The 144,179-nt window shown below is 43.1% G+C and overlaps 6 protein-coding genes and 1 long non-coding RNA gene across 10 annotated transcripts; 2 read left to right on the forward strand and 5 right to left on the reverse strand.

Moving 5' to 3' along the window:
• Positions 1 to 6,214: 6,214 nt before the first annotated feature.
• On the reverse strand, positions 6,215 to 13,209 carry socs9 (suppressor of cytokine signaling 9). Its single transcript, XM_061073626.1, has 2 exons — positions 13,071 to 13,209; positions 6,215 to 10,972 (listed from the first exon to the last, which is right to left on the reverse strand). Exon 2 carries the CDS (start codon positions 10,826 to 10,828, stop codon positions 9,179 to 9,181), a length of 1,650 nt encoding a protein of 549 aa, XP_060929609.1. The 5' UTR covers positions 10,829 to 10,972; positions 13,071 to 13,209; the 3' UTR covers positions 6,215 to 9,178.
• Positions 13,210 to 13,986: 777 nt separating this feature from the next.
• On the reverse strand, positions 13,987 to 26,381 carry LOC133003259 (protein Smaug homolog 2). 2 transcript variants are annotated; one of them, XM_061072928.1, is made up of 13 exons: positions 26,335 to 26,381; positions 24,310 to 24,838; positions 23,688 to 24,158; positions 23,251 to 23,493; positions 23,013 to 23,122; positions 22,603 to 22,689; positions 22,041 to 22,314; positions 21,864 to 21,949; positions 21,490 to 21,605; positions 21,148 to 21,346; positions 20,559 to 20,685; positions 18,066 to 18,149; positions 13,987 to 17,240 (listed from the first exon to the last, which is right to left on the reverse strand). In XM_061072928.1, exons 2-13 carry the CDS (start codon positions 24,503 to 24,505, stop codon positions 17,212 to 17,214), a joined length of 2,022 nt encoding a protein of 673 aa, XP_060928911.1. In that variant the 5' UTR covers positions 24,506 to 24,838; positions 26,335 to 26,381; the 3' UTR covers positions 13,987 to 17,211. The 2 variants fall into 2 exon arrangements, with proteins under 2 accessions (XP_060928911.1, XP_060928910.1); XM_061072927.1 differs by lacking the exon at positions 26,335 to 26,381 and adding an exon at positions 26,012 to 26,328.
• Positions 26,382 to 28,679: 2,298 nt separating this feature from the next.
• Positions 28,680 to 33,683, reverse strand: paf1 (PAF1 homolog, Paf1/RNA polymerase II complex component). The gene is made up of 14 exons (XM_061073039.1): positions 33,443 to 33,683; positions 32,742 to 32,774; positions 32,548 to 32,640; positions 31,846 to 31,967; positions 31,687 to 31,753; positions 31,505 to 31,606; positions 31,301 to 31,406; positions 30,989 to 31,057; positions 30,705 to 30,808; positions 30,496 to 30,612; positions 30,248 to 30,376; positions 29,904 to 30,009; positions 29,550 to 29,625; positions 28,680 to 29,419 (listed from the first exon to the last, which is right to left on the reverse strand). Exons 1-14 carry the CDS (start codon positions 33,487 to 33,489, stop codon positions 28,962 to 28,964), a joined length of 1,629 nt encoding a protein of 542 aa, XP_060929022.1. The 5' UTR covers positions 33,490 to 33,683; the 3' UTR covers positions 28,680 to 28,961.
• A 524-nt stretch (positions 33,684 to 34,207) lies between these two features.
• LOC133002870 (uncharacterized) lies at positions 34,208 to 37,983 on the reverse strand. The gene is made up of 4 exons (XR_009678267.1): positions 37,884 to 37,983; positions 36,613 to 36,749; positions 35,423 to 35,467; positions 34,208 to 35,330 (listed from the first exon to the last, which is right to left on the reverse strand). It is a non-coding gene; the product is annotated as an uncharacterized LOC133002870 (long non-coding RNA).
• An 891-nt stretch (positions 37,984 to 38,874) lies between these two features.
• taok1a (TAO kinase 1a) lies at positions 38,875 to 51,713 on the reverse strand. The gene is made up of 20 exons (XM_061072455.1): positions 51,239 to 51,713; positions 48,337 to 48,587; positions 47,598 to 47,669; positions 47,393 to 47,494; positions 47,245 to 47,290; positions 47,020 to 47,116; positions 46,801 to 46,914; positions 46,592 to 46,683; positions 46,322 to 46,415; positions 46,120 to 46,201; positions 45,830 to 45,997; positions 45,501 to 45,701; positions 45,269 to 45,397; positions 44,707 to 44,943; positions 44,475 to 44,603; positions 44,129 to 44,332; positions 43,753 to 43,992; positions 43,378 to 43,590; positions 43,025 to 43,207; positions 38,875 to 42,772 (listed from the first exon to the last, which is right to left on the reverse strand). Exons 2-20 carry the CDS (start codon positions 48,466 to 48,468, stop codon positions 42,242 to 42,244), a joined length of 3,066 nt encoding a protein of 1,021 aa, XP_060928438.1. The 5' UTR covers positions 48,469 to 48,587; positions 51,239 to 51,713; the 3' UTR covers positions 38,875 to 42,241.
• Positions 51,714 to 57,571: 5,858 nt separating this feature from the next.
• On the forward strand, positions 57,572 to 65,088 carry tsr1 (TSR1 ribosome maturation factor). Its single transcript, XM_061072949.1, has 15 exons — positions 57,572 to 57,707; positions 58,561 to 58,664; positions 58,752 to 58,980; positions 59,453 to 59,587; positions 59,729 to 60,177; positions 60,564 to 60,708; positions 61,185 to 61,372; positions 62,740 to 62,951; positions 63,067 to 63,229; positions 63,325 to 63,435; positions 63,533 to 63,665; positions 63,828 to 63,944; positions 64,105 to 64,245; positions 64,347 to 64,421; positions 64,806 to 65,088. Exons 1-15 carry the CDS (start codon positions 57,590 to 57,592, stop codon positions 64,982 to 64,984), a joined length of 2,499 nt encoding a protein of 832 aa, XP_060928932.1. The 5' UTR covers positions 57,572 to 57,589; the 3' UTR covers positions 64,985 to 65,088.
• Positions 65,089 to 74,604: 9,516 nt separating this feature from the next.
• hic1 (hypermethylated in cancer 1) lies at positions 74,605 to 85,289 on the forward strand. Of its 3 annotated transcripts, none has more exons than XM_061073117.1 (2): positions 74,605 to 74,764; positions 80,846 to 85,289. In XM_061073117.1, the coding sequence occupies exons 1-2, from the start codon at positions 74,705 to 74,707 to the stop codon at positions 83,075 to 83,077; spliced, it is 2,292 nt and encodes a 763-aa protein (XP_060929100.1). In that variant the 5' UTR covers positions 74,605 to 74,704; the 3' UTR covers positions 83,078 to 85,289. The 3 variants fall into 3 exon arrangements, with proteins under 3 accessions (XP_060929100.1, XP_060929102.1, XP_060929101.1); XM_061073119.1 differs by having other exon boundaries at positions 74,699 to 74,764; positions 80,862 to 85,289; XM_061073118.1 differs by lacking the exon at positions 74,605 to 74,764 and adding an exon at positions 76,289 to 76,399 and having other exon boundaries at positions 80,862 to 85,289.
• Positions 85,290 to 144,179: the final 58,890 nt, after the last annotated feature.

Below are 144,179 nucleotides of genomic sequence, written 5' to 3' on the forward strand. Positions count from 1 at the left end.
ACCTTTCGTCTGAGTTTGGAAAAAGAATTCCCTTCAAACGACAGATGTACTGTCCAGAGTCAGACCTCCTCAGCTGTTTTATTGTCACATTAACAGATGTAAGAGATAGTAGAAAAGTTCCTTGTCCATATTCGATGCTGTATCTGCCGCTCTGAGCTGTGACGTTATTTGTCTCAATCAGAACGTTTCCGTCTTCACACGACTTCCTGCAGAAAAGCTTCTTCACTCCAGAGAAGTGAAATAAGCAACTAACTGTGATGGATCCTCTTTCAGGTCCAGTCCACACAGAGTCAGTGAGACCGTCCTGCAACAAGGATGCTGAAACATCAACACTCCTCCATGTTAGCAGACGGAACCATGGACCAAAGTATGAAATCAAAGCAGACGTTAAATAAATGATTCTCAAAGATTTGACCTCCGGGGACAAATAAAAGTCTAAATACGACTTAAGAAAACTATATTTAAATAGAGTAAATGATTATTTCAGGAAAATACGAAATGAAACAAATAATAAATGTATCACACAAATTTAAAAAATGTTATTCTAATTTCTTGGAAACAACTTTGTCACAGGAAATTAGTAAAACATGAGCCGATCACTTCTGCTGATAAACTACAACTTTGAACATGATGTCATGAAACCAAGCAACGAGTGAAAGAGACTGAGGAGATATAAATAAACACGATCAAATCTTATTAACTTCAGAGAAACAAAAGAGTTTTCAAAGACAAAGTAAAATAATACGGATCAACTCACTGAGAAAGACGAAGATGAAGATGAGATGGGCGTTCATGTTTAGGACTGAAGCTTTAACACTGCTTCACTTCCTTCTTCACAGGAAATCACTCTAACGGATCTGAAGAAGAACCCGCCCTCGCTTGTTCACGGAGCGTTTCACATTCTTTCTTCTGTAACTTACAACTTACTCCTCAAACTGATTTATTGGAATCATCTAAAAAATGTGATCAAAGTTTAAGACCGAAACAAGCAGATCACAGTGACCTCTGACCTCTAGAATCCAATCTGTGAACGTTTACACCAAATTTAAAGAAGATTCCTTTTCCGAGTTCTGGAGACAAACTTTTAACATATATCTGGACACTAGGGGTCGCCTGCTCAGAGACATCAACACTTTGTTTCAAAATTTGTCCATCTTGTCCCAAGTTCGCCGAAAGAATGTGTGCCTTATGATTTTAAGACTCTGGGCAAAAAGCACTAAGAAAAAAGAAATCAAATCACAAATCCGTTTAATTTCAAATCAGATTAGAAAACAACATAAAGTACTGCACAAACACACACACACACACAAAGTTTCCTGCCTGGAGGAAGACAAATAGTCGCCTTAATGACTAGTACGTGAAACAATATACATTCTGCTGTTGTCACACTATGTATCGTCATGTCGCACAACACGACTCGGCAGTGCCTGTGTAATTACTCTCTCTGAAGAGAAGGGGAATAAAAGTTCCTGAGTGCAATCGGTTTAAATCAGTTTACTCTGCACGCTGGGATGTTAAACTGGTTTCTCTTTTTTTCCAGCTTTGATTGAGTGAGCTACGGAAATTAAGTGACGACAGAGGTGTAAAACACTCTCCACGGCCCTGAGTTGCATGTGTTGTGCAAAATCTCATCAATCGGTGAAAAGAAAAAGCTGCTTGACATGTGAGCCACGTCAGGCATTAGGCCGCAGTAGGGTTAAAGCTATTATGTGCTACTCTTTTCTCTGAGCGAAGGAGGTGAATTGTAAGATCCTCTCCAGCTCGCCTCCCTCAAGCTCATTCCCCCAGAACGTGTCAGTCATGTTGATGAGGTGCCTACCGGAGTGAGGCCTACTTTGAGGTAATAACTAGGCCTAAAGCTAAGGCAGCCGGTTCATACAGGAAACCTAAATTTAAAAAGCACCGCTGACATTTACCTTTGTTTCGGAGCCAGTCATGTAAGCTGCCTGTCACCACGGCTCCCGCTAACATGGGAAGAATGAGGTTTTCATGGTGACATTACCAAATGTAGACTGTGCAATTTATCTGTGTTTGGATGCCAGTGCAGCGTTTAACATAGTAAGAGCTTAATTTTACACATCGCATAGTCTTATTATAAACCAGGCGGGTAAACAAAATATAATTACACTAATGCTGGGAGCGGGAACCACATGATGGAATGAGGCAGATTTACCATCAGCAGCTAAAAATGATCCCGAACAACAATCTATAACCCGGAGTGCAACACAAAATGTGACCACACTTCAACAATTAATAATCATGATGCTGATCAACAAAACAAATGGCTCCAAATGCCCAACACACACACACATTGATTTCAAAAAAATATTTTATCACAAGCACAGACATTTGTAAAGGGAATCAGATTTATCTGAGTGTGTTTCTGATCGTCTCACCATGTAGTGTAATACTTGAGTCTCATCATCTAAAATGTCCATCATGCAGCTTTGTGAGTCTGTGTCGAATACAATTCCTGTGACATTAAGTATTGTCTCCCACAGACTGTGACATAAGTGTTGAATCTATATAACAACCCAGTCCATTATATATGAGGGACCTAGCAACCATTATTCCCACCATCTTGTGTCTTCTTGTACCACACTTAGCTCGTCCCAGGTGTCTTGTCTCCATGGTTACACGGGACAGTCGTCCAGCTGTTCACGCGATTATCCTCGTCCTGCTAACTGGTCAAGAATGAGCATCGGGCAATTTTGTCTTTGCCTCTAATGTCAATTTAAAGAATGAAAATGTGTATTTTGTTAATAGGCAGTTTATTGTCCAATTTGACAACATTTACATTCATCACCATTTGAAAACACTGAGGCATACAACAAAAAACATGTTTCACCGACAGAGAACATTTACTTATGCCCCACTTAATCTGACATGTTGAATATCAGTTCACTTAGCCTCAAATTTACTTATTATTTCATATCCAGTCGTTTCACACCATGATACAAAAGCTGCTCTGATCTATAAACAAACAACAATTGTAAAACAGTGTTTACATTATTATGGACACATACAAAACATTTCACCATCTGCCTGCAGAGGAGGATGATTGATGAATAGATTCAAACAGGGTAAATGGTAAATTAGTGCCGACAGATTCTGAGGATGGATCAGATCTGCTGTTAGGGAAACATGTGTTTTGATATCTGTGTTATTTAAATATTTTTGTGTTTTATGACAAACCAACCCAACTAACAGGGCCGTTCCCAGCAGCTCCTGCGTCATTTGACATTTTGTTATAAAATCTGAAGCACTATTGTACATAAACACGCGACAAGAGGAATAATTTTGCCTGCATTAATGCAGCATGAACTGAAATATGAAGTCAAACTACACTGTCACCTGCTTTGTTTGACAAAAGGAAACATGAAACGTGTCATTTCATTTACCTGAGTGATTCAAAAATGAGTAGAAAAGGCTTTTTTTCACCTCTCAGACAATTTGACAGGAAAAGCACAGGTTTCATTAATGAAGCTAATGGTGACTTAATTCCTTTCAGCGGCTTTGATCCGACTTGTGTGCACGTTGGCTCACTGTCACGGCTTATTCTTAATTGAACCGTTGTTAATGCCATTAGCAACACCTGGGCTCCTGCTACTGACAAGTCGAAACGCTGCCTGAAATAAATCCCCACATTTAGCTCCAATACATTGAATTTGATATAAGAACTGAGTTTGTATTAATATATTCATGTGAATCAATGTTTAGGAGGCTGATATTAATGAGTGTGTGGAATTTGGAGCAGATCCAAATACAAACCTGGATCCAGTGAATTTAAAGGTGCCCATTTTACCGCAGTTGATATGGTTCATTGGGGTCTTAATGAAATGTCTGAAACATATTTTGGTCAAAATACCACAAGGATCATTTAAAACAGCACCCTTTTAACCCTGTCTAAAGCAGCCCTCCTCAGATTGACCTGTTTTGAGTTTTTTTCCAGAGTTTTCGGGACGGTAGACATGCTAGATACCCAAATTAACGTGTAGAAGCACTACAAAAGTGACATTTTCATAATATGTCCCCTTTAAATATGGAGGTACGAGCTACTTTGAGTCACGTTCCAGTTCTGATGTATTTTGATGGTGGTCTATAGTGAAACAGCAGATTGCAGCCATTACAATAAAGGGATGTACAAGTTAAAAATACAGCTCCTGAACGTGGTTCCTTAAAGAAAGCATCGACTTTAATGAATTCAAAAAAGCAAACAAATAGTTTAGCAGCAGGTCACGGCGGACTAATTTGCAAAGGACGATTCATATGCATGAAAACTGGGAGCGTGAGTGTAACTGAGGGGATTTGCTCTGGTTTGTGTGATCTGCGTGGAGTCCAGATCATTTAGGTTCCTGTGCTCCACCAACACATTAACCTGCAAATTAAACTTGCTCACTCTGAGAAAATGCTGAAAGGGATAGAAAACTAATCCCTGGGAGAAGACAAATCTCAGGTGCCCGTTGTGAGGAACGACTCTCACAACAACCGGCTGCCAAGGTCCACACGCTCCTTTCTCATTTGTAATGTTCACCGGGCGCACACCGGTCAATGCAACTGTTGTGCAACAGTATAATTAGCCACAGATAGCAGGAGTTGCGTAGTTTAATTTATCACGTGTGCAATTATAAACGTTCCCTTGTATCATGACGAATGGGCCTTTTTACCAGTCATTGTGACAGCGTGTCATAATTAACCATTCTTTTCAAAGCAAACAATGCTTATCTATAATTATTTCTGTGGCTCCATTATAGTCCGTGCGAGCAAACACACTGATGCACATTACAACTACATGCGTCAAATTACAGGATATGTTAATTTGCAAAGCTTCATAAATCATCAGGCGTCATTATCGGTCCACTGTATGATTTCCAGGCAGTTGGTTAATGAATTCATGGGCTGAGGCCTGGGATCCAGATTGCGTTGTGTGTCATTTAAACCGCAATCCCATCCATCAGGGTTGTATCACTGGCTAAACTGTGGCACGCCCAACACCCCCATTATTCCATCAACAACCTGTCAGTGTGGACGAGAGGGAAAAACACAGGCAGCGTTCGAGATTCCAGGGAGAACTTCTGGATTGTAAACAGGAAACAGAGAGGAAATGTGTTGTTAAAGGCTTTGCTTCCAGGGAAACAAACATCAGACGAAGGCGACACACTAGGTGACAATGTACCTCCTGAGGGGGGGGGGGGCGGGATTGAGACACTTTTAAAAACTGAAAACTTGAATACCCCGGGAGGGACTTTCTTGGTTTGTGACAAGAGGTGCTTCGTTTGAAACGGCGCGACATGAAATAGGCGAGAATGTTCCCATTCATGTTCAAGGTGGGAACAACAATTCTGCGGGATTCATTTGCTGACCAGAAATAACTCCCTCTCCGCTGCAGTGTTTCGCTCTGTCACAGAGATGTGTTCCTTCCTCCTCTGTGGGTGGATGAGAAGGAATCAAGTCTGGCTGCTTACGTCTTGCAGGAATTTTGGAAACCACTTTGAAAAGCCCTCCCCTGAATTAATGTCCTAGATACACATGGCACATCTTACTGTGGATGAGTTAAACATCTATATGGGTCTGAGCACGGCCGCCAAAAAGCACAGACATGTTCTCACTCGCAAATAATCCACGTCGAGGCCTTTTGTTGGATTATGAGCGGCAGATTATTTTTTGCAAAGTAATTGTCCTCCAGGTGTTAAGAACATTCCAATCGTATTCTCCACCCCCCATGGTGCTGAACTGTAGAGATTAGGCTCAGGGGAATATCTCCCTCAATGGAAGAGAGTGTATGGGGGGGGAGAAGAGGTCCAGACAGGCACCAAACACACTGAGCAGGAGTAACCAATCAGCTTTCTGCTTTGCTCGAGCACGCTGGCCTCAGGGCACATTGATCCAGTCAGAGAACGGCCCTCGTCTCTCTCTCTCTCTTTCCCCCTCTCCATCCAGGACCTGTATGATGAGAGCCGTGGAGCTGCCATCTGCAGCCGCACTCAATCCCTCCATCTCTCCATCCCTCCATCCCTCCATCTCTCCAGGCGCCGAGAGCACAAACAGGCCTGAGAACAGCCACTGAACAGAACCCAGCGCAGCTCTTTACAGCCACCTGCTGTGCTGCACGTAACACAACCATCTGCACCGACTCAAACACTCAATGTCCGTAAGTGCTGTTTGTTATACGATATGACCAACATGCATAATTAATGAGATGCTTCATCATATATTGAACTTGTTAACACTTTATTTTACAAGTCTTTTCCACATATCGTTGAAGGGGAATTTGTCCAAACAGTTTAGGATGTTTAGTCGTGTCGAGTTTACACAGTTGAGGATTTCCAGAGGAACACTGGGAGAAACCAAACCACATATTCATTCATTACTGATGAAATATTGATCACTCTGTTCTCCGTATGTGTGTTTGATGCATCGTTACTGGTAGAAAAAATGTGCTCATCTGATCTGCTGTGCTCTCAAACTCTCTGTAGGTTCCACTTGATTGGAAATTATCGATTGGAAATGTGCCATTTAAACCAATACTTAGCACCAAATTACACATTAGTCACGTGTAAGCTTGCATATAAATTAGTTATCACCCTTAAAACAATTACAGGAAAACCCTGGCACATAAATAGAATCTTGTAGGTTTATCTGCCATAAAACACCAGATTGTGTTGTGGTGGAAGACACAAGTCAAAAGCCTTTAACTGTCACGGGAATGAAATTGCATGTGCAGAAGGTTCATAGCGTCGACAACACTTGTGTATGCATGACAGGTCAAATGTCTTCCAACACACACAACCCTTTTCTATACTTTCGATTTTATACTGACTTAATTAAGTACACAAAAGGTCAAAGGTCCGGACTTTGCATTTCGGATGCAGACTTTAACGCTGCCTTGGAACGGCTGTTTAAATTATAGCATCTTCATTAGTGGCGGAGGGAACTGTCATGAATAATTTGCATCCGGCAAATCAAATCACCCGTCTCGAGGAGGAGAAACCGTATCGGAGCGGTTCAGGGGGCGAACGGTGGGATCCATTCTCTACGCTTTCTTATTAACACCGGAGCGCTCTTCTTTTGTGATTATTACTTACTGCATACAACAATTAGCTGCCTGCTCTCTCTTGTGTGTTTCCATTAGTACAAAGATGCCGCTCACACACAGCGGTGCATGACTCGTCTGCACAGGTAAATGTTGCAGTTAATCTTTCGAATAAGTCCTTGATAATAAGCTGAATTAAAGTCTGTCTGGCGTGAAATGTTTGACTCGTTTGTGGCACGTTGGTTTTATTTGCACATTCAGACGTGCAGATCTGTCTTGTCTTCATTTTAGGAGATTGACAGAATAGACCTCATTTGCAATGTTGACATAATTATTCTGTTTAAATATAAATGTTTGTCTTTGTAAAGTAATACAATTATTTTCTCTTTGCATTTGTAGAATTTGAGTGTTGACATATTTTTTCCATTGATATATTTAAAAATATATTTATTTACTTCTGACGATGAGGTTTTGTTTTTCGTTAATTTGTCTGTTAGTTCACAGGAACACACACAAACCGTGGGGTGGAGTGGTGGAATGATGCATTATGGGTCAGGGAAGAACCACATTCAGTTTTGGTGCAGACCCAGATCAAGGATTTTTTCCAACTTTCATAAACAAAGCAAGAAAGTGAGGTTTTCAATAATTCAGTGACATGTTTAAGGGGCTGGGTTTGTGCAATTCGTCTCAAATTCCAATGAAAATTCGGACCTAGTGAATTTGAATGTGGTTTCGATTTGGGACTGTTGGGCCCTGGTGGGGGTTTACGATTTCTGATACCATTCTAGTTTATGTACATGCACAGACACAGGTATATTATGCATTATATCATAAGCTGTAAAGTGCACTATACCCTATACTCCCACATATTAAATTTTAAGCATTTGCCTCGGGTTCTTAGACTTGCATTTACAGCAGTACCTCTCCTCAGAGCCTGGAGGTTTTCAGCCTCGGTCTGATTCATCTCTTCAAATCTTTTCAGAGCTTACAGGCTTTTTTGCCGTGCAGCCGACTTAATGTCGAGCTCCAGAAAAAGCCAACATACATTCCATGTCCCATCATATTCCTCTTAAAATCAAGATTCACTTCTGCTAATTCACTACGAACATTGTATCACTGAACTGTTGGAATGAAAGATTAGTGTGTTCACCCCCCACCTCTTTAAAGCACAGCAGGAAGTAAAGCAACAACATTCTTTAAGGATCTGGGTCTTCCGGCTACATTAACATACAAAATAAAAAATAAAAAATCAGACCAAACCTCTGGACCGGGGACGAGTACATTAAAAACAGCACTGCAGCCAGATTTTCAGTAAAAATTATATCCATCAATGCTTGTGCTCCATCATTTACATTCTAAACCTGCTTCACCTTTACATTTGATCCTTTAATTCCAAACTAATGAAGTCCGCCGGCACTCGCCGTGTGTGCGGTTCAACCTCAGGAGAAACGACAGATGGTTTTTTGATGAAGGGGAAAAACAAAGCAACCAAATGATGTAGAATAGGAACATATGGCATTAATTTACCACTGGTTGTGCAATATCACTTTTCATCTTTCCCTGCAATGAAACTATAACACTGAACAATAAGCGTCCTCGTGACTTCAGTGTGTGACAAATATCTATTCTGGATCAAACCTTCTCTTTCATAATTAGAGCAGATAGGACGTGGATCTTCATCTAACCAATTATAGAAAATCCGAGGATCGTTGTGGTAAATGATTTACACTTCCTCACCTCAGTAACAAGTGGGAGACCTTGTCTGTGTGTGTTCCGTCTTCCCAGCGTGTGACTGATGAACAACTCTATTATTTTAATCATCTCCGTTTCCACTAAGACACATTCCCCCACAGTCTGATAATAAAGCTGATTTAGTCGCACTTGAGAACACAGATGATGAGAGGGTAGTTCTCTGAACACCGCAGATCTAAATACAACGCTTTAATCTGAGCATTAAGAACATGGAGCGTGAAAGATCAGTCAGATTACTCCTCATCAGTGTAGTCCACACAATTGTTAAGACATGTACAGCAGGGATAAAAATAAATAAGAACAGTGCAGTGTAGGTTAAAACAGCCATAGTCATTATTAGGTTCAATAAGGAGAGACCGGTGTTAAAAATGTATTTGTCTCTTCTGTTGTCCTTCATTCCCACCAGGTGTCCATTCGCCGTACACGTACTCTCTGCTTATAGTGGTATTCTTTCAGGTGCTTTTTCAAAGTATTTGGAATGGGAAGCATGTTAATGCCATCGTAGGTGGTGCAGCTGCTTATGGCCGCTCGGCAGATGTGCTGCAGGCTGAAGGGCTGTGAGCGGTGGATGGGGTTGGAGAGCAGGGGCTCGAAGAACATGCACGAGTTGGGGTCCTTGTAGTGCTCCAGCAATCCTGTGACTGTGGAAGCGTGGAAGACACTGGGGTCGTGCACGTCGAAACTAAAATTGTGGTTCCACTGCTCGATGCGTGCGTGGAGCGAGCGGCCGTAGCGGCGGAAGCTGACAGAGAAGAGGTAATCCTCCTGGGCAGAGTCCCGCAGGAGGAAAGTGCCCTCGGGCTTCCCCTCCAGCAGCGTCTCGGCCTCATAGCGGTCCATCACCCCCCAGTAACATGGGAGGTTGGTAATCTGCAGCAGGTCTGGAACTAAACAGTGAATGTAATCAATCTGGGTGTGAATGCGGTAGCCATCTTCGGATGTTTGTGGTTCAGTCTGAGGAGGTACGGCTTTGGAGGGCGTGTTGGTCGCTGCAACCTCTGGTTCAACCACAGGGTCAGAGATGGGTTCACTGGTGGGGACAGAGGCCGATGCTGAGGCCGATGCTGAGGCCGAGGCCACCACCTCGTCCAGGGTGTCCAGGCAGCTCTGAAGCAGGAGCTGGTGCTGCTGCTGTCTCTGGAGAAGAAGCTGCTGTTGCTGCTGGGCGGAGGCTCGGTCAGCCCCTGCTAACTCATTCATACCGTGAGCCAGCTTAGGGCCATGCTTGTAGAGAGGGTTAATTTGGGCCGTCACCTCAAATGTGTGAATCTCTGCATTGGGGGGTGGCTCAACACCTTGCTCAATGCTAATTCGCCTGCGCTCTCTCAACCTATCGTCCACGTCCTCCACCACAGCAGGCATGGCCGGAGGTGGGGCGCTGCACACGACTGGAGAATCCAGCACCGGAGGCTGGGTAATGGGGGCTGTGTGCTGCTTAATGAGATACCACTTCTGAGCCAGCTCAGACCCTACAGGAAAAGGGCAGTCATCCAACATCAACTCACTGAGATGGATCTTACGCCTTGAGGAGGCGCAGGCGGCTGCTGATGATGATGATGATGATAGAGCCTGTGGAGCTGGTGCTGCTGCTGCACTGTGGGTCTTTATTGGGAAACACTGCCCCATTGCATCTTGGATTTTTTGCCGGAGAGTGCGACTGCTGCTCGAGCCTCTGCTGTCACCTTCACTTGACGCAGACGACTCACTGGCAGAGCCGACGGTTTCCAGGCCCGGCCGGGCTGCTATACATTCTTGTCCTAGTGGAGAGGCGGTGACGTCCAATCCCGGCAATCTCCAGCTCTCCCTCAGGGAACAGGAAGATTGGTCACTGCCCTCCAGGTCACTTAACAGCTCACCATACTCAAAGCCATCGCTGACAGGTCGCTCAGCAGGTGATTCATGGCAGGCATGGCCCTTTTTCTTTGCCTTTCCACCTTTCCTTCCTGTGTCCCGTCTCTCCTCTGACCGGCTCTGTCTCACCTTGGGACGAGCCCCCCTCTCTCGATCCTTCCCTCGGTTCCCTGATTCATTTGGTAGTGACATGATGGATTATGGGGTGAAATGGCAACTGTTGCACCGCTCCACGGAGTTGCCAAAGGATGACTTATTAGCAAAAAGTTTCCCATCCACATCCCTGGTCTGAGAGGCCATTATCGTTGTCCATGCATTGTGGACGTACAGGTTAACCTGCAAAACAAAATGAGATGCTGCTTAAAGCCGGGAAAGATTTTTTTCCCCCGTCAAAATAATTCTATTGTTAAAACTGTTTCAGAGATGTTAATTTAATTTAAGAGAAGTAACTGATGATCATTTTCATGTGTATATTTATATTAATATGAAAGATATACAGAGAGTGGTCATAACAACATACATACCCAGCAGGTCATGTGACCGGCCATGTTAATCTAACTTGTTCTGTCAAGAAGATGGAACCTCGTGTGGCGTAATCGAGTTAAGAGAGCGAACAAGCTTTCACTGGATTTGAAAGATTCCATCTCTCCTGACGTATTATTAGTAAAACGCTGTCAGACATAGAATGTGGAAAAAAATAACATGGAAAACCGCCTGACCACTCACTGAGGATACTGGTTGATTTGGAATTGGTTTTCAATAGTAATCTACAGCTGATGAGTTTGTACTGTGTTGGGTCAGTGGTCAACAGGACACATGTGCTATGCATGAAACTAACAATTTAGTAGCACTTGAATAGCACTTACTTATGGCACTTTTGCTTTATTTTTGAAGAACTTGTACTTTCTTGATTCTTATTGTTCTGGGTTTGTACCCTCGGGGTTGAATGCACTTATTGTAAGTCGTTTTCGATAAAAGCATCAGCTAAATGAAATGTAATGCATGAGGCAAGTTCGGAGCACTTACTAATGACTAATGTCTTAGTTATGGAACAGCAATGCATGCTGAGTTAGTTTTTGTCCCATTGATTGAGAGAAGGCTTTGAGGGACCTGGTTCCCTAAGGAGCTGTTCTGGTCAACCACCTTATGTCAGGGACCCGTGTGCTCAGCTTCTGAAGGAAAACAAGTCAAACCTTTTCAGTTCTATGAGAGTTTATTCAGGGGTTGTGTGGTTCACGTTGAATGAACTCTGTGAACTAAAACTTTGCATAGTCAAATTGTTTCAACGATACATGATCCCTGATAAGACTCATAATCCACCTTGGCCTACATAGAATTATCTTGGCCACCAGGTCACTTTAGTGCATTTAAGTGCAGAAATATATATTGAAAAATAATCTAGTAGTTTGCAGTTCTCACCATGAGGTTGGCTAACAGGCAAACTAGTTCTCGCTTAGAGAGAACCCAAACCACAAGGTACTTTTAGAAATATTGTTTACAGTTTAATAAAAGGGAAGTTCATGGTTTCGAGAACTAATCTAGCTTCAGCACTCTTGACAGTTTTAAGGTTGGTTTTAGCTTCTGTGGCTTTTCGTAGATGATACATGTGTGATAATGAACATATGGAGTTTTTTCCCAAAGGCTGAATCATAAACAACAACAAATAACAGAGAACATGAATCACAACTAGGGTCTGAACATCCAGTTCCTTAAACAAATCAGTCTCATAACTTTCGGAGAAAACACATCTCTGCGTGACAATCTTAACTTTCAGGTTTAAGTTACTTACGTCCATTGTTAAACCACAGATATTACTACTTTTAAAAACAAACTACCTATCTGAAAGTCAGAAACACAGAAGTTACAGTTCTTCCAATAAGATGCTCTGTCTCTAAGTAACATTAACTGGGATGCTCTTGATTCATGAAGTATGTTTAGAGCATTTCTCAACGTGAAGTTACGTTTAATCTGTAATTTCACACACAGACAAAAGCCAATAGCCCGCTATGGTAGTTAGCTTTGTGATGTAAAAAAGTTCAGATGATAAGAACTAAACCTTTTTTTAAATGTCAAACCTTTTGGACTATGAAAACGATTCGATGTTTGTACCAGCAGCGAGTTTAAAAGGTTTGATGAGTATCTGAGTAACAGAGATGACGCTCAGTCACCAAATCCCAAAATGTAGAGACAGTGGAGGGTCATTAAAAGTAGATACTTTCAACCGTGAAGCTAGCTGGAGCTAAATGCTAACAAAATGCAGATGTCAGGTTATTCAGATACACAAACGAGTCAAAAACACACTCACAGCGAGCGACAACACTGGGGTTAGCCTCGTTAGCACGCAGCTGTTTACGGCGGAGGAGCTAAGTTAGCTAGCCACATGCTAACTTGGTTACTTTCACCCTGTAGGCAGGACACGTCGAGTGGTACTTACACTTCCTGGCGTCGAGCTTCCATCAACGACCTCTCCTGTGAACATCCGGTCAAAGCCGGTGTCAAAGTTTGCGGACGAAAGAGCTTTTTGTTTCCTCTCGGACGAACTAATGAGTGCTAACAAGGCGGCTAGCTCCCGTTAGCTTTGACAGAGGAACCGCCGCTGGTGCGACCCGGATGTAAACAAGTGATAGGGGGGAGGGAATGGAGGGAGGGATGGAGAGAGGAATAGAAACGTGTGAAGAAAGAAAGTAAACAAATCACATGTTGAAGTTGCAAAAGAACTGAACCTCTTTATTTGGACTGTCATCGATCAGACGGATGCTGCACTTCAGACCATTCACACAGGTGAGAGACAGTAAAAAAGTAGAGTGTTAAGCATGGGATGCAAAAAGGTTTCATCAAATATTAGAAAATGTCCAGGGGGGGGTGGTGGAGTCATCAGAATTAAATATAAATTGTACAAGACAAATATAAGCAATGGAGCCACAGTTCAGTTTAGATCAATTATTATTATTATTGTTATTAAGCCTGGCAGGGACATTAAAGGTTCAGTGTGTAGATTTCAGTGACATCTAGTGGTGAAGTTGCATGTTGCAGCTGAATACACCTGACCTCTCAACCTATAAAGGTGTTTAGTTTGTCCTGTAAGAAACATGCCGTCCTCCATAGAGAGGACCCGCTCCCGATGTAAATATGAAGTTTTTAAATAGCGGCCGGTGTCAAAGTTTGCTGACGAAAGAGCTTTTTGTTTCCTCTCGGACGAACTAATGAGCGCTACCAAGGCGGCTAGCTCCCGTTAGCTTTGACAGAGGAACCGCCGCTGGTGCGACCCGGATGTAAACAAGTGATGGGGGGTAGGGAATGGAGGGAGAGGAATAGAAACGTGTGAAGAAAGAAAGTAAACAAATCACAAGTTGAAGTTGCAAAAGAACTGAACCTCTTTATTTGGACTGTCATCGATCAGAGGGATGCTGCACTTCAGACCATTCACACACGTGAGAGACAGTAAAAAAGTAGAGTGTTAAGCATGGGATGCAAAAAGGTTTCATAAAATATTAGAAAATGTCCAGGAGGGGGATGGGGGGGTGGAGTCATCAGAATTAAATATAAATTGTACAAGACAAATATAAGCAATGGAGCCACAGTTCAGTTTAGTTAAATTATTATTATTATTGTTATTAAGCCTGGCAGGGACATTAAAGGTTCAGTGTGTAGATTTCAGTGACATCTAGTGGTGAAGTTGCATGTTGCAGCTGAATACACCTGACCTCTCAACCTATAAAGGTGTTTAGTTTGTCCTGTAAAAAACATGGCGTCCTCCATAGAGAGGACCCGCTCCCGATGTAAATATGAAGTTTTTAAATAAAAAAAGGGTCCATTCTAGGGTAAAGAAAACAATTTATACAATTTAGATGAAATACACTCTGGGAAAACATTACTAGGATTAATTCATGATCCCTTTCACCTGAATCTAACACACTGAGCCTTTAACGACATGATCTGTGGGTAGAAGTCTCCATGTGACCCAGGCGCTGTACCTCCTTGTGGCTGCTTGGTTTGTAAAAATACACCAGGCTGAACGCGTGAAGTGCATTGCCCCCCCACACACCTCATCTCACACCCCACTGGAATGTAAACATGGAGTAAACATTATTCCTTGGCCTGTTATTAGTGTTCAGTTTACTCATAATCACATCGTTGGTGGCTCAGAGAAGCATCGTCATCCCCCGCTGCATCTTCATTATGCACAGACACCAGCAGAACTGTGCCGCATGGGTACCTCTGTCTATTTTCAGTAATGTGTAGACCGCCCAAAGCTTCAGAGGCCATGGTAAGGATGAGCAGAGCGACTTGTAACGTAACACAGTTGCTATACAGTATAGTGAAGAGTTAAAAATAAGATCTTAAAGTCGTCAGCGTTGCAAACTCGCTGAAGTCCTCTTTGGGCATGAGTGCGATGCTTTTAGTAAGTCAGATCTATCCCGAGAGCCTGCTCTGAAGAACTTCATGACTAGACTACTGCTCAAGAGCGTTTTACCAACTTGTTGAGGATACTGGAGCTGTGCATTTCAGGCACCGCATGGACAGCTTGAAGAGGACATGACAGCCAACAGCTCAGTCACAAGGTCAAGAAAGCTCGTTCTCTCTCGTCACTGCATGACCAGAAAAGCAGGCGTTATGTGCCCCATACGGTTATCACTTGAAAAATCTACCGAGACTTATATGGAGCCCGTGGATTAGTGGGTAGAAGGGCTTTTGTTTTCAGGCTCTACCCGGCCAGCTCCTGTGCGAGAAGGCTTCAGTTCTTTAATGCGTTACATAGTGAGACAATGGAGTATTCATGACATCACTTAACATGAATCGGGCATTATCCCAGAGCGATGTAAACAGTGACATTTAGGCGATATAAACATACAACATTGGTTGCAAGGTTTCTTGCTCTCTAGCTGTAGGTGACACTGGGCGCCATCAACCACCATGTCCTCCATCTACAACAGTGCTGTATTAGTGTGGCAAAACATGCGATTATAGAAAATAAGCATAAGTTATCAATATCACGGGAGAGTAAAAAATACATTTGGAAAAGATATCTGTAAATAACCTTTTTTTTTTACTAGACCGACCTCCTATGGCTCTGCTGAAATAAAAATGTGAATGGTTATCCCTGCCTTATGATGTAACCAAAAGTGATCCAAACGTTAAGACCATATTACACATACATGCACCTCCGCTCTGCCACATTCAAAGACAGAGGCTGTCTAAGACTGTTTCTCGATTCAACACTGATACCACATGATAATGTTTGGGTTCTGAGACTGAAACACACAGAGACACAAACAGAAAAAATATGGACATCGTCAAGCACCTTGAAAAGTATGATTCATCAAATCATCACGTTGGCCGTTTGAGGAAGAGGGCACGGTGAGGGTGAGGGCGCCGTGCTCCCCAGCATTTATTACAGGATCAAGCTTCATTTTCCAAAGCCAATCATAAAGAGGCCAGAGGGTTGAAATGGGTTTCATTTAGTTTTCTCACTCGGCATTTGAGTGTAGATTGAAAACACTCTCCCCTCCTTCCCCTTAACAATTCAATATCAAATCAGCTCTTTGCACAGAACAAACCACACCTGGCCCTTATTCACCGCTCGGGGATTCCTCGGCACAAAATGAGATTCATCATCATTTACGTAGTAGGGCATAAAATGACAGAGACAAATTGCAGCTGGCATTAAGTCTTCAAACTGCTGTTCTTTTTCTTTTTTTAAACAAAATTAAACCATTCTGTTGCACTTCACTACAAAGATCCTTTTCAACTTAACCATCGTACAACCTTTCTCTTTGGCTTTGTAGAAGTTTGGAGGAGGGCAGTCACTTCTACTTTGACTACGTGTTCAGGGAGAATGACCAAAACAACGGGGATGCCAACAGTTGAATTACAAGCTTTTATCTCCATCCTTTTGTTCCTCAGTTTCTTGCCTTTGCAAAAAACAACAACTTCTCTAAAGAGGAAAGGAACCAAGGACAGGAACCTTAGTTTCAACCAACACAAGCTCTCACTAGCACTGGTTACAGAACAGTTAAGGTGGCTAGGAAGTGTATTGGAGTCTGAATATCAACACCCGTCTGCCAGTTGAGTGGATTTTTGGGCCAATTCCAGTTTAGTGCCTAATATCACAGATAATTTAATATAAGTGCCTTACTCCTGGCTAGACATTGTCTGATTTACACATTATGCAGTGTGTTCTGGATAGAACCCCTTGCTCCATGGCAGGAGAAAAAAGAAAAAGTAACTCATAGGGCAGAAACCCTTTAAGACAGCACCAATCGACCGTTTTTCTCTCAGACCGAGGCAAACTGACCCTCTGCACGTCATGTCACAGTCCTGCAGGTGACACGGAGCAGATTGCACAGTTAACCTTTGTTTGCTCTGTCCTGCAATATAATAATCATCTGTATTCCATTTTTAATAAACTTAGTTGTATATAATAAAGTACAAAAATATTAGAGAACATATACACAGTTTTTTGTCATTTTGTAGTGACTGCTTTGCCTGGTTTTCTTAAGCATACGTATATCTTTGTGCTGGGTGACGAGGAACTGAACAGGCCTCAGATGAAGTGTATTTCTCCTTTCTTCTCTTCATATTGTTGATGTCCGGTCTGTTCCATCTGCGGAGGAGATTCGAAAGGAATTATTTTCAGGACATTTACAATCACGAAATATACAGCACCACGCAAGTTGGTACTTAAAGAGGTAGTGCGGCTTCTTTGCCTTTCATACATATTTATGGTGCCTGCCATTGAACTTTACATCTTCTATTTATTAGATGCATCTCTGGATGAGTAGCGTCTTTCACACCCCTGAAAACACTTTACTATGCCAAAAATAGGAATTTTTCTTATCCCTCATGGCTGTTCAGTGTTTCACATTAATTGTCTAGACTGTGGCAGCCCACCATGCTCTAATTTGACCCATCGTAGGATCAACAACTGACCAATCAGCTGTTTTCTAGTGTTACCTGCCTTCTCCTAACCATCCTGATTGCAACATGTTGAGCTGTGTCCTGCAGTATAACACTGTTCTAATACATCATCCGAGGGTGTTCCAGCACAGTTTAGTCTGATCAACACAGGTAAGAGCACCTGATGGAACAATAAAACATCAACTGTCTCTGGGAAAGAAAGGAAACTAGTTCTCTCTCCACAAGAGGAACCTGGCTGTGACTTGCTGAATGGTCTTGTGTAATTAGGATATATTCAATATTAATACCAAAACTAATGATATGAATTATGAAAATCAACAGTTTGCCTGAGGGAAGTCGTGTGTGAATTATTTAGTATGTATAACTTTCCCTGATGGACAGTCTACTAATAGAAACCCCTCATTGGTGAGATATAACACATTATAAAGTGTTGTTGTTGTTGTGTAGTTGATAGTTAGTGAGGTTTACTAGCCAGTGGCATTTTTAGTGCCAGGCTGCTGAGCACACTTACCCCCTAAGGCATGCTCTGTCATACTGAGGCACAATGACTCCAGCGTGGGGTTGATCTCCAGGTCAGCACCTGGAACTTGGCATTCTGGGGAAAATTAGTGAAAACATTTTAGTCGGAAGTAAGATTGAGGTATATATTACAGGAAGTATTGCAATAAAGTCTGCATTTTCCCACTTAATTTATGATAACTGTATTTTTTATCCAAAGAGGATTAATTTGCCAATTTCACCTAGAAAAGAATAGTTTCCATAATAAAGAAACAATTATCTGGTTTAAGGGGAAAAAACAGCTTGTTCGTGTGTGTTAAAGAATCATTCTGGTAATGTGATGTGCAGATCATTTGTTGACTGATAAGAAGAACAAGGTGACTGATGCTAAATGCACAGAGTAGCTGGATTAGTAGCCAAACAAACTTAACAACATTCTGCATAATTGATGTTCTGCCACTAAGAGTCAACCAAAACTAACGGTGCTGACATATTGCTAAAACTACAACCAACTGTTACCATCTATTAAATACTGGCCAGCCATTGGCACGCTCACTCAACTTTTAGCACTTTTTACTGCGTATTGATAACTGTAATCTGTTTAATTGGCAGCAAAAATGTTCCTGAAATATTAAAAATATTAACAGAGATACATACAGATATATAAAATGCGTCTTTTTTGTATTGCGACAAATCCATACGACTGACCTTTCAGAATGATCATAGATGAGCACACACTTTTACAACACAGCAGATATTATCAAGAACATTTTAGCCCCATTTATATTATATTGTAATTATATTGAAAGTTTAATAAGTTTTAAACGGTTTCATCTTCTGGTAACGTGTGTTGCAGGAATATAATGGCATCAGCTCCACATCCAGAAAAAACACAGCTACACAAAAATGAGTAGGAAGTGCATATTTCTGTAAGTGTACCACACTCAGAGGCAACATAATTCCTCATACTTAATTTTATAAAGCGTATTTCTTTAAGCGAAACAACAATGCCATGGTATCATTTATACCAACCAAACAATGTCAGGCACATCAGCTCATCTATATTATATTTGCTCATTGCGTTTCCGTCAAACACTGCCATCGGAACAGACTCCACCCACATAACTACTGCTGAAACGTGACATTAACCCATAACCAACCTGACAATTGGATCAACTTGAAGAAGAAAACAGGACAATCATTTTCACTGTCAAAAACATCCAATATAAATGTAGATTATCGTCCACATACAAGTGGGAAAGAACCTCTCACCTCTGAAATCCTTTTCCTTAGTTCTATGGCTACAGTCTAGTGTTTATTTGTCTGGTATATGACACAGCTGACATGTCACTAGCTCACAAACCACTATGTGACCACTCAAGAAACTCGAGACGTATTCTGTTGTCAAGCGTAAAGTGAAATCTGTCTCAAGTGGACATAGACATGGTATACAAAAGTGGTTCTGAGGAGGGACAGAGTGTGAATGAGCTTGAAAAAGACAGCACAGGACACAGACCAGTGACAACCATTTGGGTGTTAAGTTTGACCTTTGACTGATTTTTATATTCAGCTGCAAGTCTGTGCAGTGATGCCTTGACAGTTTTAAATTGGTTTTCTTTGAAGCGCCCATAGGAACACACTGTTAAACTCTATTCTTTTGTTGTATGTGATATCTGAACATGTACATATGTACGACACATTTTTCTACAATACGTAACAATGAACCTAGAAAACGTGAGACACTCCCCATCTCTAAAAGAAGATATTCTAAGATAACCTGAAGCGAAGATCTATGACGGATTAAGTCAAATCTATATTAACATGAGAAGCTTCAAAACCATTAAAATCCATTCATGTTTGCAGAAGTTCATATTAAAATGCAGACAGACTGAAGCACGGTTTGCTGAGAAAAGGTGGAATAACGATTTATCAGAGGTAGCTCTGTTGGTAAAGAGACCGTTTTAGTGGTCACAGCATTAAATCACAGAGGTTAATGAACTGCGCAGGCTCGTATTGCAGTGATACTCAAAGAAATATCACCTCATGTATCATGGTTAAGGATAAAAACACGGCCTCCATGGTCTTCTGAAGGATTTCATTTGAGAATAAATAAATACATTTGTCACATGTACTGTTACTTTAAAACCGAGATAATCTTTTAAACTAGACAGAGATTTCCATATTATATTTTCAAAAACAACCGTATGAAGTAACTATAGTTCCTTTAAACATTGACATTTATAACAATGTGGGGCTGGTCAGTTAAATTAGTCTCAAGTCTATGAAAGTTTTCTAGTTTAGCTTTAAATGATAATATTCCTCTGAAATTAAAAGGAGCCGTAGATAAGCGACGTGTCTGTATTTTCTTTTGTGGTGAAAAACAGTAGATGCTGAATGAAAGACTGACAGAGTATATCAAAATGTAAACACAGCCAGCCACAGACTTTGGGCTCAAGCATACACACATATTAATGAAGAATAAAAAAGGCCAGACATCACACAGTACCTTGCTGCTGGAACATGAGCATGGTTTGTGGGGAAGTGTGGACAGGGAGTGAGTGGGTCCGCTGCACAGTGCTGCGACTCTGACTTGGCATGCTGTTACTGCCCCCGGGGTTGGCAAACCACAGGTTCTATAGAGGAAAACACAAGTTCTTGTTACTTAAATCCCATTCACTCTGGGAGGTAGACGTGGATTGTTTACCCTGCAGCTAAAATCGTTAAATTAAACTGTTCAAACTAAGATAATGACCCGATTTATAACATATAATGCCTAACCCCTGCTGACTTGCTTACGGCCCAAAATACCAATGCCTGTTGTTTTGTCATTGGTTTCCCCTTAAGAGTAAATATTTACTAAGGTTTATTGTTTGAGTAGCATCAGCTATAGTTAAAAGAGACACTTTAAATATGAAATATGAATTATAATAAATAAATCCAATCAGCTTTGAGTGTTTTCCATCAACTTTAAAAAAATAATGAACCTGACATGACTGATAAATCCAATTTGTCCACAACATAAAGCTTCATGTTAACTTAACTTGTATGTCATAACCTTGTGTTAAAAATGCAAAAGAAGTGGAAAAAGTACTAACTTGTCTACCCTGGCCTGCCAGCACAGGATTAGTGAGTGTGTGGCGTGGAGAAGCTCCGCCAATCCCACCAGGACTCAGAAGACTTATGCGACCAGCTGGGAGTCCACGAGGGGTCATCGGGAACGGCCTCTGCCCTCGTCGCCCTACACCTCCACTCACAGAGCCGGCTGTGGGGAGGGAGTTGGACCCATACGTCCAACTGGAGTCAAAACAAAACAAAAGCAACATGCATCAGAAGACGATGAGTGAAGAAAACTGCAGAAGTCAGTTTTAGAATTCAACTGGTGTGAAATCTAACTGCTACAGACGGAGATCAAAAGATAAAAGACAGCAGAGTCTCACCCTTTCTGTCGGTACACAGGCATGTCCAGCATAGCTTTGCGAGGGAAGAGGCGGAGCAGTTTGAGGACCTGCTGCTTCCAGGAGACCAGCCTCTTCTTCTGAGTTTCTGTAAAAGCCTGACAAACAGAGCAAGAGACAGCAGAAGAAAACAGGCATCAGATATTCAATCTTTTAAAAGATGCTTCTGATATTTGTATTTTTTTTTTTAAATAATATATTATTCTCTGTCACTAAGTATTTATTTAAATTTGCCTTTGTGATTATATTATTTCAGGTTTAAACATTTGGTACTGTGAGATATTTACAACGCTGTACACAAATCCCTTTAAAATATTCAGCAAATGAAAAAATGAACTTGATGTGCGGTTTCTCACCTCATGTGTTAGACACTTCTCAATGAGCTGAAGGTAGCAGCTGATATTCTCCTCATCGGGCCTGGACACCAGCAGCTGGGTGCACACTGACAAACAGAAAACAGGATTTAGATATTCACGTTCACAGACTTCATCTTGATGTGGGAATGTAATAAACCAACAACATGATATTCTTACCTTTGCCCATGACACGGGTGAACTGTCCAGCAATGTCGCCGTCTGTGATAGGTGTGGCTCCGGAGTCTCCATCGCAGGGAGGGGGGTTGTGGGACTGGAAGCCCTCTGAGCCTGGCTCTTTATCTGCTCCTGTTTTTGAGGCTTCTGAAGGGGAGCAGGCGATTTCTAAGGTAGGCTGTGTTGCACTGGGTGGGAAGTAGGCCTTAATGGGCGTGGTGACGATCTGCTGCAGCTCCTGAAGGGCGTTACGAAGGTTCCCCCCTTCCAAAATATCCTGACAAGGGATGAAACATCAGTCTCACAAGCTGTGTAAGCTTTAAGTTTAAGGATGATGTTGTAAGTAGAGAGTAACACATCCAAGCTGTAAATCTGGATTAAAGCTTTAAGAGCAAACATTGCTCCGCAGAAATATCTTAGAGGAAGTAACTGCATCTCTACCAGCTGCACTCTGTCTGCTTCGGTGCCAAGGGAAGAACGGGGGTTTCCCAATGCAAAAGTCACATGACCATCAATGAGTACATATATTTTTATCAGGAAAATTACAACATGCCTTTTGAATTACCTTTTCTAAAGACTTGAGCACACTCTGCCTCTCTCGCAGTTTCTGGATACTCAAGGCAATCTTATGCCGTGCTCCTTTAGTGACCATCTAAAACAGAAGAAACAGAAAGACAACAAAATGGCAGGAGAAGCAGGCAAATCATGCCTTGTGTTAACACGGGGCAATTTATACAGTTACTAAATAACGGAGCTAATCACCATCTGTTTCCTTAAAGCCAAGGGGCAGAAGCAAAATCACAGCATTTATATGTGTGACTGGCTTGAAATAACTGTAGGGTGCATTGCTTAATTTCATGCCTCATTGAGAGTTGATGTATCATCAGGTTTGAGGACAGTAATGTTCACAGCTGATAAGGGGGGTGGAATAACCAAATCCGTGCACTAGTGTATGTAAAAGGGAGGTTTACCAACCTGTGACTCAAGGTGATGCTCTGTGAGAATCATCATCTCATCATAGGTCATCTGGGAGAAAAGCGATGCATATTTATGAAGGCGGAGACTTTTCAGCCACCCCGGAACATCTACAGCAAACACATACAAAGTTATGTTAGATTTGGGATTATATCACCACAGCTGTTGGCTCTGCACAGCTCTCAGCAGAGGCAATTGGCACGAGTTCCCTTAGCTCTGGTAGGTAATGAACTTTGACCTTTCATGCCACTGCCGTCCTCCTGGAAAGTGTTGCGAGCGGAGCCCTGGTCATCGGTCTGCTCGCTGCCTGACGAGGCCACACTGCTTTGGGGTGACAGAGGTGCGTGATCTGTCGGCATGAAGCTCTGTCGCCCTCCTATGTCATCATGGCTCACCCACTCAGTGCCACAAGCCTGGGGACTGGAAGGAATAACGCACATGGACTTCTTCAGAGGGCTGGGCTGCATCTGCCCACCCAGACCTGGCAAGGGAAACAATCCAGTTAAGAGGAATAATGAAAAAAAGTTATATTATTGGTAAAAGGATATGTTAACATTCTGGGACCTTCAAAAATATGTGCTCACTGGTTTCATGTATACCCTAATCCCAAATTCATCAATCTCTGTGCTTTTCCCCCCAGATTTGTAAAAGAACAAGACGAATGAGAAACCTTACCTGTGTTATTGCTGTTGATGGGAGAGGACATCCCACCTGGGAATGACATGTGTCCGTTCTGGCCTGCAGGAGATGTGCTGGATGATGGGGACTTTTCGTGCCAAGCAAGGCCAGGGTCCAGAGCCTCAGCTGAGCTGGGCCACTCATCTGAGCCCTGGCGTGGGTGGTAGGGGCTGGATGGAGGCCGAGGTGCGTAGCCACTCGATAGGTGTTCCTCCAGGTGGTTTAGCCACATGGCCAGAGAGGTGCGGTCATCCAGTGTGGTCGCAGGGTGGATGAGAGCATAGGAAAGCAGCTGTCTGCTTTCTTCCACAAACAGGCTACTCTCGATGGTGTGACTCAACACCTTTTGCAGCAGCTTCATGTACTCACATTTGGCCTCACTGTTGCGTGGCTGCAGCAGAGGCAGATGAGACAGCAGCAAGGAAACCACTTTCTCTTTTGGCTCCTGGTGCCACTGGCTGACAATCGCTAATGACAAAAGGGAAAAGAGACATTTATTATCAATTAATCTTTTATTACTGATAAGCCTTCTTAAATTTTAGAAAAAGATATATTCGCATTTAAAGTGGTTCACACTAACCGACAGCACATGTTAAAAAGAACACTATCTATTAATTACCTGCATTGTTGGCCTCAGCCTCAAGGATGTGGATCTCCGTGCAGTCTGCCAGCCAGTGTTCAAGGCAGATGTGTAAGAAGCGAGCCTGGGTGCGGGACACCCTCTTCAGGAGGGACAACAGTGCCACCGTCTGTTCACACTCATTCCAGCCTTTAAACCAATCTGTGAGGATACCTACTTGGTCTCGGAACATCATGGCGTGTCTCCTCAGTAAGGAGAGCAGGAATGTGTGGGTGGGGAGGGGGCTACTGAAAAGACTGCTCTCTCAAACACAGACAGGATCAGTCTCGCCCCGCACAGCGGGGTCGTCCTTGCAACAGTCCTGGGATCCCCTCAGACTGGACCGAGGGGCCCTCACATGGTTCAGGTGCAGAAAGAACTGTAGACCGGTGAATTCACAGTCCGTGTGAATTACTGGGACGTTGTCTTATGAAGGGAAACTGGAAATGTGTCAATTGTGGCTCTTAATGACACAAACTGGAAAAGTCTTCTTTCACTCTTGTATGTTCCGGATCACATCATCCATGCCCTGGTAAATACACAGAAAAGAGAAAACTTACAATCGACAAATTTAACTTGAATTTAAAATCTTAATCAGCCTTATACTTTAGTATACGTCAATTTCAAACTTATTAAGCTTTTCTAATTTAAGCAATGACAGCCTAAACATATTAAGCTGATCCTCGGCACCAGTGGTTAAGTATTGGAATTGGCTCTTCCTTTCCTTAACAGCTGTGTTGATATATAAGGACACTTTTCTGCCTCAAAGCTGCAACGGTCTGGAGCTTTAGTGTGATGATGGAGACAGATCATTGGCTTCAGTAGGTGAAAAACTAGACTGACCGTTTGAGATTTATTTTAAGTTTCCTGGGAAATAATCTAACAGGACATCATTATGGCACACACAGCCAAAATATAATGAACAGACTGCTAAAAATCAATTAAGATACGTAAAGAATGGAACATAACTAGGTTTTTATCTGTCCATTGCCAATTGTTGTGTATCTGATACGTTAACAATACAATGTCCAAGGTAGTATAAGGATTATTTGAGGTGAGAGATGAATGATTAAGTTTATAACATCACAGAGACTCTTACCAGTCCCGCTCATGCTGCTTGAGTCATAAAACGACAATTAATCGCAAGAGGTGTGAGACAAACACGTTATCAAAAAATATAAGAGTCGAGTCCAGGCCACTGACACTGGGAGGGACGCTTATCTCGTAGCATTCAAATAGGCTGCAAACCAAAATGAACCAGAGCAGCCCTCGGTGTCCTACATCTACAACAGGTCGTTATCATGAAGTTTATCAGGCGACGTTAACATGTCAGAACTACGAGCTCCACACACTGCACACGGTGACACCTGTAACATGAAGAGCTAAGCTGCGGATTGTGTGGCTCCGAGCTGCGATCGGCTCCCGGTTGTTGTGCAGATCCCTGCGAGCTGTGTGTTAACTTCACACCCGGCAGCCTAGCACTAGTTAGCCGCTAGCCACAGTTAGCTCGGCCGGCCTAGTCCCCTGATGAGGGATTCGGGATTTGTATTGTTTTTCGTGGAGAGCTGTTGCTGCTCCTTTTACTACCAGCTTAGCGGCACCAACAGGGACGTTCTCACCCGGGTTAAATCGAGCCCGTGTTGCAGAAAGTTGTAAGAAACTTGACTCACGACGGAAGCAGGCGGAACGGTTCGTTGTTTACCTTTGTCAGTTGTCACTGGTTAGCAGGCTAGGCTAACGCGCTAGCGCTCAGCTCGCTGGCTCGACGACAGGGGCAGCGGTAGCTAAGTGCTAGCGCTAGCTCCTTAGCTAGCGAGTTTTTTTGTTTTTTTGCTAATAGATGCAATAACGTTAGCTCAGCGGAACGAAGCAGCAGATCGGTCCCGGAAGTGCGGCTCCTCAGGGGGCTTCCTGCCCGGCGGCGGGCCCCCGCGGCTCCACAAACGGCACCATGCTGAAGAACACGCGGGGAGAAATGTTTATTGCAATACAGAAAATAAAGAGTGGACGCCTGGAGAAACCTACTTCGATTTTTAAGTTGACGTAAGACGTGGGCCACGACGTCACACGTCTGGAGGGTACGTCAGGTCCCGCCCACAGTCTGGAAAATATAAAGCTTCGTTTTTAGACAGCGACAAGTAAACACGTGTTTTGGGTAGTGAAATAGACACTTTTTCATTTTAATAAACGTGAAAATAATGATTGACATTTTTTATTTATGTGTAACATAAATAAACATAAATGCAACATCTTTAATAAAAAAAGAGAAATTATCAGAATCAGAATCAGAAGTATTTTATTGCCATGTACGTTTACACATACAAGGAATTTGCTCTGGTTAATGGTGCATACAATGAACATAGAAACATAAAAACGCAATAAATACAACATACATAGGAGAGCAATAAAATACTTCTTATTTACTCACTTTTTACCAATATTTATACAAAGTAACATTTATTTTGACATAAACATTTCTGAATAAAAATATATAAAAGATAAAATATATAAAAAGTGAAGTAAAAAGTGAAATGCTAAATGCAAATCAGTGAACAGTGTCAGATTGCAATATGCAATGTAATGCAGTATAATATAATATGATATACAAGCAGAATAAAAAAATCAAACGCTTAATGATGTAATCTACATATTGGTAAAGGAGTGAGAAGAAGTATAATTGTAAATAATCTCACCCTTTCTACATAGACCGTATATTCCTGTATTTTGGATTAAAAAGTGTAAATGCAAAGTTGGATGGGCTTTGTCCTTTTCTTTTGGTTTTCCTTTTTCCATTTTACAAATAATTATTTGTATTTTTTTTTGTGTAGCATTTATGTATTTTCATATATATATTAATAGTAGTATACATAATTATAAATAATAACCACTTCAGCTTCAGATATGGATCTATTTAAATTAAATGCCCCAGTCTTTTCTGTCAGACTGGCATTTACAGGTTTATCTTTTTTCCTGCATGTGTTATCCAAGCTTTTAAAGATGGTCGCACTGTTTCACACCACAAACAAAAAGTGGAAGCACCTGTAATGCAGGTTTGTCCCCTGGTCATTCCCCTTGTTGTTGTAAGAAGAAGAGAGTTAGAGAGGCTGTCTGTCTATTTGAAAACTACTTCAACAAGCCGGTGTCTCTCCGAAGACAGGAGGTCAGAGAAAAGAATGGTGGGTGAAACTGAAGCAGTTATGGGAAATATTTCTGCTTGTGTGTTGACATTTGCTAAATTTGATGAGCTGTCATTCAAACATACTTGTGTGTACTTATTTTTACACAAGCCGACCATCGCCTGCTCTCTTTCATGCAGCAAACTAAATTCTTGCATGTTGCAGCACAAACATTTCCTGACCTCAATATATAAATTATAAATGTATTTGTACAGCACTTTTCAATAAAGTAACAGAGGGCTTCACTCTTATCCTCTCATTGGATTGTATTATATATAAACCTAGATATATGTATATATATATATGATGCATAATATGCAAATATTGAGTTTTAGTACGAGCAGTTTATAACTCTTCACCCCAGAGAGTAAGTATTAGCCTTCAAGAGGTAATGAGAAAAAAAATATATCTTTCTCCATTCAACTTTTTGAAGAATGACTGATGACATATGACTTTGGCATCAGATGTATTTGTTGTTTGACTGAACAAATGACAGAATCCCTAATGAAAATGTCAATTTCTTGTTGGCAGCATCTGTGGCAAAGCAACATATGGTTTACGAAGGCAGCTAGATGGAAGCGGTCAAATCTTCAAGAATCAAAAAGTTCATAATTATAAAAGTGAACTATGTCATTTAATGACACAAAAATATATACCAATATACCACTAAACTTAACTTGGGAAGAACATTATCTCCATCTACAGAACACTGTACATTCCATGCTCTCCAATCAAAACCCAGAGGAATCTGTTGATATTTTTCTAAACCGGCAAGTCACCAAAATACTAAAATCACATTAAAATGACTGACTATGAATCTTGTAGTACTTAAGAGACAAAAGCTAATATCCACACCTATTTAGCAAGTCATTCATACTTTTGATGTTATCTCTGATTGGGACATTCTCTGCTATACTCCAAGATATTTGAAGCAAGAAACCACGATGACTTCACTGAAGAATGGCTGAGGGACCAAATTAGTCGTTTTCACTGAAAATACATTTCCCAACCTCTCATCCAACATCAGCTGGAATTAACTCTTCTAACCGAAGTCTGAACTGAACATCAGCTGAACAAATCATATTTAATATCTTTCAAAAATGAAGAACAAGCAGTGATTTTCTTCCTGGAATAAAATAATCCCTGAATAGATTTGCCATTTGTATGCAGTGTTGTAAAAGAAAAACAACAACATTATCTTACAAAATGACACCTGCAATTTATTTCCAGTTTCAAGTTGTAACGCATTACAACATTGACAAGTCTGAGAGAATAAAGACATTTTCACACGATTTGACAGAGAAAAACACAGGACTGGTATACATATACCCAATGGTGCTTAAGATAAATCTAAAAATTGGAGTGAACAGAGATGTCTCCGGTCCAAAGCCAATGTGCATCTTGCTCACAAATTTCATTTGGGAGTTGTGATCATAAGTGTTTGTTGCTGAATATACAGAACAGACAGAATAGGCCTTATTCACTGTCACTGGCATCACTGGAGTCTGAGCCTCTCTCACTTCCACTTCCGCTCTGAGCCCGGGCCTCTGAACGGTCGCTGCTGCGGTCGCTGTGTGCTGGAGACGCACTGCGACTCCTGCTGCCCCCCCTGTTCCCTCCTTCGTCCTCACTCCCGCTGCCCTCTTCCCCGCTGCTCCTGGCTGAGGTCTTGGGCTCGTTGTCGTCGTTTTCCTCGCTCTCATCGTCACTGCCAAAGATCTCTTCCTCGTCTCGCAGCTCTCTGGTCCTCTCCTCGCCGCTTTCACTTCCACTGCCGCTAGGTTTCCTCTTTCTCTTCTCCTTGTCCACATCCTCTTCTATTTTTTCTTCTTCTTCTACTACTATTTTGATCGGTTCCGGCTCTTCCTCCTCCCTCTCAGATTCACTACCAGAGTTCTCTGCTTCACTGCCGCTGCCCTTCTCCTTATCATCACCTGGAGAAAACAATGCAAACACAACACAGCACAGATGGTGAGTGATTTAGCAGAAACAATGACAACCATAGTAGAGTAGGTAGACCATAGAGTACAAATCCAGTCAGAGAGAGCATAAACGAAAACTGACCAGAGTCCTGCATGTCTTTGTCCAGGTCTTCTTCATCTTCTGGCTCATGGTTCTCCAGCTGAGCTTTACGTGCATCCTGAGAATCATAATAAGGGGTTCATCAGTCAACACAAAACAACAATGATCAATACAACATTAAAGCTCATAGTCGTTAAAGCTACATATCAAATAATTGATCACTTTTTTATGCTGAGTTTTACTGTAAAGTCATTAAATCATTAAATATGAATTTAAAATATAATTATAATGAGAGGACCAAATTACAACTCGGATGCATCATTACGTGTTCCAAGCCTTAAAAAACAATGTTTACTGTTGACAAAAATGAAGAGGAAAAATGTTGAGCACACTCACCTGAGCCTCAAGCTCTTTCTCGTTCATGTCTCTGTGCTTACAAACCAGCACAGCGTTCGTGGTGGACTGTGATCCAGCCTTTGCTCTCCTCTTGCTCAGACGCACCCTGCAGGAGAGAAGACCGGCGGTCAGACAACAAGGCCAAACAGCTTCTCTTGAAAGCTCCATAAATCATATGGAATAGTCCTGTTTTTTTGGTGTGTTACTGTTTGTCATCAGCAACAGACACTTCTACGTGTGCTTGTGTGATCCAAACACACCAGCTCCAGGGTCTACAAAAACAATATTTCCCTTTCACCTTGTTGAGGTGCAACAAAAACTCTCTTCTCCGATCAATGATTTACCTTGTCTCAAGCTCGTTGTAGTAAACACCATCTCCATCTCTGAAGATAAAGAAGTAGTTCTCCTCATAACCCTTGCTGGCTTTGTTCTTGACATTCCAGTTGTACTCCCTGGCAATCTTGTAATCATATCTGAAACACAGAAAATCACATACATTTTGCAGACATGTTAAAGATGGCAAATTCACAAGATTATTTTGAAATTCATCAAAAACGATCCAGGATTTTCCTAATGCAGCATCTCTACTTACAGATCCTCAGGCGAGTAATCCAGGCCCTCATCAACGTCTCTCTTGCGCTTGCGAAGTGTGTCCTCATTGGGCAGGAAGTAGGCCACGAATTGATTTCCTTCCTCATCCATCATACCTCTGTATTCAAGAGACAAGAAATGTGCATTATTATTTCAGAAATAATTGCACTGTAGAAACACACGTCCACAGAAAGGATAATCTGTAGGCACCTGATCATGGCCTGAGACATCATTTCCACTCCTGCTGGTGCCGTCATGTCTTTAGGTGCAGGATCAGAGTCAAAGATGACCTGAGCACATGGATTGATCCACATCTGAGGAGAGAAACAAAAGCAATATTAATGAAGCTCATGAGGGTGCCCAGTGAATTGCCAGTTTGATACATTTTCCCCTCACAACACATCCCCTGCCACTGCCACAGTGCACATGGTATTCAATTGGAAAGCATCCACACCGACTCTAAATGTGGATAAACGGTTAAGAAGATAGCTCACCTTGAAGTCAGGGAACACAGGTAGTACCTCCACAGGAGTGACTCTGGGTTTACTGTAGTGCTGAGCAATCTGGGGAGAAAAAACATAGCTTTTTAATTACTCACCCATACAAGTTGACCACTTTGGATAATGTCCCGATTTGTATCTGACAGGTAAACATTACAAACAGTTTTCTCCTGTACAGAGCAGCTCTACAGCAAAAGCTTTTGAGGAAAACATCTTTCTCATCCCAATATTTGTATAGGCAGATATTGCTGCTTGAGGTAGACAAGATTTAAAAAATGTATCCAACCTCAAAATATCTTCACTTACAGATTTCGATGCATCCTCAAACGTCTTCTCAATAGCAGAAATCTGGCTGTCTCTGTCCTTGTAGATCTCTTCTTCTGTAAACTGTTGTTTGACAGACACACCGATCCTAAACACAACACATATCCAGATTAAATACACCGAATCATACTGGTCATCTTCCGACTGCGTGAGTGGTTCTAAGTTAAAAAGCAATAAATAACTTACTTGACTTCCACTTTCTCATTGCAAACACCATATCTGTTAAACTCTGTAGAAATATACTCGGTCTTTCTCATCCACGGGACCACTTTGGCGTGCTGCTGTGACCTTTGAGAGAGAGAACAAAATGTAACAAAGTATCCACATGAATTTACAATATTGTCAAGTCGGCAATTAAGTAAACTTACCTCTTCGAACTGGATGGAGCCGTGATGTCCTCCTCCAAGAGTTTTTCATCAGCGGGATCCAACAATACTATCAATTCAAAAGATTAGTTCAGTCTACACACACACATTTGAAAGTCTTCTGGTAGGAAATTAGGTTTGTGATCACAACTGAAGACTTACTGTTGGGGTCAATGCGGTATGTGTCTGGGTTGATGAGATCAATGGTGACCCCAAGGTCTGGCTCAGTCAGGAGCTCGTGCTTGTGTTGCTTCTCTAGAGAAGTGGCTTTGTACTGTACGAACCTGCCACGGCAAACAGACAGATGGAGGTATGTCTCTGGGTATTTAAGAACTCATTCAGACCTAGTGTTTACATCCGTCCTGAGCGTTCCTAGCACAAGTGGACAACAGGTGTGAACGCACCCAATGCATCCTGAATGCGTCTTGAGATCTGATCACACCACATGGAGAGGTGGTTTGGGATGGATGTGGACCCCCCCCCACTCAGCTAATGTCTCTGACCCGCTACAGTTTTACAAAGAATCAAAAGGTACTTTACTCTTCTCAGTGCCCTTGCGTTGTTTTAACATTAAATTACTGCTGTGTGCTCTGCATGGATTCACTCAGCCTCTCCTGACTCTCTCCCCCTCTTCAATCTCTTATGCTGATACACAAACACATGTATACTCAGACAGCATAAAAGCAGAATCATTTGACTATTAAACACAAGAATTATTTACATGTTTATTTGTATATAGAGCTGACCACTTGTGATAAAATATCATAGGAAAGATGTTAATTCCAGGTCTGTACACTAAATGTTTCATTCATCCCCCAAATGTTTCCTTGGTGCACGTAGAGGCGGATGATTGACTGTATTTACCTATGCTGATCAAACGGATATGTGATGAACTTGGGATCGAAAGGGATGTCGGGCAAGCTGTTGCAGTACTTCACTCGACAGACGACTCCCGACCTGTCGCGGTCACAGAAGGAAAGTTGGGGTTAGCCGGCCGTTTGCACACGGCCTCACTAAAGAGAGATGTTACTGCAGAAAACAGTGTCAGATCCACTCACCTCTCTGGGACAGTTCTGTGTGAGGACGGCCTGCTGAGAGAGAAAACAGCCACATGTGAAACCTGCAACCAACACTCATGATCTAATGCTCGATTGAGATCTTGTTGATTGATGAACTGTTGTATCCAGATGTTTATTATGTGGTGTTCTGTGAGAAAGCTAAAAGTGAATGCAGACTTGTTGCATTAAATTATATAAGGTTGTGATGTTGTACCTTTTAATATGATCACTGAGTGTGTTAGTATATTGCTGCCATAGATATATTGGGTGCATTCACGTTGTCTTTTAGCAACAGGGAAATACACCGTCTTGTTTTCTGTTTACGTTTCCAGATGTTAGCTCCGTCAGTTCACAGACGTTGCTGTTAGCATTCAGGCTGGCTAACCGTGGCTAGCTTACACTAACCCTACCCACCACTAACATAAAGTCAGCCTTTTCATTTGAATCCCATGTGAAACAATAAATTGTCAGTTACTCGTTCTTTAAAGACAATGTGATTATTGGCTAACGGGCTAGCTTCAGTTAACTTGACATTGTGCATGCTTGTTTATCTCGCTAGCTAGCAGTGTTAGCTAGCATTGTGCGCGACCAAGCTCACGCTGCAGACTGAAGGCTTATTTAGCTTTAGTGTTTATTTGGATTGTGAATTGCAGATTAGTACAGTTACCTAGTTAGTTATTGAGTTAGTAAGTTTAACTTACCTGTGCCCGTCTTCTCGTTGAGCTTGTGTTTGAATCGTTGGAGCCATTTTATTTTTAATAACAAAGTGCTCGCAACTGAAAACAAAATTATGTGTTTGCGCAAATAATCAACACAAACACGCCGGATCTCAAACTAAAAACCTGATCCGAGCAAAACTAAACTCCGCAGCTAAATCCTCCCCCGATCACAATGCATCTTAATTCAGTCCTGGAAGAACAGGAAGACTCGCAGCTCCTAACGTGGATCTGCTGTTTGGTGAGCGCCACCTACTGGCCCGGAATGTGAAGCGATATTGTGTAGATTCTTCTTCTTCTTGGATTTAGGCAGACGAGACGGTGCAATAGCGTGTTGCTGCCCCCTACTGTTTGTTATCTGTGCTCTTTATGATTACTCATGTGTGTTTATATTGTCCAATGCTATGCAGACAGTCGGTTTCATTCATTCTGGTCCAGTCGTGCAGGTTTAGCAGATTGCACAGAGTAGAAATGTTCCTCCAGTTGGTCCCAGGTCTCTGAATAGTTTCCTTATTTCTTGAACTGGATGAGGATATATTTGACTGTTTCTGAGAAATCCAGAGTCAATTCATAATTCCTAACTCTGTTGTCTATTCACCAAAAACACGCGTATAAAAAAACCTCAAATGTTTGTCTCAGTTACAATAAGAGATCAAAACTATCAGCAGTTTCTTTTTTTAAAGCAAACGCTTTAATGAACAGAGGAAGAGATGGAATAGAACAAAATATAAGACAGACAATATTTCAGGCTTGCAAAGCAATACATATTTATAAGTATTTTTAAAAATACTTGTATTTCATGAAATGGATATGGCATTGACAAATTATTTTCATTATGACCTCATCCCCACTATTATTTTCCACATATACACAAATCTATTTTGCTCCTCTCTGACATAAGATTCCTTGAATCAGATTCTCTTCCACGGCTTTCAGTCTAATCTCCTTATTTTCATTAGCACACGGAGCATTTTCACTTGCCGTGGAGATGGCTCAGTTATCACCTGAGCTCAGTGTAGAATGACAACAGAGCAAAATCCATCCACCAATAATAGACCAGATGTCTCTGAAAGCTCTGGAAAATTTAAAATAGAAATATTGCAACTGTTAATAATGAGCCTTCAAGTTCAAATAATGATCCTCCTGATGCCGTTTGATTTAGTAAAGGTGAGTGTTCCTGGTGTAGAAATTATAAAAATCCTTGAACAATAAACAAACTCTCCTAAGGTCCTGACTTGCATGAAAAACTCAAGTACATGACTTCACCACCAAAACAATAAGCTCCTTGTTAAGCGTGCATCATCACACATGCACCAAAATATCCGAAAACTGCCAGCAACATTCATACGCCTCATTTATAACAGATTCACTGCAATCTGATGGTTAAAACACAAATGATTCTAAGTCACTTTGGATAAAAGCGTCAGCTAAATGAAATGTAATGTAAATATAGCTGCAGACAGTCACAACTGTGGTTGCATAGAACGGTAGTGTGATCAAAATATCATCCCATTATAAGTCTTCAAATGGAGTTCATGAAATGAAAGAACAATGTGTTGAACTTCGTATTGCATTTTCTTCGACATTATTTTGCTTCTCGGAAAACCTGAAAGTGAAAATGTTACAATTGGTGGAGGTGACACATTAATCACTGCGGATCTTCCTGTTCGTAGTTGTGCCTCGAGTCATGCTGCACTTCACCAACTTTTTTTTTTTTTAAGTGGGCCAACATTTACTTATGTTAACAAGGGCTGTGCAAAGCAGTGTGATATGTTCCCCTGTCACATGACGGCAGCAGCACCCCCTCCATTACGTGTCTTCCAGTTGAAAGCTTGATCTTTTCCTGACTCAGTCTCTGTCTGTATCTGGGTGTCTACTTGTTGGAAAGAGAAAAGAGATCAGACAGGGCACACACAGCTCAGATTTCAAAATAAATTATTATAAGGTCAGAGGAAATGTTCATACCTGCTTAACATGTATATCAGCTGTCCAGGATCCTCTGCAAAAACCCTGCAACAATAAAAGAAGGGTTCCATTAAAAAATTAAGCTCACTAACCCATGAACTCAACACTGATTCCGTAATGGACAATGCCCATTAGGATTTAAGTGTTTTTCCATCCTTCGGTGCATGACAGGACTTGAGGACCCTTAAGGTCTAATTTTGGGCCTCATCAAGGAAATAGATGACGTGTTGCCTTTGCATGAGTCTCATTCTCCTCTGTCAGAGAGGTAAGATATAGGTGGGGGGAAAGAACACATCGATCACAGGCTGTCTTTGGCTCTAACGATGGTGATCCGGTCTAACTTGTGTCACAAAGCAGATTGTCACCTGGGTGGGTTATCTCCAGCACTGGGTTTTCCAATCTAGCTACAGGTGCATTAATGTGAAACAGTCAGGCATGTTAATTACAGGACACACTGTCAGCAGCGTGAATGAAACGCTTCAATTAAGTTTGAGTGACAGAAGAAATACTGTAGTCACCTAATTAAATGGAATAAAGCTCTAGAAACACTACAAGTAGTCTACGAAAAATAACAATAAAGATTAGTGTTGCAAAATTCCGGGAATATTCAAAGTTGGAAACTTTCCATGGGAATTAACGGGAATTAACGGGAATATACGGGAATAAACGGGAATAAACTGGAAATGTTGTGGGTAATTTATACTAACTGTATTTACCTTGTCATATACAGACATAAATATAAACATTTTGTTGTGTCATAGGCTGATTTGAGCCCTGAGGAAACTTTGGGCACTTGTACATGTACACAGCCTTTCCTTCTACATTGGATGGGGTGAAATGTCTCCACACATGAGATAGTGCACGTGGCATTGTTCTGTAGAATAAGATGAGAAAAAAGTTTGTAAAAAAACACTAATGCAATGCCAGAGATATAAATAGTTAGCCAAACAATTGGAATAGTCTGTAAAAATATTTTACAATTGATGGATAAATAAATGGATAGCTGACTAGTCCTGCACACTACAGCAGGCCTCAATAGCCCTGCTGTAGTGTGCAGGATGCTGGGAAAGTTTCCGGAAATTTACCGGAAAGTTTCCGCCCCTTTGCAACCCTTCTAAGGATACAAACAAGTGTGAGAATGACTATAAATATCATTTAGTTTTCCACAACCATAGAAACACAAGTCGTACCCATCTCCCCAGTGGTAAAAGCCCCGGTCCTGGTAGAACATGGACAGAAACAGCCACACGCTTATTGTCTCCACCCAGAAGATAACAAACAGGAACCATAGGGACGACAGCAGGACTTCACACAACATCCTGGAGCTCTGTGAGGACAACACACACACACACAGTAGAAACTTAAATGGGTTGGCCGAGGAGAGAATGTAAATATGTTCACTAGCACAGGCATTGCCATCATATTCATGCAATCTCTTTCATGCATCTGGTAGATTTAAAGTGGTTTGAGAAATGTTGCAAATCATGTTTTCTAATGTTCAGCTAACACATGGGTCTATGACCAAAATATGACTGCTTTGAATAAACTTAAATAACTTTCTTTTTCAGTGTTGTCCATTGTGACGGTCAAATCTGTCCCACCGCGGGTTCATAATGAACCGAAGACGTTTGGATGATTCCTACATAATTGTGCTTTGAACAGCTTATCAGCACAAGTACACGGACAGGGAAAATCCTGCATCATAACATCACTTTACATATGACCTGGTCTGATGTCATCTGTCCTTGTCTTTGTCTACGTCACCTTAAATATGTCCTTCTTCCTCAAATATGTGAAGCGTCTATGGAAAAGGCGCTATAAAAATTAAAGTTATTGTTATTATTATTATTATTGTAGAGTCTATCAACATAAGAATATTAGCATTTTGAATATCACAACACAAACTTCCTGCTTGTCACTCTCATGTGACTCAGTTAACCAATGAGAAGCCAGAAAGGCCTCAGACTGGTAAATGTAAAAGTGCTGCAGAGGCAGATTCAACACATCATTCCTCCTGTTCTTATGATGCTAGTATAAATATTTAAATATCTATGTTTTGTACAGGAGCACAAGATTTTAAATGCCCCAACACGTCACTTGTAATTTAGACCTGATGTTTGAAAAACTTTGCTAACATCCATTTGGTTTTTTAATTTTGATGTCTAAGGAAAGTTAGCATATCAGTGTCGAGACCTTCAAGCTAAATGTCGACGTTTAATGCATCAACAACACGTAACTTTTCTTTTATCACCGACGTTGTTGTATGAAAGGTAAAATAATCCGGTGATAACTTAGCTCTCTAGTTAAAGTCGACATACAAGTAGCAGTGCTAACCAGCTAGCTAGCTAACAGCTAATTGTGCTGAATCCAGCTGTGAGCATTTCATCTGTAACCACATACTTCCGGTTGTCAGCACAGAGGCAAGCACCGGTAAATAAAAGATCGATTCCTCTTTACTCACTCAAGTCAATCGATTATCGAGACGACATTCCTGCTCCACGCTGCTTGAAGCCAAACATTCACTTTGTTTACAAAGATCATCAGCAGTCACGTGGCGTGTGTTTCCGCTTCTGGGACCTGAGGGTTAGAAGCTCTGGTCCGCGGCCCCTCGGAGGTCCGGACACTCTCCTCTGGGGCCACAGGCTCACTCTGCTCCAGAGGATCTGCTGATGATCTCCAGAGGGACTTTAATCTGGAAAATATAAAAGTAAAGCAGCTAACAGACTTTCTCAACGGGGTTGATGGCGCTTCGGTACTTTTTGCCCGATACCCATTTGATTTACTTCAGGTGAGGGTTCTTGGTGTAACAAATATAAAATCCTTAAACTAGAAATAAACTCTTCACGATCATCTTTGCTCTAGGTCAAGACTTGTACATGACTCCACCACCAAAACAATAAGCTCCTTGTTCAGAGTGCATCATCACACATGCACCAACATATCTGATAACTGCCAGCAACAGATTTACTGCAATCTGATGGTTAAAACACAAATACAGCTGCAGACAGCAACAACTGTGGTGGCACAGAATGGTAGTGGGATGAAAATATCACTCAGTGCAAGTTCTTCAAATGGAGTTTAATAAAAATGAAATAAGAATGGAATGAACTCATCCTTTGTATTGGATTTTCTACATCGACATGCAACATCCTTTTACTTCCCAAATAACCTGAAAGTGAAAATATAAATGGTGACAAGGACAGACGCCAGTGTCGTTGTGCTCCAGAGAAAAACATGTAATCTCCCCAGCTACGTCCTGCCTCACCCAACCGCTTCAAAGATTTGAGTAGAGCATCTCCTGCTGCGGTGTTCGTGTTTGAAATGCAAACTGCCTGGCTGTTTGGACATTCTCCAGAGTTGACATCGGAAAACGTCTCTAAGCGTTAACACTTTATTGTGTAGGAGACATAAGCTAAGGAGGTGCAGAACACACACACACAGACACAAGGCAATTTATACTAAAATTACTTTATTACAGCTGATTTCTGTTCAATATCCCTCTGCCAACACAATAGTAAATATACAAACATAATAGTAAATTTGATCCTATTCTTATTCTGCTTTGTGAATCTTTTTACACAATTTAAATCCACTTTTAGTACTTTACCATCTCTTATGTAACATCTTCATAATCTCTCCGACATTCAACAAGTTCCACCATCTATACATTTTAATACAGGTTATGAGTTGTAGTGGTAATGTGCCAAAGAAGAATACTGACACCTTCAAAGAAATGCAATCTCTTTTCATTATTCGCCTGTCACCACATCACCTGTTCAAGCCTTTTTTTTTACTTTGGGCACGAGACGTGAACCAACTTGCTTTCTGTCTTGTTACATACGTTTCATGCCTTCTGCCCAATGCTGGGTACGACCATGGAGATGAGACAATGCAGTGGTATCTGGGCTTGGCAACTCGGGTATGGCACAGTGTTTGACCATAGAAAGGATCGCCATGTTCAGTTGCTGATTCTCATTCAGTATCCCATATGCTTACAGTCAGTAGGACTAAATTTGACATCAAAGTGTAAGTTTAAAAAAAAAGAAAAGTTTAAACAAATAAAATCCAGGTTGGTGGGGAGGGTCTTATGACTGACGATGATTGACAACAATATCCAGACTCCCTCACACACACACACACACACACACACTACACTGACAAAAGTGAACAAAACCTGTGCATAAAAACTTAAGGTTGGCATGTGTGGGAGGTTTGTTGGGCCTGACATTGAACGTTGGCTTTTGACTTAAGGTAAGATTCCAATATGATGAATTAAACCTGCTGTGTTGCCGTAGCCGGAACAAGTCACTTGGCATTCAAGAATAAAAATTATGGATTTTGGGACCAAACCATATACAAGATGATATAATGCATATTTTCTAGGTAGGATATATACACATGGTAAACTGTAATCCCACCGATTTAATAAAGAGTCCCCAGCATTTGTGTGTCCTTAAACGTGTTACGTGTCACAGTGTGACATTCAGAAAGAGCCAGCCTCGGAAATAATGGCTCTGAATCAGTGGAATGGGGACAAATTGGTCAAATGATTGCAGAGTGTGTGTGTGTGTGTTGGGGGGGAGGGGGGTTTAGAGAACGGCCAGTGACTAAATAAGTGGCATTTAGAGGAGATGACAGCCAATACATGCATATGAGGCATTTTGATTCTGTACACAAGACCAAGAATATCTTCCAATGAGCATATATCCAGACAATTCAACACCACTCGAACTTTGAGAGTGAAAGGTTTGCTAATATCACCATGTTCTGTCAGTTAAATAGTTAGTTTTACAAATTATTTTCTTAAAATGTGAGTTTAGTCTTTAAATGTTTTCTTTGATAAAATATACACATATGAACATTTACTTCCAGCTTTGTGATTCGGGGTGGGGGGAAGCATATATCCTTAATATCTATGGATAAGTATCCTTAATAGGCCTTTTCTGTATGGAAATGGAAAAACCTCACTTGAAAGGGGAGACTGTTAAAAGGTTAGAGGGGCACCTGACTGAGCCAGTGATATGTCATCAACCAGAGAGAAAGGAGTTTATTCAAATAGGAACAGTTACAGCTATCAAAGGAATACCCAAGTGCTTTTGCCACATTTATTTGGTACATGGCCGTTTTTCCAGCGTGTGTGTTGACCCCGATTTTACTTCTACACGAATACACTACAATAACATCATGCGTGTGAGTGCATTATTCAATCACCCTTGTTCCTGGGCTCTGCGAGATGGTGTGGCATCAATAACATAGGACCCATAACATTTTTTGTGTTACTTAAATAAGCCCCAACATTGTTTTTAACAGGGTTGTAGTTTCTTTGTAGTTCCGAGCCTGCTGTCATGGTCATGACAATTCCTTACGCTTCCTGCCTGCACATAATGAACTCTTCAGTTAACTCAGTTCAGTTTGTTTAATGGAAACTGGAACCAAAACATTTCTTAGAAGCATCCTCCCATCCTCTATTCGCAGAGGAGATAACCAACAACAGCTTACACTCAAACACATTCAGAACACAGTAAAAGCCGCAGAACTGGAAAAAATGTTGTCACTCATACTGCACTGTCTGGTATCATACACTGGGCTTTTGTCCATATATGGAAAATTGCCCCTAAAAAAAAAACACCTCACAGCACAGGTTAGCTTGACTCCTTAACTTAACAGCGTACGTACCAACAAAACACGCACCCACCAGGTGCTTGGCGAAAACTCAAACGTTAACTTTACATATATTTAGCTGTATAAAGTGCTTTGAAAAAGGCAGCAGTTTTAAAAGGCACTAAAAAAAATCAACAGGTCAATATAAGGATTGTTGTGAAGGCAAATTTGTCTTCCACCCCCCCTCACCACACAATAACTCAACATGTACAACCACATTCTCTGTAATGCAGGGGTGTACAAGTTACACCTACATTACAGTTACTGATATGCACGGATAATTTTCTCAAAAATGATTAAGGCTTAAACCAACTCCACTGCATCCACAGTGAACACAAGAACCTGGCAAATCTATCTGGGACCTCTGGACCTAAAATCACTTGTGTTAAAACAGATTGATGAAAGTATTAAACTATAAACATCTGGGACTAATTTAAATCAAAGGTTTAAAAAGGCACTGTAATAGTGTAGCATAAGCCTAGTTTACAGTTAAGATTAGTTTTTGTGGCTTTAAATTAGTTAAGTCTCATTTTGGCCTATGATCAGGAGATCAGGTGAATTAAAAGACTAAGATATAAAACTGAGTCGTCTAATTCCTCACAATGACCATTACAGCAGGCTCGTATCACAACAGCAACACCAAAAAACACAGAGCGATGTTTGCTGCAGTTCTAACCAGCATCAGAGGATCGGCCAGTGTATAAATTAAAATGAATTGGGTAATTCGAGGAGGGAGGTACTAAACAAAACTGTGATTGTTTGATATACCACATTTCTAAAGACATAGTTCACACATGTCAAAGACTTTTTAACAGTGTTTCATGTGCAAAATGAGAGCAATGGCTGTTAATAGCACAACACATATTTCCATAAATTCCATAGGAGAGAGCTGTAAATAAAAACAAAATGGGAGTATTATGTGTTGACACTCAAACTGCTTATATAACATAGAATTTAAGGATCTGTATGTGTGCCGATAAACTGCCGTGTGGACGGGCTGTGCCTTTTCCAGCCCTTTTGACCTGAGCAACATTTATTTAATCACACATCCACATCTGTACATGGGAGAAATGGAGGGGTGTCACAATACCCTGCTGCGTTGGTTGGATTCTACCGTCTCCACACTCAATGCTGACTCCACAGCTGACGGGGGGGGATCTATGTGTAGGAGAGGTGTGACCCGTTAGATATTTGAGACGTGACACTGGTACTCCTGCTCATTGCCTGCTCACTGCGCCCCCCTGAGGGTGTCCTCCCCATTGCTTGGGGGCTGTTCTGTGCACCCGCACTGCTGCGGGACACCAGGGATCCTGCTGACGGGTGGCCCCACGGTGATGGACTCCCACCTCCCTGCCCCCAGCCCTGCTGCATAGATGCCCCTCCTGGACTGGAGTGATACGAGTGAACGCTGCCTTGGTGGCTTGACCCTCCGCCTGAACTGCCACTGCCCCAGTGTGGCCCGTGAGAGCTCCCAGATTGGTGGTGCTGATGATGATGACTCCAGCTGCCTGAAGCCCCAGGAAAGCTGTTGTTGAGGCCCTCGGGGGAGATGTTTGATAGCACCATGTTGCTGAAGCCCAGGCGCATACTCTCTGAGTCAAAAGCCTCAATCTCTCGGGCTTGACGTTCCAGCAAGCTCCGGATTCGCTCCAAGCGTTCGTTCTGCAAGGACAGCATCTCCTCCTCAATCTATGGACAACAAACTTTTTGTTAACAACCACGTCCATAGAGTATTTTCACAGCAGACATTTTGAATGGTCACAGAAGAACTACTTTTAGACATGCACTGGACACTGAGGTTCCTCTGCATTTTCTCCAGAATAACCTAAGACCTGTGAGGGAGTAGTTGGTTTTCAAAACATTTAAAACTTAAATCCTTCGTACAACTTTTGAGTCAGACCGGTGTAAATCACCAGATGAGAATAATGAATAGAAAGCAACCTTCTGTTCCAGCAGGGCCCTCCTGATTGACACTCTCTGCTCCAGGTCCTTCCTCTCGCGCTCGTGCTGGGCATCTGTCTGCATCTTGATTTTGCTCTGGTAGGCGTTGAGAAGCTCCAGCTCCTGCTGTAGCTGCATTCGAAGGGCTTGGCACTGGGCCTCCTGAGTCTCATCCAGACGGAGCTGAAGACAGAGACACTTAACGTAAGGGTCCAGGGAATATAATTCAACCACTAATCATTTGGAAACATCCTCTAAAAAGGCAGCAAAATGCAAAATAACATGGTGCATTCATGGTAATTGTCTTTCTACACAATATTAAGATTCCACATTCCTGGCAAAGCAAGACTAACCGCCTGAGTGGAGAGCATCTCATTGATGGAGTGGTCATACTGCTCGGCCAAGATGGCGAGTTTGCGGTGCTGCTCCTGCTTTAGCCGTTTGAGGACGGCCTTGTGCTCGGACTTTGGCGTGTTCTCCAACAGATGGTTCCTTAGTGCTTTGTACTGTCTGGTCTGGATCTTACAGGTGTCCTGGAACTGCTTCTTGATCTGTAGCTCTTTGGACTATGTTGTAGAGAAAAAAGGACAAAATTGTGTTTTTCTTCATATTAAAACAACTAACAACAAAATTACAAACCTGAATTTTCAATATTACCATCATAATTGATATGAGCTCGTCTGTTTAATATTCACTGTTTATGAACATGCTCAGAAGCTTATTCGTACCTTGAGGCTCTTGGGTTGCTGGCGAACCTCCATGACATGTTTGCGTCGAAGTTCCCTCTCCCTTCTCTTGTTGTACTCCTGCTGATTGTGGAGTTCGGTCTGGTGCTGCAGGCGGATCAGCTCGGCCCTGGTCTTTTGGATGTTGTTGAGCTGGCGGAACTCCAGCTCTTGCATGGACTCATGGTGGCGGAGGAGCATGGCATGTTCCAGGTCCTTCTGGGTCTGACGCTTGTTTAGTTCCTTATTATTTTGAGAAGGCAAGGACAAAAAGGAAACAACAAAGAGATAAGGAGGGGCAAATTTTAATTTGTTGAGGAACTTTTCTATTTTTGTGAAATTTGAAATTCAGCAGTACAATGTAGGACAGAGAACTAACCTCTCGGACTAAGTCCTGTTCAACATTGTGGCGAGCAATCAAGATCCTCCGTTTGAACCGGCGGCACTCCAGTTCCAGGTACTGCCTCTGTCTGCGCTGTAGATTGGCCTCTTCCTCCGCTTGGAAGTGTTGGAAGTTTTCTTTCTGCTTGGACAGCCACTCCTGTTTTTCTTTTTTGGGTGTTGACTGGTTTTCATTCAGCTCCTAAAAGGGCAGAAAGAGTACAGGTTACTGAGAGAACTGTCTTCAAAGAACTGATCATTGAATATTAGCTATCAGTATGTTAGCTGAAAGGCATGCTTACACAGGGCACTATATAAAGCAACAATGCAAATGGTTTCTCTACCTCTTTAAGTTGCTCCTTGCGAAGTTTGTACTCCCGTTTTTGGGATTCAAGGAAGCTGTTGAGCTCTTTCTTCTGCTGACTCTGGATATGCTGTTGGAACTTCTTTTCATCATTGTTAACGGTTTTTGCCTGTTTGAGAAAAATATATATTCAATCAACTTGATCTATTGCCTAGTATGAGCCACAGCAAATGATACATTTTAGTGAACACATAAATATGCTGAGCCAATACATCTTTCTCCATCGAGGCCTGGTGCTTCTTGACGAGTTTCTCCATCTCCTGGGCAAAGCTATTCCTCTGATTCTCCAGCTCCTTGTCCAGTCGGAGTCTGTGCTCATCCATCTCAGCCTTCAGCTTGTTCTCCAGAGCCATCAGCTGCTTCTGGTGCTGCCGTCTCATGCGCTTGTAACCCAATATCTGCTCCCTTAACTCCGAATCCTGCTCGTGCTCTTTAATCTGGCGTGTGAGCTGGCATAGATAAGACAAAGAATTTCATTTATATTATTGCTGGTTGGGTGTTTTTGAGAGAACAACATAAAAGAGAAGCAACATTGAGTCTATCCAAATGTATACAAGTTTCAAGCAGGATCACAGTATTACTTTTCATTCTATACATAATGTAATTACTACTTTCAAGCCTTACAGCATTCGATGACTACAAGGACAAAATATCAAGACTTTTAACAACCCATTGAAAAATTCCAACTGGTATGTGAGCAGTTATTTCAGTTATCAAGCAGTGACTTTAAACATCTTCCTATTTAACTTGCAGATATAATAACTATGTTTTTACCACTGAGGCTGTACGTATTGTGGCAAAGTGCTCGCGGTTTCGTTTTGGCCGTGGAGTTTGTGCAGGTGGCGACTGTTGCTCGGTTGGCCGGGTGTTAGGTTCAGACTCTTGATTATACGTCTCTTCATCCTGAAGGAGACACAAAAAGCACAAGAGGAACAATCAATTAAAACAAACAACTACTATAACCAATTATAAACAGGTTAAACAGGCCAGGACCTGAACTTCTTACCGGTTTGAGGTGTATGACAGAGCTGTTGGACATGACTGTGTGGTCTCCTTCCATGTCAACCTCACTCTTGTCATCGCCTGCATCTGTTAGACTGTTGACGGAGCTGCTCTGGGAACTGGCACTGATTGACATGCTGGGGATTGATTGGTTGCTCCCAACGCTGTTCACTGTACCTGTCCTACCCACATTGTGCTCTGCCTCCTAAAAATAGGACACACAGCAGACAGTGATAAGGTTACAACATGGCTCTCTGCTAACATATGTTTAAACACTGACTCGCTAAACTGGAGATACAGGTTAGAAAAAGTCGAGACAGTCATGAAACAGACCTCCTCTTCATCTTGTGCCTCAGTTGTGGGGCCATTGTGGGCTTCCTGGAACAAGAGCTTCTTCATTTTGCGATACTGCAGATTGTCCAGCTCCCGCACTGCATCCTTTGTCCGATTTATCAGGTCCATTAAAACCGATTCTGGTCGTTCACGTTGGACAAATGCATGCTGGGGGACGGACACAGAATACACCTCTTGCATTAAAACCCTGAATTCTACTGTGTTCATAAGGGTAAGCCATTAATCATAACATACCCTATTGCCTGTCATAACATTATTTTGATTCATACCTTTAACAGCTCCTCGGAGTTGGGCCTATCCTGGGGAAATTTCTGAAGGCATGAGTCTACAAAGTTTCGGAAATATTCCGTCCTTAAATAGAGAGATGAAATTTCGGTAAATTTATACAATTGTTACTATACTTTGTTGTATTCAGTCTTAATGGTTTAAGAAACAAGAAAACACGTGATAAAATTTTAATTCTTAACTCACCATTCACTAGACAGCAGGATGGGGCTCTCATTCTGTGCTATATGGTATAAGGCACTCATTGCATTCATGTTGAACAGTGGAGGTTTTCTCTCAGCTGCAGGTTACACAGAGGAGCCAGATAAGAAGAACAGTTTTAATTATGAGACAATGAGGAACAAAATGTATCAATAATAAACAGATTAAGGGGGAGCAAAACTCTCACTGGCTGTGAGATGTTAGTAAAATCATAGACATATGTGGATGCAAGGAATACAAAAACAGTGACTGTACCTAATTCAATGCAGGTTATTCCCAGAGACCAAATGTCCACCTTTCCATCATACTGACCCTCGTCCATAGCTAGAATGACTTCTGGGGCCATCCTGAGAAAACAAAACACACACAGCACAATCAAATTAAGTAAATTGAAATTTAACAACTAATCTTTTCAAACGCTCTATAAGGAAACTTTAATATACTTATATCATTTTGTAGCGTACCAATATGGAGTCCCCACAAAGGAGTTGGCCGGACAGGCAATGGAGGCAGAACCAAAATCTGCCAGTTTAACCTGCCCTGGCTCTGTCAGCAAGATGTTTCCTGCTTTGATATCTCTGTCAAACACAGAACAAGAAAAAATTAAAGCTCAAAACAATAGTTGGTAGTTGGCCTGAGGGCACTTTATGCCAGGCACGCTCCTAAACACTCGAGACACTCACCGGTGGATCAAGTTATGGGAGTGAAGATAAGCCAACCCTTGAAGAGCACCATGGGTAATTGCAGCTATTTCAACTTCTTGCAGAGGTTTCTTGTGAACTGGAGGGGAACATTCACAGACAGTGATGTAAATCCAGAGAGAGGCAACAAGATTTAAATTGAAAAGGGAGTCTACCCTCTCAAGTCATGCAGCTAAGATCACAGGTTTAAAACGTTTTCGAACTCACCTTCCAACAAATCGGAGGCAGAGCCTAGACAATACTCCATAACCAGCTGCAAGGAAATAAAGAGGGGTCTGTGTGAATGCATTTTCTTTTACCTAGCAGTATGTACAACAGTGTGTTCGTCATTGCTGACACTGGTGGTGAATCTTACCCAGGCTGTGTGCTCTCGCAGGTAACATCCTTTGTACTCTATGCTGTTTGGGTGTTGTATGCTCTGCAGGAATTTCACCTCTTTGATTATGTCTTGCCATTTCTGTGAAAACAGTTAAAAGCAGAGAAATATATTAACAACTGACATAGTAAACATAGTTACAACGACCTATTAACATGATATAGATAAGTGAAAGATATCATACCTCAGTGGACTGCTTTCCACTATAGGACATCTTCTTGATGGCCACCACCTCATTTGTCCGTGAATCTCGTGCCTGAGTAATGAGCAACATTACAATTAGGTGGGATTGTCACCTTCATTAAATCAATAATGATGATCTCATTGTTACAACCATCATGACAACACAATATGTTGCTGTTACAGCACAAGTCTCATTAAGCTAAATGACATAAAAGCAATCAATGCTTTTAACTGCTGAGGCACAACGTTCACATTACAGCAATTACAAAAGCCAAGTCACGCCCCCCCAAAAAACATCGGAATTGTAAAATATCACATTTTTCTTTTTAACTGTTAAGTCTGATTGTACTGTAGTTGCTAGCTGACACATTGTGACAGTGTCACTACAACAGAGCTACATGTTTTAATCATTTCGAAATAATTGAAAGGGTCGAAGAGGCCTTTTTAGTTCAGTCTACTCCAATTGGAATACTGAGGAAAAAAAGATTCACCTAATTTTCAGCACGATAATAATGGTGGAATTCATTTAATTATGCGTAGTAATGATCCAGATATAGCAGTGGAATTTTACATTCACATAACACAATAACCGTACGCTCAGATGTATTTGATTAATTGAGCCAGGCATTACTTTTCCTCCCCCCTAGCCTCACTGAAAAGAGTGAGAAGGCTGCATTTTCAGTTCAGGTGTCAGACTGAACATGGCGTCAGGCTTGAACCTTATATTGAGAAATACTCACAAAATATACAGCACCGAAGCTGCCATGTCCGATCTCACGTAGATCTGTGAAGAGCTTTTCCGGGTCCTCCTTGTAGAAGAGTTCAGCTACGTCGGGGTCCTTCAGGCTCCCCGCCCGACTGCTGTTGGGCATGATGGGGAGTTGGGGGGGCGATGCCGCTGCCGCCAGCAACTATCTGGGTCTGCGACAGCGACTTGAAAGCCCCCACCGATGTCTCATCTGCAGGACAGTGGTCTCATATGTGTTCAGAGCTAAAAGCACAAGGGGAAGCAAGAATGAGTACAGTGAAGGAAATACAGCAACAGCAGAGTGGTAGTTAATGTGTTTACGTGTGCCCAATAAAAATACAAGTACAATGTGCTCCATAAGTGGTGTCTGGATGTTTTGAGGCAAGATAATCATATTTTCTACCTTAACATGTTACATGTAATATGTAAGTATAACTTCAGGTCTGTGACAGTTCATGTCTGAAACAACAGAGTCTATTAACTAGAGCGAGAGAAGGCGAAAACACAGACTGAACCATGATGTCAGGTGCAAATGTGGAGAGCGGGCAGTTAGAAATCCATAAGTAGCAACAGTTAAGTCTCCTGTTTCCATAGTAACAGCAACTCCAGCGAGGAAAATAGTGGGCTGCGTCCTAACAACCTCCCCTCACACCTTCAGTGACTGGTATGTGGACAGATAGATGTGTTGAGGATACAAAGAACCAGCTCGAACAAAGAAACCAAGGTAACAACACACTGCTTCAGTGGGAGACGGATGCCGGCACTGAAAGAAGGCATTCCAGTGACAGGACTACTTGTTAAACCTGTAAGTACTTGGTAAACACAGATTCTTAAACATACCAAACATTAGCCATGTAACCTTACTTCAAGTGATCAAGAGTCCGTTCACCAATATATCAAAAAAATAAAAAATTCCCAATAAATAAACTAAAAGCCACATCTCAATTTAATGCAGATTCACCGTAAAAACTTAATGTAATAGGTACTCATTCAAAAATACAATAAGCACCTGTCATTGCGAAATATTTTCCTTTGAGTGTAAAAAATACTATGAAAAATATTCTAAGGTTCCCTACATGAAACAAGCCAAAATCATAAGCATCATAGATAACACGAGAAACTTAATAAAATTATTTTATCTCCCCCTTTAAACTTACAGATATTCACAAAATATACCTTGTGTCAACAAATTCACCATCAGACTGATTAACCATTAACCATTTCCTGCCTATTAAATTGTTTGTTACACAACTCCCCTGCTGTAATACAGATGTAGACTGTAAAAGATCACTGAGGAAAGTTTACTGAGTACATGCGGCTCAGATGATCTGCTGCAAACAAATGCAGAGCTGACGCTAGAGTCACAAGACTCCTTTCCCGGCCGGGGAGAAACAGCCCCCAGTTGAAGCAGACATCTTTTGTCTCACAACAACACTGAACAACTTACAATTCCACAGAGATGCAGCCACGGCCGTGAAGTAAAGCCTCATTACCATGTGGGACTGTGTGCCTCTTTATTGCCATTGTTCGTCACTACATTGTCGCTCTTGAATGAGCTTTGTTGTCATATGTCATGATGGCATTTTCGACCGTGGACACGTGAGCACAAAAGTGAGTGATGACAACTGATACCTTCATAAAAAAAACACCCTTGGCGTTCTGACTAGTACACACACACGCACACACACACACAAGAAGAATGCAGCAAGACAGGACAACAAAGCTGGAGGGCTGGAATTCCCAATGTATGCCCTCATTGCTCCGCATTTCTCAGCATTTCCTGTTTGCACGGCTGTGGGGAGGTAGGACTGGGCGCTGGTGAGCATCTGATGATTATATGTGTCTTCGCTTCACAACAGTGACATTCCCTCAGTCGTGCAATGCAGATTTGGACACAGTCAAATACAGGGTTAGTACTTCCATATCATGCATATGACTTGACATTTAAAAACCATCAGTGATGTAGGTCAGTTCAGCCATTCCCTGAAAAGCTGGATCTCACTGTGACACCCAGCTGTGTTTCCTCAATCCTGTAACCACCCGTGTCACAAGCTCAAAACCCAAACGAGGACAAGCCAAAGTAGGTTTATGAACATTGATAAAGTGGAAATCAGGGCCTAACCATCCTGAGGGAAGGTACACACATGTTAACACAATAGTCTGACAAATCCAAACCACAATAAACTGATCAATCTTGTAACCACCCGTGTCACGAGCTCAAAACCCAAACAGAGGACAAGCCAAAGTAGGTTTATGAACATTGATGAAGTGGAAATCAGGGCCTAACCATCCTGAGGGAAGGTACACACATGTTAACACAATAGTCTGACAAATCCAAACCACAATAAACTGATCAGGGTTTCGCCTGAGATCAAACCCACCCACCCACCCACTGTCATGTGTGGGGCAGCAGCAGCCCAGCTTACCTGCTGCCTCTCATCCCTCTTTACCTGTTGGCTGGCTGGGGCTAACACTTCCCTGGAGTTACCACACCAGTGGGATTACACGGAGCTCTTAGTGGGGATTTGCTTAGAAAGTTGTCACTTTCCAGCAGCTGTCACACAACACAGTCAAACGTACACGGTCAAAAAAAAACGTGAAAGACCCAACAAACCCCCCCTGAAGCGTGGGCACACAAGCCCCAACTGGAACCAACGTTCCCTGGAAGTGCTAGCCTCACAGCAAAAAGTTGACGGCTATCTAGTGGGCTAAGTTACGTGTCATATGATGAAACCACCCGGGCCAGGCTCACACAACCCGGGGACGTGGATAACCGAGCGAACCGTGTGGAGTTAACCCGACCTCATGGGCCATTTCCCCCGAAAGTGCCCCATTAGCGGGCTAACCTGTGCGATGTTTGCTAGGTTAGCTTAGCCAGCTAGCTTGAAACTCACCCTCCCTTGACAGGCCAGGTTTCAGCGCCTCGGATAATGTCGTTAATTCAAGACAGTTCCCGGGTTGTGAGAGTCTTCCGCCCGGTTCATGCCCGCCCCGACTCACGCTGGATCCTCTGCGGGGTTTTGGTCGCTGTCAGTCGGCTACAGCGCACTGGAGTCGTTAATTATCACAGCTTTTAAAAAAAAAAAAAAAAAAAAAAAGATCCCCACCCTTGAAGTATCTGGGGAGCCGGAGCAGTCGAGTCCCACTCCCAGGCAGCTCCAAAGATGGCCGCCGCCGCCTCCCTTCGTGGAAACACGTCGGGGGAGAGAATGTGAGGGAAGTTCAAACCGAGCAGAAACACCCATAAACCGGGCGAGGAAGACAGGCTCCTCCGCGGGGGTCGTCGTGGAACAAGGTGGGCTTGAAGCTAGCACGCCGCCATGTTAACTTAGTTGTTTGGATTCGCTGTGACTCCGCTCCACGGTCCGTCCTCCCTCCACATTCTGAGAACAGCAGTTCCGCCCTGACTGAGGCAGTAAACTCTCTCTGACCCAACATCCAGAGGCGGGGACACCGGACTGTACGTTTAAAATAACGACTAAACTATACATGAAATCATTATGTTTATTTTTTATTTAAATTCCTGACTGATCCTGGAATATGTGACATAAATAACACTTAAACTGTACATGAAAATCAGTGCTGGACTCTATTAAATGTTTTTTATATTCACATGTGTTCTTTCATCATTATATTATATTTTATTTTAAATTCCTGACTGATCCTGGAATATGTGCGTAAAATAACACTTAAACTATACATGAAAATCAGTGCTGGACTCTTATACATGTTCTTTTTATTCACATGTTTTCTCTTATGTTTATTTTTGATTTTAATCCCTGACTGATCCTGGAATATGTGACATAAATAACACTTAAACTATACATGAAAGTCAATGCTGGACTCTATTAAATGTTTTTTATATTCACATGTGTTCTTTCATCATTATATTAAATTTTATTTTAAATTCCTGACTGATCCTGGAATATGTGACATAAATAACACTTGAACTATACATGAAAATCAGTGCTAGACTCTTATACATGTTCTTTTTATTCACATGTTTTCTCTTATGTTTATTTTTGATTTTAATCCCTGACTGATTATGGAATATGTGACATAAATAACACTTAACTATGCATGAAATCATTGTGTTTATTTTTTATTTAAATTCCTGACTGATCCTGGAATATGTGACATAAATAACACTTAAAGCATACATGAAAATCAGTGCTGGACTCTTATACATGTTCTTTTTATTCACATGTTTTCTCTGATCATTATGTTTATTTTTTATTTAAATTCCTGACTGATCCTGGAATATGTGACCATTGTACCTTTCAAAAGATAAATACTTGCCTGTAAACATTGACTTTTCATAAAAAGCCTGTTCAACTTTATTACCGAACACAAAAGGTTAATGTCTATATAAGAACAATGAGACACAAACAGCAGCCTGTAAATATAATTGTAGCAGCTCACAAATCCAAATTTATTATCAAGACCTTTGTTCCAGCGTTTCCAGGAACAAGAGTGATATTTCCTGTCACTGTGTCGAGGCTCAGTTAAGACCATCATGATAACATTTGCTGAATCAGTTAATCACTTCATAAAGTTGACAGCGTGGAAAGTAGGAACATTACAGGCCACAAACATTCTAAAGACAGATTCTAAATGCATCATTAAAGGCCACCCTCGTCCAAAACACGTGTCATTTGTTAATTTAGCTATAAATACTATAAACATTAGCAGTGACATTTTTTGTTGATCAACATATTGTTAAAGAAGACCTAATGTTTGTCCCAAAAAATGAAAATGCAGGTGATCATTCTCCTTCTACCATCTCCACTGAGTCCCAGGACAGACTGGCCTTAAGTCTGTCCCGTCTCATCCTGTCAGCAGTCGAGATGAGTTATGAGAGGTCTTCAGGTGCAACCAATAATACCTGAGGCTGCTTAACACATAAAGTCAGCTCTGGTCCGTCTTATAAGGTGTTTGTATATGTTTAGGCCTGTGATGTTGTTTGGTCTGTTATTTGTGATATGATATGTAAACTACCATTACACTGTATATACTCAGTTGATATTGTACATATTACTTTCTATTTTTATAATTCCTTGCATTGATATTCAACTTTTTACTAATCCATTACTTTTACTGAGTGCATTACACTATCCTATACTGCTGTAACACTTAAAATGTCCCCACTAATGAAGGATTATCTTATCTTATGTTACGTTCACTTGCACTTTCACTTGAACAGTTCATCTCCTTCTTAGCTATCATCAATGGTACAAATGTATTTGGTGTTGTATTTGTTTTTTGCTTGTGTACGTATTGAAGGGAAAAGTGACTTATAGCTTTAATGTTTATGAAAATGTGAAATTTTTCTTCACCGGCACCAACAAGTTCTTGTAACAGATATAACTATATTTACTTTATCTTGGCAATAAAAGCTCCTTCAACACATGTTGTTGTCCTGCAGTGGTTCATAACACAATTCGAACACATTTTCACAGGATAATACTCTACTTCCATGGTCAACACCAGGGATTAACCAGTACAAGTGCATGTATTCTACTGTTGGTTCCACTGGAACACAGTTATGTGACTCGCCCTGGGGATCCTTGAAAGTATTCTTTGTTGTTGAGGGGCCACGGAATGGACCTCAAGGCCTTCAACTGTATTTTCCTGACGATTCAAAGTAGAAAGATCACACGCATCTTACACCACACGGCACAACTGATCTTCAGATCGAGACATTTCAATAATAAACATCAAATTCTTCCAAATATCAGGGACATTTTCTTTACTGATTATCTGCTGCATTAAAGCTGGTGATCTGAGGCTGAGGTGCAAGAAGGTTACTTACATCATACTTGCGGGCTCCTCCATCAGCAGACAGAGGGTATGCAATGTTCTCCCTTCAGGCAGGGCATGATAGTCAGCTATTGTTTACTAATAGATTCTCTGCTGGTGGGTCTGTGCATGATGTAACAGTGTACAGAAGAAACCCCTGTGGCCAGCCCTTCAAGTTCAGCCTCCCTCTCCATCTGCATGGTAACAGGCTGCACAATGGGCCTTCTTTCACAGAACACATGTGGACACGTCAAGGTAGGAAAGACACAGGTGTAAATAATGAAATGAATTATTGTGACTTCTGACCAGAACAGAGCCATTGTTAGTCAGGATCATCTGGGGGGTGGTTTCCTACCATGACAAAAGGCACAGCTCCTCTGGTTTTAGGTCTTTTGGATCTATTTAAAAGTATCCTCTTCAGATGATGCCACATGTGACTGCTTCTGCATGTGAGTTGCACAACTTGGAGAGACTCTGCAGAAAATGTGTCTGTTTCGAGCGCACAATAGCCGCTAACCAAACTGCATAACAGAAAACAGAAGATGTAACATGAAAGGCTTTGACTGCAAATCCATCCATTATCTATACTGTTTATCCTTTGAGGGGCGTGGAAGGGAGCCCATCCCAGCTGATAGAGGGTGGGTACATCCTAAACAGGACACCATGTGTATTGCACGACCGACATGGAGACAAAAAAAAAACTCCATTCACACTCACACTTATAAATATGAAGTCTTCACTTGCCCTAACCCCATCTGCATGTCTTTGAACTTCAGGAGGAAGAAGGAGTACCTGGAGAAATCCAACGCACAAAACCCCGGCCCAAACCAGGACTCAAACCAGAAACCTTATTGCTGTAAGGCTCTTTAATTCCAGGGTAATAAGCACAAATTACCCTTGATGGGAATGATGTTAGTAATAACAATTAAATGAAATGGAGGAAGAAGTCTTCCTTCATATGACTCATTACACTTTTGAATTTCCTCTTATTCATGTTTTACCCGATGTTCTGGTTTACTTTTCAAGTTCTTTATATCAGTAATCTCCCATTACATACTGTATTTTTAAGGCTACCAAGAAATAAAGAAAAAGATGAGTCATTCATTACACTTCATCTACGATGGAAATTGCGTGACCAGTATGTTAACTGAAATCCTGGCAACAATTAGATAATCAAAACAGAAAGAACTTTTTAACTGGAGAGAGCTTAGTGTGCTAAGTAAGAATTCATATCTGACAGGAATCTTAAGTTTCCTTACTAGAAAATAGGGGGGACATGTGTTTGCAGGTAGTAGCCACAGTATTTATGAAAGCTGGTGGCTGTTCTCAGGCTTCCTCGCAGTATTCCAATAAAACAATGGGATCCATTTAATAAAATATGCTGCTCTGGTAGGAACCTGTTCTCTGAATGAACAGGGGGCAGCTCATGCTCAGTTATGATTTTAGTTCATTACATCAGGAGCTTCTTCGGTCTCTTTTCATGCCTCCATCTCCATCGCTCTCCTCACCCTTTCCAGCAGGTATCCTGTGTGTGAAGAAAAGCTCCCCACTCTTTAGTTGCATAGATAAAGAGGATGCATCATTTGGGACGTTTGCAGAACTTAATATCAAGAGGATGATTCATCTTTTCATAGGTGGGTTTGTGCGAGTATGGAAAGGATCTCATAACAAACATGTACAAATATAGAAATTAATCATTTTAAGTACTGCATTTTTTTCCACATCATACCAAATTAAAAATAGTCAATGAGCCTCTCCCTAACTTTAGAGTCGTACATGTTTTCATTCAGGGAATAAGAGAAATTATACAAACAATTGAAAAAATAAAAGTATTTACAAAGAAACAAATTAAACACTTAAAGATTTAATCTACATATTCAAAAAGGTACAAGAAGTAAAAATTTAATTAATCTCACCCCTTCTCCGAGCATCATTAATTAATAATTATCTTATGCTTAACCTTCTTCCTATATATCTATAAATATGTTGTTTACCGGTTGTAACAATAGTTTGTAGGATAATATTACACTTTACCCGAGTAAACATACCATTGTAACGCTTCAGTTAGGTTTATACAGTATGAAGATTAGATTTTAATTTTTAAATACTGCAAATTTCAAGTACCCAGACTTTTCTTCTGGAGTCAATTTGGTTAACACAACAATGCCACCTGGGGGAATGTGCACCCTAGGATCTATAGTCTCAACCTCCTTCTCTGGAAACCCATCAACTACACAAGTTCTTACTGATAAGAGGCAGACACATGTCTTCATCACAAAGAATATTTTATTAACAACTCAAAACAATTTAATAGGGGTCTGGAACTGAAAGGGAGAGACAAGATTAATAGGCACAAATATTATTTGATGCAAACAGGACTCAAATCTAACTTTATTACATTACTCCAAAATCTCTATAAAAAATCTCTTAAAATTATAAAAGCCAGCCTACAAAACAAAATGTGAGCTGAGGCCACATGTGGAGAGGCGGTCTGACCGAACGAGTGCCCAGGGATGCAACCGGTTACTCCCAAAGCATCAATGGTGCACACAATATATCCCAGTGCTCCCACTCACATGCGTTACGTGGACCTCACCTGAGTGCCAAGCCTCCCAGCCGTGCAGAATTCAGCTGCACTGAAACAAAAACTAATGTAGAAATTAGGAATATAACCATAAACATTACATCTGTAAACAACAACCAATGATGGTGTAACCCAATTGTCCAAACGAACAAAGATTACAATTCTAACAAAATAAACAAGTAAATGTTGCCAAAAGGAATAAAACCAATATTAACCATAACAGAAGCAAACATAATGGCAGCAGGTGAACCTAACAAAGAAAACAATTAGTCAGGCTGACCATGCTGCAGAAAAACACATTTAATATGGAGGCCACCACTACCAACCACCTCCAGTATGGTGCCTTGGCACGCGTCTCTCACAGCCAGGACAACAGGGCACATGCAGGCTGCAATGGAGGCCGTACATTTAGTTTGCATGCCACAGAAAAATGAGCCTGGAAGGAGAGAGAGTCACTTTGACCACATACCAGTATAACCAGCAACCACCAGCTACAACCACAGCAAGGACAGAGACTCACAAGTTCCTTATATAGTCTGGTTTATTAGAGGAGGAGTCAAGGCTGGGGCTGCGTTCAGCACTGCTGCATTCATATACTGTTTATATCAAGGCTGCACACTATGTTCTCCCACAGTGAGGATTCTTCCCCACCACATCCAAAACACATTTTTTGTGCAAAATTTTCAATATATTCAGTAAACACATTGTGTGATGTAATAATAATTTAAGTCAAATCCTGTCCAAAATATCAGGACATTCCCAAGTAACACCCCTGGCCTTTATTTTGAAGGGGAACAAACTCACCGGAAACCCCGGAAGCCGGAAGAGAATTGGCTGGGCTTTCCTCCCCACATGGCAGAAAATGTCTGCGACTGAGGAAAAACAACAAGGCCACAGAGCCGGAGGTTACAAACAGAAGAACAAGGGACACAAACATGGCAAGCACCGGACGAAAGGGGAAGTGGATAGAGAAAATAAAGGTGAGTGGGTTAGGAGGGGTCGCTTGCAGCTGGTGTTAGCTGTGTTGTGTTAGCATGTAGCCGCGGCTCTGCACACACACGTGTTGACTTCTGGGTACCGATCACATATCCTCGGTTGTCACATGTGAATCTGGGCGTGAAAACAGACCTTTTAATGGATTAAGTCACATTTAAAGACTTAATTTAAAGGTTTTAAAGCAACAATTTACATTCTTGCACCTCAGTCAACTAATAATTGAAATTAAATCACACGATGAGATATTATACATGCTATTCCAGACTTACAATTAGCACCATGACTAGTACACGTTACAATCATGCAATGATGTACTAATGTTAAACTTCTGTGATGTTATAGTTTAAATTATTACGTAATTACTGGCTAGATATGAAACATTGCAGTTAACAAACCTTAGAGGATCCCAATGAACAGCTGTGTGTAATTCAGAAGTGAGCAGCTGCAAATTAGACAAATGATCTAATACCATTCAGATTTAATAGAGCTCATCATTCACGACTATTGTCAGAACTGCTGTAGGTTTCGCAGGGAAATCTTTCTGCACAAAATCTGAAGCCAACTGTCTCTTTAACTTATTTTTAAAAGATTATTATGTATAACAAACATAAACCACCCCTTCTAATGTTCATGTTTTTGTTGTTGGGGAAGAACCATAGCCATTTTAATGCAATCTATTACATGATTATAAACTAAATCAATGCAACTAAGAACATTTTCTAATTATAATCTTCTTGAATTAAAGGCAGCCCTTGTTGCGTTGGATTGCACTTAACTCCATCCGTGTTTTCATTGTAACATCAGTCAAAATTTGCTTTTTGTTGATCTGTCCCACAGGAAGAGTGTCGGTGACAGCTCTTACCAAGAAACAGAGGAAAGAGCAGAGGAAGATGGACAGAAGACACAAAGCCAACCAGCTACGGCGGAACAAGAAAGACATGGTATTATTTTATATTTCACAAGAGGAATCAGTTGCTCTTGACTTGCAGATCGCTGCTGCAGAGATTTCATATAAGTCACCTGTTTAGGTCCTGACAGAGAAGCGGCGTCTCGGCAGCAGGGACGGTCCTCCTCATCTGGTCGCTGTGGTGTCTCTTCACGCTGGTGTGGACGCCGGTGCTGTCACCAAACTGCTGCGTGGAGAGGGCGCCGGGGGTCTTCTTCATCAGGAGCACTGTATCACCGGCATCAGTGACAGTTTTGGAATGATTCTGCCCCGGTTTAAACAGAGGTTCACGTTTCTAAGTCACAGCACAGGTCAGTACTGCGTGAACAACACCATTGTTGAAATGAATTAAGTGAATGCTGTTATGTCTAGCAGAAATAGTGATTTTTATTTACTCAATGCCAGCATATTTCTGGTTTTGCATTGTTTAAGACCAATGCAATGTAATACTTAATTTATCCAACAAATACATGTTTTCACTTAAGTTACTAATGTTAGTCTGGATTTCAAACATATGAACTTTAGGTCACACATCACTGGGAATATAAAAGAATATCTTTAAACTCAAACAATAAGACAATCACACTGGTAATCAAATCAAATGTTGCACTGTTTTACACAGTGAAATGCGAAAGAAAGTGATTAAGTGGACTATATTGGCATAATTCAATTTTAAATGAATAAAAAATCTTATAAGGCAATTTTTAACAGACATTTAGAGATTGAACTACTTTTGTCTTAGATGAACATTTCTGAAGCTTGTCTCATTGTTTCCTTTGACAGCTGACATCCACTCCCTGCTGGATGTGGTAAAGATTGCAGATAGTCTTCTCTTTGTTCTGGACCCCACTGAAGGATGGGACAGCTATGGAGAGTACTGCCTATCCTGCCTGTTTGCCCAGGGCCTCCCCAGCCATGGTGGGTATCTATACATGAACAACCTGGAGCTTTCAGACTCCACCGTTGACACTGAGATAGAGTTTATTCATAATTTGAAACCCCCCTCTTCTACACTTTCTCAACCTGTGTCTTTTCTTTCTCTGAATTTGTTCCATATAGCCTTGGTGTGTCAAGGTGTGTTCGATCTCCCCATGAAGAAAAAGATTGACTCGAGGAGAGCTTTGTCAAAGATCACAGAGATCCGTTTCCCCGACACCCGTCTCTTCGCTCTGGATTCAGAGCAGGATGGCATTTTGCTTCTCAGACACCTGGGCACCCAGAGACAGAGGAAGCTCGGTTACCGCTCCAGACGTTCACACATGTTGGGTCAGAATATCACATTCACACCCAACACCCCTGCTGAGGGTACAGGTGGAAACACCGGCCTGGGAACTCTCTGCGTCTCTGGGTATGTCCGTGGTCGTCCTCTACGGGTTGACAGGCTGGTGCACATCTGTGGACATGGAGACTTTCAGCTCAGTCAGATTGACGCACCACAAGACCCTCTTCCCCTCATCTTCACCTCCAGACCAGTGAAGCTGGGCAAGGGAGGAGACATAAACATGCTGGTAAGAGCTTTTACTTCATCAAATATCATATATTTTCAAATTACAACTGTAATTAGCCAGAAATAAGATGTTTTTGCACATTTATTATATTATTTGTTAGATAATCCATCCAATTAATGCTGAAGAATAAATGATTCAAACACAGGAAATGTCTCTTTTCACATAAAACAGACTTAAGTTTGTACCATAAGTTGACACCTCATATAAGAAGAGGTAGTTTGTTCAACCTTGTCCCTAAATGCTGTTTCTCATTCTTGAGCAAAATTGAATATCACTTTTCATGTTGTGTAATGAATGAAAAGGGTGGCTCACTAAGATGGCAAAATTAATTCAGTAATGTAAAATCCTTCAATGTAGTTTAAATGGGTTGTCTGTGTCTCCCACAGGATACCATTGAAGACGAGGCTCCAGTGCGGGTGCTCATGAAAGCCGACCCCTCCTCCAGGGAGAGTCTTCAGAATGAGGCGGACGTGGATCCCATGGACGGAGAGCAGACGTGGCCGACGGAGACAGAGCTGCTGGAAGCTGAAGGTGCAGACACAGAATTATATTTTTTAAACATGATTCAGTCGGTCAGATGGAGATAAGATACCAGCCAGTGTAGGTGTGGAATAAGATTCAACTATACAAAACAATTGAGTAAAGTCAGATGTATTTTTTTTGTGAGAGGTCTGGTTGCCCTGAGTATTGACACCAAATTCTAACAGGTGATCTTGAAAAGCCTCCAACTGATTGGTAACTGTTGTATTGAAGAAGGAAGCTGTTTTTTAACCAGATTTGATTATAAACACAAACAGTGAGTCAAATGAAAAACTTTACAAAGAGTAAAAAGAAAAAACACATGATTCGATACAACTTACAATAATTTTTACCAACCATAAACTAGTTAAGTAATATAATGTGTGTGTTTGGTTTAAAACGTTTGGCTTTCTCATTAATACAAATTAAATTTGCCACAATAAGACGTTGATCTAAATGTTTCTTCGCCGCTTCTCTTTGCTGTTCAGAGGCCAGGAAGAGCAAACGTGTAATGAAGGTTCCCAAAGGAACGTCGGACTACCAGGCCACGTGGATCGTTGACGAAGATGAGGAGGAGAATGGAGAGATAGATGAAGAAAGCAGTGATGATGATGACGATGATGACGACATGTTGGACGAGGCGATGGATGGCGATGATGAGGAGATAAACTCTCAGGTACACATAGAAGCATTTTGATTGATAAACACACCTTCGTTTGTCCAGCTGTTTCTTGTTGTCACAGCAACAGTATGGCTGCAGTCAGACAGTGTAATCTCACAGAGGAAGACGAGGACAGTCGTATGTGGACGAGTGATGTGTGAGAGTCCTTGGTTCCGGCGGGCGTAGCAGTGCATACGTGACCCGTGGTCAGTGCACCTCGCAGCTGACAGGCACTGTTTGTTTTGTCTGTCTCTGGGCTGTAGTGCCAGGCTCCTCACCACAACAATAGTGTTTGGAGCAGGAGTCCCAGGAGATGCCTCCTCTCTTCCTGTCCTGTGAAAGGAGCTTCCTGTCTGGACGGAGGGAGCGGTTCGACCATTTATTTATTTCCAGCGCTGCTTGAAACAGAGTCGGGGGAAGCTCACCTTGTGCAGCGGGTGCATTGCGATCTGTAATTGTTATTAGCATGTGTTTGATGTAAAGGCTGGCGCACAGGAATACAGATTTCTGAGAGGACAACAATAGGGAAAAGGGCACTTCAAATGATAATGATTATTATTACTGCAGCAGGGATGTTGTAAAAGTTGTGAATCAGCCCCATGCTGAGAGCTTCCCCCTCATGTGTCTGGCTCCTCCTGTAATTCGCCAGTAATGGGAGCACTGTACCGCATGTCTTCTTTGATGATTCGTTTCCTTACACAAATATATTTCCCCATGGAAGCTGCATTTCTACGTGTTCTTAGAGAGGTTGTCTGGAGGAGCTGGAGGCCGTCGCCTGTAGACACACTGGGAAGGGCGCAGAATTTAAATATATGCAAACCAAGACTTCCCACAGTTTGAATGCTGGCGGCTTCTTATCACAATCACACAGACGTATGCAGATTCAAGCACCACTATGCACAGAACCAGTCTCCTTTTAACACTGTTGTTATTGTGGCTGGGCTGGTCTTGTTTATGTTTGGCTGCCTTACAATAACCGTTTCTATTCTTAGAATCTCTTTGACTGCCCTTGTGTTCTCAACGTCTTCGTCTGGTCATTGTTTGTTTGTAGAATATTGAGGCTGCATTGGTTTTATGCAATGCAACAGGGGTTTTGGTTTAATATTAATACAGCAAGAGAGTAGCAGAGGCACCTGTTCATCCACTTACCTCTGGAGTTGGTATGTGGATTTGTTCTCTTGTGGCCTGTTACTATGCTTCGTACTATTAAAATTATTTTTGAGGATATTATCAAACGAAAACTGCTTTTATGGCCAGGGAAAGACATCAGATATGTTTGCAGTCAAAGAATCGGGGCTGTTTTCGCATTTGGCGTCTTCTGTCCACGGGGCTCAATTCTACAGTCTATTAAAACCGATTTGTTCTATTTCCTCTCTGCTCAGGACGCTGGTTCATGTGGTTCAGAGGAGGAGGAAGAAGAGGAAGAGGAGGAGGAAGTGTGCCCCCCCGAACGAGTTGGAGCAGATCAGATCTACGATGAGCACTTGGACGAGACTGCAGAAGAAGAAGGCCTGAAACGCTACCGGGAGGCTCGAGCCAATGTGCACTTTCCTGATGAGGTGGACACACCACTCCAGGCGTCAGCTAAAAACAGGTCAGTTCTGCTGCTTCTGGTGTGACTAAGTTTGTAGGTTTAGGTTTGAAGGAATATATCTCCATAAAGGTTGACCATTGCCGTATTTGATCTTGTTGCTGTCCTGTGTGTTTAGGTTTCAGCGCTACAGAGGCCTCAAAAGTTTCCGCTCCTCGCCCTGGGACCCCATGGAGAATCTGCCTGTCGATTACTCTCGCATCTTCCAGTTCAAGAACTTTGAACGCACTCGCCACCGCATTCTGGCTGAGGCTGCAGAAGTAGAGGAAGAGGGAGCCATGGTAAAAAAAAAAAAAAAGATTGTTTTCATTTATCCATTGCACTTTTTTATTTTAGATTTGTGGCTTCATCGACTCTGCTGCTGCTCTTATTTCAGGCAGGCTGGTATGTGACACTGCACATCGTTGACGTGCCTTTGTCTGTGATGGAGAGCGTGCAGTCAGGCAAACCTCTGGTGCTGGTGTCCCTCCTTCCCCATGAACAGAAGGTATGATTCATAGTTCTGACTTCTAAAAGCCTTTGTGTCTAATATCCTCCATTCCATTTGAAGCGTAGTCAACCTGACCGTTCACTTTTATCGACAGATGTCCGTGATGCATGTCCTGGTGAGGAGACACCCTTGCAACACTGAGCCGATCAAATCCAAAGAGGAGCTGGTGTTCCACTGTGGATTTCGGAGGTTCAGGGCCTCTCCCATCTTCTCTCAGCACACCACAGGTGAAGCAAGCCCACATACAAACCTTCATTTCTTCTCAATGAAACATTTGAGCAGGAGAATTGTAGGTGTGAAGATCTGAAAAAGACAGATTTAGCTGCAGGACATACTGAACCGCAGAAAATGAATAACTGAGCACTGAACTCGGCTCTGCTCTCCTCTAGCTGACAAGCACAAGATGGAGCGTTTCCTCAGGCCAGATGCCCCCACTGTGGTGTCAGTGTACGCCCCCATCACATTCTCCCCTGCAGGAGTCCTGCTGTTCAGACAGCACAATGATGGTGAGAGGAAGAAGGAAAAGTCATGCTTGTACTAGAAAATAAGTAGATTGCTGCCTTGGTTTCAACCTTGTACCAATCCATTCTGTTTTCTAAATTCTTTTCTTGAATTATCCACTTCAGGGAATTCTCTACAGGTAGTTGATCTGTTTGTCTCTTCCAGGCATCCAGGACCTGGTGGCTACAGGCAGCCTGCTCAGCTGTGACCCTCGGCGTGTCGTGCTGAAGAGGATTGTGCTGAGCGGTCACCCGTTCCACATCAACCGGCGCTCGGCGGTCGTCCGCTACATGTTCTTCAACAGGGGTGAGGGGACGTTCCCATGGCTGCAGAATATTACTCCATGCTCAACTTCTCGGTGGTTTTCATTCCTGTTTTGTTGCTCTTTTGTTTTCTCTCTCTGACAGATGACATCATGTGGTTTAAGCCGGTGGAGCTGCGATCCAAGTGGGGTCGGAGAGGTCACATCAAAGAGGCTTTAGGTGAGAGAATTCAAAAACAAGAAGACAGCATACATCTGCCAAGAGCCAATTGTATAGGACACCCATTAATATCAGTCCCTAAACATTCCTGATATTTATAGTTTATTGGCGAATCAGTGTAAATGTCAAAAAACAACCAATCTTGTTAAAGAAAATCTCTGGATCTGCAACCTAAATTTAATGGGTTCTTCCTTGGCTCATGCCCCACCCCTCAACTGATCATGGAAATCAGTTGAGTAGTTTTTGCCTGATCCTGTTTACAAACAAACAAACAGACAAAACATGTCATCCTCCGCAGAGGAACCAAAACTCGGTTTGAGCAGCGTCGTCAGGCATCACTTTTTATGTACAGTCAAATCTGACCACCTTATTTTATGTTTTCAGGAACACACGGCCACATGAAGTGTGTATTTGATAATCAGCTGCCCTCTCAAGACACTGTGATGATGAATTTGTACAAGCGGGTGTATCCTCGCTGGACGTATGACCCCTACGTGCCCTCATCTTTACCCTGGGTGAAGAGAGAGACCCCTGTGGAGGAGGACGACTCGGACATGGAGTAGTGGAGGGACCACAATGCAAGAGACGTACAACCTGTATTAAACAGTAATACCCAACATCCGTGTGTATGTGCAATGTGTATTAAATACAACAATTTTGATCCAAAGTATTTCCTGTTTGTTCATCTTGAGTTTCAAACTGGCTGCAGAGTCGACTTTGTCCACTAGATGGCAGTGATGATTAAGTAACGATAAAGTTTCCTCAGTGTTTTGTCGAGCAAATCTTTGTTTGAAATAGGTCAAAAATATTTCAGCGACTACGAGTGAACAAACGTTTGGGTGTGTGTGTGTGATTCAACAAACATGGAGGAGCGTTACCACAACAACTGGCAGGTCAACGATAGTTTTTACATGCGTCACTTTTCAAGCCCGTTACACCGGCAGCTCTTTGAAGTCGTGCAGATGTGGCTCAAAGTCTGCAGCCACATTAAAACATACAAAACAGTTATGTAGATAATGTTTGAGATATCAAGGGGCTTTAATCATGGAGAAAGAACCCACATGTTGTACTTATGAGCAACGATTCCCGTCGATAATCTCAATGAACGACTTGTGGCCCTAAAGCTTTGACAAACGGCAGCTGTCAGGTTGAGTTATTTGTATAATCTTTTATCACAAACATGCCTCAGTGGACTTTAGGCTACCAAAACCTTAATAATCATCCGTCTTCGTACAGTATGAAGCACAAAACTCATTTCTGTTGGAACTATTTAAGTTACATGGCACGACCGACATTGGTGTGAGGGCAAGGGAAGAAACAACATGGCCTTTAAAGCAACAGTTTTCCCTGTACCCTGTATTTACAAGTGGTCTACCTAAAATTGTACTAGCACCTAAAAATAGAAGTACTGATATTTCTTTGCCTCCGACAAGCAGTACACACACAGTTTCTCCCTCCATGGTGGTCTCGCCCTGACCCGAAGCCTCCTCTTTAGCTCTTGTCAACACGTTGTGACCTCGCTGTTGTTTTCAAGCTAAAGTCGAAGTGCTCCACAGTCCTGCATCCTCCCCTCTGCCCCGTGCTCCTCACCGAGGAAAACACAGATTCATCATAAATCTGACTTCTTCTGCATGTTTGCTGCAACATGATTCATCTCGGGGGCTCTGCTGGGACTGCACCACAGAGGCATGCCAATATGTCTGGGAAAGCAGAAGGTGAAGACTTCGGGACGGAGAGGAGAACATGATCCAAGAAACCGAAAAGGGGAGCGAGAGTTCACTCTGTGCATTTTCATTTGATTACAGTGGAAAAAAAGATAATACAATCGGGGAAAGACGGATTTCACTAATGCCCATGGGGGGGAGGGGGAGGGGGGGGCATGCTGGGAGCTCTGGACAGTTTTGTGGTAACACTCAATTTATTTTCAACTTGACTGTTTTTTTTTTTTTTGCACACGTATCAAGGCAAGGGCACAGTGATGTGTTGAACACATCTTGTTAAGGCTGAGGGGAGGGGGGGGCCTGTGAGCTGTGCTGGCCAGCAGTTCATGCTTAAGGGGGGGGGGGGGAATTCAATACCCCCATGATGGAGAATGCTCTCATAGTAAAACATCTACAAAAATGGAACTGGATTTACATGCAGGCAGGACATTTTTCAATGTGAAACGGATCAACACTCAGCTGTTTGGGGACCAACATGCGACGTGGTGCGGCTGAACCCCCCCGAGAAGTGAAGTGTGTGTTTGGCACAAGCCTGTTTGTCAGAGGACGTGAACGCTGGTGACTTAGTGCTGTTTGGAGCAGGAATGTCTTGCGGTTCCGAGTTCACTGCCACCACACTTAGTTGGCTCCCACTGGAAGATATAATGGGTGAGAGATTTTTTTCCATTGGATGTGGATAAAGAAAGGAAGGGAGAGAAAAAGGGACAGAGAGGGAGTGAGAGATAAGGGAAGAGCCAGATGATGTTCGGCATGAATAAAACCAGAAGTGGTGGGAGGAAGCAGTCAAAGGAATGCAAATGGGGGGGGGATGCACAGAGAAATTAAAATAAAAAAAGTTCGTGGGTGAGAGAGAGAGAGAGGGAGGGAGAGAGAGTGAAATGGAGGAGTGTGAGAGTCGGGAGGCGGTGTGGGCGAGGGAGGAGGAGAGCAAGAGTGGCTGGCGTTTATGGATTGCAGATGTGGCGCTGTGGGGTTTTGGCAGGGGCCGTGCGCGCCTGAATCCTGCACCGGCTGGGTGGCACCGGGGTGAGAGGGAGGTCACCGCACCGCAGCACACAGCCCATAAAACACTGAGAGAAGTGGGGGAAAAGAAAGGAGAGGGAGAATGACTCTGAAGTACACACCAGCCCCCGGGCATCATGGGGTGAGCAGATCACACTCTAGGTTCACGCATGCACGAGCACATGCAAACATCGTGCATGTGATGAGTCAGGCCGACAGTGAAGCCACAGGTTGATGTGTCAAACAGCACAGAGGTCAGAGGTCATCTTGTGTTCGATAAGGACGATGTCGACATCTTCCCCAATCAGATCAAAATCATCACACCATCTTCGAGAAATGTTTCTGTGCACATTCACACATTGATTCTGCATTTATGATACGCTGCACTACAAGTACCTCAGCCTGATGTTGCACAGCTCATGTTTGCACTTTATTCCATACGGCCAACTGTTGTTGCACCTATCCTAACCAGATATATATTTCTTCCTTCCTTCCTCATACTCTATTTGTCTTTGTTAAATCTCAAGTTATAAAACTCTTTGTTTTTCCGAGGCTACACGTTCAAGCAGAGACAAAGTGGGTTTGTGGTTTGTTACTTGTTAAGTTGTCTTATCGTATCTAGAAGGCATTTCCCTGCACGTTATACTGTGTACAGTTGGTGTATGTGACAAATAAAATGTGTATTTGTATTTGTCTTTCTCCTGTAACACAATCATGTTGTTCGGCCTTGGCGGTGGAATGTGCTCCACTGAGTGCCATCCTGGTTTTACACTCGTTTTGAGTAGATCATAGAAGACTCTCTGTTGCATGGGGTGAACGTGCTGATGCAGTCAAAGTAGTAACTACACAAATTGAGATGCATTAATAGTACAATAGTGCAATTCTGACAAAACAGCTCCCCCTGTGGAGAATCTGAGATCCGCTAAATATGAATGAGTGAGTTTGTGAATGAGTGAGTTTGCTCCATTCGGCGCTTTGTGTATAAAAGCTACAACACACAACAGTGTCTGTATTAATAAATGCAAAATAGAAAACGCTTTTATCTCAGGTTGTCGCTTGAGTCAAAGAGGTTTTTCCAAACTCTGGTAAAAAAAAAAGTGAGTGTTGACTTTGTTGCAACATAAAACCATATGACAGGATTAGTATCAAATAGTAAAACAATCTTTTACAGGCTCATGTGTTTCTGGAAAAGTTGAAGCTTTATACCACTCTGCCAGTAAAAAACCTTTGAGTAACATCACATGGACTCGCCTATTAAACTAGATGCCGCCTGACAATACTTTCATATTAGGTCAGCTCTGTTTTTCTCCTTCTTTTGTGATATCCTCCCTTCCCTCTCTTGTTCCCCCCTTTTTCTCCCTCTTAGCCTGGTCCTGACTCCCTGGTTCCTGGGGCCTGGCCAAGGCGTGTGTCCCTGGAGGAGCCGGAGAGGAGATGGAGAGAGGGGGCAGCAAGGGGGTGCGGAGCCGGAGACCGACTCCAAAACCACAGCTGCAGCAGCCTCTCCTCTCCTCTCCTCCAATGCCTCCCCCACTGCCTGGCACACTCCCCAGCCCTGCCATTAATTAGAGGGGAAGGGTATATTAGTACATGTGTGTTTGTGTGTGAAGAGGAGAGATGCTGACTGTGTGAGTGGCTGACTGAGTGTTTATGTGTAGCTCTGTGTGAGCTAATAGGGAGCTGGATGGGTCGGTATGGTATGGGGACGAGGATCTCACAACAAAGTTGGAGAGTTCACCCAGAGAACAAAAGTGGGAGGGAGGGAGGTTGAGTGACATAAAGCCTGGGGAGCAGATTGGGACTGCCGGCGACTAAAAGGCAAACAGATGATCGGCAGAAGTTTGGAGCTTCACGGGATGAGAGCGTAATGCCTGAAGATGTCCCAGAAACCATCTGAAATCCCCCTGATTCAGATTCTTTGGAATTTCTTGGGGAAGCGCCGCAGCAGCACCTGCACTCAAACGTAAACTCGGCACAGTAGGCCAACAGTCCATGACCTGACATGTTAACCGAGCACATCAAGGTTCCCTTCAAGGTGTACGCTCCCTCTCCACTTTCCCTCCTGATTATCCAGGTGGGAGTGAAATCTGACGTGAACAAAAAAAAAAAAAATGGATACAATTTCCAACCTGCTCGGCTCTCACCCCTGAAGGGGCCTCCCAGAGTGTTTTTCTGCTGACATAACTGCACAGAGACCTGGCAAGCCAATCTCTCCCTTGCTCTACCATTCCCCTCTCCCTGCTTCCTGCCCCGGTGATGTCACACTCCATATGGTTTTCAGCAGTATCAAGCCGGAAAAGAGATTTAGTCAGGGGAGAGGCGAAGGAGAGAAAAGGAGGAGGGCTGGAATGGGGCGCAGGTCGGACACAGAAAACAAAAGGCTCGCTCTTCCCCTTGTGTGCACTGTGAGTGGAGGCTTGTAAAGGGGGGGGGGGAGGGGGGGGGTGAAGGGGTGAGAGGGGTATGGCTGCACTGTGTGAGGCTAATGAGGAGAGACCAGGGAGCAGAGACCATGCATCGGACAGCCATGTGCTGCACAGACGCACACTGGACCGGCCGACACGCAAACACGTACACACAGAAACACACACACGCCTAATCAATGATACTGTAGCACAGGGAGGAGGAAGGACTAAACTGAGATTAACATGTTAACTGAGGTTTACATGAGGCCGACATATGCATCGCTTGACCTTCCGATTTAAAACCTGTCAAATGTGCTGCGCAGGAAACGTCGTGGATGCAGAGAGCACGTGGATGCACTCGAGCTGCGTTCAACAGCCAGAAAGTTACACTGATCATCATGTGACTGTTGTTGTAGTGACGTGTAGCACCAGTCCCCCAGACGGGTGGAGGATGTTATTTGTCGCTGAAGAAGCAGGAGTAGGTGAAAAAAATTGCAGTTTATTACCAAAAAGGTTCCATAACAGAAAGACACAATGATCCCTGGGAAGTGCAACACAACTAGACACATCTGCAGCCGCACCACAAGCTGCCAACTCCTCTCTCCCCCCCCTTCACTGCTGATTGGCCTTATGCTTTATAGCCTCACCTACCAGGATCCTACCACCAGCACTGGTAAGTATAAGGTGAGCTAAACAGAAAGAAAAACATAAACCACACTCAATGCAATACCAAGGTTGGACTCTGGGTTTCTGCTGAGCTCCAAATTCAATCTATCTGCACAAATACAGCAGATACATGCAACACGTTGACTGGGATGTAATCCAATGCAACACACGTCCAACTTCTCTGTCACCTTGAGTCTGCTCGTCCTTTCTCAGAGAGCTGATCCTACAAACCTGTTGTCACTCTGCCTGATCTGACCCCTGCACATACCTGGCAAAACAGCAATCAAATAAATAAACTGTCAACACAAACTGGCTGTAAAAGAAAACAACACACAACTCAAAAAGGGATAATCTACCTGATCTAATTGATAATCAAAATTGTAATAATAAGCAAATGACAGGGCCTAGTGGAGCGGGGGGGAGAAAGAACCCTTTTCACATGACAATTGCAATTTCCTTCAGCTCTGAATTTTTGCATCATTCAGCTCATTGTTTTCATTTTCGGGCTCGCAGCTTTATAGCTTGGACTTATTCTAATCTCTGTTTTCAGTCATCACAGGGCACAATTTCTTCTGGTTTTGTTCAATGTTTTGGTCGTATCACCTGACACATGGCCTTTTTTTTATTTGATAATTTCCTACATTTCTTTAAATGCCCTGAAACACAGAATTTAAACAAAAAGAATCCCTTTTTCTCTTTATGGTCCAAAATATGACACTGTTCAGTATCATCAAAACTTTACACGTCAGCAGAGAATGTCAATTTCCTTAAATGTCCTCAGCCTCCATCTGGGTGGCATAACAGATGCACCCATGTTGCACCCTGTGTTAGTTTAAAGGAGAAGCTTAACGTTTTTTCGGAAAGCTTAATTCTCTCTTGCTGTGAATGAGATGAGACAGATCGATATAACTCTCATGAGAGTGGTATCGATCTTCTCATTTCCCCTTTGGCAAGAGAGGAAATTAATGTGTTTTCCAAAACGTCAGACCATTAAGTTGGCCGATACGATGATACCTTGATATATTTGATCATCATGCATTTCTCTTGTAGCCTTGTTTACAGTGAGAAACTGGAGAGCAGCTAAAACACTTAAAAAGGCAAGAGTGCAAAAAATATTTGTATAATACGAGCGTTCCCAAAACCAGAGACTGTTTTGCATTCATATGTTTCCATTTGTGAAAATAAAATTGGATCTGGCTCTAATCATGGCATGATAATTGTCCATCACCAGCAGATGGGTGAACTAGAATAGCGACCAACAGCTCAGCTCGTTCAAATGACGCCTGTACTCTAAAGCTGTCGCTGAACCGCTCATTACGATGACTTAAGAGAGGCCTGTGTGTAAATGTTGAGCCTATCGTTCAATTTTTGGTGGCGAGGGGAATCCGAAGCTGGAGGGGTGTGTGTCTGGTATGGTGGGGGCGGTCACAGCAAGCATCTGGAGATACGTGTGGCCATGTCCACTGGAAAGAAAGAAAGAAAGAAAAGGAAAGAGGGATGATTGATGAGAATGAAAGAAACGAGGAAGGAGAGAGGTAGAGAGAGAGAGAGAAAGAGAGCAAAAGGCCGAGTGTGCAGAGTCTGGGACCTTACACTGCGAGGGTCTGTTTCAAGGTGTTAAGATTACCTTCATACTGTCCTGTCTATTGTCCGGCCCTGCTCTGTCTCTCCGCTGGCAGACAGAAATGGAGCAATAATAGGGTGATTGCAATATTCGTCACTCCGAAGCCTAAATTGGAACAAGGTGCTTCGGGCTCCGGAGAAACACGGTGACCCTGCAACGTATCCGCTGGCAGATGTCTGAGAAACTTGGCCCCGGTCATTCAGAATATTCCGCCCCGTCGCCGTGTTTCCACATCCAGCCAGCTTCTGCAAGATATATGTCACATGTAAAAAAACCTGAAGTGCTCACACTTGGACGAATGGTGGGAAAGGTGTGTGATTTAGAGGGTGACAGATGTAGCTGCTCTCCCCTGCCTTATCTCCGGCTCTGGTTCCTTCACCGAGCGCTGGTCTTCGGGGAAGTCGCTTTGGCACGAGATCCCAGGGCCGAAAACTCGGGGCCCAGCTCTCACAGCTTTAATTGAATCATTGCTTACAACCTGCAATTTGGAGGCTTTCTCTTGTTTTTTCAGTTCATTAAAAGTTCAGTGTTTCAGGTTTGCTGTGCTCCAGATTACGGTATGTTAAACTGTGTTTTGACAGGCTGAGGTTTAATGTCCTGCCCAGGCCTCTGGAGGCTGATTGATTAGTGAGATAAAGTCTGTCTGGGAAGACAACAGCTGAACAAAGAAGCAGACATTTACAAATGTTAGGTTCAGGCTGTTGGACGAGCTCCTCCCCTCTTTCAAATATAGGTTAGATACCTATGTTAACATTTTTATTGCTTTTAACCCTGATTCTTGACCTCGTCACTCGTCAAAAAAGACTGTAAAACTTGAATATAAGTTACTTAAAGGAGTAAATTATAAAAGTATGTACTGCACTGAATCGGTTTTGCCTGTGTTATTGGTTGTGAGCCTATTGTAGCTGCAACACCTTTTACAAAACACCACAGATTTCACTGATTAGCTGGATTCTTAGTTCGTAATGATCCATCACCTGCAACACAAGCTGTGACCTTTTCTAGACAAACGTAAAATCGACACATGTATAATCCATCAATACACTAAATGTTTCTAAATTTTCAAATAGCTGGCGTTATCTCAACACGGGAAATTATTTGTAACAAAAATAAAATGACATACAAATGATCACATGATGTAAACACTATAGCTCAAAGATTCAGTCTTGGGAGCGTAAGGGTTAAAGAACATCACCAACCAGGATGTAGTGCTTTAAGAGGTGTGTAATCTAAAACAGAGAGAAACCAAACTATGTCAAAGACGTAACCTACCTGACAGGCGGCGTATGACATCACTGAACGTTTCCCTCGGCGGAAAAAAAACTATTTTGGACCATGAATTGAAACACGGTGTCACATCCTTGATAGAACATATCCATTCTCCCTCGCAGCTCTGCCTACATGCGTCCTTGAGGTTATCCTCGGTTCATCGAGAGAACATGGAAGTGAGAGACAATGCCTTCCTCCTCGCCAACGGGCTCCCTGCGTGGCTCGGATCTCCTCATTGAAACGGCAGCACCTCCAGCTTGGATCATTTCGGGAGGAAGAGGGTCTGCAGGCTGCAGGAGATTGTCATCTGCTGTTGTGATCAAAACAAACGTGAATAGGCCTCGGCCCGGCGAGTGTGCATCACATCGGCTGTCTGCTGGTGACCTCAGTGATGGTAAAATAATTAGCTCCATCTATTCCAAGCTGCGGCCTTTCTAAGGGATCTCTGGATGGCTGAGGAAAAAGTTCAAGTGTGGAGCACGTCTGATATAATCCCTTTAATACGGTGGATTAAACACGAGTTTGAAGCATTGTTTATAGAAAGCTAATGACTCCGGTATACACACGGAAAGAAAATCTTCTGTTCAAATAACACTGAAATCAATAAGCAGCAGCAGAAAACATTCTAGAGATGCTTTCTGTTATAAAAGTTTGACTAAACCAGCCTCAAGTGGTGATTATGCAAAACAATAACAACAAAGCTCTCAAGCTGCAACATTATTGCAATATATAATATTTTTCGTGGTAAAAAGTACTGAAGTACTGTGCTCGGATAATTTGTTTTGTGGGAACTCATAATTTATTCTTATTCAAGTTTGTTCTTCATCAGGAAAATGTTGTATTTTGTAGTCCCTTAAATTCAGCCTTAGTTAGTTTTCAAATTAATATTTTACAAATTAAACGTAAAATTGGCCTAAACTGCGAAGGTTTAAAGCAGTTTAAATCGTTACAACCTGATTTATAACGACATTAAAATACAATTAGCATGTTAATGCATTGATCATATTGATTAGTAACAGAAAAATATAATAGTATAACACTAGCAGGGGTCAAAAAGCTACAAATATGAAAAGTACTTTTTACTTTTGATGCATTTTGTTGCTTTTGTACTTTTTTTTATGAATTTCCACTTTTGCTGAAGTAAAATATCCTTAAACTGAAATCTAAACCCCTTTTTCTATCACAGCACATTTTAATCACCAAAGGTTAATTCACCTGAACTCATTTCCCAAAGCTTTCATTTGCAAACCAGTTCCGAGGCTGGTTTTCCACAGGTTTCCAGTTCCCTGTGTGTCACAGCTGTGATCCCAGTGAATTCCTCCAAACATCTCGTCCACCTCCTTGCAGCCAGTGGGGACTCGCTGCCGGTAGGTGTCGCTGTGCGCGTAAAGTCTCCACCGGCAGGTTTCGGTCCGACCGGACCCAACAACAGCCTGAAGTGTCAGAGTGTCGCTAACATGTGAGAACCCCAGTGTGTAGAAGAGGCTGAAGGACGGGGAAAGAGAGGGAGAGAGAGAGAGAGAGAGAGATACGGAAGACCAGGGGTTGTTTTGGTTGCGGAGGAGCCGGACGTGGAGGAAACGGCGGAGGTCTCTGATGAGGGAAAGCCGAACAGGAGAGCAGACACACGGCCAGAGCACCAGACATGAGTCCGAGGTAAGAGAGAGATCCGGCGGGGAGAGAGGGATGACATCCCCGCAGCGCAGCGTCAGAACCAGCAGCTCGTCCACCAGCACACGTTTATCCAACTTTAATGGGCTTTTTAATGTATTTTTAGATTTGAGCCGATGCTCCCGGTGAAGCCTGTAGTGACTGAGAGTGAACATCTGGATCATATTGTCATATCCGGCCTAAAGCTTATCTGACAGCAACTTTGTTAGACATATTTAATTTTTTTAATATCAACCCTGATATATATAACCATCCTTTTATAATATATATAGGCCACAAGATGTTGGTGTAAAGAAAGACGTAAGCTTACAATTTATAAAAGCCACATCAAATATTTCATATTTTTAATATCCACAGAAGGTGGATATTTTCTATAATAAAATTTGAATAATTTATTTTAATGACAGCACAGTGGACTCAGTGGACTTACTTTTACAACTGCCTTCTTTTATTACTTAGCATTAAAATATTTTTAAATCAATGCTGTGGGAAAATAAATGACCAGGTTTTTTAAGTAGGGAGACACATGACTGAAGTTATATAAAGGTAAAAAGGTGTGAGGAGACACAGTCAGTCCATCCATGTCCAGGTGATGATGCTTCACCTGAGAGAGAGAGAGAGAGAGAGAGAGAGAGAGAGAGAGAGAGAGAGAGAGAGAGAGAGAGAGAGAGAGAGAGAGAGAGAGGTTTAAGGTTTATTCTTATTAAACCTCCCTTCAGTTTCCACTTATCTTATGGGCTTTAAGTGAAGCCAGGGGGGGGGGCCTCTTAAAGATCCACATGTTCTCAGAGGATTTCTGCAGGGAAGGTGGATGATGACACCTTCATTCAACAGGTTTATGGGTTATACTTTATTTATTTTGTAACTATTACAGTCGAAAAATAATTAGTTTTTATCGATAGCATTGAATTAATTGATTACATTTTGGCCTCAGGGTTAAAAATTAAAAATAAACGTCGTGAAGTTTTGGAGGAGGTTTGATTCACTTCCATCAGTGAACTCCTCTTCTTAGGTGGAAGGGCAGCTGATCATAAATATGGAACATATATCCCGATGTATACACCCGCTGTCTGTCTCTTTAAGACGATGTGTTGAGAAGTTCAAGTCGGGGTCACTCGAAGTTCCTGCCCTCGCTTTTACCTTTTAGTTTTATTATAGACTGACATCACACGGGGCGCTAAAACACTTAAGGCGCATAGAGGCTCCATTATCATCCCGGTGCGCGTTATTGCTCCGACTCAAAAATAGCTAAGGAAATTACTAGAAAAAAAAAAAAAAGAAACAAGAGGAAACTGATGCTGGTCTGAGCACGTATTTTTTTTTTATAGGAGGGGATGAGAGAGAGAGAGAGAGAGAGAGGAGGGGCAGAGGGAGAAAGAGGGAGAAAGAGGGAGAGGGAGGAAAGTGGGTGGGGGGACGGACCTGAGGAGCGACAAGAAACTCATATCAATTAATAATCATAAAAAAAAAAAGCGCTGGCAGACGCGCTCGGAAAACTGGCATGGGTTTTGTTGGAGGCTGGCAGTTCAAAGCTGAAACGTCAGATATGACTCCTGGAGGCTGCTGAGATGATCATTAAGGGAGACTTAGATCGGATGGCAGAGGACATCGGGCATGCAGGTAAGAGCTGCTGCTGCTGCTGCTGCGCACATGAGGCACCAGAGCAGAGGAGAGAGAGGGAGGACGCATGTGGCATTTAGCTTTTTATTCCTTTAATACTGCAGCGTGATGTGCAGCCAGAGAAAGAATACAGTTTTTTTTTAAATGACTCGTATATATATTAGTAAGACACAAACTTTGCGTAATGCAGCCTGTGCATGTGTTTTATTATTTATTTATTCCAGTCTTATATCCCTCGCTTTTTTCTTCTTTACGCATTAAATTAGATTTCATTTGTTTCCTCTCTCTAATAATTAATTAGAGACAGTAAATCTCTAAAATTCTCCAGAGTCAGACTTATGTAGTCTTGAAATGTGGCTTCAAAGTTCAGCAAAATTAGATTTTAAAATATTGAAAGTGCAAAACAAGACGAATCCAATTGGATTTCTTTTTTTGTGTTTCACCTGCGTGCGAGTTTAATTATTAATTCAAGATTAATTATTAAAAGTTAAAAAGCCACATTAACTTCTGCCAAAGAGGATCTTCGGCGTATTTAATAACCAGGTGACACTTTCAAAAAAGGAAGAAATAAGTTCCAGTTTGATGTTGTAAAACAGGCCCATCGCTGTGCGTAATAACCTCACCGTTGAGTTCAGGATTAACCGACGCCTGAACACAACATTATAGAATAATTTAAAAGTGTGTGTGTGTGTGTGTGGAGTCACTTCTTTAATTTATGGATTTCCGAGGGTTCATGTGATTTGCATGACGGAGAGCTGCTATAAGAAGCAGCTGTGTGGCGCAGAGGACGCTGCGTCTGTGGAGGTGATTTAGGAGACGCATACGCAGAGGTAGAGAGTGGATGAGGCGCACAGACACACACACACACACACACACACACACACACACAGAGAGACATAGACAAACACATTTCACTCGTTATGTGGTTTTGCTGCAGCGATAATACGCGAAGAGCATGAGGGCAGAACGGATTAGAGCCGGAGAAGACGCGCACAGGGTCAGGAGAGCAGCTCCATGCTCAGCCAGTGACAGAGGAACCGGTCCTCATGTACACAACTTAAACAGCACGGCACAAAAAGCAAATATTGTTCATATCAATATTGATTTATTTGGTGAAGTTTTTCCCTTTTAAATGCTCAGAAGAAGAAATTATATAAAAGTAAGTCATGCAATTAAAATGAGTTAAAATAGAATAATCTGCTGGGAAATATACAGGATAATAACTTACTGAAAAAAATGGCAAATTGCTCTGCTGATGCTTCAATGGAAGTGTTGATTATTATTAAATGTGATTTTTCTGTAACACAACCAGCTGTGTGTTGCTCTCCTGCAACTTTGAAGCCTGTAAATGTGCAGGGATTATTTTTCTTTAAATTGTGTGATTAGAGCATTTAAACATGAAACTGATGCTGACTCTCTCCATCATGTTTGCTGATCTGACTAAAACTTATTCACTTATTCATCAGCGTCGATCTGCTCTGCAGGCTGCACTCACATGTAAAGGAAAGCTCCCAGTCTGATATTGCATGCATGTAAAACCTCTCCAGCTTGTATTCGTCTCTGGTGACTCACAGAAACAACAACAATTAAATTAGTTGGATTGAAGTAATAAAAAACCTACAGTCAAATATCTTTTCTTGCTGGTTTACACTGGACTCTGTGCTGCAGTGTTTCCCCATAAATTGAACATATAGACCATGTGAACATGGCGGAATGGGCTCTAAAATAAACATGGCTGCGTGGGAAGCAAATTGAAATGAGAGAAAATATAACGTGAAGATGATGTTTTAAGCAGATGTCTGGAGTGTTTATGTGACTGAGGCTGGATGTAGACTTTTGACGTTTAAGTCTCCGGCTTCATCCCCCAAACCACAAAAGTGATAAAACAGACAAAACACAGGGAAAATGAATATGCAGATAATGCAAATAAGTGAATGTCATCGCTGTTAACAAGCATCAGGATCATTTAACTTTCCTCCGCTTGTTGATGGGTCATTAGAAATGAGGCTGTCGTGATGAAAACCTCTTCTCAGGCGACTCTGACTGTGTGTGCAACTGTACAAATTTGTAACTCGGCCTGTTTAACACAACAAAACAACAACACAAGCTGCAGTGCAGGTTTCCGATTGTGTTCACAAGAATATTACATGTAGCAGGCTGGATTTTTAAAATGTGTTCCACGGCTAAATATCACTGCAATCACCGCTGGTTTCCTGACAGGATGAAGAGAGCTTACACATGCACACCAGATCAAGAATTAAGAAAACACTCTTTTTTTTTGTCATCAAACGGCGAGGTCAGCTGATTTAAAAAACAAGGAGTGGGGTCACACAGGAATCAGACTGGTCCCAGCGAGAGTAAAGCGATTTGAACTATGTTGATGGGACAACTCACCTTGTCCAGTTGTTACCACAGAACTTTACCAAAAACAAAGTTGCAGCAGATTCCAGATTCATGCACAAATGCTGCTTTTTTTGCACGACTCCCATAGAAATAGATAGTTTAAAATAAATATTAAATTAAAGGTAGATTCAAATGTTTTCAAACAAATCCAGATATAAAGTTGGGTTGAGTTTTGTGTTGTGCTCTGGGATGAACTGTCACATAACGGTGCACAGTGATTGTGCGTGTGTGTTAGTACACAACCTGTCACCATGTCCCGCTGAAGTCAAACCAGTGAGCTGAACAAGCCCCCAAGCAAAAAGAGACTCTGCAGAAGTTCAGCCAGTTATGGAAATGACTCGGCCCATTCCTCGCATCACACTCGTCTCTAAACACGTTTGATCCGACCGACGTTGATATTTGTAGTCGAGTACCACTGTGGCGTAATCAAAGCCAGACAGAAACCAGAAGTGGAAACACTTTAGATGACAACAGGGGGAAATGATGGAGTGTGAGTCCAGAGTAAACCTGCCACATACCTGCCTTCTGATTCACAGCTTTTGTTATTTTTGTAATTTATTTTTAGATATTTTTGACAAGACAATAAGTACTAAATAGCACATCAGTCACGAGTGTAGAAATGAGCACAGAATATTAAATACAAATTAAATTCATATTTAAAAGATGTTCATCACTATGTCCATCTGCTATTGTTATAGTGACAGTAACTTTTAATTTTTCAGTGATAAAGATGCTGCCTGATGATGAGCATCAGAGCGACCTTGAGGTTTGGTCACACTTAGTTTTAATAGAGAAAAATAGACAAATGATTTCCTAGGATTGTCCAGAATCCCTCAGTCAGATTAAAAAAAAAAATTAATTCATATTTCTTGTGCTGAGCGCGTAGACTGAACAAAATAAACAAGAAGTGAATGAGCTGGTGTCAGGAAGGCTGGGATCAGACAGATGACATGATATTTATTTAGTTGCTTGTTTCCCATCAGCCAGTGCAACCCCGTGGGGACGGTTTTAGATGTTAGTCCCTTAAGTAAACAGATGCCACTGATTGAACAATACATTGTGTTTCGTGCACGCAGCTGATGTAGTTTATTTTAAGCTGGATGGAACAGTGTGTGCGTATGTGTGTGCGTATGTGTGTGCGTATGTGTGTGTGTGTGTGCGTTGGTTCCCTGGAGCTCATCTCAACGTACAGCACTGAATCATCTCAGCTTGATTTACATCCTGTGAGCTCCACTGTTCCTTATATGACTGGACCGAGCGCGGAGGCGAGAGACCTGTCTTTTTTTGGACGTGTCCTTCCCTCACACGTTTATACCTGCTGTTCATCATATTTGTGAAACGCTCATCGCTCGCTTTGTTTAAAAAACGTCTGCACAACGCTCCTGGAATACTTTATCAGGAAGCCAGCAGTTGCAAAAAAAAAAAAATATATATATATATATCTGTGGTTCTCTGGGTTTACTTCTCAGTGTCTGTGTTTTTGCTCGCTGCAGAGGAAGTGATTGCATACACTTGAATTTCTGATGATGAGAAAACCACTGCAGCAGCTCACCTTTAGCAAAAGTTCACTTTTACAGAGTGTTTCCCACACATGAGTTCTGCTCCCTGCACACGTCTCATAGAGCAGAGCTATGACGTAAACAGGATTTTGCAAATACTGAAGGCTTTGATAACAAATTAATTAGTAACCAAAGTAACACAATTAAATGATAAAACTGTAATTATGAATTTGCATAAAAATTCTGGTAAATTAACTGATGTGTTGTGTTTTAAAATAATGATTTAGCAAATTAATTCACCTTAATTAATCATCAGACATGTAAAGGCGTTTTTATTATTATTACTCTGTCTGTCTGTATTGCTCCGGCAGATTTCATGGTTAAACCTGTTTCACACTTAAATGTTTTAAATGTTTGTAAATCCTGACCTTTTCATAGATTTATTTTATAAAATGCATCATTGATTACAACAGTACTGATGGAAATGACACATTGCTTTTGTTGTTGTGGCTCGAAATGCTGACTGCTGCATGATATTTTACAGATATCTCTCGTTGCAGGTGGCGGACTGAAGACGATGCTGGATGCCATGGACGTTCCAAGTCATGCTAGGGATCTCCTCCTGCAGCTCAACAGCCAGCGCACCAAGGGCTTCCTGTGTGATGTCATCATTGTGGTGCAGAACGCCCTCTTCAGGGCTCACAAGAACATTTTGGCCGCCAGCAGCCTCTACTTGAAATCGCTGGTGGTCCATGACAATCTCATCAACCTCGACCACGAGATGGTGAGTCCAGGCGTGTTCAGGGTCATTCTGGACTACATCTACACAGGCCGCCTAACTGAGGGAGACCCCACTTCTCCAACTGAACCCAACCTGGGGGCCGTCCTGGCCGCAGCCAGCTACCTTCAGCTGCTTGACTTAGTGGCGTTGTGCAAAAAGAAGCTGAAAAGACATGGCAAGTACCCGCCGCGCCTGGGCCCTGCTTTCCTGCCCTATCCGAAGATGGGACCAAACAGCATGGGGTTAGGGAGCGGTGGCAGGTACAGAGTTTCCACTCCAGTCATTCAACCCTGCCCTCCAGGAGGAATTTTGAATAGCCATGCACCCCGGGCACCACCACTAGAGGAGCTAATTCCCCATCGATTAGCCATCCATGCTGGGGAGTTGTATGCTCCCACCTCCGCCCAGGGCTCTCAGGTGTTCCCGTCCCTGCAGTCGGCTTTGCCTGCCCAACTCGGGCGTTCAGCCCATCCCGACAGGAACTGCTCCCCCAGCTATGGCCTTGATCTCTCCAAGAAAAGCCCCAACTCCCAGTCTCAGCACATTCACTCCCATCTGGCAAACAGTCACAACGATGAGGAGCGAGACGGGACTCTGAGCGGCCGCACTAGTCCCATGCACGGGATGAACGGCAGGATCTTCCCCTCTGAGAAAATGGAGTCCACCGACCAAGCAAGCTCCCTCACTCCTCCACCTTTTTCCCATCTCAACCAGTCCCTTGGCCCCCATCATCCCCTCCTGCACCGCTCAGGCACCCAGGGCACAGATCGCTACCCGTGCCCCCCCAGCCCTGACACTCCCACGGAAGGTGGCGAGGCCGGCAGGGAAATGGGCAACATCTACCGCTGGGTGAAACACGAGCCACTGTCATATACAGCTGAAGACGAAGATGAGGACGAGGATGAGGAGGAGGGGGGTGAAAACGGACACCAGCATCACAACCACCACAAGGTTGGGGAGGAGAGTGAAGGAGCAGATGACAAGAGCGGGTCTGGCACAGAGGAGACGGGGAGCAGTGAAGGCCGCCCCTCCCCTACCGGACCGATGGGGAGGTTCCACATGCCGTACGAGCCGGAGAGCTTCGGGGACAATCTGTACGTCTGCATTCCCTGTGACAAAGGCTTCCCGAGCTCAGAGCAGCTCAATGCACACGTGGAGACGCACACAGAGGAGGAGCTGTACGGCAACTCCGGCGGGGAGATGGGGAACAGCAATAACAGCAGCACCAAAAACACCAGTGGCAACACAAACGGCTACGGGAGCCTGAACAGCAGCAGCAGCTTGAACAGTCTGTCCCACCTGGAGTCCAAGTCCAGACAGGGGCTGAACTCCGGTGTCCTCGGGGAGATGATGCGACCCTACCGCTGTTCCAACTGCGAGAAGTCCTACAAAGACCCGGCCACTCTGCGGCAGCACGAGAAAACCCACTGGCTGACGCGGCCGTACCCTTGCAGCATCTGTGGCAAGAAGTTCACGCAGCGTGGAACCATGACGCGCCACATGCGCAGCCACCTGGGCCTCAAACCCTTCGCCTGCGACTCCTGCGGCATGCGCTTCACTCGCCAGTACCGCCTCACCGAGCACATGCGCATCCACTCCGGGGAGAAGCCCTACGAATGTCAGGTGTGCGGCGGGAAGTTCGCCCAGCAGCGCAACCTCATCAGCCACATGAAGATGCACAGCAGCGGAGGGACCGCCGGGGGCCTGACCGCGGACCTGAAACTGAAGCTGGACTTTGCAGAGGGCATCTATCCGCTGAGTAAATACACAGCAGAGCACCTCGGGCTGAAGCAGGAGAAGGCCAATGAACTTCACATCCAGGCTCAGCAGCTGGTGGCGGACGGAAAGGCCTTGGAGAGCCTCTACCCGCTGTCCAAGCTGGCCGCGGAGCACCTGGGCCTCACCCACGACAAGATGGACGTCCTGGGCCAACCCCTGCCCGCGCTCTCACAGGCCCTGGAAGCCCGCAGCATTGACCGCTACTCACCCAGCTAAGACATGTGACCTGTCGCCAATAGGTCTGTGTGCACACACAACTTGCAGTATTCTAAAGCCATTCACCTCAGTATCCTCCTCTGCACCTCAGACTCAGGCCAAAAGAAACTGGTCTGCCAATGCACAGCAAAACATTTAGACTGTCAGTGCCTTTCTATGCATCTAATGTATCTTAAAGTCCTCCTTCATAAAGGAAGTCTGTGCTATTCCATGACCAAGAGACACTCACTCAAAGAAGTACAGTATTTATGTACAGCGTATATATGCAAACAAACATTTCTTCTTTTTTTCTTTTCTTTTATTTCAGCCATTGAGCCAAAGTTACGAATTGAAAAACCAAAAATGAAATTGTTTTATTTATTTTTGTACCACGATGAAATCCAAAGAGAAACTGTTGCAAGGAAACATTGCAATCAGACCCTAAACCTGTGTACTATTGATTCTCATCTGTGTACAAGAAATGACAAAAAAAAAAAAAAAGCACATAAGGAAAAGATCCAGGGTTTGTGTCCAGACCTGAGCGGAACTTTTATCAAATGAATAAACCAGCTCTCCTGGACTTTAAAGTAATGGGAGAATATATATATATTTTTCTTCTTGTTTTTTTTTTTCTACTTCTCTGTTTGTTGGGGTACTGGACAATGTATGTATCTGACCCTCCAGCTTCTCCCCACCATGTTCCCCTGCCTCCCGAGGAAAGAGCTCAACAATAAGAGCAATCGCTTCAGCATTTTCAGAAAAGTCTCCTCTTCTCTGTTTTGACCACATGTTTTTTTAAAGTAACCCACTCCCCTTCATATGTGTGTGTACACGCTCACGCTCTGTGACAGCAGCGGTAGCTTCAGCAGCCGTACACTCGGAGCGTAAACCCTCCCCGAGCTAAAACTTCCTCCTCATCTTGACTGACTTCCCACAGCTCTCACTTGTTATTGAGACGCAGCGAGCACGGCCCTGTGATCTCATAGCTGGGACATGATTGCACATACCCGACGGATGACACACTAATCCTTCGCATCTCGTGGCGTATACGACGCATGGGTGTTGCCTCTGACATTGTGTAATATTTGCAAGTTACGGATGCAGCTGAGGCTAGGACCCGGGTCACGAGTTAATGACACGGAGATCTGTCAAGAGCAATTACTCCTCTCGCGGCAGCGTGATGATTAACGGTGGAGCGGCAGTAGTCGAATGCCGGTGTACCAGGCCACAGTATACCCCCAGGCCGGACTCTACACGGGGTTAAAGTGGCCTAGGCTAGATTATACCTCGATTTCATACCCCTCAGGCCAGATCATACCCCCATGATATCAGTAGTGTTGAATGATATACACAAAAATTACTTAATTTTTCAACATTTTATTTGGGGTTCAGCTTTGTCAGGTAAATTAAGGGAGAAAGCTAACTAACTTATGGCCATATTTACTCCTTTCCTTCCCTTCTCTACAACTGCATAATAGACTAGCTTGCAGTACATAAATTGTGGATACAATTAGTCTCTGAGATATATACAGATCTCCTAGTATATGCCTACAGCTGAATTCCAATTAATGCAGTGTAAATTATCATTAAAATATAAGAGAATATCAAGCCTAGATTTTGAAGATTCAAATGCTTTGATTGCACAATACAACTACTGTGCCTACCTGACCTTAGAGCTAAACCAACCACATATCAACCATGTATAGTTTTACCTTGAACAGTTTATCCCCTGGTGTATACTCTGGCCTGGAGGGGTATAGTATGGCCTAGGCCAGTTTATCCCCCGGGGTATACTCTGGCCCGGGCCAAAGTATACCCGGGTTTAACTTGGGCGGGGTTAATTTGGCCTGTTACACCGGGGCTGGACGCCGCTCTGATCCACTGTCCGACCTCCCATCTGACCTCCCTCCCCCTGTAAGTCTCCTGTCTGGGAGCCCTGCTACTGTTGACAGGCCAGAGTCAATGCTGTTCCCCGGCCCTTTGACTTTAAAAGTGATCCACACGACACACACACATAGAGAGAGAGCTGCTAATCTGTCAGTCAAATGAAAATGAGACGGGGGGGGGGTTTGTGTGTCCTCCCTGGAAGCCGACGGGTGAGCAGCACTCCCCAGCTGCCGCGGCTCAGTAATCCCTGTGAAATCTCCACTTTCTCCTGGACAATTCGCACTGCTCGCCAGCATGATGTCCCATTTCATGCCTGCCATCTCACCCCCTCTGATCCACTTATTAACATCACATCCCAGCTTAGTGCAAGTGTCCCCCCCCCCCCCCCCCGCCCCAACCCCAGCCTCGCCTCCGTTTTTTTTTTTTTTTCTTTCCCCCTGCGCTGGTATCAAATGTGGAAACAGAGAAAGACATATTTCTGTGTTTCGGCTGAGCGACGGCTCCTCCAGCTTGAAAACAAAAGAGCACTTAAAGGGTTGTGGGGTTGAAGGCACATTCTTGTCTTTGAATGTTTATTCCCAAAGAGCACGCTGCCCTCTTTCTGTTTTGTATTCTAACACTTTTTTCTTGGTCCCTCGGATTAAAAAATGCCTGACCACTATAGTGCCAACGCCAACCTCAGTGGGTGAATGTGAAGACTAAAGCCATAAATACACTGTGATAGACGTAGTGACTCTTAAAGGCTGAAAACAAACACAGACAATGTGCCTGACCTTTTGGGATTTTTTCTTGTTTTTTTTTCATGTACAATAATTTAAGGGCTTCTCTTTCTGTAGCATTTGATCATATCAGAACACGTTGTTTCCTGTCACTTACTTTTCTTTTACTTCATTTCGATTTGAACTGAAAGCAGCGCACGTGAAACTGGTGCTTTACCTCAGGACTGAACCCAGCATGGGGGGGAAAAGCTAAACTTTAGTAAACCCTCAGATAACAACTTCATCACACACACTCACACACACTTTTTTTATTTTCCTATTTACAGGACAGTGGTCCCGTGTTCAACCTGTGGTTATTTCTGTGTGTATACATTTCTTGTTACAGTTTAATGGTGGAGAGATAACATGTGATATTAACATTTGTGTTGTTGTTTTTTTACTATGCGGTATACATTTTTCTATTGTGTTGTCCTCAAAGAGGCTTGTGTCGGTCTGACCAATTCCATTGTTATAACACGAGGCAAAGTCATCTTGGTAGTATGTTAACTGGCTGTTTGTGAATTTCTAAAAACACACGACATAATGCCATTTCTTTCTTTTTTTCTTCTTTTTTTTCCGACCACACGTACAATTCAAATCCACGTGACGAGTGCAGAGCTTTGAAATGTCGGTTTGCCCACAAGTCACGTCGCAGCTCTCTGCACAGATAAGCAGCGGCTTTTCTGGGCGACTCAGAAAAAAAACGACTCACAGATTGTTTGACCCCGTTTCTCCAGAGGTTAGTGAACTTTTGATGAGAGTCAGACCGAGGCCGCACACGCACACAAACACACAGGATGCCTGCTTGTTTTCGTTGATGCTTCGAGTTTGGGGTTTGAAAGAGAAATAAAGAAAGATAAACGTTCAAATCAAACATTATTAGCCGTAGCAACTCGGTCCACAAACATGCAGACGTGTTAGAAAGCGTAGCAACGGGCGGATGTCGGTCGTGGGAATTTCTCACTCCCTCTCATTCAGGAGTTTTAAATGAAAATCTGTCTCCTCTCTTTCCCTTGCCTTACACCCTTAAAATAACATGATTTGTTTCCACTGTCACTTCAAATCTGTGCAGGAGGGAAGAGCGAGATAATGGCTGAACGCTTCTGTAGGATGTGCACTCTCTGCCACTTGTTTAATTGTGTCAATGTGAACGACAGACGGGCGGACGGGGGAAGGTGGTGTGTGCATAGCGAAGAGGAAGCGTTTTCTTGTCTGTTTGTGTGTCCCTATGCTATTTAAGCATATAAGCGGCTGTTAATGCATGTCCTGGGAATAGGGCTGGTGTGAAGGAGAAGAGCCGAGGAGCAGGAAGTGAACTTTTGGCTGGTGCGCCGTGCCGAGCAGGATGTGCCGTGTGTTTCTGCTCAGAGGCAGATAGAGAGACGGGAGAATGGGGAGGGAGAGGAGCAGGGCGAGCGCAGCAGGGTGGACATGAGCCATTGTCTCAGTATATGAAAGCCTGGTCGTACTTCTGAAACCCTTCCATTCAGAAAACAAGGAGACTGTATCTTCTCTTTTCCTTCCCCCGGCTGCTCTCTGGGAATAAACCCCTGCTCAGTATCACGGTGATACGGCGTCGTGGCCTTTCAAGCGCTGCACAGTGAGGAAGCCCTTCAGACATTTTGTGACAATTTGAGGATGTTGTGGATTCATTTTTCTGGCAATCCCTTTCGGTCACAGGAATTCATCACAGTGTTCTCCCCATAAAAAAATGTATGACAGAGCCGATCAATATGAAGGTCATAGAAACTGTATTGTAAATCATAATTTAAAAACCTTAAAAAAAAAAAAAAAAAACTGAGTCTGTGGTTGATTCAGTTTGTGAAATTAGAAGAGTCTTGTTTTAATTTGCTGGTGCAGCCACTCACCCCATGGGGGTTTAACGCCATGTGCCTTCTCTGAATGTTATTTATACGACGCGTCAACTCAGAAAACCTCGGGTTCCCAAAGTGGTTTGGATGAAGATGTTTTGAAAGAAATAAATTTGGTTTAGTCACATTAATTACTACAATGAAAATAAATGAATGCAAAACAATAAATAAAGGAGTGCTGTAAAACAAGCCACCAACCTCGAGATGTGAGTTTAACTTTTTTTAAATTTTATTATATCAAATTCTTTAGTCAATTTCTTTCCTTTTTTAATGAAATAGCAACAGTCCACTTTTATAAAACCAACCTGATAGAATTAAAAAGGCATCTGGTCGAGGCCAGTGTCGACCAAACGAGAGGTTTGGAATGACACCACAAAAAAAAAGTAAAAATTCAAAGTATGCATCTAAGTTTTCCACCAGCGGCAGCAGGCCGAGGTCACCTATGTGGAGAGTCCCGATCCGCAATCATGCAGTTTGACATTTATTGTGTTTCCCGCTGTGTGCCAGAAGGACTGAAGCACTTAGCAGACAATCCCAGACGCTCCAAACAAAACTCGCTGATCATCTTTGTAGTTTCCTCGGGACGACTCGTGGCACAAGGCCTCTGACCGGCGTGGCCTTGTTATGAAAGTCATCGCCTGTGTGGTTGACAATGAGAGCTCAGCGCGGACGTGCCACTATTGTCCAATGTGATAATAATTTTTATAAAGCAAGCCAAAAAAAATATTAATATTCAAGCCATAGTTTGGCTGTGAAACCGAAAACTTTGGTCAGAAATACAAGTGTGCCTTTGGTATAAGAAGCCTTCAGTGACTTTGCAATACTTTTGTATGAGCGTAAGCATAGGTGTGTGTGTGAGTGTGTGTGTGTGTGTGTGTGTGTGTGTGTGTGTGACTGTGTGTGTGTGTGTGTGTGTGTGTGTGTGTGTGTGTGACTGTGTGTGTGTGTGTGTGTGTGTGTGTGTGTGTGTGTGTGTGTGTGTGTGCACCTGCCCATCGACATGTCTGAGCGTCTTTCCCACAGTGCAGCCGGGTGAAGTACGACGGAGAGATTTGACACTTTCAGAGTCTTTATTACAAGCAGCTGCTTTAGATTTATTTCCCTCAACTGCACTTTTCTGGAAAAATCATTGTATTGTGATTTTTTATTGCTCTTACGATCCCCTCGAAGTCCCACAATTGCCTTTTTCCTCTGGCACTCTTCTCCCTTCGCCTTCCTCCTCTTCCTCCCTCCAGTGCAGAGCCCGGCCACGTTCCCTCAGAGCGCAGCTTCCCCCCCCCCGCTCACCTCTCCCTGTCCCCTCTCTCTCCTCTTACACTCGACTCCAACCGCTGACCCACAGCGCCCGCCGCCTCACCCCCCCCCCCCACACCCCTCCCCTTCCCTGATCCACTTACTTCCAGCTGTTTTTCATGCTGAAGAAGACAGTTGTCTAAATGTTTACGTGAAGAGCTACTTTCTTTTTCTTGAAGGCCCCTGATCAATTTCCAAAATGAACTTTTGTGGCATGTGTGTTAAAATACAGCAGATGATGGGCCAAATCTAAAAGTCCGACATCGTTATTGTATTCGGATCCCGGGGCCAAGAGAAGGGCTTACAAAGGGGAGATTAAAGACAGCAACATCACTGTAGAGGAAATGCAGAATAATGTGAGGGGAAATGTTCGGGGTTGGGGGGGAATATGCTCAGAAAGATGCCAGTAAAGTAAACATGTATGAAATTGCACAATTGAGCCGGGGCCTCGGCTGCTGCGCCAGCCAAGTCATGCGCCGGGGATGGAGGGAACAAGTGAGGGAGAAGGGTGGAGAGGTAGAGAAGCAGGAACACAAGAGAAAAAACAGCTCCGTGCTCCATGGTCAAAACCTTCAGTGAAATACGAAAGAGAAACTGGTGGCGTTGGTGTTTCTTCACCTCTTTGAGCCAATTCATCCCCCTCCTCTTTTTAAAGGAAATTGTCTTGAAAGGAAAGTTTTTATTTCCTTTTCATTGTTCCTTTCCTGGGGGTCATGCCAAGGTCTCTTCACGTTCATGTCAGCTTGCCCCCTGATAAGTCATCCTCTTCCCAGACCCAACAATTAGCGCCCAATCAGCACATGACCCACAGTGGGCTCTTTGTTGTTTGAATACAGGGGAAGGGGGCTCTGGCTGCCCATGTCCTCCTCCTGCATCTGTTCAGCCTGCATCTCTGGTTCTGTCACACACACACACACACACAAAAACACACACACACACACACACAAACACACAAACACACACACAGACGATGTGGACTGCGGTTTGAATCCTTTGGTTTACATTCTACAACGTCTGCTCAAGCAGTTGAAGTCCAAAAGAAAAAAAACAAAGAGCAATACAAAGGACAAACCAAGCAGGAGTTTGGAAGAGTGAAAGTTGTCAGGGAGAAGATTTGATTGTACACACACTCACACACACACACACACACACACACACACACACACACACACACACACACACACACACACACAGCTGGATGGCAGACTCCTGCTTCAGATTAGGTCAGATTTAATTCGGTTGCCCTGCTCCGTTTGGACTGTCGCTTCTTGTAGAAAAACCCATTATTAAAGAGAAGGCGATCCCGCTGACGGCTTCCACCCAAAACACACCGAGACCTGGGCCAAGATAGAGCCTCAGGGCCCTCACACACACACACACACACACACACACACACACACACACACACACACACACAACCACACACAACCACACACAAACACACAAAAGCATTGATTCTGGTTTTGGAAAAAGGTTATGTGAAGAAATGATGGATTATGATCTAATGAAGATCACTGTGATGTTTTGAGGTGGTTTTCCTCTACGACTGATTGTGGTTCAAGGAAGTTCAGCAGCAACACAAACCGCCACGCAGACAGTGGTAGCTACAGATAGATGGAAAAGAAACACACACGTACATCACACACTTACAGTGGAGATGAGATTTTCACAAATGTGCGTGAAACATGATCAATGTCCAGTGTTTGTGCTTTTGCAACAGTTTATACCATGAAAACAATTAAAAGCAATACATTAAACCAAACAGTATTTTTTTTGTTTTCAATTTTTTTGCCTTTCATGTCAATATTGATTTTACTTTGCCTTAGTGAAATGAATGTATTTATTGCATGTCTACATGTTTTATAGTTAATTTTCTCTTGTGTAAATTTCAATTGTGGGTTTTTATGATAATTTCATTTAATTATGGTGTCTTGATAAAATCATGTTGATAAGGCTTTTATTTTTTTTAAAAGCCAATGTGAAAAAAAATGTCATGTTTTTTTTGTTTGTTACTATACTCAAAATCAACTTGGCAATAAAGTGAATTGCATAATGGATTCATAATGAAATGTGTCCAATCATTTCATTCATTTGTGTTTTTTTGCATGTTGAAGTTAAATTCAAATAATTATACATAAATATAAATTTATAATATGCATACAATTCCATTGCAATTTTTCTTTAAAGATGTAATTAAAAGGAAAGACATTTTTTATTTGATTTACACTCGCTTTATCACATTTAGAATATTCTGTGCAAAAACTCCTGCAGCAACAAATTGTGTTTTTGACACATTTATTGAGCGCGACGAGGGTTTCATATTAAAAGAAAAATATTAGACAAAAGACCACGATCGGGACCATTTCACAGCAATGACGACCACAAAAATGAGCAAACTCGGTTCATTTTCCTACAATACTTTCGCCCTCGAGTCCACATTCCCCCATATGGAGACATGTGAGTGCCTCATTTAAGACAGAGAATTTCAAATGAATCTCATACATCACACACAGTCCACATGCAACAATGAACAGATCCATTACTCTGTCAGCAGGAGCGAAACCAGCCAGGCAGGCACACACGCTCACATCCTTTTCCACTGTGTGAAAATCACCTTATTATCACCAGCACGTAAGAAATCACATAGTGCCTTCCAGATGTTTGATATGAATCAAGCAACGTGCCACAAATTACGTCTCGACATTAAACACATTAGTATTTCATCCTCTCAGGTGCTGCAAATCATCGGCGTTCACGAAGTCGAGGTGCTTCCTGCGAGATGGCGTCCACCAGGTGTAAGTGAACGACCCGTCCGCTCGACGCTGTTTGAACAGTAGGGGGAAAACAAAAGGAACAGCAGGAGAATTACAACACGTCTCAGTTCATTCTTTTTTCCTGAAGCTGGAGCGCAGGCTCGGCTTTCTGTCAGTTTCGGGGAAAATTCCCGTTCATTACAATGTGGGTGTTATTTAAATAGTATTATCCATATGTTTGACAAGAAGAAAAGACTCAAAGTCCACTCACTAGCTTCCAGAACTTTCAAGCAGATAGAACCTGATCCTTACTATCGGTTAGGACTCACCAAGTTTATCCCTGAGGTCGGAGGTGGTGCACAAACATTCAGATGATCAAACAGGTTAGAGACAAACTAAAGGTTTAGCCAGATTATCTAAACCTCTTTATTTAATGCGCAATTGAGACCAATCAGAGATCTGTGTTTTTTAAAAAAAGAAGGCATTCCTTGCGGGTTGGTTTCTGGTACAAATGTGACAAACAAATATAAACCAGGAAGTTCAGCTTTGATAAACAGATCTATGAGTTTCCAAAGATGCAGAAGTTCTGCAAAGTTGTTTATAATACTAGAGATTAGAGGGCCAGGATTGCTCAACCCTGGAAAGTACCAACTGTAATGAATCGTTACGTGCAGCATTTGTGACGTGATACATGGATTTGACCGGTTAATGTGTGTGTGTCGCAAGTTCAGCCATGGGTTGCTTTTTTTTTACGCTTTGGAGCTGGAGTCAGTCTAAAACAAGCCTCAAACAGGAAGGTGGTAATAATTCTGTTACTACACTGGAAAACCCTTCATGTGTATGGGTAATAAAGTAAGTACATTAGATTTAAATTGATCCGGAATATAATCTTTTAACCTGTGATGGATGATACAATTTACCAACCCTTGTTTTCCCATCTAATTGTAGTACCAGAACCAAAATGTTCCTTTTCGTGTCTTCATGTAAGGGGCAGTTGTCCCTGACATAGACCAGAAGACTTAAAACGGCAACAACAAAAACAACAACAACCTGCCCGTTTGCCTCTCTGCCACTCGGAGGTGCCGCAGATTAAATGGCAAAGGTCTGAGGTGTCTGGTGTCAGTGGGTGCCCTCATTCAGCCTGGGTAATGTCAGGAGGGGACACAGGGTTGGTGCCAGTTCTGATTCCTCCTCACTGAGCCTCCTGTGAGAAAAAGCCGTGCAGCTTTTCCCCCTCACGGGAGATGCCAGTCGAATTTAAGTGTTTGTAAGTATGAGTGGAAGCGTCTGTCGGTCTCTGTCAGGATGTTTCCCCTCCTCAGTGAGCACGGAGCAGCGTACGCCAGAGAAGCCTCCAGTACTTTTACACCCAGAATGTGAATAATCAGACGGGGTAGATCCGGTGGATTGTGGAGTGTTTGTGTAACCTGGTGCTTCAGACGTGGAGTCGATGGGAGTGAACAGGTCAAAGTTGAGTCGGTACAGTGCGGAGATTAGGAAGTCTGTGTTTCATTTTGCGTTTGCGCGTGAAAACCTCACAAGTGTATCAATGTCATTAAAGGGAAATTACAACATAAGTCAGCTCTTGCGTTCATGTTTGCACTTTTGGGACTTCTCTTAAATTCCAAGAATCAAAGAGAAGATTTCCGGACTTTCCTGCAGCAGCTTTCAATATCATGACATCATTGTAAAACCGCTCGCCAGGTTGCTGGAGAACTCGGTGTCAATGGGATCGTTCAGCTACGACCACGGAGCCGAGATGTGGCGGGAAGGTCTGTGATATCCGTGTTTCTCCTCTTTCAGATTGATTGGGCTGATGTTCTCTGAAGTCACGTTAACACGCTCCTGTCAGTCACGACTCAGTCAGGTCGGCAAACCGAAGCAGAACAGTTTGGTTCTTTGCCGCAGCAATAAAATATGTGAAGACAGCTGGAATTTAAAGTTTAAAACTGACACGCTCTTCTACAGCATTGCTCCAGCAACAGACCTACAAGGGAAGAGAAATATTGGACTTATAAAATCCAAAAAAATGGAAAAAAAAAAAGTGGGGAAGCAATTCTCAACATACACAACCAACTTTAAACACTAAGTGCATATCACAGATGCAAATGAGCTGTGTTTTGTGTAATTTGCAGCACGTGGTTTCCATCATGTTTCTGACTCACAGAGACAGTGACGCTGCAGGTTCATTTCAGTAACCTCTGTTTGCACAATAACGTGGGCAATTACATCTTCACCCGCGTGTTTCACAGTGTTAATAACTTCCTGCTGAACGCTTTGAAGAGCACAAGCCAACCTGCTGCTGGTTAGTTTGGCTTGTGCCTCGCAGGTTCACTGTGTTTATTATGAGTAACACAATGGCTGTTACCTGGGATTGGCTCCAGCCTGTAACAGGAGGTATGAACGGATGGACCAGTGACCGGCACTTGACCTGATGAAAGCGTCCAAAGCTTTTAGTCTCGGATGAACGTGGCCAGGTGGAGATGATGCAACAGGCCGCTGGACGAGGAGAAACCACACACACAGCCCCAGAGAGGAAGGGTTTGACATCCTGCGCACTATGGACGACTGAATGGGAGTAAAAAAACGATAAAGAGGAAACTAAAAAGTTCAATTTATTTTTGGAGGGACAGATGAAAACATGAAGACAAAGAGAAGCGACACAGATGCATCAGTTCTCCTAAAGGCCGTCAGCTTGACCTTTACGTGTTGTGTCTCAGGCCATGTTTTACCATCTTCCTCCTCCTCCTTCTCCTCTTCCTCCTCCTCCTCCTCCACTTCTCTCTGCTTGTCTATCCCACCCCTGCTACATTTCACTGCTTGGACTCCCACTGAATGGAAAACAGCTGGGTCGGGGACTGCCCAGAGCACATTATGCCCGATTCTTCAATGAATTCCCATCTACCTCTCCCCTCTCCTCCTCCTCCTCCTCCTCTGTCCAGTGCGCTCCCCTGTTCCCTGTCCTCATTTAAGGTGGGGCCGCGCAGCTGAAACAAAAGAAAAACAGCATGAGAACATGTTTCTCCTCCACATATGGTACTCGCTCCCTCTCCTCCTTTCTGTGAATTCGTTTCCCAACCCTACTCCCTGGTGATTCTCCGGTGTTATGGCTGGTTCTGCTTTTGACAAGTTGAAAAACGCGGAGATATAATGCAGCTGAGCCGCGCGGCCAAGTATGCATATAGTTAAGTAACATGTCAGTTATTACTTTGTCCTGATACCCAACCTGTTTCACCTGCTGCGGCGGACAGGGGCCAGCGTGAGGACAAAAACAGCCATAAAAACTGGGCTCAGGCTCTGCACAGAGAAGGGACGACACATGTTGAAGCATGTGGTTCAAAGCATGAAAAGACTCATTCTGCTGGCGACCGGTGCGAGTGGACCAAAAGAGTTTTGTTTTTAATTAACTGCCATTTCTAAGATGTGGAATGAACCTCAACGTTTAAATACAACTTCAGCCTCTAGAACTCTTGAATCACTTTCATTATTATTTCAAAATTTAGCTCTGGTGTAAGTAAGAAAGGATATCACCTTCCAGAACAAAGCCAACAAGTATGGATGTGATTGACTTTAAACAATATTTGTAGGACAAATTGTTTTAAAATTATGAGCTCACACCACAAAACAATTTTCCTTTATTTATAGGCTACAAAGAAACATGTATTCGATCAATTTGCCCTACTACAGATTATTCAGCAACACGTTTAAGAACACAGTTCAGTCTTATATAAGTTTATCACAATCAGTACATGTAGAAAATCACAATAAACCTTTGCAAAACTCTTCTTGAATTGAGATTATAAAAAACCTTAAAGAAGAAAAAGCAAAACCTCTTACAAATTATGATTTGACCCAAAGTTGATGGTTTTGTCCACAAACACCAAAACTCTCAATGAAAGTATGTAGAGCCGAAGAGAACTGGAGACTTATCGGTGATAATTATCTATTGAGTCATTACCGAGATCATCATCTGATCCATCGTCAATACAACATTATTGATTTCACCTTCTTTGCAGAATTAGTTAGAAATGTTTGGAATCTTCACTCCTACAGCCAGTAGTTGACTGTGGCTGATGTTGTAATCTCAGCAAGATGCTGCTGCTGTTTAACTGATGTCATTGAGTCATCTCGGTGATTTCATGCCTCCCTCTACTTGTTACTGTAACACTCGGGTTTAATCACCAACAGTCAAGGCGACTGACTCAAGAGAATCTTGGGAAATTAAGGGAAATTAAACGAGTCATCATCTGGTCTGATCGTCCCCACTCGCGGTGACAAGGGCCACTGTTTCTCTTCAGGAAGAAACAAGGTTAGAAACGTCCACTTTATTACGTTTAATAAAAAAAAGTAAAGGTAACGTGAATGTAGAATAAGAGTCTTCAGACTAGAGGGAGTCCTGGCAGCCAACGCTCAGATGAACAGTAAAAATAGGTGTTATTGGCTTGTATAATCTTTAATTTGATCATAAAGCGTTTAGCTGAAGTGGAGTTTTCTGCAAAGTTGAACCTGAGTGAGCTGGAGGATTGTGATGAGGGTTAGGCGGTGTGACAAAGATGAAATCGCATGTGTAAAGCGAGCTGAAGATGGTGTGAGAAGCAGAGCAGGGTCAAGGGAAGTACGAGGAGGAAGTATTGCTTCAGCTGCTGAAGGGGCCTGGGTGACAGATTGGGTGATTATTGTGGGCAATGCGTGTGTTTATGTATCTATGCCAGTGCAATTTCCTGCCTGTAGATTGACTAACATGTGGGCACCTGCCCTGACAAATCCACCCATCCTGTTTCTCTCCGCTCGCACAATGCGTTCGCTATTTCTGCTGCTGCTCGCACTTTGCAAAAAGCGTGCAAATAGAAAATTAAAGAGACGAGAAGTGTCAAAGCTGAGCTGCCTTTTTGTGTATCGGTGAATGGAGGATCTGACCCTGAGTATGATTTGAACCTTACAGAAAGTTGCGTCTCATACCAGCTCAAGTGGTGATAGTAAAAACTAGAATAAGAAGTTCATGAATTAGTCATTCACAGGTGCTGGAAGCATGCGTGTAACCCAAACAGGGATTTCACATCATAAATTTTGCATGGAGGAGTGCAGCGGCCAGACAAGCCCGGACAAAGTTGCTTGGCCTTGGGGGGAAAGGGGTTGATGGCTACCCTGGCTGGGTGAACCACACACACACACACACACACACACACACACACACACACACACACACACACACACACACACACACACACACACACACACACACACACACACACACACACACACACACACACACACACACACACACACACACATATATATAAATGCAGACCGCCTAAACTTTAGAAGCAATAATCAGATCTTTATCTATTAGGGGAAAAGAAGAGAGAGCCTTTATACTGAAGGCCTGGAGGGGGAAAAGTCTAACAAACTAATGAGCTGGCATGCAAACAATTGCAGTTCACAAGGTGATCGACCGTGTGTGTGTGTGTGTGTTACTGTAAGAGGCACATACTGTACAGGGTATGTGCGTGTTAGCTCTATAGAAGTTGTGTGACCTTTAATTTAGTGAGAGCGATCTCATGTGAACGCGTCAGTTGGCAGCGTGATGACTGGAGGTGAGATCTGTTGCTGCAACTTTGATGCTATTGTGTTTGGTGACGCAAAGACTGAGGCAGGTTACATATATATGTGTGTGTGTGTGTGTGTGTGTGTGTGTGTGTGTGTGTGTGTGTGTGAATTTCCTCGTGTCACAGTCATTGAGCTGTTAAGAACAGGGTGTCCATTACCTTCTCAGTCTGGAGTTACACACTTAAAAGCAGTCCATTAGTATTCTGTTCAGTTTGACAAGGGTAATAAATTACTAAGTGCTTCATCACTTTCACTTAGTGTGTGTGTGTGTGTGTGTGTGTGTATGTGTGTTTGCAGATACAAAAAGGTGAGAAAACGGGTGTTAGTGCATCTCTGTCTCTCTTTCTTAAGATTAAATCTTTCAAATATCTTTTTTAAAATTTGTATTGATCCTCAAAACAATCAACACAAAACGTGAAGCCGAGTTCGATGCTCATTAATTGTCGAGCCGGTGGTCTAATCTGCGGCTCGCCCTCTCGCATGGCGGTAATATCCTTGAGCAACACACTGAACCGCAAATTGCTTCCCATGTGGGCGATAAAAGGAGGCTAAGTTGTTTTTGGAGAGAAAGCATCTGCCAGACGAATGTAAAGTAAATAATATCACAAAAGATTTTCTGTGCACTTCGATGGTGTGATATATGCATTGACATGTGTAACGTGTATGTCAGTGGAAGAGTGTAGAGCATGTTGTAAATGCACATGTGGCACAGAGGGGTTCCTTGTATGTTGGAGAAGCTCAGAGGACGACATGTGTGTGTCATCCAGCTGGAGATTAGAAGCCCATTAGCCTCAGTGGCTGGTCTGCTGTTTAGACGGAGTGTAAACACAGAGAGAGAGGGATGATCCGAGCGTCCTCTGTCTCCATCTTCAACCTCCTGATAACATTTGTAAATACACACTCATATGCACACACACACACACACACACACACAGCAACATGTGTGTGTATGTGTGTGTGTGTGTGTGTGTGTGTGTGTGTGTGTGTGTGTGTGTGTGTGTGAGTTCCGTGTCTTGTTCATTGCTCTCATGCCCTCAACTGGCATCATCTTCACTTCCTGCACCAGCTGCAACTTGTCTCCCATACTTCCTCTTTCTTTCTTTCTTTTTTCTTTCTTTCTTTCTTTCTTTCTTTCTTTCTTTCTTTCTTTCTTTCTTTCTTTCTTTCTTTCTTTCTTTCTTTCTTTCTTTCAGGAAAACCGTCCTTCTTTGCACAGTTGTGCTGAGAAAGTGTTTCTCAGATGAGACACTAGCCCATCAGCTTTAAACTTGTAAGAGGTTAGAGGTAAGAGGGGAAAAAAATCATCATGGATATAAATATAATACTTCATATTTTTGTGAACTACTGAATTCCCAACACAATAAACAGGAAGTTAACAACTACCAAACATTTGTGTGACAAATATAGAGAGAAACCAGCATGACGTGTTAAATGGTGGGACATCACACGCCTGCAGCTCCTTAGCTCCATTGCATATATTGTATATTTTTCATCTTTCAACAATAGGTGTTTAGATCTGGTGTTTGGACCCCATCCACCCACTGCCAAAAAGCTGGGGATTGAACCAGCGACCTTCTGGATAGACGATGACCCAGATCTCCTGAGCCACAAATACATTTTATACTTTGGTTTGAAAAACGGGAGATCACCTGTTGATTATTGAGCTTTAAAGATGCTGGCAAGTGGATTTTGTCTTTGGACCGAGCCAGACGAGCCGGCTCCTCTGTTTCAAGCCTCAATGCTAAGGTAGGGCAACATTTTTTAATGGACAATTACGATATGTAGTGTATATAGTTTCTTTAAACTTCTCACAATGTCACATATCACCCATCTTTACATTCAACCGTCCTGGCAAGAAGCAAATATATATTAAGATGTGAACCACGTCTCTGTGTGTCAAGGTGTCTTTTCGTGTGCATCACGTCCTGGTCGGACATGTGCGTGGACATCCCAGCGAGCGAGGGAACATCTTCAGCCAGCTCTGCCCCGGCTTGTTGGCGTCGGCCCTGCTGTCTGTGCCGAAAGTCACGTCGCGAGGAGAGAGAGAGCAGCCCGGAGAAGCGGGGTAGGAAGGAGGAGGGGGTGGAGAGGGCACAAGGAGCAGGACACAGGAAGTGGAGAAAGATGAAGAGCTGGGAGACAATGTGATGCACAGGGGCGCTGAAATGGGGGGGGTGGAGGGCGGGAGGAAAAGCAAGCAGGGGAGAGAGGGGAGGCAGAGGGAGGAATGCTGGGAGAGGAGGAGGAGAGAGCGGCCGAGGGAGAGAGCACAGGGTGTGTGCATCTGGCACTAGGAGGCAGGGGAAGATAGCGTGGGCCAGGCTGGCCGGACGTGTGTGTTTGTGTTTGATTGAAGAGGGATGTGAGACACAGACCCCTCACTGGCTGGAGCTTTACTGGAATGCTGCCACGGAGAGATGGACACTGACACACATGCTTCAGACCCACATGCACGCGTTTGTACAGTGAGAACACGCAGAACATGGAGACAGAGGAAGTGACCGGAGAAGACGAGGGACAGAGGAGCAGCACGGAGGGGCTGCAGAGGAATGCTTCGTTCTTGAAAACAAGCAGAGTTTGGTTCGGTGTGAGGGAAGAGATTAAAAACTGTATTTTAAACTCGAGGGGGGAGCCCAAAGTTTCCGAAGATCCCAGGTGGAACAAGTCAAAATAGACAGTGTAGAACAAGAGGATGTCGCAAACTTAGAGATGTAGTTGGGTTACATACGTTTAAATGATGAAAACTAATACAACACAACATGATCCCGTCCATACAACACACCTGAAAACATCACATGTACATTCACGTTTACTGGGCCTGATGCAAACAGGAAGCAGATTGTCTACTCTGCAGCCGGTTGCTTACTTGTGCTTAAATCAAGAAACTCTGATTGTGAAGTAAGAGCAAACCATTTCTCTTCGACGACAAAGTGGAACTTTTACACAGAGTTCACCTTCATTGCTGGGAGTCAAGTCGTGACTGATAAGAGCCAATCAGAAAGCCAATGCGTCTCCGTCTAGGCCCGTCCAGACTCATCACAGTGTTGAAGCTTTCAAACTAAAACAGTGCAGCAGCGTTTAAAAATTTCTCCATTTTAGGAGCAGTGTGGACAGAAGGCGTAACCATGGCAGCAGCAGTGGTGTTTTAAAAACTAAAACGTAGCAGTGTGGATGTAATATTAGATGAAAGGAGCACTCATATTTCTCGACGGTAAACATGATGCCGGAGCTAGTAGCTTGTTAGCTTGGCTTATTTTTTTATTTTATTCTTATATGCATTATCTGTTATTTATCAATCTTACAAAACTATTTATCTCATTTAAAAAACTTCTCTCTACTCTATCTGTACATACTCCTATACCCCATATCTGTAAATAATTGACCTCGCTGTTCGTTTATTATCTGTGTTTTTTCACGTTTGTATACAATATATAACACAAGCTTCCCCGTGTAAATATTGCCTCATCAGCACCTTAATCTACTATTTGCACTTTAAGGCTCGTTGTAAAACTGCATTTCGTTGTTCGTGAACTATATGCAATGACAATAAAGTTGATTCTAATCTAGTTTAGCTCAAAAACTGGGAAATTGTGATTTGGCATTTTTACATTCTGCTTTTTAAGGATCAAACAAGGATATGATGTGTGAATCAGTGACCAGGAAATCAGAAAGATATGTTTCTGAAATTACAAAGTTGTATGTTGTATGTAAAGTGGTTGTGCGGTTATATCTCCTGAAAGAAGTTGTGTGTTTTGATAGTAGCTGAGAATAGAGGAGACAAAGACAAGGAGAGAGAGGATGAACTAATGAGCTGCCAGCGAAGCTTCCTCACAAACGACCGTGTGATAACGGCCGTCTGTTTTAAACATGACACTTCAGGAAAGTGACAAGTTTCAAGGCTGCAGCCGCACACCACAACAGGATGACCCTCAGATCACCCCACCGACTCCTGTGCGTGTGCTACTGCCCTGACTTACAGAATGGCAGCAGGATGAGGACCCGCAGATAGGCGCCCAAGGCCACAAGGCCGACTGTGGGTATTCGCGGCGCTGTTTACGTAACCCGAGGAGTTAATGGGTCAATCAGAGTTGGACTGGACTGATGTAAACGTGTCTGCTGACAGGCAGCACCGTCCTGGCCAGAAAATATTGTATTTTCGCCCCCGCACCGTCAGGCAGGACCCGCCGTCTGAGAATTCCTTCGTCCCACGCGGGTCGCTTCCTGTCCACCTAGGCAGAGTGTCCCTATCGCCACGGAAACCACATTGAGAAGTGAGCACAGGAGCTGCTAAACGTTCAGCTCTTCCTTATGGGACTCCAGAGGCCAGATGGACTCCAAGTGCACACACATACACACCTAAACAGGGAGAGGCAGCACATCCAATAATGGCACAAGGAGTGTGTGTGTGTGTGTGTGTGTGTGTGTGTGTGTGTGTGTGTGTGTGTGTGTGTGTGTGTGTGTGTGTGTGTGTGTGGGTGTGTGTGTGTTGGGTGGGGGAGGATGGGGGAGGGACATAGGGGGTCCATTGTTTCAGGCTGGAAGGCAGAAGTGTTGGGAGGGGGTGAGGGAAAGTCAAGGGAAAGCTAAATTTAGAGCACCTCCGCTCAAGTATTCCAAATATTCTTACTTGTATTCGGATGCTCACGTATACAGTTTGTTACTTCATCCATTTCCAAGAATGGCGTCATTGTGCAACCGAGATAATCATCAGCGACCTGGAAACTTTCCTCACGGTAACTTCACACTTTACCTGCAGACCCACAGACCCACTTTACTTTTCATATCCTCAGTTAAAAATAGTTTTTTCCCAGCTTACTCTCGATAATTTTAGCTATAGACACAAACAGAAAACTACTTGTAACAACTTAAAGCTAAATATAAACCTCTGTTGATGGGGATGATGGTAATAAATCATCAGATGAGAAGATGGTACGGTACATGTGGGGTTAAATCTTGGTGCACATGTTTTGGGTCATTTCCTGCTGGCTGTACAGCCCTGACCTGCTGGTGTGGACCTGGCCACACAGACAGACACGCACACACACAGACACACACACAGACACACACACTGACCTATGCTTCCTGTCAGACAGCGACACCCCCTTGGAGAGAAAGCATCTGTCTCCACTACGTCCCCTGCAGAACCTTCTCATCCCCTTTCGTCCAGCTCATTGTTCTTGTCACACTCGGACACGATCACTAGGGACCGCGGCTGAAATGACGGCAGACTCCAGAGCAGGTGCTTTGTTCCGTGCAAGAGAAAACACACACATTGTCATAGTAACAGTAATAGACCTGGCTCTCTCTCTCAGTTCAGGCTTTATTGATAAAAAGCCTGAGGCAGACACATTATTTTAATAAAGTCTAGTAATAACAAAGTTATTACAATGTGTTTTTCACCTCACCAATTATGCATTAATTAACAAAGTAGTAATCACGAGGATGATAATAATCAATTCAATGAATTAAATGGCTTATAAGCAATTTTAAAATTACTTAAAATAGACATAAAAAACAATATATTCCCAAAAAACTCAATTTACCTGAAATTCACACCAAACATCAGGTGCAGGGCTGTTTTCTGTCAGTAAGAGAATTTCTTTAAACCTTTAATTATCTAATACTTTACATTTATATCAAGAGTTTCTTCTACTATGTTCAGTTTTGTTGTTTGATACTTTATCAGACTCTGTCCGTCCAGCAGGACTGCAGCAGTGATGTGTTATCGTGATTGTATATTGTATATATATATGTGGCCGTGTTGGTTTATGTGTGCATCTGGTTTACCCATCAGAGCTCCAGCGCCATGTTCCTGATCTGGTGGGGGGGTGAAGGCTACGTGTTTCCCCCCCAATGCAGCGGTCTGATGTCACTTGGGGTGAGGTGTTGGGGTTGGAGCGAAGAGTGGGAGAGTCTGCGGTGTAGAGACTGGACTGGCAGTGAGGAGCGAGTCCTGAGAGGAAAACATCGCAACCTGAGACAGGACTGGATTCATCCACAGGCCAATCTTGGAGGGAGCATGTGTGTGTGTGTGTGTGTGTGTGTGTGTGTGTGTGTGTGTGTGTTTGTGTGCACGGGCAGCGGTGCTTGGCGAACAGCTTTTTAATGACATGTTGTGAAATGTCCATGATCCATAACACAACAGAGACTCTGGTGGATCACCCACACAAACACACACACACACACAGCCTGGGTACTCATGCATTGGTCAGCTACTACAAGCTGCTTTCTGTGTTGTAAATGAGCGCTGTGCCCCTGGGGCGCTCTCATTTCACCTCCAACACACGCATCTCCTCATCCCGTTGCAGTCGATGTGACCACATGCTGCGGTCTGTGATTACAGCCGAGTGTTTACAGTCCTCTCATATTAACACGTGTGTTAAACAGCATGGGGTGCACCAGGCTGCAACAGGTTTTTTGGGTAAATACACAAAATAGCGTTGACACCACCAGTTTGATGGCAACTTCCCAAACTATATGTCCGTCTGTGGCCGAGCGTCGAGAGGATGAATTGATTTGGATCAGGGCAGAGTTCACGAATCTGAACGTGTACAACCAAGACGATCGAAAAACCATTCACTGCTTTCACACAATAAACTGGACCTGCATTCTTTCCTAATAGCGCTATTGTATTTTCCCCCTTTCCACTTCTAACCCTTCTCCATTTATCTAAAGCTACAGGCCAATGCCGGTGCCCAGTTTCACAACACCCAGGTAAATTAGGAATGGCACTCCATGTTGGAGATTGCACAATCTGCATCTGCATCAGCGCGAGTGTGTGCTCATGTGCTCTGGGTGTGCATGTGCATGTGTGTAATGAGAACCAAATGCTGGGGTGTGTGAGTGCATGGTTTCTTTCCCCCCCCATCTCTAATCAGACAGCCCCCAGGAGTACGGTGCAGAGCGTGGACTCGGGGCTTAGAGCGCTGAGCTGCTCCATAAATCAGCTCTGCCCATGGAGCAGCCTGGATACAAGCCGACTCCACTGACCTGCCCGGTGCTGCTGGGAAACCTGGAGCACTCTCGTGTTCTGGTCACTTATGTTGAAGGGTTTTTTTAGCTCTTGTTGTGGTCGTCACTAATGATTAAAGGTGTGAAAAAGAGGTGTGAGGCTGCAGATGTGATGAAGTCAGCGGAATCGGGGGGTGACGGAGGCCCAGTGTGGTCCGGGTAGGTGGTCTCTGATCACATGGTCATGCCGTCTAAAGAGGAATCGGTTTGGAGATATGCATGTTCTCTCACACACTTCCTGACCTCTTACATTGTTACTACATCTCTTCCATTATCTATAGCCCCACTCTTCCTCCTGCAAAAGTTCCCTCTTCCCCTTTTTTCTCCATCTCTTCCTTCTCCACTCTCTCGGTTTCAATCTTCTTTCCCCCGCAGGAGGTGGCCTCTCCCTGTCCTTCATCTCTCCTTCTACTCCCTTTCTTTCTTTCTCTTTCACATCTGGTCAGGCAGCTGTGGCTGGCCAGGGTTCAGTGGGGTGGGGAAGGTGTGGAGGGAAGAAGAGGAGGGGGGGGGGAAGTGGTTGAGTTTTGAGTAGGCTATCAATTGCAAAGCCCAGGGCACAGTAAAAGAAATATAAAAAAAAAAAAACTTTACGCAAAATGTGCACTGCGAAAAGAAACTAGTTTGAACCAAATCTCCTCGGTTTCTCTCAGTCTATCTATCACGCTGTCTCCATGTGCACTATTAAACTCTATTAAAGAGAGCAGGAGTGCAGGGAGAGGGGGGCAAGGGGAGGCTGGGGGCTTAGGGAGAAGCAGGGGAAGAGGGGGGGAGGATGGCGAGGGCAACGATTTTCAATATCTTATTTCCACATCTTAAATACATTAATTTATCTTACCCCGGGGCTCTGTTAGAGTCGGGAGAGAGCGGAGAGGAAGGGATGGGAGGAGGGAGAGGAAAAGGGGCGAGGGCACTTATGACATTTTCATTGTGGAATCCTGCTTCTATTGTTTTTGAGGTCAACACGTTGCCCAAAGATTCCACATGCCATCGTGGCCACACAAGCTCCGAGCTGCTAATCGCTCACAGATGATATTACACATTTTCGGAGAGCATACAGATGACTTGATTCCTGTCAGGCTGAGCTAAGGTGCTTTTTCTTTTTTTTTTCTGCCATATGCCAATGTCAGCAAGTGATTTACCGCTCACTCGTGCGTCATTGTGTTCCACATTCCAGGATGTCATCTGCGCTACCTTGATGCCAGCTAGGCCGTCTCTGTGGAGCTCCGCCCTGCGTGCCAGTTCCTCTCCTCTGCACTCCGGCAGAAGTTCACGACCCCTCCGAGTTCACGTCGGGACGAAGGGCCTTCCTGAGGGAGAGTGAACTCTTTGCTGTGGTCTCACGTGACTCGCAGCACATGCTAAGTCACCCCGAGAGTGGAAAAAGCTCCACTTTCAGTTGCCTGCAGTTCCTTCCAACTCATTTTATGGCCGGTTTCAGAGCGCGAGGAGCCAAACAGTGAGGGATGGATGGTTCGGTGTGAGGGGGCAGAGAGAGGGAGAGAGAGGGAGAGATGGACCTGCAGTGTTCAGGGAGAGTGAGGAGGAAGGGAAGGGAAGGAGGGGAGGGAGGGAGCCAGGGTAGGATCCAAGGGGAGTGTGCAGGTGTGTATACGCATGTGAGCAGCCGAGTGGTGTGTGTTGTGTTTTCTTCTGGATGCAAGTGTCTCTGTGTGTACATGTGTGTGGGTCCGGGGTACTTGGGAAGGTGAACTCATGCTCCTCTCGGCACAGGAAGCCCCTGATTAGTGCTAACGAGAATTGCAGACCATATTAATGCAACCACACACCTCTCCCTCCCCTCCCTCCCTCCCTTCGCCTCCTCCGTCTCTCTCTCTCTCTCTCTCTCTCGATCCTGCCATCTGCACTCTCCTCTCTCTCTTGCCAGACATCATAAACCCAATGCCGAGTCCTGAGACACACACCAGGGCTCCGAGGGGGGGCAGGCAAGGGGGGCTGCCACGCACTCAACCCCCCGGTGACACGTCCCTCGAACACGCTTAGCACACGCAACCACGGGAGAAATCTTATACCACACGGCAGATAGTAGAGTAACACAAACATTTGCACACCTAAACAAACACACTAACAACGGCGGAAAGTGAAACATTACACAGGCGTCGCACACTTTCTGGACTGCACTGGAACACGCTTTCTTCTTTCTTTCTTCCAGTTTCCAGCGAAAACAATTTGTATAGAAAAGAGTTTGAGCTTCACGGAGATCAAAGATAATGAGAGTGTGAGGCAGAGGAGATGTAGAGAGCGAGAGAGAGAGAGAGAGAGAGAGAGAGGGAGAGGATGGAAAAAAAGGTCTGCTGGTGAGCAAGTCTTATTAAATGTTCCTGCAGATGGACAGACAGGGCGTTTTCATATTGGGACATGGATACCCTCTCCTCTATTCTCCTGACTCCCACCCACACATTAACATGTGTTTCACATTCTAAGCGGAGATGTGCAAACCAACGGCCAAACACTCAATGTGACTGGCAGCTCGCTCTCTCTCTCTCTCTCTCACACTCTCTCTCTCTCTGCAGTCATACAAATGAACTTACAGAACAGCATTATGTCCTTCGACTTTTTTCAGCTATATACGAGAGCGTTTGAGTTCTTGATGAAGATGAAGTCAGGTTTGCACACTTCCTGCTCCAGGATGGAAAGAATAACACGTCCCAGCTGAGACTTGTTGACGTGAACAAGGTGGAAATGTTAAGAATCTTTGCTAATTTGGAGTTTTGTACATTACACACTGACTTTGCATGGTTTCATATTTTGTTTTGTCCTGCTAACCAATTGCATCTGCAAGTTCCGTCTGTTGCTGGTTTGAACTTTATGCTTTGGTTCAGAATGATTCAGAGAGCTGCATAGAAACCAGTTATTGCAACGTGATTGTTTTTTTGGCTCTTGCAGGCTGTGAGGGAACATTTTACCTCCAAGCTGCAGCTCCTCTGAAAAATAACATCGATTATGTCAGTGACACCGATGATTCAGTCGGATACATCGCTTTCAACTTGAGAAAGATTTGTTTGTTTACCTAATTTAATGCAAACACAATTGAATCACTCATTCTCTTTCACACTATTGTTATGTGGCAAATACTTGTTTGCTTAGTCTCATTTGCTTATATCAATAGATTAATATAGTCCACTTAGCAGCTTATATAAGGAAAAAATAAATAAATAAAGACATCAGATAGAGAGATTTGAAGGAAAATGTTAAAAAGTTTTTCAAATATGTCAGAGACAATAATATTGCACACTCATTGTACATTGTTAGCTGCAGTTAAAACATGAACAAAATGTTTTTTCTTCGGGGTGCGGTGGTGTTATGATTTTAACAGCATGTCCACAGCCCTTGGAAAAACAAGTGTTCCTCAGTCAGTTTGTCCGGGCACGTAAGACCCTGAGCCGGCCCGAGGGGAGGGGGGGGTGATCAAGTGGGTCCCCAGGATGTGAGGGGTCCCTGCTGATGTTGACGTCTGTGTAACTGGTACGAGTGGATGTCCCCCAGAGATTTAATTGTCCTATATGAAACCAAATAGGCTGCTGACTGTGTGTGAATTCTTGTATGTGCTTATGTCTTAGTTGGACATTTTCGTGGTTCTTTGTATTTTGCTTTATTTCACAAAGCACAACTAAATGTATGTTACTGTAAGTTTTTGGATCACAACCAAATTAATTATTTTATTTAAAAAGATTTGGTATGGAGGTGCCAAAAAGTAAGTTTTTCAACAAACTGAAAAGCTGTTGTTTAAATTCACTGGAAATTGTGGCCAGTATATGACTGACTATTACCCCAGGATGTGAATCAATAACTGTGTCATTAAATACTGACAGAATGCCAAAAGTGAACAGAGTAACCCAACCCCATTTGTTTGGGGGGCCCCCTGGTGGATGCAGGTCCCTCACCAGGTGCTGAGTTCACTTGACCTGACTGTACCCTTAGAGAGAAAAGACCGAACACGTCATGTGTGCGGTCTATATGTGAACACATGTGTAGTCTGTGTGTAGCAGGGGTTTCAGAGAGAGCGGATGAGGAGCAGACAGACACACAAACATAAATACACACACTTGAAAGAGAGAGTTAGATGAAGGGGAGAGGAAACTCATGGCATCTTACGTCAGGTGGTGTCTGTGAACGTCAACACAAACAAGACGGGGGGGAAGTAAAGGTGGTGGGCTGCAGACAAAGGCGCAGATGGAGGGGTCAGCGGATGGGTTGGTGGGACTAAGTGGTGGATGGGAGGGGGGGGTCTCTCTTTCTAGTTTACCCAGCTGGACGACAGAGAGACCCAGACAGAGCCCTGATGTCACCCACTGTACCCAACCCTCCCAACTCCCCGGCTTCCTGTCCCCACTGGCGTGATGTCACAGGCCAGCTGGGGATGTCACGTCCACACCCCTCCGTCCCCTCCGACTGCCCCCCCTCTCGACTTGGCTTCAATCACTGGCGTCCCACTGTGACCGCGGACAGGCAGCTGAGCACGTACCCAACACAGGGAGAATGGCGACCATGCAGGAATATTCACACGCAGGTCATTTATTTTATCTATTATGTCGTAAATATAAATCATACAAATAAAGTACTGAAGGAAAAGCAAGGGCATGAAATACTAATAACTACAACACAACCAACGGTGTGATGTCATAACACAGTACGTTTGCTCTGTTGTTTTATGTAATTCACTTTTTCCACAATTTCGGAGCATTGAACTGAATCCAACTCCTTAAATGTTCAGAAATGATCTAACCAGTCATGACAGCCGATTTGATTTGTAACAATAAGTCTAGCACAAGTGAACTAGAAGTGCTAATAACTCAATTGGCTCATAAACTGCTTATTTACTTTCTAGACTTTTGCTTATAAACTCTAGAGTTTTAAAAGTGTCTTAAAAGTATTATCACCTCAGAGAAGAAGTTCTGTGACAGATTAATGGCGAAATGGGACTATAAAGACTTCTCAGGCCTGTTGAACCTCTTTAGGCCTCGTCAGCCTAATGAAACAGTATGACTTCCTGTTACAGAGAAAAAAAACATGATTCGTCACATTCTACATGACTGTACTTTATTTTGGGTCGTACGTGTTTCCATTTCCATCGCTTGTATTGCGTCCAGCGTCTCCACTCAGAGTGGAAGGTTATTAAAGCTGACAGGTTTTTTATAACTCATTATGGTGGAGCGGCGGTGAGCAGCTGACACTGCGGCTCCCTCTGGGTTCCTGTTTGACCTGGAGACTTTCACTTACAGTGTGGGAAACACCCTCAAAACAAAAACGGCCAGTTTCTGACCTTAAAATAGCTTTTTGGTGAAAGGGAAGCCTTGATGTCCAAGTACAGGACAGAAGCTACACGCCTCTCAGGACCAGTGAACACATTGAATACAATTTGTGAGTTACATAAGAGACAAAAATGTTTCAGTTATTAATGTCTATAACAATGTTTATATAGAATTTCTTGAATGATAATGTAGTTTCAAAGACAAAATACCTTTGCTGACTGAAAAGTTGAAATTCAAATCAAGAGAATTATGCATCAACACCTTACATGATAAATATAAAGGAAACTGACTTTTTCTAGGTGTCAAACATTAACGAAAATTTAAATTTTGAACAGCTCAAAAAAACATTTCATAAGAACTTTGCCATCCGCTATTGATATGATATTATATTGGTATTTGTGGCAATGTCCGATGCCACCGGTGTCTCCCCACAACAACCAGAGACGAACCACTCTGCTTTAACATTTTATAGGTGCAAACAACAACTTAACTACAAACATAAATCCAGCAATTTCTGCTGGCGTGTCAGCTTTGCAGCTTGGCAGTGTCCTTTGTGTCTCCTGTGTGCGTCTCACTCCCTGTGTCTCTGTCCTTCTGTAACCAGGGACAGTAGATTGGCCAACTGGTCTCAGCTGTGCCTGGTTCACCTAGAGGTGCTCTCCCCTCCACAGTATTCATTAAAAATATTTATGTTTAAATGTGCGGTGTATGAACAAAACATATATTACAAACACAAACTAATTATAGAAATAAATGATATGGCTTATTATTGAGAAATATATCAGAATATCATTTCGAATAAATGCGGCAGAAAGTGAGTTGACAAAGGTGAGAAAAAACTGGATCTCAACGTGCTGGAGTCGACTGACAGATTTGATGGATGGTTGTTTAAACAAAATTCCCATGTAATGTAAAAACCCAACGTGAATGTAGGTCAGACAAGGACGTGATGAAGTTTGTTGGCTGCATCATTACTTTTGGCATATTTAACAAGTTATAATTGATTTTGCAGGGGCTTTATTCCTATAGCTTTAATGTGCACGGAGGCGGGCCAATAAAAATGTTTCACTCTTGTCAATTCCTGCCTCTCATTCACTTCAAAAGCCAATGAAAAATACCATTAGAGGGAAATTTCCCTCAATCATTCCGCTGCTCATTTACAGTGAAACACTGCACAGCTCCGTTTCATTCACTTGTTATTGGAGAGAGAGAGAGAGAGAGAGAGAGAGAGAGAGAGAGAGAGAGAGAGAGAGAGAGAGAGAGAGAGAGAGAGACAGAGAGAGAGAGAGATAGAGAGGTCCACACACACACACACACAGACACACACACACACACACACACACACACAAACACACACACACACACACACACACACACACACACACACACACACACACACACACACACATACACACACACATACTGTGTTACGTGCAGGCTGACAGGACCCCCCTAATAGAAACTGAACACTACAGTCTTCCTCCCTCTAGGCATCCCCTCTCCCCTGCCCTGAACCCACCCTGTCCCCTGCTGGCCACTGTCCTTAACCAAACACACAACACACACACACACACACACACACACACTCATGGACACATAGACAGTACCAGTCTTTTTTACAAGAGCACACTACCACACACACACACACTACACAAACACTCTCTGAACTTTAATATCGGATTATGTTTCTGTGATGCACATGCGCGTGCAACTTGCAGACACACACACACACACACACACACACACACACACACACACACACACACACACACACACACACACACACACACACACGCTCTTCTTGCCGGCCCTTCTGAAAACACACACATCCTTTCACTTTCTTTGATGGATGAGGAAATGCTCACACAAACATATAAACAGAGCCTCCATCTCAAACCCCATTACATCTGTATGCTTTTCCTGGAGCTTCACTCGAGTCCTGCAGGACCTGACGTATCCTGCAGCTCCGCCCCCCCCTCCTGTCCTCTCGCTCTCTCTCTCCCTGCTCAGGCCCTACCTGATTGTCTGCTTGTTTTCCCTGGCGGCTCACAGCTTCCGTTCCCAGGCTGGGCGGTGGGAGGTGGGAGCGCAGCCTACGACACACACTTTCCACCCGTGAAGGCCGAGAGCCAGCGACGGACCCTCCTGTCCACAGGCCCGGGAGGAAGCACCTCTACACCGCTGCTGCCCACCCGCTCCAAGGGACTCCTCGAGCTCAGGTTAAAGGAGGGAAGAGGTGGGATGGCAGCATTAAAGAGCGTTGAGGAAAGTGTGAGGATGCCAATGAGATTATGTCCAATCTGATCTAGCTACATCTCTCTGTCTTCCTTCCACACAAATAAATCAACAGCTCTGTAGACATTTTACCAAAAACAAAAAAGTTAACCTCATGGTGCTGCGAGAGAAAAAGTCACACAAAAATGTATCGGATTTATCCTCTTGAGACCATGCATGTCTCTAATAAATTTCGAAGGAATCCCTGAACTCTGTTGAGATACTTCAGTTTGGGCCAGACTTCCATTGAGGTGGACTACCAGCACGGATAACAACAGGTTCAGGCTTCAGGAGACAGAAGAACTGGACAACCAGTAAGAGAGCTCCTCAACAGATGCAATGGAAACTAGTTTTTTTGTCCATGACACACATATTATAGCTGCATAAAGACCCTTAAAACATGAGTCAGAAATAGGCCACTAGCATGGGCACACATTGATTTAACCCTATTAATGTGCATGTAGCATGGACTGTATAAAATGATTGGCGACATGACAAATGACCAAATGACCAAAGTGCCTAAATCGCCTCCCGGTGGCTGGCTGCACTATTGGACATAAATCCTGCCTCGAAGTCAGAATACACACTTAAGATATTATTTTCCTGGTAAATTTTGTTTTTAATCGTTATATAATTCAATAAAAGCAGGGTGCAATGTCCCTATTGACAGCTGGGACTGTCTTGTGATTGGTCGAGCACGTGTATCAATGGGACCTCAAAACCTAGGCTCTCTCCCCTGATCACCATTCTGCACAGACTCTGCTTACAAATGCTCAATGTGGCAGGGTTTGTATCTGGGGCATTTTAGCTTCATTGCTGGAATAGGAGGAAGTGGAATCTTCTTTTACAGTCTATGTGATGCAGTCTGAGATCTTCAATTGGGCCAAAGCCAGAGCAGCAGAGAGGAGAGATGGGAACATCAGTCTGACAGGAACGGTTTCGTCATAGACGCACTGGAGAAAATTTGTTCTGCTTTAATGACGCACCTGCAGGTCTCTACTCTTCACCATTTCCCAGCGAGACTTCCTGTTCCTATGGAGGCTCCTCCCAGAGTCACCGTGGCCCCTGTGATTAGTGTGAATGACTCTCATTATGTGGTAATTCTGTAATTACATGACCCCGAGTGCTGCCCTGTTGCAGCACGCTGCAGCTTCCACAGTCTAAGTGACAGCCCTCACACACCCACTCGTCTGTGATACTTCTGACTAATTTGTAAAGAGAGTTATTGGCAACTGGGTTTTTCATGCTGGAATTATTATTTTTTTCCTTTATCGAGCTTGGGGCTGAGCCATCCTGTCACTGCTGAGTGTTTGATGTAGGCAGACATGGAGGTGAACCCAAACAATGACTGTGAGACTCTCATGTTAGATTAGTTCTGTTTTATATGAGCTGAGTGCTACGGTAATCCACCCAGATCACATAATGGTAATTCGGTACCCATTTCCTCGTTCAACAAGCTTTTATGTAGGGCCCAGTAATCATCCGCAGAGAACTTGAACTGTATGTTATACTGCTCAAGCTCAAAACCAGCTGTACGGGCCAATAAAAAGACAAGTAAGGACTTGTTATTAGACATTAGGACTTCTCTGCCATGCGCTGGCTGGGTAGAAGCACCACACTGAAAAAAAAGCTGATTTCTCCAAAATGCGCCTGCCCACTCACCTCAGCTCGGATCTGTTTCTAGTGGTGAGTTTGGAGAGAACACAGACTCTGACTGTTTCTTGCAGGCACTGGTTAAAAGTGAGGGTGGTTTTTTATAAAACACAGGTCAGCACTAAGACCCAGAAAGATATCAGTTGGCAATGGAGCTGAAATTATGATTACCATTATAAATAACATACTGAAAACTGCCTCTCTATTTTCCGTGCACTGGGATGATTAAGCGAGGATATATGTAAACCGCATATGAATATGATTTGATAAATGGCTATTACAGTTAAATAAGATAAGATACCACTTATCTCATGGTGATAGAGGCGTGACAGCGGGGGAGTAAATCAAAAGCTGTGACACTTCCATTCGAAACAACTCCCTCAGTGATAACAAACATCTACGCAGCTTCAACATGATCAGTGGGATGAAGGGTTTTTACAAAATACTGTATAACATGATGAGATGATAGACATTTGTTAATCACAAGAGACTTTACCTGGTCCAAATCCACCAAGAATAGTTATTTATGCATTAGCTTTTACTTTTAAAATGGATTACGTAATCTCTACATGGCCAAGCCATGTGTCATGATTTATGAGGGGAAGACTTAATGTAAATAGTCTTCTTCTGAAATTAAACTTCTGAAACTAAACAACCTTTGAAACTAAACGATAACAACACATTTTTTTTTTGTAATGTTTTTGCTAATCACATGATCAGATGCACGTGAAGCAACAAATACATCTTTATTGTGTAACTCTTGTAATATTGTGATTGCTGATTGCTGTTCACATAACAACAGCAGAAAACCAAAGTGTTCATGTTGCTATAACATGATTTATAAATTACTGACTAATTGGAATGTGTTCATTCTTTTGGTATCGATAGAATCCATGGGTTGATAATTACCTCAGTAGGTTATTAGTTCACCCCTGTCCATATGTTAAATAGATGTTTTGTTTTTTTTGTCAGCAAGACGACCTACAAATCCGTTGTAGAACGACTTTTGTTGATTTTTCAGAGAACAATTTATGGATCTTGAAAATGTTAAGGGGACTGATATTTACAAGTGTTTTCAAATTGGTGCAGGTCCAAATAAAAATCCGGAACTAGTGAATTTAACAGTGGTTTCATGAGGGGACGGTTGGGCCTTGGTGGAGGTATGTACTCTCCTGAGTGTCAGTAGTTTCATATTTATCCGTGCATTTTTAATTGCCACCTTTTCTCTCATTATAGGAAATAAGCATAATGCATATGATCTGCATTCTTTTTCTGCTCCGGATATAATGTATGTAATTCAGTTTCCCCATGTACGCCCAAACGTGATGCAAAAACTCAACCCTACATATCTCCTGACCAGGATTTAAACCTTCACTCTTTACTCTCCCTTCTTTGCTGCACTCTGGTCATCTCTCTCTCTTTCTCTCTTTATGCATACGCAACTCAAGAGACTGTCGCTGTTTTGATATTGTGGATAGAGAGAAACTTTTACTTAGGTTGAGATCTGATGCAACACTCTTGTTCTAGTTTTTTTTCTGAACCATCTGCTCACTGAGGCAGTGATACAAGAAATATGAAAATAAATTCCTGGCAGGTGGCTTGAGCGAGTCGGTGAGTTACCTTCTCAGTGTCATATTTATTAATGGAAAATAATTTGGAATAACTCTGGATTTCTTCACAAAAAGACAGAGTCACAAAACTTCAGCTGGAATAAGCTGAATAATATGAACCACGTCCATGAATGAAAACACCCGTTCTTGTGAATGAAGGATAACCAGAGTATCAGCTCTGGTCTTGATCGTTATGTGATTGATTCTGTTTACATCAGTTACCTGTCAACTCTTTGGTACCCAGTTTATCATTTTCAAAATGTATTTTATTGTAAAGAAATATTTTGGTGTGTCAGTCTGATCAGGACAATCAGTAGCTCATTTTAATTTTCATTTCTTTTTAAGCTGATAAAACGTAATTTACCGTATGTAAGGGGAAAACACAAATATCTGAGATGGGTTAATTTAATATGTGTAACAAACAGTTTAAGTTTGTCTATAAACAGTTATAGTACATTATTGCATTACTATGTGTTATAATCCCAATCCTAATTTAATCTTTATTTAGGCATTTCACAGTAAATCCTTGAAATGTAAAGTTTCATTCTGATAGAAGCTGAATGGTGAGTACAACCCACACTGAGGCTGAGGAAGAACTACGTCTGGATGTGAAACCCAGTTGAAGAGACACTGAGCTTTACCCCAGTCTGCCTCCACCCTCACACTATTATTAGAGGGCGTGAATGAGTGGACTAATGGTGATTGAATTACTTAGTAAACTCACTGGCTGGCTATCCAGAGCTAAGACAGTATCCTCTGTGTACCCTCCTCTCAGAACAGGAAGCTGCCAGCCTCTCTGAGATTAGGCCTGTTTCCTCTCTCCACGCTGCACTCCCAGCGACCCTGTGGCCCGTGACCCTGCGACCTTCCTCCCAGTACGTATGGCAGACACACCATCGGCCGAGGAGCGTGCCAGTTGGCGCGCAACACACACGCACGCAGGCACACAAACACACCACTAAATCATTCCTCAGAAAATGACACTAGATTTAAAAACAATATGGCCTTTTCCTGGCACAGGAGTGGAATGCTGAAGTGTTCAGCAGACACAACACAGGCACGTATGTCAATACTGTATCCACACACAGCACTGCTCCGGTACCCCTCATCCAAAGTGCTTCCCTCTTTCCTCCCTGATAATTTGTGGCAGTAACGTTTCCCTCTCAGTGAGTTTAAAGCTGTAATGTGAAGCACCTGAAGCATCATGGGGGAAACATGAGGGCGGCTGGAGGAGCTAATCTGTGACCCGGCTTCAGTCTGGAAGGACACTGACACACGGGGACGTTCACGGTCGATCTATTAGAACTCATCTTTTCCTTTACCCCTGATCATAGAGCTGTTGAGATATTTGTTTCTCTCTATGAGGAAATAAACAGATAACACTTTTTTTGTCACACTAATGGCTCTATGGATGACAATTTATTTTGGTTGGTCAGTCAGTCCAACACTTCAGTCCAAATACCTCAAAAATTTGAAATAGAAAAGAAATTCATGGTCCCCAGATGTTAAACCCTTGTGGCTTTCGTGATCCCTTAACATTTCCTCTTGTGCTACCTTGAGCTAGATGGTTTTGATATTTGTAAACTGCCGCAGCAACATTTGGACATTTTGCTCTGACATTTTGGACAGAGCAGCAACACAAGTGGCTGAAAATGGTCACTTAGGGATTGCGTATTACAACATCTACCAAATGGTAAAGAAATGATGATATATCCTGAAATCTTTTGTAATCTCCTTACTTTTGGCGTCACCAACAAGTTGAAAGAGGGAAATATCTTGAGAGGAGTTGATTCGATGGCCACGGCATTTGGCAATTCTTCGTTAATTTTGGTGATTCCCAGACTTTCCATCCTGCACCAACATCAAAATGTTAAAATGTCATTTTTGTCCAGTACGTTTTGTTATTGATGAAATATTCCTATTTTATCCTTGAGTAGTAGAATCACAAAAAGATGGTGGTGTGGCTGTGGACTCCATGAATCATATTTCTCAAACCTTTTCAGGCCAAAAATCACCAATTTAAAGGCAATTCTCGGCTCAACTGACAAATCAGCAGAACATAATTTTAATTTCTGAAAACAATACATTCTAAGCATCAGTAACCACCCACTGGAATATAAGAGATACAAACATTGGGGAAGTTCTGAAACAGTAAAACTTCCTGTGAAGTCATAGATGCAGAATTTTCCAGTGACGACTTTCAGCTTAATAGAAACCTGTTTCTTATAACAATTCACTCATCTGACTGGTTGTGTGATGCTGCACCTAAAAATGCCTCTGACCGAACACAGGGCATCACCTCACAATGACTGCGGACAACTGAGATCAAATGAGGTCACATTTAAAACCCTCCACAGTTCATAGCACTTGCCGTTAAAAGGAGGGTGGGATTCCTTTTATCTGACCGTGTGCCTTTGTGCATGTGTGTGTGTTTGTGTACAGAGTACAGACGTGTTCTATTGAGGCCACATGTAACACCCAGGCACTCAGCTTGCTAAGAAAACGAGGGGTCATTAGTCAGAGCTGTAGGCTGTAACCTGCAGTTCTCCGAGGTTTCAGGTCAGCTGCTTTACATTAACCCCGGGGGTTGACTTGGTGGCGGCTGAAAGCCCGTTAACCCCGGGCCGATGTCACCAAGTCTAGATACAAACACTGACGCTATTGATGGCCTCTTGCTCTGACTCACTCCAGCGTAACCCCTCAGAAGGGAGAGAGGTTGTGTCAGAACGCACATGAACACACAACAAACTAAACCTTTGACCCAGTCACTCATGTGGTCTCGTGAAACCATAAAAGCTACTTCAATTTCTCAATGTAAAATAGTGGCAAAAGCTACTATTATTTTTAGGCAACCGTGCGCTATGCATGTGGTTTCTGGAAACATCGCCTTTAATTATCAGGACAGCATCGTGAGCACAAACTGAAATGAAACTATTTCATTTGGCTAATTAAAGCAGGACTGTCAATTGACTCGATTGCAGCAAGGGTATAATTGCAATAAGCAGCCTGTCACCACAGCTGCACCGCAGGCGATACACAGAACAGTGTGTGTGTGTGTGTGTGTGTGTGTGTGTGTGTGTGTGTGTGTGTGTGTGTGTGTGTGTGTGTGTGTGTGTGTGTGTGTGTGTGTGTGTGTGTGTGTGTTATGACTGTGCTGTAAAGTAGAGGTGTGCTTGTTCATGCTCTGCACCATTTTTCAGGCTGCTTGCTCAGAATACTTTCTGTTTGAGGTCACAGTTTGTTTTGGATGTGCTCCCACATGCCACCAGCCTCGCTCAGAGTGAAGTTGACCCATCTAAATATATCAGACTGCACTCGCCTGTTAACCCCAAATGTCATTGAGGCTGAAGTAAAGCATGAATGACATTATGTGTGAGCAAGAACAGACGCAGGGACATTAGATCGGCAGTAAAAGCTGAAAATAAAGGAAAGTAACTAGTTTGTCCTCTAAACCATCAACTTGTTGACTAGACCCTATTCCAAAAAGACATTGTTACTAACCAGCTGTGTGATTTCTTAGATAACAATGGTTTCTTGGAAGACTTTCAGTCAGGATTTATAATCCATCACACTACAGAAACAGCAGGGTTAAAAGTTACTAATGACCTCTTCATGGCATCAGATAATAGTCTTGTGACTCTATTTATCCTGTTGGATCTTAGTGCCGCATTTGACAGCATAGATCATAAGATTCTGTTACAGAGACCGGAACAACTGGATGGAAGGAACCCGTTTAAGTCATATTTATAAGATAGATTTCAATTTGTTAATGTTAACGATGACTCCTCCATGCATACACAAGTTAGTCAAGGAGTTCCACAAGGTTCTGTTCTTGAACCGATACTATTCACCTTATATTTACTCCCTTAATGCAACATCATCAGAAAGCACCATGAACAATTACATTTTTATGCAGATGACCCCCAGCTGTTCATATCTATGAAGCTGATGGATCTAATCACTTAGTTCAACTTCAGGATTGTTTTATGAATATCAAGAACTGGATGACCCAGAACATTTTACTTGAGGTCATTATAATTGGCACGAAACATCTCAGAGAAACGCCGTCTCACCTTGAATGTATTAGTTTGGCCCACCTCCATGCATTTGTTACCTCCAGACTGGATTACTGTAATTCTTTATTATCAGGATGTACGAGTAGGTCTATGAAAAGCCTTGGGTTAAGGCTGACAGGAACTAGAAGGAGAGATCATATTACTCCTGTCTTACATTTAAGGTTTGACTTAAGACGTTCCTTTTTGATAAAGCCTATAGTTAGGGCTGGATCAGGTGTTTCCTGAACCCTCACTTAGTTACGCTGCTATAGGTCTCGACTGGTGGGGGAACTCCCATCAACACATCCTTCTTTCGGTCTCTTTGCCCCCACATTTATTTATTTTAATCCTTCTATAAAGGGCCTTGAGATAATGTATATTATGACTTGGTGAATTTGAATTATAATAAGTTGAACAGGCGATTTTATAGTGGATAGCTTCTGTGTGTGTGATGGACTTAGGAATAAGAGAAATCGATAATCAATTCTGTAGTTTTTGAGTAATGTTGGCACACAGGCAAACAGCAATGAAAACACAAACGGATTTATATTCAGGAAATTGATTCTGATTGATGATCTTATCACTCTACTACCATCACATGACTGCATATGAGCAGAAAGGTCAACCAAGTGCCAGAGTGAACTTTTGACAGCCAGTTTCTGTTTACCTATGAATCTAGAGTACATTTGTTATGGTTGTGTTGTCATTTATCAGAACATTGTAGAAAGATGCCTTGATACATCCCACAAGTTTACCTGTGGTCATATTTCTGTCATCACAGACGCACAGTATGAGTCAGGTTTGTCTTTACGATTGATTGACTCAAAATGCTCCTCGCTGTTTAGATCTTCTTTCACAACTTTGAACTGATGATTTTTCCACTGACATTTACCTTACTGACTTTCACCTTTCTTGCTTTAGTTTCCAGCAGTGCAGCATCCTACATTGCACTTGTGCACGCACACACAGGCAACTCTCGTACCATTTCCGTCTCACATCTGGTCCCAACCTTTGGTCTGGGGTTTCTTTGGCCCTCAGCATCTGAAATCGCGGGCCCTTGGATGGTGTTAATCAAAGACTTGATTTGATTCAGGTCCAGTTTACTTAGTCAGGAACATGTTCATTCAGCGAGGATGTGGCCGCGGGGTAAAGCAACTTGTTTGAAATGGAAATGAGGGCTGCTCCTTCCTCTCCCAGCTACCACCAATACTCACTGTGGTAATTCCCCTCCTAATTTATCAGTGTGAATCGATTCCAAAGTTTTCTTTTTATTGTGCGGAAGGATGCCATCTGTAAAGGATCACAGGCTTGTAGGGAGCTGCACAAAGTGTGTAGCAGTGAGGTGTAAGCGAGAACCCGGGCTCGGTAGAAACATTTAAAGTCTTTGATAAACATTCTTATCTGGAGGTGAGATGTTGAAATATGATCTGCACAGACAGGGCAGAGAGTCAAAGCCCGAGGCGTGTGTGTTAATGTGTGCACGGACGCTATGAGTGTCTGTTAGTTTAATGGTGGTTGTCCCCACTTTGCCTCTCTTTGCCTTCATCTTCTACGCTGAGGGCCTGTTTTATCAGCTCCACTGGCGGAGCTGACAGTAATGTGTGCCCACCCATGTAGTCAACTCTGTGTGTTGGTGTGCTTTGTCTCAGTGAATATATCTCTGTGAGAGTCTGTGCATATGTGAGTGTGAGTGTGAGTGTGAGTGTAAGTGTGTGTGTGTGTGTGTGTGTGTGTGTGTGTGTGTGTGTGTGTGTGTGTGTGTGTGTGTGTGTGTGTGTGTGTGTGTGTGTGTGTGTGTGTGTGCCAGTCATCAGGCTTGGAAGATACTCAAAATATCTTGGCTGATTTATAGACTCTCCTCAGGCTTTGGAGAGATCCCCTTTATGAGTAAAGGCAGTGAGTGGTCTGTGGGGGACAGCCAAGCTTCTTGACTTCACTTGTGCCAGCGCACGTGCACACAGGTGCACAAGTATGAAACAAAGTGCACGTCAAAAGATCAATTAATACCTCAATGTATCGACAGAAAGTACGAATTAAGAGCACAGAAAAGATCAGCTGCACAATGAACTGATGAGTAAACATTTTCTCCTCTTTTGGCGACCGTAACTAATGCTGCTCACTTTCCATTCCCGAAACCTCATCTAATAACTGCAGTGAACTGAAGCATTGGCATAAACCAAAAGTCCATCAAGCTCAATCTAATCAACAAGTCACAGAAATCTGCTCCAAGGTAGCACAGTTGGTTACAAGATGTAACAGATTTTACAAAAAAAATCCACACGCTTTGATATCTGCCAACACAAAGGTTCAAAAGCGGCTTAACACCAGCTGAGTTCCAGTGATTAAGATTCTTAATGTGCTGCAGTGATGCAGGAATCTGCTCTTGGCCTGGTCACTACACATTTAAATCACTGAGACTCTAAACTTCTTGGGTAATATTTTCTTCCAGGTTTAAAAGATAATTGAATCTAAAACTGTATACACCTCATGTGCCCAACCATCAACCCAAAACCTCATGCCAAATGACTTGGCGACATTTCAGCCATGATTTTCGAATGAGAGTCCAATCAACTTGTTGGTTTGCAAAGTATTGAATCTTGAAACCTACGATTAATGGAGCATCGAGCGCCGACTTGTTTTCCTCTTAAAACACAACAATATTTCTTTGCTTGAGAATCTCCGGTGTAGATACAGATGAAGAACAACATTTTATCATGTGAAACGCAAATATCTCTCAATAACTCGAGGCCCACTTGGTCGAACGCCCCACAAAGGTAGAAAGTTGACCTTAAGTGGAAAATACTTTGATACCATGCTCAAGAACGAACAAATTTACAGTGATTACAATGATTCTTGGCACCACTTTCAAATGGTGCTTATCAGGAAACATAAACTCTGGATATTTAAAGCTGGTCAGGGAGATTCAAATATGTATTTTTTCTTTCCTCTGATGTTATTGTGACAGTTTAATTCTTGAGCCCAGTCTGTGATCTCAGCCTCCAAAGGGGCAGCTCATGTTTCAGTCGTCTGTTCATGGCCCGTTGACGTTTTCATCTATCAGTGAAATCAGAGTTTAAAGATTTGCTCCATTTATATCCCAATTTTTTTGTGAGCTACCACGGGGGACCAGCATGATTCACTCACAGGACGGAATTCAAAAGACATTCTTTCTGGCGAGATAGTCTGCCACCAGTTTTTCTTTTTTTTCACTGGAGCCACGTCGGATCTTGAGGAGCGAAGTTTACCCAGGCCCAGATATGAGAGCACCATGACCGGGACATGGGTGGCGAGCGGCCTGCCAAGGGATGGAAGGATGAAGGGATGGAAGGATGAAGGGATGGAGTGAGACAAGAGGAGGGGTGGTGTTTGAAGTGGAAAGAGAGCCCAGAACCATTTTATAGCTTTTCTCTTATGCCCTTCTGCAGGGAGAAAGCAAAGGGGTGCCTGTTTTTTTCAAGCACATAAAGTTGGAGATTTTGATGATTTATAGAGAAAGGAAGAGAGAGAGAGAAAAAGAGAGAGTGGGGGGGTGGCAAGGGGGGGCGGAGGGTTAAACATGATGCAAACCATTTGGAGTGGGGAGTGGAGGTTGCCAGCACAGCCTGCTCTGTTTAAACTGGAGAGGAAGTGGCCGTATATACAGCATGCCAGCAAACTCCCCTCTTCCTCACTGTCTTTCTCTATCTCCTCTTTCTCTTCACTTTTCTCTCTCACACAGACACACACGCACACACACACCCACACACTAACACACAAGTTTCAGAAGAGAGAGAGAGTGTGTGAGCAGACGTACGTGCACACTCACATCCACAGAGGTCAAACGATGGCCATTGGTTAGAGAGAATGTTTGTTATTGTAATATTATGTTTCTTTACATCACCGTCACCAGGCCCATCACCGGTATTATCATTATTACTATTATTACAATCTGGAAAGCTGGGGGGTACACGGGAGAGTGAGAATAAAGGAGCGCCGAGGGGGGAAAAGAGCCAAGAAAGAGAGACTGAAAAATGAAAGACAGAGCTGAAGGGAGGAGAAGAGGTCAGAGTTTTCCCTCAACACCCCGTCCATGACTTAATCTTATTCCGCTCGGCTGAGACCTTCCCAGGAACAAGGATTTTGTTGTGGACACAAGACGAGAGGAAGACGAACAGTGATAGGGAGAAGATGGAGAGAGGAGGGTGATGAAAAGGTGAAGGAGAAGAGGAGCAAAAGGACGAATCTGGGTACAACGTATGGAAAGCTTGACGGATTAATGGTTAGCGAACTTCACCTTAAAGGAAGTCGTCCAGTTTCTTAAAACTTGGGTCGCACTTTTGATTATAATTGGTATTGACAACGCTGCACTCACCAAGTACGATGATAAGGCTGTTGGCATTCTTTATTTTATGAGTATCGAATAATCACACGAAAATACCAAAACCAACAAATGAGCTGGATCGTCTATCAATACGTCCGGATTTTCCCATCCAATCACGTGGCTCTCAGCCCAAAGTCCATTTTATCCTACTCGATGAAGAAAGGTGATTGATGAAAAATGATTAAACTTCTGATTGGTTTTCACTTTGATGAATAAAAGAATAACGTCTGAGCCTCAGTTGATATATGAGTTTATCACGACCATGGGTCTGTCGAGATTCTCGATGCTGCTAACATTCAAACAGCCAAACCCAAAAGCTTCCAACACATTAAACCACGTGGGAGTCTGCAGAAAAGCAGCCGGAGTAGCTGTAAGTCAGGTCCAGGTGTCTCTTTGTTCATTATCTTCATGAGGGTGTCGACTCCCTCAAGGTCCATCTTGTTTGTGTGCCAAGGACAGGATGGCAACTCCCAACACAAAACACCAGACGCTCAGATCACATGTGCATTGAGGCCTCTCAGGTCAACCACGGGTGAAACACAACAAACGTTATTTATAATATATGTCGTAGAAAATATTAAAGGTGTTGAAATGTTTATACTCAAAGATTCCCAGACACTACGGAAGATAGTGTAATCTAAAGGGGGGTTTGAGTTACAGATTTAGTCTTCTGGTCTTAACTCAAAATAAACTTAATAGCCTATGAATGGCCTTTTGTAATAATACAACATGTCACCCGGAGCATAGGTGTGGTTCATTGATGTGTTTTTAAACGTTTTTGTACAACAATGGAGGCTTTCAGCACATTGACACGACTTGTAAACAGGATTAAATCATTGTCGATTTGGTCTTTCAGTTTGATTTGCTGTACTTGTGCATGAACACTTTTCCTGTGCAAGGAGAGCTGTATAATGACATTTTGTGTGCAGTCACTTTTTACCCCATGATAATATTTGTTGCTTGCCTGGTTCTAATATTTGATTCAATGCTTAAGTTCCTGATTAGTTTAGTGATTCTAATAGTTTTGGCATTGACGGCTGTTTACACCATTACATTACATTTCATTTAGCTGACGCTTTTATCCAAAGCGACTTACAATAAGTGCATTCAACCCCGAGGGTACAAACCAAGAACGACAAGAATCAAGAAAGTACAATTCCTTCAAAAATGAAGCAAAACTACAAACTGCTATAAGTAAATGCCATTTAAGTGAGACTAAATTGTTAGTTTCAAAAATTGTTAGTATTTTTGGAGTTGGAGAAATAGCTAGACAATCAAATTAGTGGGATTTAGAGTAAGGAAGTCATTTTACTACTATGTCTAGCTAGCAGCTTTGTTACATGTGTGTATGAGGCGGACAAAGACAAAATAGATTAAATAGAAAGTCTTAATTAATCTAGTAGATAAATATATTCTGTCAAATTAAATGTGCAATTTGATCTTATCATATTATTTTTCTTAGGGTTGTTCTTTGCACCATTTTTTTTATTTATACGAAACAACAATGTACAATAATTAATGCTACAAGTTGTAATATATCAGAATTATTATTATTAACTAAAAGATCCCGTCTCCCTGGTGCATGTACTGTCACATTACTTCTAGCCATCTGTCCTGTAATGTTTCCTAATGAGGCATGAGTCAATCTGAAATCGGACTAATAGTCTCCTCACTGATGTTTGGCTGTTTTCTTTTGAAAGTAAAGAGACCGACCACCTCTATGTGTGGTGCTCTGCCTCCGCTGTGGAGAGCCAGTCTAGACCTGCCTGAACCAGAGCACTGTGGTCTGGTGATGTCATCCTCAAAACACACTGTACAACTAATTGGTTTATGATCACCTCCAAATTGGCTCCCCGGAGGAAGTGATCAAATTGAGAGACGAGCTTGAGTGCAGAGGTCGTTGGCCGTTCAGAGGTCGGTCGAGCCGCCCTGCTCGTCCGTTTGTTCTTCAGACGAAGAAGAAAAACAAAGCACTAATGCACCGAGTGCTCATTTTTTACTGGTACTGTTTTCTATTGCCAAATGAATTCTTATGAGCCGGGTCATAAAACGAAACCCTGTAAATGGCTACAGACCGGACCCACCATCCCGCAGAATGCCAATGTGATTAACATCAACAGTCGTTCAACCATGAGCCCATGCATCCAGGATCCCTTTACCAAAGTGGAGCTGCAGTTGAATTGGATTTTGAATGAGGACCAATGCAAGGCTGCCAAACATGACATCATGTTTCCTTTCAACTTAAAGAAAACCGACTCATTCATGATTCTTAATTTCCACTCCAGCGAGGTTGATAGGAATTTGCTTGAGTGCAAACCCTCACCCTTAAATAAAGCAAAACAAAAACCTCATGTCATCTCATAACCACACTGAAGACATAAACAAGTGTAAAAAACATATTTGTACTATTCTAAGAAATAGTGTTTTGTGTTTGTTGTGTCCTTTTGTGGAGGTTACATTTACTGTCATATACACTCTCTCATCAAAGCTCTCTACACACAAAGATGAACAACACAAGCTGTAAATGCTTTGCAGTATGCAAACACACGCCCACACGTGTGTGCGCCTGTGCGCTCGAGTGTGTCTGTGTGTGTGTGTGTGTGTGTGTTTTGCCGTTGTGTTGCTGGTGGCTCGGCTTCAGGATTGTGTCGGGGCCGTCTGTAATAAATGTGCCCGGGCGAGTGGGCCCAAAAAGATATATCACAAACAGGAGGGGAGGCAGAGTGCACAGGGGAGGGGGGGAAAGGATGGAGCGAAGTGGGGGCGAGAAGGGGAGCAGAGTGGGAAAAGAAATGAAGAAGAGGAGATGGGCGAGCAAGGGGAGGATCGATTGGTGAGGAAAGAGGGAAAGGGGGGCAGGGGGCTGCTTTCTCCTGGGTCCTGCTATGTTTCCCATTATGTAAGCCCTGGTCACCGGCAGCATGCCAGCAGGCAAAATAAAAGAGTCTCTCTGGCTTGGCACGGCTCGTATTTTCCTATCCTCGGCGCGGGGTCAGGGAGGGGTCAGGCAGCTGGATGGGGCGCTGGGGGGATTGTGGGGTCTGGGCCGGCCTCCAAAACCCAAAAGGCCCAGGGTTCAAGTACCAGCTGAAAGCAATCAGGGGGAAATCTGGGAGTGCCACAGCTGCTCGCAGCAGCGTTGTTCTGTGGCTCGACTCGCTCTCACTCGCGCTCTCGCTCCTTCTTTCTCCGACTCGCTCTTGCCCCACTTTCCCCTCCGTGTTGCATGTGTCCCCCCCCCTCCTGTTACTTTTTCTTGACAGACACGCAAAAAAACTCTGCATTCTTTTAACATGAAGCCCGAAGTATATGTACTCTGGTATGTGCGTATGTGTGAGCGTGTACGTGTGTGGGCGCACATATCACGCTTGTGCTCGAGTGCAAGCTTGTGCGTTTGCATGTGTGCGCTGGCGTGTGATTGTGAGCGTGTGTCCGGGGTCACAGGAAAGACAAAAGGGATAAAGCAGTCCAGTCTGTTTAGACCACAGTGTATCACACACTGCATAATTATGTGTTTTTGGTGTATTTTAAATTGTCATTAGTACAATCAACACAAAAATATAATGCAGCTCTGAAAAAAGCCTTAGCTCCAGTATTCCTGCACATGCCAGCTATACTCTGCAATGTACAGAGTGTAAAATGAAGGATAAAAGGTATGTGGAAAGCAGGTGGGATGAATTTTCCTGCTCTGGCTTCGGTCTCAGCTTCTCCTCAGAGGGTAAGATACATGCCAACAAATACAAAACCATTCTCAGTGATAACTTCCATCCTCTGGAAAGCTTCAACCTACTCTGAGTGTTTTTCCTTGAAGATGACAGAGTCTGTATCTCCGGGGCACAAAAGGTCACCGAAGGGTTTGATGAGCCTGAAAATCACGTAAACCCGTAAACCAGAGCCAGCTCCGCTCCAAACCCACTTGACTCGTTAAAGGTGTAATTAGGCACATTTCCAGCCACATGCTTATGGTGTTGATATTCGCTTCGTGCAAAACAAAGCTGAGTGGACGGGTCATAAACTTGGAAGAACAGTTTTGAATGTAGGTTGCTGTGGAAAAGGTTGATTGATAAGAAAAGATGGGAAATGGATTTTTAAACGTGTGTGTGATATTGCACTACTGTACCTGACAAAGCATTCATATCAAGCTGCCTCTCTCTTTCTCCATTCAACCAAACAGCTCCCACTCAAATCTACTATAGTCTACATACATTCTGCTGCGTTTGTGATTGGAAAAGGCATTTTCAAACTTTTAAAAACATCTTTGTGCTGTTTCCTGCTCTGTTTCAATCTTAATCCCAGTCTATCTATCACATGACCACTCTTGTAAACTGGGCATACACATGTTAATAGTTAGGCATGCACGTGCCTTGCTTAAACAATAGCTTTTCTCCTATGTTTAGAAGCTGTATCATTGTAAAATGCAGAATTTAACAGCACACACCAGTTGTTGGTAAAGAGAAAAAGGGCCGGAAACGCTTGTTTGTTGATCCTCCATGTTGCATTCAACACTGGTAGCCGAGGCCAATGCCAGTTGTTTCCTAGCGGAAGGAGATCATGTGATAGGAGCCCTGACGAATCAGCGAACCGCTACATCGACATCAAATAGATCCAATCACCAAAGGGTTGAGAGTGTCATTGTTTCCAAACAGCATTTCTGCCCTTCCAGACTAAATCACAGCCCAGGAGTTTTGAAAATCAAAAGGGCCACCAGCCTCTCCAAAAAGCTTTAGCATCTCTAAAAGTAGTGCAGACTCATGGTGTATCAAATGAAACGTATTAGGTTGTCAGGGATAGATAGATAGATAGATAGATAGATAGATAGATAGATAGATAGATAGATAGATAGATAGATAGATAGATAGATAGATAGATAGATAGATAGATAGATAGATAGATAGATAGATAGATAGATAGATAGATAGATAGATAGATAGATAGATAGATAGATAGATAGATAGATAGATAGATAGATAGATAGATAGATAGATAGATAGATAGATAGATAGATAGATAGATAGATAGATAGATAGATAGATAGATAGATAGATAGATAGATAGATAGATAGATAGATAGATAGATAGATAGATAGATGGATACTTTATTAATCCCGAGGGAAATTTAGATCATCCAGTAGCTTATACAGTTAACACTTAAACACCTCACTGACATACATACATAAATCACATACGGAGAATATATATACAGATACAGGAATGGGATGCAATGATGTGATTGTGTCAGTGTCCAGTAGGGAAGTGTTCTTGTGCTGCTGGAGTGGAAAGTACAATAAAAAAAAAAAATATATATATATATATATATATATATATATATATATATAAAACAACAAAAATATATACATATATAAATATATAAGAATATGTAGTGGTAAAGACCGTGCATGGGGTAAAGCCAGTGAAGGGATGGACAGTGGGTTGTTATATAATAATGAGATGAGAGGAGATGCACATAACTGCACTGCCCTTGCTATAGTAAAAGCAGAAAACTGCCCTTTTAAAAGCTGAAGAGTTAATGGAGACACCAGCAGTGTTGGACATGAAGCCAATTGTCAGGGAGTTAAGACTCAGGGAGCTGCACCTCCCACAAAGATTTTCTTGCACCATCAATACAACTGAATAAGTGGATGTGAGGTGCAGAGCTAAATGTTGCATGCCTCTTAAAGTGTGTTGCAGGCACATGTACTTTCCCCCCCCCCAGTGGGCAATGAAGCTGTTTTGGCAGATTGCAGCAGCTAGACACCCCATTAGGACACCTTGTGTAGTTGTTTTCTTAGCCCTTGCACTCACCTGTGAGAGCTTACCTATTAACACCGTCTTATGAGAAACACTTGCCCCTCGTCAGCTGAGAGATCAGCGGCTACAGGACCATTACACCTACTCCAGGCCTATTCATCTCATAATGGGCCAGAGATAGTGCAGAGCATTCAGCGGAGGCCATTAAGCTTTGCATAATGTTTATGATGGGTCATGGATCTCCGTTATGTCTTGTTTAATGTGCACAGCAGATTGTCCCGCGGCCTGCTGTGTGTCCACCGAGCTGGCAGAGCAGAAACCCTCCGCGCAGACAAGCCAGACCAGCAACCTCTGTTATCGTCTGTATTCCCTGTGCTGGTCTCTGGACTCCCTCATCGCATGCCCCCCATCCAGACACCTGGGAGGAGGAGGAGGAGGAGGAGGGAGGGAGGAATGGAGCGGGAGACGGGGGAGGCCGAGGGATGGAGCAGCCGTGTGATAGAGAGTGGCAAAAACAGAGGAAGTGATAGAGACAGAGAGCTAGCCAGCTGAGCAAGACCCCCAGACACAAAGGGCTGCGATGACTCACACACACGTACGCACGCAAACACACACACACACACATACACTTGTGGTCCAAGAAAAGGGGGGGGACTGACAGATAGGACTTGCGCCTTGGGCATGTGCTGGAGAAGACACCCACACTCGTTCATCGATTCGTTCCCTCGCTCGGAGTGACGGAAGGAGCAGGGCTGGCTGTCGTCAGCCTGGCCCAGAGCAGGAAGTGTGCTGGGGATAAGGCGGCCATGTGGCAGGATGTTATGGATTTCTAATTAGAGCAATTCATCTGTCAGCAAGGGCGCGCTTTCACTGGAGCTTTCTCTGGCCCGTGCATTCGCCATGCTTCCATACTTCACACTCCCCGGCTTTACCCAAACTTTACACATACATTCTTCACCCAGAGTCAACACGAACACGCACACAGGTCCCGGGAGACCCAACAGTCGCAGCTTGTCCAACATACTTCATCTCGGAGTGACTACACCAGAGCAAATCATTCAATCACCAGCGCTCACACCAGGCAAACGGGCCAAAACGAGCTGAGGGGATCCCTCGAGAGCGCTCATTCTTCAACAGCGTGAACCATGACTAAGATAAGGACTCGCTATTACTGAAGGTGGAGAGGCTTGGATGGAAATCAGTTGTCTGCACACACAAACACCCAAATGATGCAGGATTCTCAGCTTGCCTCGAGGCAGTTGTTGCACTGTTCCCTGGACGAAGGCGATTGTGCTCCGCTGGATGCTCCAGTGGACTTTAGAGGACAGAGTGGAGAGAGCTCCCCGGGGAATGGACCCTGCTATTGTGTTACACCAGATATCCTGCCTGCTGCTCTTTTGGACAGGAGCAGATAAACGAACAAATAAACAAACAAAGGGGAGGTGTTTGTGACATGTGTGTGTGTGTGTGTGGTGTGAAACAGAGAGCGATACTGTAATCAAGTGATAATTACACGATTATTGGATAAAAAGAACACGGTACAAATAAGGGATAATAACTACGGATCTGTTTTTTTTTTAATTGCATGACTTCTCCGTGACACCGGGGATGAATCTGTACATCTAGTTTTTCTGTGATTACATGATATTTCAAACCTAAACAAAGGCTGAAAGCTATAATTCAGGAAGGGAATCTGACTCCGTCCCAGGCCAATCTTTTCCTACAAAGCACATGACCACCAATTTTTTAGAATAACCCTGTTTGTTGATTTAACGGGAACCAGACTAGTAGATTTGGCCACTATGTTTATCCGGGAGATTGCAATGTAGAAACATCTGAACACTGGGGTTTCTAGGGATCCTATGACTGTGGGTAAGTCCTCAAAGACTCACTAGTAGTACACCAATCATAGCTCATACAAATATACAAATCTAGCCACGCAAAACAGTTTGTTCACACCTTTTACAAAGAGAATGAGAAACAGTTAACTTAAATCTCAATCATTAATCGTGTGTAAAAGTATATCAAAAGTATCCAAAAACTGATATTGAAACTGTTAATCATTGAAACTTAAGTTCAAAGTGAGGGTTTTGTTTAACTGTTTTTAATCTCTCCATCTCTGCTCTACCTTTCCTTTTCTTCTGACCTTGACAACAATCCATTTCACCAAATGGCTCGTCAAAGTGTTTTTTAGAGAAGCAGGATGAAAGTTGCCATGTGTGTCACCGAGTGATGACCTTTTTGATAGAATACGGTGAGTTTGAGAGTCAAACCTGATAAATCCATTCCAAGTCATTCCTCATTGATAGATTATCACAAAATGACTCAGGGTACAGGACATGTCACGCGGCCCCTGACGGTCTGAAAGCCACTGGCTCTAAGGATGCTAACACTGGTCAGCCTGCTTGCTACTTGCAAGTTTAACTTTTCTCAGTACTTTGGTTATGGCAGAATGCTTTCAAAACCAATGTCATTCCCGCCCCATTGACCCGCTCATATCTACTCCTTGTTTCATGGGAAAAACAGTATCAAAAAGTAAAAGAGGTAAAAAGAAAAGTGTGTTTTGAAGAATTCTGTCTTTACTCAAACTATTCTGCTTTTTCTCACTTCTCCATCAAAGCCAAGGGTGAAAGTGCAAGAGAGAGTGAATCACAAAAGAAGCGGCAATGACAGCATGATAAGAAAGACGGGAGTTGGGAGAAGACAGAAGGCAGTTTTCAAGAAATGAGGGAGAGATAGAGGGCCAGAGAGAAAAAGGGGAAAATGGACGGTAAATAGGGATGACGAGAGGACACGAAGCGTTGGAGCGATAAAGCAAAAAAGAGGGTGTGAGAGAGAGAGCAGAACGAGGCGGGTGGAGGTGGAGGGGGGGGGGGGGCTGTAGCGAGGCCGGGAACACAGAGCAGCGGCCGGGGGGATGTTTAGATAGGTGCAGGCTGCCACTAGGAAGTCCACGCTCCAGTATAAACAGGCCGCCACACAACCCAGCACTCCCAACTGTGGGAGAAATCTGCCCCGAGACGCACGGAGTGGCGCTGGCCAACAGAGCGGAGGAGGGAGGGAGTGAGGGGGGGGAGGTGGGAGGCAAGGGGAGGATGGGTACACGGCCACTTTCAGATCCCCGCAGAATATATACACAGCTGAGTCTGGCCTCTGGACCCATTTCCTCTCGCTTCCCTCGCCGTGTCCACGCAGGACTCCTGAGGCCATTTTGGCTGGTCTTATCCCCACGTAATCTGTACTTCATATACCCCCGGTATACAACATGCACACGCACGTGCACGGACAGAAGTGCACGAACACAAAGTTGGGTTTGGTGTAATGAAGCATAGAGTAATAGATGCATTATTACAACACATTTAATTACACTAAACTCAAAGTGCTGTTCCCTTAAAGTAACTGACTAAATTCTAATATAGAACTTATCTTTACCATGTAAAGCTGCACAGATCAATAATAGCATGTTTACAATATCAAATGACTGTATGTAATTGAAAGGAGTCACAGTGATCCCCTGGCTTCACAACTCCCCTCAACAGGCGGATTTCAGATCAACCTGCGGTGACGACCTGTCCAGAACCAAACAGAAGACAGTCAGGGGTCAGTGGTCAGTGGTAAGAGGAGTTAGCAGCTAAATTGCTGTAACACAGTAATACCAGCTCTTGAAATGTGAATCCAGTTCTCATTCTCTTTTAGCTCAGTTTTTGGTCTCCTCCAATTCCTCTGAGAAATGCCTGGCTCAAACACTCCACTATCTTCATCAGCTATTACCCAACCCACTTCTGTTTGTTATCATAAAGAGTGCTCTTAGCTTTTTTCTAAGTGAAAACTGCCACAGACCGTGCTCATGAACAGTGTTATGCTCAATAAAAGCTCAATAATGAGCAACAACACAGTATGATACCCTGGGTAATGAGTATTTGTAGGTTCATCATAGCAGCCTGTCATTGTCATGTTGTTGTGAATGATCAGTTAGAGATCCTGTTAAACTCATTTTAATTCAGACCGTCCCAAATATGACAGGTTTTAAGTTCTACCATAGTTATGGAATATAAGACTGTAGGACTTGTTTCCTCATTTTCCAATCCTGATCAGAAAAATATAGTTTCTAAAGTATAGAAACACAAAGAATAAACCCACACATATGCTATTTGAATGACCACTTGAGCACACTAGCAGTCTCTCTCTCTTTCTCTCTCTCTCACACACACACACACGCTCGTTTTGTGTGTTTTTTTCGTGCTACGCCGAGAGGTTTTCAGGGGAAATTCCTTTGAACATGAAACCCAGTGAAAATATCGTGAAGAGAAACATTCAACATTCCACAAGAACCGACACAGCGGCGAACCCCTCCGTCACGTTGGAGGACTTACTGACTTCCAACTGACATCATGTCCTGTGAGGTATCATGTTCCCCTCCACATCACCTGGAAAAGAGCGAGCACACAGATGCAGTCAGGCTCATGCACACACACACACACACACACACACACACACACACACACACACACAAACACCGCACCACTCGCGTCCATCTGCACCTGGCCCAGACACCTCTGAGCTTAGCGAGGAGAAAGGCCAGTCTCCCCGTGTTTAGTCTGTTCTTCTGGCCTTTCAGTTTGTGACAAGACCCATGAGGGGCTCAGGAGAAACTGAGGAGACTTACAGTGTCATGATAGATTCACAACCCCTCTCCCGTAGACATAAATTCAGTGAATATTTACTCTGTCTCTGTCACTGTGATATACTGTAGGCAGTATTAGGCTGGAAACAGAACAAGTTGGCCGTTTCATGTTTTTTAGATTTTATACCCATAGTATATTACTGCACATAAAGCAGGACACAAGAACAGGATCCACACATCTGGAAGGACTGGGTTTAACCTCCTCAGTCCTATTTTGTAGCCGGCGGGACAGTCAATACAAAACAACGCTGTGCAACCGAGCTTTGTGGAAACCCACTCAACTTTAGGTCAAGTTTTGAACGCACTCGCCACCGACCAAGTCTACATTCCCAAATATGTGAGTAAGTGATAAAGTTGAGTTTGTGATTAAATTCCACAATTCTTTGGCGAAGGGCCGTTTGTCTGACTTTTAAAAAGTCTGCACATCACAACCCAAAAACTCTTCTCAGCTCTCTTCTCCTAAGTGTGAAAACAAATGTCTGAATCTCTAAACACGAGACCGAAAGCAAAGATGATACAATGACTTCATGATTATGCTAATTGGTGTGTTGTGGTTCCACAACAGTTTTTAACTACGTCCCCAATCCCCCCCCCATAAACCACAGAACAGCCGTATACTAGGTTTTGACTGAATCTTGTTATTGTGGTGGAGATCCAAAAGTGTGGAGAGAAATCAGTTTAAATAACCCATGAAATGGATTTCAGATTTCACATAAAGACATGACGTTACACAGAGAAATGTTGAGGAACCGGATTGGCACTTACATGTTTACTAAAGATTCAGTTGATGAACAGCTTTGAACGTCATTGTGTGAGGAAGTCAAAGTCACAGGGAAGTTAGAAATTGGCATCATCATTGGGTTAAAAATTAGTGAATGCTCGTAAGTGCTGGATGAGTCAGTCAGAGCTGTTTTACAGTACGAGAAATAATAGTTTTCTTTTTTTGACACACAATTAGCATATTACAAGATATAAATGAACAATTAACACAGGGCCTTTAAGTAGTTTGTGAAGAAAATACTTAAGTCGGAGTAAAGATTATAAATATTATCAAGGGTCATTTGGGAGTTTCATGTTGAACATGAGGAAGAAATGTGACCTCGAGTAACTTTGATTGTGACACTGAAAGTATATTTAATACTTTGATGAACAGTTAAAGTGTCTCATAAAACTTTGGACCTGAATTCCACAGGCTATTTATTTATATGTTCATCCCTTCATGGCCATTATTTACCAACTTGAAATAGCTGCCTAATAGCAAAAGTCATCACACTCTGACACAACAGTGAGTTCAGTGCTCTTCAGTCTCTAGATCTGACTCCAATAGAACTTTGGGATGTGGTAGAGCAGGAGATTTGCTGCATTAATGAGCAGCTGACAAGTCTGCAGAAATTACGAGATTCAATCATGTCAACATGGACGAGAACCTCAAAGGAAGGTTTCCAGCATCTTGTGGAATCCCTGCCACAGAGACGTGAGGCTGTTTTAAGAGCAAAGGGAGGCTCAGTACTCGCAGTGTGTGTGTGATCCTGTGTGAAGTCCGAACACAACAATATTTTCTGCCCAGTTTATCCTTGTGAAAGTTTATTTATTACATTTAAGCCAAAAACTCTATGAATACCAATACAATTCACGCTGCACATTTACATTATTTCTAATACATATGTACACATCATGTGTCATTCAGCTGATATTTAAAGTATACATTATAATTCCCATGTTGAAGATATGCTGACATGACATTAAGCAAGCAGATGCTGAATCCCTTTCAGTGGGATGTGTTCTGATATGACCCGTTCCCCTTACTGTGGTAGGTGTCCAATACAAAGATTCTTCTGATGTTTTAATAAAATATCAGCTGTCATGGTTTATTATTTTGCTTTATATTGTCAAAAGATCTGAATCTGAAAAAATGCAATTCTCCTAAATGGCCACTGGATTTCTGCTGGCCGCCCATGGGTGTGTGTTGCCCAACTTTAAACCACATTATCAGAGTCAGGCCGCAGCCTCAGTTCTGTTCTGTTCTGTGAGTACGTGTCGTGGAGCGGTGCTGTGATTTTTTTGTGCAAAATTCAAAGGAAGAGCAGAGCAGTGTGTGGGCAGAGGAGTAGGGGGGCGCGAGTGGCCGAACAAGGCTGGACCAACACCCACTGACACATCGATGCAGAGATACACACATACACATACACACAGACACACAAACTTGCTGCCAGTAAACACTAACAAGTCCAGCAGCTCTTCCTGGAACAGGACCATGGAGCAGCTGTGAGTCCCAGCAGAGCCCGACTCTCCCACTCACTGGGCCTCTCTCAGGCAAACACACACCCATGCCCGCACACACTGATATTCTGTACATACCACACAGTCTCACACCAAACCTCGCACACACACACACACACACACACACACACACACACACACACACATAAACAAACTTTAGTTGTTGCTCTCTTCTAGATTTCTAGATTCAAGATTTGATGAAAGTGACAACAAAAAAATAAAGATTGGCCCAATGTAAACAGATATGGTTTTCAAACTTGATCGCACATGTTATTAAAATGTCTTCTTGCTACACAATTAAGTGATTTGAACCCTATTACTGACCCAAACCCTCAAAACTGCTGAGTCAACCATACCCAGAGGGTCATGTCAAGTTTCCTCTGCCTTCGATTATGTTTTTTTTATGGATGTGTGTGGTCGTAATGTTTACTTGCTAACAGCTCAATCAAAGAAGAGAATCAAATTGAAGACAAACGAAGGAGTGTATGGAAAAAGAAGCCAATGCGGAAGTGCCTGGAATCTGTTTTCTCTTCTCTCTCTCATGACCAGCGTCACTGGTTGCCAAAATAAGTCAGTTACTATACAAGTCTATGAGAAAATGGCCTAACTTCTCCCTTCACTAGTTTCAAGTCCTCTCCAATAGAGCATGATACTAATTTTGTAAATGCTCTGTCTGTGTCTGAAATCAGTAACAGATCACTATATAGTGCACTATATAGGGAGTTTGCCATTTTGTAGGTGTGTCCGCATGTTTAGTGAAATTTTTTATACCCTAAATAGTCGAGACGAGAATAGATGAGTGGAGAGAGAGCAGCAGGAACCGCCCGCGCTGTCATTTAAATGTAAACAGAAGCAGAGCAGCGCATCACAGCACAACGTGCGGGAAACTAGTTCATTTCTCCATTTAGAGATTAATACTAAGTGTTAAATAAACATTTCAAATTAACTGTGTGATTTTCCACTGGCAGGCGTTGTTGTTGTTGTTGTTGTACTTCATATTCCTGCAACAATGATGTAATTACCAGCACAGTGAAAATGCGCAGAGTAGTAGTGTCCATGGTGTCCTTCTTTTCTTATCCCGATGAGCTCACTACATACTGTAGTTATCACTATATAGTGAAGGATGTGATTTCGGGCACAGCCCTGGTTCAAAGCAAAATAGACAATAAAGCACTGTGTGCATTGGGGAGTAAATACCATGTGATTGAATGAAACTACTGTCCAATAGGTGCAGGTCCCAGGTGAGGGTGGGCGCCCTGGAGCTCTCAGTCATGCTCCACCCCCTTGCACCTCCAAATATGGCTACTCCTGGTTTCAACAAGCCAAGATGGCGTGGACCATATCCCAAACGTCACAGTGGGTAACAAGAGTTTCCTTCAGCGCTGCTAAAAACGTGAAGTTTGATATTGAGCTTTCACTGTTTCTGCTAGATAATTAAATGTTTAAAAATACCTTTTACCCAAACCCTCAAATCTCGTGGTATTGTTGCATAATGCAGGTTGTGTTGAACGAAACCAATTCTGACATATTTAGTTTGCACGATATATAAACTGCATCAGACTTCTGGCCAGTTGGTAAAATTGCTTACCCGACGTAACATAGAGCAAACAGAGTTCATGAATATAGTGACCACAAACACATGCATAAACACATTGCGTTTCAATCATCAGTTAAGTGAGATCATAATACCGACATGTTCCCACACCTGCGGCCCGTTGTCCGAGACGGTTTCATGCAGCGAGCCAGAAGCGAGGAAGGTCACACAGTATAACAGAAGAAGTAGAATTGAATAAGTGTTCCCACTCAATTGTGAAAACACCTAAAACTCCCTGTTTCTGGCGTACGTTTGACAATAATGATAACACACAATTTACCAGATCTTGTGGTATTTCCAGACTCTGCCAGTTTCAATGTTGACTCACAGTGATTTGCGTCCTCCAAAGAAAACACCTCATACTTCTGCTCTGTGAATTGTTACAGTAGCTTTCGTCTTCCAGTTTTCACATCAGCTTTTGGCCTTTGTCTTCCTCGACAGGATGAACACATGAGCTGCACAGCTGTACGTAAACTGTGTTTACCAACCAGTCTTTCATAGCTTAATTAGGGTTTCTGTCCTTATTCAAACCAATAGTAAACTAATGGTGTTATTAGAGGATTTACAGTTGAATCATCTATCAAATTAATTACTCTGACCTACATCCCAGTATTCATGGGGTAAGATCCTCCGGCTTTTAATGAAAAGTCCAGAATTGCATCATCCTGCTGCAAGCGTCGTGTTTTATTTTATGACAAAAAGAAATAAACATTAGAGCGCTGCCTTACACATAAGCATTTCAATAGTTCTAGCACTAAAAAAATCCATGTTTCTGTAACAATTGTGAAAATATCATGTTCTTGATAGTGTGGATTAAGAGGGAAGTACAGATGTGGTCTTTTCAAATGCACGTATCCCTATTAGCACATAAAGTCAGAAAGCTGCTGACACTATTGAACATAACTGTCCGATGGTTTCATTACAGTGCACAAACACAACTTGAAGAGGATGTAAGATGCACTGCTGCACTTTCAGTGACACACTTTCCCAGGCTTTCGCTCCGGCGTGCGTCTTGCGTCACTACTTCTGGTCTCATGTGGTTTTTTTCTGTGGTTGCAACTGCTCCAGTTCACAGAGCGAGCACTACGCTTCTCAAACAGCTCTCATGATCACAGATCCATCCTCACATACTTACTCTCTGTGACACATTAGAAAATCAGCACTGGTACCAATGAGGAGGAAAACAACCGAGAGGGATGATTCCAGGCTCCGACATTCCTATCTAGGAAATCTCCTCCAGATTTCCCCTGAACGAAGGCCCGAGCCACCTGAAGCTTTGGGTTCAGTCTTGGGAAACGACATTAGCAGATGCTCCAGTAGGAATGCTGGAGTCAGTGTGGTACTGTCTTGTGCTCCGACACTCCTCTGTACTAATGTGAGCCACAACCATTTCATTACATTCCACCTCTTCCCCACTCTGACCTGTGGAGCAGAGGGAGTGATGAAAACTGCTCTTTTCCCAGAGTCCCTGCCCTCTGGACATGACTGTGGTAAAGGGTGAGCAGTGATGAAACAAACCCTTTGATTCTGTCTTTCAGGATGGAAAAGAAACACAACGTGTAAGTCTGCACAAGCTTAAGTTTCCCTGCTGTGTTTTTAAGACCACATACGAGCTGTGGAAAAGATGTCTCAATCTATGAATGAAACAGAACCTGGAAGGTATGGCTCCGGTTTGGTTGCGGAATCCCAGCTCGTGCTGCAACGATCCAGTGACAGCTGACAATAAATCAACTACACTTCTGATATTTCATCAATCATTTTAGTTCAACTATTTATAATAATGGTTATATCTTCTGGAGTAAGTTGATTTTGTGATATCTGTTATGGTAAATGGATTTGTATATATATAGCGCTTTTCTAGTCTGATGAAGACCACTCAAAGCGCTTTACAGTACAGTTTCACATTCACCCATTCACACACACATTCATACAGTGCATCTACTTGCAGCACTTTGTTATTCTATGGGTGGCTATTGAGGGTTCTGCATCTTGCCCAAGGACACTTCGGCATGCAGATGGTTCAGACTGGGGATCGAACTGCCGACCTTCAGTTTGGAGGACGACCACTCTACCCCTCAGCCACAGCCGCCCGTTATGTATCTTTGTAAATATTTGATGGATCATCTATTGACTGAATAATACAAGAACTATGAAGATGTGAAAACCAAATAAATACCAAAAATAAATTAAGCCAAAATATTATCAAACATTTTTACACAAATATGAAGCAAGCGCAGCTTCAATTTGTAGCCTGTTCCTTGAATGTAAGTTAAAGACTCCTTCACCTTTTAGCTTTGTTTTTGTGGAGTTCAAATGAAGAATGGATCTAAAGTATTTAGAGAAAAAGATCTGGATCTTTAGCTAATATGGATCTGGAACTTCAGCTAATAAATAAGCTAAAATGTGCTCTTTCAGGTAGTGTCAGTTTATCAGAGCTTTTGGAAACAGTAGGAAACTCATCTGATGAGAGCAATGAATCAGAGCTAATAGTCATAGGTTGTTGAAAGAAAAGAATCCAATGCGGTACATAGTGAGAAGAAAGAACGTCACCTCTTGAGGCCAGAACAATAATGCTACTACCGTACGTGCACACACACGTGCACAGAGCCAAGCGCCACCTGCTCTGAGAGCGATGCACCCGTCCACTGCTCTGTAAACTGTTCACAGTTTGAGTTTTGTAGCCATACCTATGTGTGCATGGACACACACTTCAGATGAACCAAGAGTAAACACAATAAAGGTGCGTGTCTGTCTTGTGTTAACAGCTCCTCTAACCTGGGCGCCCCTTCAGACGGGGCAGTCATCCAAGATGAGCTATAATGCCGTTGAACGAGCCCATCCACCAGCCTGTGTGTCTGTCCCAGGCAGTAAAGAGAGCAGTGAGACAACCCAGTGACTGCTGGTTTATAATCAGTCAAACACAGGCGTGTCAGCCCTGCGCCCTGCGACACAGCGCTGTGCACACTGCGGCCCGGCGAGAGCCTGCGGAGCTCTGACACTCTGCTTTGCCTTTTGCTAAATTGACTCGGTTCACGCTCGTGACCCGTGGCAAATCAACGTGACCCATTTACAAGGCTGTCTCAGCAGATCCTGTTAGCGCAGCCCCTCTGGCACCTCAGGCAGAGATACAGGACCTTTAAGAGATGACAGTGTGGAATTTAAACATTTCAAACCACGGAAAGTGTAATGTTCACTTTTCTCGTAAGTTGGGCCATATGGGATTTGGCACATTCATCACAGGGACAGAGGGCTAATGCAGCTGGGGCACGGTGCTTACCACAGTTTGGATTATTGTTGGATCCCGAGACAAAACTCTGGATTATATCTCAGACCTCTTGATGTCTGCGAGGTCAAATTTGGATTGGATGTCGAGAATCCTCTTAACAGCCGTCTTCTGACACTGTAGGTCTCTCAGCCCCAGACACCTGCAGCCACAGATATAACTGTGATCAGGTTACTCTCCCTGCAGGCTGTAAATTGTAAATCTGACCTCACTCGACAGTTTAGGGTTGCTTTTTTTAAATATGCAGGCGTCCGTCAGTGCCTACACGACGGGTAATAAGTCGAGAAAGCTGAAAATGAATGTGAAAAGGATGTAAAAGATAAACATTGTTCCTGGGATAGTACAGAGAGAAAAGGAACAAATAGAAAAGAGGATGGGCACAGAGAAAAGAGGTCATTCATGATGGAAAATCCCTTTTTACCTCACTTGGATGGTTTTCTGATGTGCTTAGTAAGTTTCTCATATCATTGCAAGAGGTAGTAGCTTCTCAAAGCTTGTTTGGGTGTGTGTATGTTAAATATTATTTAAGAAATATATACTTTTAAGTTTAAGTTTAAGACTTATTTTAAAAAGTAGCATGTAGCCTGCGTGGCTGCAATGTGGATAAAACTATACACGTGTACAACTTCACATCTTGGAAGCGAATTGAGAGCCTCTCAAGGGGGAAAGAGTGTGCACTGTTTCACACACACACACACACACACACACACGAAATGCATGTAGCAATGTCTACGTTTTCCCTTGTATTTGACCGATTGAGAGAGTTGCACTTTTCTGTGTGTGTGTGTGTGTGTTGTGCTTTTCTTTGTGCGTGTATGTGTGATTGGAGGGGGAGCGTGTTGCAGGTGGCTTGCTCCAGTGTTCTGCCAAGAAAGCCAGAATACCCTGGGGTGGGGTGGAATAAACGAGGGGGGAGAGCGGAGGAGGAAAGCAGTATGGGAGGAAAGGAGAGCGGAGGGGACTTGATTTAGACGGTGGTTATCATAATCGATTAAAAATTGTTTTCTCCCTCTGTCTCAGCACCCCGTGCCTCTCGCGGGGCTCGGGTGGAGCTTCCATAGAAGGGCCAGGGCCAGATGACTTCATTGCCATATGGTATCTAACCTCACAGTCACACTCATTTACAACAATGCAGTGCATACCCATTCTCCCAAACACTCCCTTTGTTACGCAGCACTGAGTAATTCTGATAAAAAAGTCGTGCCCATACACACTGATTGGACAGTCTGAGGAGGAGCGTTAAGAAAGCCCCTAACCACAGAGAGATTACTGGTAACTCCTGTGAGTGAATTTACCAAGAACCAGACATGTTTCCTAATGGGTTTACAAGCTCTTGTTTGAACACAATTTTATAAACGAATGCAAGCGAAATAGAAACTTAAAAACCTCTAGACAAGTTGAGGTACAAGTATTATGGGTATTGTACTTTAGTGAAGTATATTCTCTGGCATGGCGGCATTGGTGGTGCAGCGTTCGGATAACAGCAAAAAGGTTTGCATGTTCTCACCGTGTCAGACTCTGAATTGTCCGTAGGTGTGAATCTTTATTTGCCTTTGCAGGTCGGCCCTGCGATACCCTGACCACCTGTCCAGGGTTTACCCCACCTCATTAGCTCCAGCTCCACCCACGACCCTCAAAGAAAAGTGGTAATGATAATAAATGGATGGATGGATGGACAGCAGTTGCCGTTTCCCTTGGCTGCTCATCCAGCCTTGTGCAGTGAGCAGACTAAACTGAGGCCAAAGTCAAATCCTGTGTTTAAAGGGATATGACTTCCTCTCCTGTTTCACCTCTATCATCTGACTGTCTACTGGCCTCCTCTCAACAGCCGGTCCGACAGCGTTTGTCTTGTCTTGTTTACACCCAAACAAATGAATACCACATAATTGCACGGCTCAAAGTATACCTGAATACCACCAAGCACACGGCCACATATCGAATCCAAATTCCAGCAAAGGCCTCAACTGCAACCCCAAACCAGAAGATCCCAGTGTGACTGAGTGTGCAGTTAAAGCATCGCATACTTCCGTAATTACTATGTGTTTTAAAGAAAACGTTGCCTCTATAGAAGTCGATAGAATGAGGGGTTGCAGTCGGCTGTGTGCATTGACTGTGGAGGGGGGGGGGGAGAGCAGACGCTTTGAAACGCCAGAGAGAGCCTGTGAACCCTGGCTGGTGACGGCACAAAATATGGAATGCATTACGGAAGTGACAAGAGTTGAGGACGAAGACACAAACAAACACATAAATCCGCCATAGACAGACACATCGACGATTGCAGAGACAGACCGGCACCCCCCCCCGCCATAGCTATTCTCTCCATCTGCTCTGCCTCTATCAAACCATCTCTGTAACCTTAACCCTCACTTCCCTGGCATTGCTCTTTCCCCTTTTCCGCCTCAAATCATCTATCAAGCTGTTCTTCGGTTTCCGTCCTCCAGTGCCCAGGGTGGACCGGGTCCACACTCCTCCAGTCCATCTTCTTCCTCTTGTTTTCCAGCCCGTGGCCCAGAGAGAGAGAGGGAGGGAGAGAAAGTATTTGCCCCGGCTCTCCCTCGCTCTGGCTGTGTCTTGGCTGCTCTATAAAGGTTAGTGAGAGCATGGTGTGGGTGTTGGTGTCTCTGGGTGAGTTATGGGTACTACATCCAGGGGACCCCAGAAAGAAGCGAGTGAGTGTACTGTTGGGAGAAGGATGAAAGAGAAAAAAGAAGAAGAGGGAGGGATGGAGGGAGGGCAATTCAAGGGTTCAGAATGCCAAGTGCTGATGTGTTTGTTTTCCATCACTGCTGTTCCGGGCAATGACAGAGAGAGAAAACAAACGGCAAAACTGATATATTACAGAGACTACAGACTTTCAACTCTGTTCTCGAAGCAGTAATTCTACTGCGAACGCGTCTCACTTATCTCCAAACCTCGGTTATCTCTTCACATCAAATCTTCACACGTGGAAACTTGGAAGCAGAATAAACCCTCAGCAGTGCTCGAGCAGTACAGTGAGCCTGCAGCGGCGGGTGTGTCTCCACAGCAGACTCCTCATCACTTACGGAACATGACCAGAAAGGTGGTGTTGTTACATTAGCCGTCAGCGTGACTTGACCGCACATTCACGCCATGGCGTCTGTTCAAAAT

The sequence above is a fragment of the Limanda limanda genome, chromosome 6 (assembly GCF_963576545.1).
Source record: "Limanda limanda chromosome 6, fLimLim1.1, whole genome shotgun sequence".
In the NCBI taxonomy this organism is placed as follows: domain Eukaryota; kingdom Metazoa; phylum Chordata; class Actinopteri; order Pleuronectiformes; family Pleuronectidae; genus Limanda; species Limanda limanda.

Bases quoted from the DNA above. Each gene is read 5' to 3' on its own strand.
- socs9 (XM_061073626.1), bottom strand. From the start codon at position 10,828: ATGTCACTACCAAATGAATCAGGGAACCGAGGGAAGGATCGAGAGAGG.
- LOC133003259 (XM_061072928.1), bottom strand. From the start codon at position 24,505: ATGATGTTCCGAGACCAAGTAGGTATCCTCACAGATTGGTTTAAAGGC. The intron at 23,123-23,250 runs GTCAAAGTTCAT...TGTTTGCTGTAG, and splicing joins GGACGGCAGTGGCATGAAAG to ATGTTCCGGGGTGGCTGAAA. The intron at 18,150-20,558 runs GTACTGTGTGAT...AATTTTCCCCAG, and splicing joins GCTCATGTTCCAGCAGCAAG to AATGCCAAGTTCCAGGTGCT.
- paf1 (XM_061073039.1), bottom strand. From the start codon at position 33,489: ATGGCTCCAACGATTCAAACACAAGCTCAACGAGAAGACGGGCACAG. The intron at 30,377-30,495 runs GTAAGTAGAGAT...TCTGTGTTTCAG, and splicing joins GATTACTCGCCTGAGGATCT to ATATGATTACAAGATTGCCA. The intron at 29,420-29,549 runs GTCAGTTTTCGT...TGTTTTCTCCAG, and splicing joins CAAAGACATGCAGGACTCTG to GTGATGATAAGGAGAAGGGC.
- taok1a (XM_061072455.1), bottom strand. From the start codon at position 48,468: ATGCCCAACAGCAGTCGGGCGGGGAGCCTGAAGGACCCCGACGTAGCT. The intron at 45,702-45,829 runs GTCTGTTTCATG...TCCTATTTTTAG, and splicing joins AGGCACAAGATGAAGAGGAG to GAGGCAGAGCACAATGTGGG. The intron at 43,208-43,377 runs GTTAGTCTTGCT...CTCTGTCTTCAG, and splicing joins AGATGCTCTCCACTCAGGCG to CTCCGTCTGGATGAGACTCA.
- tsr1 (XM_061072949.1), top strand. From the start codon at position 57,590: ATGTCTGCGACTGAGGAAAAACAACAAGGCCACAGAGCCGGAGGTTAC. The intron at 59,588-59,728 runs GTGGGTATCTAT...TGTTCCATATAG, and splicing joins CCAGGGCCTCCCCAGCCATG to CCTTGGTGTGTCAAGGTGTG. The intron at 63,666-63,827 runs GTGAAGCAAGCC...GCTCTCCTCTAG, and splicing joins CTTCTCTCAGCACACCACAG to CTGACAAGCACAAGATGGAG.
- hic1 (XM_061073117.1), top strand. From the start codon at position 74,705: ATGAGGGAAAGCCGAACAGGAGAGCAGACACACGGCCAGAGCACCAGA. The intron at 74,765-80,845 runs GTAAGAGAGAGA...GATATTTTACAG, and splicing joins GCACCAGACATGAGTCCGAG to ATATCTCTCGTTGCAGGTGG.